Source organism: Gobio gobio (genome assembly GCF_949357685.1).
Source record: "Gobio gobio genome assembly, chromosome: 23".
Taxonomy (NCBI): Eukaryota; Metazoa; Chordata; class Actinopteri; order Cypriniformes; family Gobionidae; genus Gobio; species Gobio gobio.
In genome coordinates this window covers 20,748,370-20,892,548 of record NC_137119.1, presented here as the reverse complement: position 1 = coordinate 20,892,548, position 144,179 = coordinate 20,748,370, and the positions used below count along the sequence as shown (strand labels likewise).

Sequence of the window (144,179 nt, the reverse complement as noted above, 5' to 3'; positions counted from 1 at the left end):
AGAGAAAAAGAGGCTCTCCAAGGACCGACCATTTGTGTTCCTTGTCAAATAATAAAGCCTCAATGCTTAAACTATGGCTGTTATGTGTATTCAGTGCACACAGATACATATTGATGTATTGCTAAATATTGCCCTATGCAAAACAGACTTTTAGATTGTTACAAAAAAAATATTTCAAATAAATGCTGTTCTTTAGAACTTATTATTCATCAAAGAATCCTGAAAAGAAAATGTATTGAGGTTTTCAAGAAAGTTTTCAACTTTGATAATTATATGAATAATTCAAAGCATATTAGAATGATTTCTGAAGCATCATGTGACACTGAAAACTGAAGTAATGGCTGCTGAAAATTCAGCTTTGCCATCTATTAAAATAATAAAAAAGTTAAAAAAAAAATTAACACATTTTTTTTTCCATTTTAAATTGTTATTTTATAATATTATTGATTTTTTTTTAATCAAATAAATGCAGTCTTACAAAAACATTAACCAACCCCAAACTCTTAAACAGTAGTGTATATGGTACGTGTATTCATAAATAATATTAAAATAAATATGAGTTGATTTTATGGGTATTATATACTGTGTATATATATAGTATATAATACCCATAATATATATATATATATTTTTTAAAGGTCCCCTAAAAAAGAAAAAAAAAGGTCACCAAAAACCAAATTCAGGATGCAAATATAGCCTCTTACAATCAAACTTAATTTCTGACACTGGTCACTGCATTATCTGAAAACGTACAAAAGCAAATTTGAAAAATTCTGAACATTCATGGCATGCTAACTTTGTCATAATGATTTCGGATATTCCTATTGCCTGCAATTTAATAAATACATATACAAAACCACTTTAGATTTTAACGTCTGAATCAATTTCCCCTCATTCTGGAGTTTAAGCAGCGCTAGCAAACATAGGTATGCAAGGACGTACAGACTGTTCCAAAAGGCAGGATCAAGGCTTATGATTCTAGGATTTATTCTTTCAAGCCGAAGGTATTTCGGCAGGAAACCTGGGGTTTTCCCACCAGGTATAATAACATTGATTTATGCCAATGACAGCAAAGCTACTTTTAATTTCACGTCAGTGCTCCCCACCCCATTCGAAAAGCGTGCGCCTTTCTCTCCGACCAGCGGCCCATTATGCTGTTGTAATACAGATAATGAATACACAGATAAAGCACAAACTCTCCCAAGACAATGGCCTTCCTATTGCAAGTGTGGATAATTTTCCTGAGAAAGGCAGGGCGTGTTTTGGCAAATTGCACCAGATTCATCTATTAGGCATCCCCTTTCATTATCGAGTTTCCGTCGTCCATCTCTGGGGCGGGCTTATCGTGAGGCTGCCTCTCAATAGCCTGAGCCATTGCTAAGATTTCAGGTGCTGGGGGACTGGGCTTCTGGGAAACAGGTGTTCCCTCTGTTTGTGGGCCGCAGAGGTCCCGGGATGGAAGCATGGGAAAGGGCAGTCACCACCGTAGTTCTACATCAATGGGCAGCTAACAGTGAGCCATTGATTTCATGAATTCAGCTAAATTGGCATACTTAAGTAGAGGCTATAAGTAGTGGTAAGAAAGGGAAAAAGAGAAGTCTTCCATCAGTAGGTTTAGGAAGTGTGTGTGTTGCTTTTAATGACATACCAGGGCTTTAGTGGAAGCACACAGCACTGATCCCACCCCACATCATCCACAAGTCTTTTCCAGAGCATCAATTGTCAAGAATTCCAAGTGTGATTGGGCAAGTCATTTAATGAAATATGATTGGACCTATCCAGCTTCATGAGCAATTTAAGAAGAAACATTAAACAGCAAAGTCAAATTAGACAAAAAATGCCAGCGGAACACATTTGAAGGGTCATTAAAGGCTGAGGTGGGTGATGTAGTCACTGGGAATGTTCTTACCTGAGAAGAGCATGATATTGACAGCATGGCCTCAGTCTATGGTTGCTCTCCAGACCAGTGTGGTGAGATCAAACACCGGTTCTATCACCTCTGGCCACACCTGTCAGAAACAAAAGTGATCAATGGAGCAGGTGTGAATGTTTAGATGCTTAGAGCTTGTTCACCTGCAGCATTGCCTGTGGAAATTTGGAGAAATATTTCTCTCAATTCTAATAAAAATGAAGAAAAAAAGGCAGAATTGTGAGATATAAAAAAAAGTCAAGGAAAAGAGTCAAGAATTGTCATAAAAATTTGTATTTACCTTTTTTATTTTTTATTCCTTGGGGGAATACTTATATGACAGCTGAGAGAGTGAAATTTGAAATATTTCTCTCTTCTGACCACCATAATCAAGCTCTCTATTTGTTTTTCTTTTCTAGAAAGTCATAGAAACAAGTACTGTTGATTTTTTTTTTCTTTTGCTATTGGAGCAAATAGGAACCAGTTGGGTGTTGGGGGGGGGGGGGGGGGTATAAACATTTATTGTAGTCTTAGTTCACCACTATAGGACTTCCGCTTCTGAAAACCCCAGAAATGTGAAAAGGGTCCATTGAAATTTGTACAATATGTAAAAAAAAGAAGAAAAAGATGTCCAGTGTTATTTCATTACGGGTATAATGAACAGCTTTATAAATATGGCAGATACGTCTACAGCCGGAGTTTACAGTACATTCATAAACATTATCGTGCAAACTGAGAAAAAAGACATTTGCAAATGTCATTAACCAACCGCCTCCATTCCAATCCGCACACAAGTGATAATATATAGATGACACTGTCATTAAAACAGTTTCGTGCTCCTTGTGGATTCATTTGCGCTGACCCAGAATGCAGTATTTTCTTAACACTAGCAGCAGGCCGCTTTGATGTTATCTGCCTGTCCAAACAGCCTGACTGGCGCTCGTGGAGTGCAGCGCCTGCGCCCGATCTGCCGTGGTGGACGGAGGAGCCATATTAATCATTGTGAAGTCTGCGAGAGCGCCGTCATAAATCGCACGGCCCGGTCCTTAACGGAGAGAGTCCCTGGACGCCCTCTCCTCATTTATCAACACGCTCCAACTCCGGATGCAGAGTAAATATGAAGAAGGAATATGGGGGTTGCTGGGGCTTGTGATGTTGAGCATATCACGGAGGTCGTAATGACTTTATATTGCTATGAGTGATGTTCTTTTCCCTCACTCTAACCTCAGGAACAATAAATAGTCGTCACAACCGGTAACGTTTTCCTCAAGTGGAAAGGCATGAAAGTGAGTGTTTATGCCCCTGCAGTGCTGGAGGATGATGGGAAGTCCGATGTACTTGTGCAAAACGGCTCTTTTAAACTTCAAACAGTTATTTTTAAAGAACTGATTCAAATGGAGGTTTAAGCATTTCTTTAAGTTGCCTTCTCATGCTTTAAAACATTATGGTAAAGAAATATCTGCACAAAATGCTGTTTAATAAAAAAACAGCATTTTTGCTGGGTTGGGGGGGGGGGGTGACACAGGTCAGAGAGTGACGTCTGCACCCTGAGATAGTGGCATATATCTTGGATCAGTTTGGCAGGGGCCAATGTGGATCTTTTTGCATCTGCAGAAAACGCTGTTTTGTCAGTCACTGATTTTAGCGGCTCCTTGCTGACCAGCAAAGACATGGTATGCAAGCATCATGACGTTGTTGTCAGGGACACTGCATTGTCTTCCCCTATGCAGGGACCTGTTGTCCCAGGCAGGAGGGCAGATTCTGCACCCTCGGCTGGAGCTGTGGTCTCTATCGGCCTACCCACTGCAAGGGACAATCTGATAGCAGTGGGGCTCCCAATCAGTGTCGTGGCCACAATACAGAGTGCTAGGGCAGTGGTTCTCAAATGGGGGTACGTGAAGGCACTCCAGGGGGTACGTGAGATTTTAAAATATAGCCTACATATATTTAAAAAGTAGCATCCATGCAAAAATCTTTTAAAAATAATTATTTAATAAATATTTCAGGAAAATATAAGTATAAGTTCATAAAATGAATTTTATATTCAGTAGGCTATTCATTTTCATTATCCTAAAAACACAGAGTCTCCATCATACCAGGATGGTTTGACCCAACCTGTCATATGCTGCCTGGCATCACCTGTCAATCACTCGGATCAACGATAGGGTGACCAGACGTCCCCGTTTCCCGGGGACAGTCCCGGTTTTGAATATTCTGTCACCGACATTTTGTCCCCGGAAATGTCCCCGTTTTACAGCTCGTTCCAAATAACCCGCAGATATATTGGAAAAAAGCGCCCAACCAACATCTTCTAGCAGCTGCTGGTTTTAGGAGCAATCGTGTAGTGATTATTTTCACCAGCAGATGGCGCTGTGAGCTACGCTGAATCTACTCAGTCGCGTACGCTGCTACTTCATGAAGAACGTAGTCGAGAGCAGAAAGAGTACCATTATCGTCAAATATCAAAAGAAACCTTGTTGTCGCTTTCAAGGTAGTAACATACTAACTATTCGTTTTTAATTTAAAGTGATATTGTTTGCATGTGCTTTATAACAGAGGGCCCTATCTTGCACCCAGCGCAATTGACTTTGTACACCGACGCATGTGTCATTCCTATTTTGCACCCGCGCAAAGCGCGCTTTTCCCTCCACAGAAGCACGTCGCTAAACTAGTGAATGAACTTGCGCTACCTGGGCGGTTCAGCGCAAAAAAGGAGGCGTGTTCCGGCGCAAACAATCCCTGGTGCTATTTTGCTGTTCCATTAAACAATTGCGCCACTGACCAGAAAAAACCTAGTCTAAAGTCAGTGGCGCGTTGCGCGTTGTTCATTATGCTATTTTAAGGGCGCATGCTTGACCATAATGTATAGCGTGCACAACGCGCATACACTTTGCTCATGTAATCTACACAGATGCAACAGTTATTTTTGCAAATCATAAATTGTTACACTAAAAAAATATTAACACATGAGATGACGGAAATCCTTGTGGTGTGCCACGAAGATGTGAAAAAATAGGCATAAATCTAGCTTACAAATGATTCAGGCTAATTGTAATAATTAAGGATAAGACCTGTTTGCCCAATAGTGGCAAGACATATATGTATATAAGGACATCTGACAAATTGGTTTGTCCGTCAAGAACCAGGAAAAAAAATCGACTGAAAAACAAAAAACTGAAAGACTGAAAAAAAAAAAAGACTGTGAAATCACCTTTACCATACTGTACAACATTACAACTTCACTTCTCTGTCTTTCACTGCTCTTACAAGAACATCAGTCTCCTCGGCTGTGAACCGCTCCTGGCGTGCGCCTGGTAAATACGCCATAATAATAGCAATCCATAATGGAACTTGCGCACCTGCTTTTAAAGGGAATGTTGGATGACGCTCGGATTGGTTTATTCACGTTACGCCCAAACCACACCTATGAATAATGAAGCTACTTCAGACCAACCCATTTTAGATTTGCGCCGGGCGCAAGAGCCATTTATCCCGCCGGGAAAATAGCAACAGCGCCGAAACCCGCCCACAAAGTTACTTGCGCTTCGCGCTTTGACACTTGCGTTTCAGATCGTTAAAATAGGGCCCAGAGCCTCAACAAGGTGCGGGATTGTTTTGTCCCCAAAAGTTCCGCAGTCAGGATGCAGTGATTACCACACATCTGAACTATAACTGAAATAAAAAAAATAAAAAAAACAATTACACTTGCAACCAATACATGTGCAGAATACACATACTTTCTGCTTAAAATAATCCTAAAACGCAAAATAACAAGACCAATTAAAGATAGTAAGAATTATTTTCACGTATAAACGTAACAAAACTTTTGAAGTAAAAAAAGTAATTTATATAGTATAAACATAAATACAATTATAAAATGTTACAATATTTGTTGAATAGTTTAATTTATCATATTTATGTTTTATTTTTGTAATGTGTTTTTGTTAAGTCATGTTGCAGTATTGTTTTGAACTGCTTATGGTTAGCTTACCATCAACTGTTTTCATAGTTTTTTTTTTTATTGTATTAAATCCAGACCAAAAATCCTAATAATCAAACTAAATCATAATAATTATTAATGTTAATAATAATATAGGGACTCCACAACGACAACAAAAACATTCAAAAATGTATTGTCCCTGTTTTTTAATTAAAATATAATAACAAATGAGATTTGAGTGATATTTTGACCACTCAAATAGGAAATGTTTCCATTTCAGAAACATGGTCACTGTTCTCACTACATTAGTTTCAATAACTACATTTTAGTGATGAGAAATATTTGCAATAATTTAGTCATGGATTATTATCATTTAAAATGTTCGAAATAGTTTCTTTTTTTGATGGCACAGTGCTCTGTTTTAAGTCCAACCAAAAATGCTTTGCGCTGGTTAGGGGGTACTTGGCTGAAAAAATATTTCACAGGGGGGTACATCACTGATAAAAGGTTGAGAACCACTGTGCTAGGGCACCGCTGACAACATGGCTTTATGCGTTGAAGTGGCAAGCTTGTCATATCAGTGCCAGATTGCAGGGATACTGACTTTTTTCTAGGAATTGTTGGAGGAAGGTCGCTCCCATTTCATGTTGAAAGTCATGGGAAGTTCTTGAGGCTATGTGTGAACCTCCATTTGAGTAGCTAGAATCCTTGGAGCTAAGGATGCTGTCTTACAAAACCACCCTTCTACTGGCATCAGTGAAACGTTTGTGACCTCTATGCGATGCGGTGCATCCCTTGTACATCCAATTTGCGTTGGATGGGTCAAAAGTGGTGTTGTGTCCTAATGCAGCATGTACGCCTAACGTCATGTGGGGAACATATAGGGCGTTCGAGCTGCCTGCCCTGTCAAATGTCTCTATTGACTCTGAGGAAAATAGGAGAATTCATGCTTTGGGTCCTATGCGAGTTTTGCGCATGCACTTGGGGCCACTGTGCACTCTTCTGACCAGCTTTTTGTATGCTTGGCTAACCTGTTCCGTGGGAAGCCGCTATCTAAATGGCATCATTCACATTGGATTGTTGAGGCTATTACAATAGCATACAAGAGTAAATATTTGTCCTACTGCCAGTTGGGCATCACGTGTTTTACTGGCTGGATGTCACAGCAGCCACAATGGTTCAAGTCTGTGCTTACCTCAGGGGTTTTAAACCGGGGTCAATTGCTCCCTTGAAAAAAAAGGGGGTTTTGTGGCAGTGCTGGTCCCCTACATTTAGTTCAACGGACTTTGCGAGGCGTGAATATATGTCCCATAGTCATGTGTTGTGAAATGACTGAATGGGAACGTTAAGTTATGCATATAACTAGTGTTCCCAAAACGATGTAAACGAGGTACAACACCTCTGAGCCACACACAGTTGGAGGGTCAGTGAAAAGCTGTACTTAAAGAAGGCATGAATAAAGCTGTCTTCAGTGAATGGCGCGAGAACGCAATATCCCATAGTCATGTGTTGTACCTTGTTTCCCTCCTTCTGGGAACAGTAGTTATATACATAAGTCAAAATTTCCCAGTTAACTCGAGAATCACTCATACTGATTCAGTTCCATTCTGAATTGTTCTATTTTTGTGAACAGTTTCAAATGATTCAATGAAAAAATTTGACTCAAAAATGATGTGTTACTAGTGTGCATGTGAACACGCATTGTGTTCAATACATATCATAACAGTGTGGCTGCGTCTGAAATCAAATACTTCCCTACTACCTAGTAGGTGACTTACAAAAGAAGTATGTCCGAATTCACAGTCCTCATAAAAGACTAGGCAAAAAGTATCCTGATGACCTACTACTTCCGGCAAGATTCTGAAGTGCTATATTACAGTACATTAAGATTTTACATACTGTTTATTTACAAATGTAGAAAAAAAAGTTTGAGTGTTTGAGATAGACAGCAAAAATGGGTTACAAAGGTTAAAGGGTGCATAGTTGGTGTGTTGGGGCCCCATACCTGGAATTGCTTAGGGCCCCTAAATCACTAAGTCCGCCCCTGGGAATTACGGCAAATTCACATAGGCTATTCTCCATTTGCAGTGCAAATACAGTACGTATTGTAGTATGTATGCAGTGCCAAAAGCAGCACAGGCACATTGTGCTTTCACACATGATGGGTTCACAGTGCTGTATACAGTAGCACAAACACATTAAGTCATTATTTTTTATTTCAAATCCAGTACTGAAAGTTGTTACTGAAAATGTTTTTTCAGCATTGTGATTCTCTTTGTACACAGTGCAGTTATACATGACGCATTCAGGTTCATATTATTCCATTCATTACTTCTACATAGATTTATATAGAAAATTGCTCAAGCAAGGGGCAAAACATTTAAACATATATGTTAAAATCATAATCAAAAACAGCCGACTCTCATGCCTTTTATCTTGCATTTAATTAGTTATACAATAAATCCTGTGCATCATTGAGAACTTTATGTTTTTACAACCTCACGAAGAGACAAGTGTCATCCATTGTGTCACCTTGTTTATCTAAAAGTAAAGTAAGGTGTAGTTTACTCTATTCTTCTTTTATGTACTTTGGGAGAAATAGATACATTTATGTGATGTAAATCCAACAGATCAAATTCTCTGAATTGCAGTGCAAACTAACATGGTGGCGCCCATTGTGCGTTATAGATCAATAGTTCAAAGGTGTTTAAACGACAAAACATTTTCACTTACACAAATTGGAAAATCAGAATATATCAGATAGTTCATGATATAGTTAACCAGTTTGTGAAATTTTTATTTAAAATAAAGCAAAAGCAAAATAAAAGCAATTCATCTGTCCAGATTGTGTGTGTCCTGGCACCAGCTCTTCCTGGTAAAGTATAAAAAAAGCAATTGTACTGTGCAAGTGTCAAACTCATGCATCCACACTCATCTTCCGGTTGAATATATAAAGCTGTGCGGACACGACTCTGCATGAGACGGAGTGGATCGTGGAAAATGAAGTATACCCAGGCTTTAAAGGCACAGTGTGTTTAAAGGCACAGTGTGTAGCACAGGGTGTTTTGCCTCTAGAGGTCGCTTATTCAAAACAAAGCTTGACGCTGTTAATGAGTGTGGAATCTTAGTTATTAGTAATCTAGATTGTATTTAGAATATCATATTAATAAAAACAGGATGACTAAATGACTGTTGCTAAATTATATTATTTTATATTTAAAATATTATTTTAAAATATATTATATGATAGAGAAAGCTATCTCTGATTATGCTATGTTAGCCACTTAAATAATGTTGTCTCTGAGGCATGGTAAATACGTTACTCGCAGTGAATCAAGAAAACAAGCGATTCAGACAATAAGACTAACCGTGTTGCGCTGTATAACAATGATTTGTTTTCTGTTGAGAAATGTATATCCAAAAAGTTGCTCGCCTGTCTAATAAAATACATACTATATTAAAGCGCCTTTGGTGTTTCCATGGTGTTACAATCCACGCCTGTCCCGGACTCCATTTCCCAAGATCCTCCCTGTCTCACACCTGAACACTTGTGACACATGGGGTGCGTCTCAATCAGCTGTCTGGTTCAGTAGTAGGGGTGGGAAAAAAGGTTGATGCATCGCGATTCGTTATCTAACGATTCAGAATCGATTCTCAAAAATTCAGACTCGATTCTGTGTTCAATTCAAACTGCCACTTTACCACTGTGCACGCGCGCGGTCACTGACCAAACAGAAAAACCTGTTAATAGATGAAAGTTCGTATGCTTGTGAAATCACTGTTCGCAAAGACTCGCCCCCTTAAGTTACTGTTGTCCGACACGCCATGGGCCTCTCACGCCAGATACACATGTTCTCACATAGAGAAAATACACAGCGGAGCAAAGAGGATACTGATAACACGCCGACAGACAGGAGAGAGCAAGTTACTTTTGATATGAAACAAAGTCTCAACTTTAAAATATTGTCTTTTTGTAGGAAATGTAAACCACAAATAGCGTTTTGTGGCTCTTTAATGTGTCGTGATCGCTGTAGCTCCTCAGTTAAAGCTGCTCGTGAACCTAGTTCATTGATAAGCATCAAATTAACATGAATGAACACTAAAAGAAATGTTGTTTCAACCGCGGAAAGACGTCAGTAAACACCGTTTTTCAAGTTCAAGTCCACCGACGTTACTAACTCTCCTGACTGCTTTCAGACAAAACGCTAGATTCGGCGATGTGATTGGTTAGATCGCCTGCCAATCAAACTTGCGGCGAAGGGTGAAATTGAAGATAAAATGGACAAACTACTTACCTGGTGTACCTCTGTTGCTTTTAAATGTGCTATATAAACAAATTTTGACTTGACTTGAAAGGAAACTTTTTTGGTTTAAAGACATTTTTTTGGTAAAATGTTCTAAAGAAACAAGACAAGAAACAAGAAAAATGTGACAAGACAAGAAAATAGTCACACTTAGTTGTAAATTGATAACTGTTTATTCTTAAAGGTCCCGTTTTTCGTGTTTTTTTGAAGCTTTGATTGTGTTTACAGTGTGCAATATAACATGTGTTCATGTTTCATGTGTAAAAAAACACAGTATTTTTCACACAATTTACTTATCTGTATACCGCTGTTTTCACTGTCCTCAAAACGGCCTGAGAATTTCCTCGTTCTATGAAGTCCCTCCTTCAGAAATACGTAACGAGTTCTGATTGTGCCAGCGGTTCCCGTGTTGTGATTCGACAGCAGCTTAGGGCACGTTGCCCGGGAAGGTCACGCCTCTTACCATAACGGGGAGATGAACGCGCTCAAACTACAGCCCCTGAAGGCCAAACAAAGATGATTTGACTCCGGGATGAAAATAACAGCGTCTGGACGACATGGCGACAAACGCAAACGAACCGAACCGAACCGAACGCAACACTTCCTCTTCTCCACGAGGGAGCAACAAGACCACGCCCCCTTTTTCGCGTATTCTTGTCGGCGGAGGTTAGTCGACAAACTGTTCTACTGACGTAATTAAAGCAGGAAGTACCAGGATGTAGTCCAAACCGGCCGTTCGCTGTAGGCTTTGAAAGGGAACTTCTGTTAAATGAAATATCTCGCTTGGCATTGAACTTTGAGCTTTATAATTTTACAGGTATTATTTATGCTCTAACAGCAACATTACACACTAACTAAAGTTTGAAAAATGGGATCACGAAGAACAGGACCTTTAATGATTGTTCTTTGCAATTGTATGGCTTACCATGTTTCATTCAGAGCTTGTTAATCCTGAATATATCTTTGTTAATAAAATAAAAGTATTGAAAGAAATTTTCATAATCCTTTTTAATAGGGAAATACTGTTAAACAGATATCCTAACTATAAACAGAAAGCATACTAACTCCAATTTTGGTTAAAATGTAAATTTCATGTATTTGCACAGCAGGATAATTAGTTACCAAAAAAGTATGTTAAGAATCGTTTTGGGAATCGGATCGTTACTCCCAGAATCGGGATCGGATCGTTAAGTGCCTTAAAGGGGTGGTAAAACACATTCTTTTGAAGGCTTGATTGTGTTTGTGGGGTGCACTGTAACATGTGTTCATGCTTCGTTTAAAAAAAAATTGCCTTATTTGTCATATATTTGACCTTTATTCTACACTGCTCTGTCCCTCCTTGTAAAACGGTCTGATGCTTTCCGGGTTGTATGAAGCCAGTCCCTCAAAAATACGCAGTGGGCTCTGATTGGTTAGCTGGCCCAGTGTGTTGTGATTCGCTAACCACCTAGTGTACGTTTGTCGGAAACGTCACGCCCCTTACCGGAGGCTGTGCTTTGGTCATAGAAACAACGGCGTCAATAAAACCATACCAATCTGAGCCCGAATCAGACCCAGAACATTTGAGTGAAGATGATCGAGCAGAACCTGTTCAGTCCTCAAGAGTAAAGACTGCGGATCTATAATGATCGCTACTGAATGGCACTTTAACTTTTGTATTTTTAGAACGATTATAGCCAAATATCTGTCGCAAGAACTAACCCAAAACGAACACTAAGCACTGGCTTTAACTAGTAAGTTAGCCAAATCACACACAGAACCATGTTTAGCATGCCTGTAGATAAACAATACATAAAAGCTCTAATCAAAGAATCATTTACACTAATGCCAGGTTCGCTGTTGAGATTTTAACGTTAGTGTTTGTAACGTTAGGTGTTCGTCGGATAACGTTAAGTATGAATGAGCATTTAACAGACTGGTTTGCAGAACAGTGTTGTCATCTGTTTACTTCCTTGCTACAACCTATTACAGGAAAACACATCGATGAAAAATAAATCAGACTTACAGGTTGTGGCCCGTAAACAGCTTCTGTTTGTAAATCCAGCTTTCAGGACAAGCCGTTGTGCATATCCTGTGTTGAACTCGCGAAGTTTGTGGAAGTTTGTGTTGTCCTCCGTGAAATGTGCAGCGCGCGTCGTGCATCCACGCACCGGCAGTGTTTTTTTCACGCAGCTGACGTTGTGCAAATCTGGCATTGAAATCGCGAAGACGGTGGATGTTTTCCTCTGTTAGATGTGCTGCAGAGAGCCCTGCGCGCGCCTGATTCCCCGCTGACTCAAACACATGTGCATATAACATGCTGTATGTTAAACGCTCTGCAACGCACCCCCGTCCCAAGGAAGGCTGAACAGAGCAAGTACCCCAGACCTGCAATCCGGATGAAAATAACAGCGTTTCCTCGGCATCGCGGCAACAACACTCCAGCCTACTATACCACAACAGCGCCGCGATACAAAATGGCCTCACCCCCCCTTATTTAATATTCTCGGAGGAGGGGTTTATGTAAATATTGAGCCTGTTGATGTCACCAACCCTGGAGGAATGTGTGTAGTCGCCTACTGGCCGTTTGCTGTAGTTCTTAGAAACTGATTTCTTTAAAAGCAAATATCTCCCTTTGCTTTAAACTTTGAACGTTGTAACTTTGCAGATGTTGTTTATGCTCAAGCAGCAACATTACACGCTAGCTAAAGTTAGAATAGTGAAATCGTGGTAACCACCCCTTTAAGATTCCCACCCCTATTCAGTAGTCAGGGCACTGATCAGGACATAAGTTAATGGGCTGACTCCCTGATCAGTGCCCTGACTACTGAACTAGGGGGCTGATTGAGACACACCCATGGTTTCTACGGAAATCAAGGGTAGCGCGGATATGACATCATTAGCTGCGTTTCCATTACAGATTTGCGCAAAACTTTGTCGATAGTCGATAAAAAAATATTGCGAAATGACAGCATTTCCATTAACTGATGTTATGCGACTAAAACTATTTTTTTCCTCTCGTGATAAATCATTCCAAAAATCATGCTACGTATGTTGTTAGGTTTATGTATATCCCACCCACCGCACGCCATTATTTTTAATGGTAAGAGATGTGCGTGTTATCAAAGCACTGATGGCAAGGAAAGCACCTTATACTTGAGTGGCACATATGAGGTGTTATGATAAATTGTGGCATTTTATATTCTATTGTTTTGAGTTTAATAAAGAACTCGTCTTCTGTCCAAACATACCATCATCTGTAAAGAATGATCGACTTTTACATACGCCAGGTTATTGTGACGCATTGCCACATACAGAGATGAGCGAAAAGTTTGAATTTGCATGGTGGTAACTCAAAGGTTTTTTTTACCACTTCGTTATTTTGGCTTGGAATTTTGTTTATCGTGGGAATATAAACTGAATTTAGAAATGCTTTTGAAATGAAAAACTTTGCGTTTAATAAATAAAATATATTTTTGAAATGAAGACAGCGTTTGGAGTGGAGTCCACGGCCTTTGCTGTTTTTGAGTGTACACAAATAAAAGTAGACAGTTTACTGTTTATAATTATGTCTTGCACTTATCTGTAGTATGGCTGAAAATGACGGAGTATTGTGAGTTTCCGCTGGAATAAGGAAAAAATCTATCAAAAGGCGCTGACGACTTCATCGGACAGAAAAGAAGTCGTCAGACAGAAAGAAAGAAAACGTAGCCTATTTAGTGTCATATAGTTAGCCTATGTCTAAATATTATAATCTTTTAATTTCATATGTTGATTATGAAAAGTGAGCAGCATGAGTAAGGCACATAATCAGATGTGCATATGTCTGGAGACATGGATTTTGAGCACTTCATTGAATTGTGTTTTCTAGAAAGTCTTTCTTTAAAATTCATTTAGTTTTGTATAAATTGTATTTTAATTTTGATCAATGTTTAATCAACTATTTGGCTGTATATTTAATAAATAAGAAGCAAACCAAGATCGAGCGGATTAATAAGGTTTAATTTTTGTTAGCATTAGTTAACCAACAATGAATGAACAATACTTCAACAGGATTTATTCATCTTAGTTCATGTTAATCTCAACATTTTCAGATCCAAAGTTGTGTCTGTTAACATTAGGTAATGCACTGTGAATGGACTGTTAATAAACACAAACATTTTATTACTAACATTAACAAAGGTTCTTGTTCTCTGTTTGTTCGTGTTAGTCAATGCATTAACAAATTAGATCTTATTTGTAAAATGTTACCAAAAATTCTATTGCCTAAAAAATTTTGATAATATACCTAAATAATGCAAACAAGTTGTTGGACAGCATTACTTAGGCTGCATAATAAAGAATCAGAATGCAAGTGCATGAAATAACCTCCGCACAAACAAAAAGGAAATGGTTTTAATCAAACCATATTGTTGATGGAAATGATACGAGAACAATAAAAGTGCTAGTTATTAAAAATAAAGCTTCTGTGTTTTTTGAAAAAAACATGTTTAATATTACAGTAATAGTAAACATCTTTAATATTAGTCTAGTCTATTAGGAATAACGTTGCTATTTGAGAGCGCACGCTGAAGCTGGAGAGAATGAACGAACAACCGTAAACTGAAGCGCTTAGAAGGTTAGTTAACAACTAAACGCATCATATGTTAGAACAATCAGATATTTATACAAAATAAATTTAATATTACAACTTATATTTGCACAAAATCACACCTTTAACTCCTGTGGATGCTCTTCCCCTGTTTGAGAGCGTGCGCTGAAACGTCTCGGTTACGTATGTAACCCTCGTTCCCTGAAGGAGGGAACGGAGACGTACGTCGGAACTGACCGACGAATTGGGATCTGTTTCAGAGACCAATCTACTTCGAGTGTATTAAAAACGAGCCAATGGACATTGGCATGCGGTGCACGCATTCCACGCACCGCCCCGCATTGCGGGTATAAATACGGAAGTGGAAGTACCGCATATTGTTTTCAACTGAGGAGCCGAGAAGAGTGGCTCGGGCCTTCAGCTGAAGCACAGCACCTGGCGACGGGACGTACGTCTCCGTTCCCTCCTTCAGGGAACGAGGGTTACATACGTAACCGAGACGTTCCCTTTCAGTCGGTCACGTTCGATGTACGTCGGAACTGACCGACGAATTGGGATCCCTACCAAAACGCCAGGGATGCTGGCCCTTCCAGCGCCCTGCCTGAGCTCGCTGGACCACTCCTAAGTTGGAGTGGGAGTCAGGGCTCCCGGCAGGGAAGGACAGTCACTGCTGTTCCTGCAAGACCCACTCAGCGTGACTATTGGATAACGCTGGGAAAACGTGCCCGTCTTGGGAGATGGTATGCTGCGGAGCCACATCCTTCAATTGAAGGAGAGGTGGAAATACGCATCAGGACTAACCTAACCTAGGGTAGTGCAACTATGGAAAATCTCTGGGGTGGACCCAACCTGATCCCAGGGGGGGAAGAACACATCCCAGAGATGACAGAGCGGGCTCTGTCGAGGGAAAGACACGGGGCTAACCGAGCAGGGTAGCAGATACCGTGGAGAATACACATATGGGGTAGCCGTGAGGGGACCGCAACATATGGAACCCAGCCTACACACACGTTCCACAAGCATACGGGTGCAGGCCTGGCGCCAGACGGCCGCAACGTCTGGCACCGCAGGGGTGACGGAGGAACTCACAGGGTTAGCCGTTTCCGGGGAACACAACTGGAGCAAGAATAGACGCACGTATCCGGCCCGGAGGCGGGAGTGGCGTTGCAAGCCGACACTAGAACGGGTACTTAGCGCTACTGGCCCTGGGGGGCGAGGATGCGGGAAGATACCGGCTCTACACGGAGGCTATAAAATCTAGCGAACGTGTTAGGTGTCGCCCAGCCCGCAGCTCTACAATGTCTGTCAGCGAGGCACCTTGAGCCAGCGCCCAGGATGAAGCAACACTCCTTGTTGAGTGTGCTCGCACCCCGAACGGGCAAGGTACGTCTTGGGACTGGTAAGCCAAGACAATGGCATCCACTATCCAGTGGGCCAACCTCTGCTTGGAGACAGCCTTTCCCTTCTGCTGACCTCCGTAACAGACGAAGAGCTGCTGTGAGGATCTGAAGCTTTGAGTCCGGTCAACGTAAGCGTGAAGAGCGCGGACGGGACATAACAAAGCTAGGGCTGGGTCTGCCTCCTCCGAAGGCAGCGCTTGCAGGTTCACTACCTGGTCCCGGAAGGGAGTGGTAGGAACCTTGGGCACATATCCAGGCCGGGGTCTCAGGACAACGTGAGAGTTGGCCGGCCCAAATTCTAGGCACGATTCGTCGACCGAAAGCGCATGCAGGTCCCCCACCCTCTTGATTGAGGCCAATGCGGTCAGGAGGACTGTCTTCATGGACAGGATTTTTAGCTCGACTGACTGCAAAGGCTCAAATGGAGGACCCTGGAGTGCTCTAAGCACCAGGGCTAAGTCCCAAGAGGGTAACGAGGTAGAACGAGGAGGATTTAGTCTCCTCGCACCTCTGAGGAACGTGACGATTAAGTCGTGCTTACCAACGGATTTACCGTCTACTGCATCGTGATACGCCGCTATTGCAGCGACGTACACTTTGAGGGTGGAGGGTGACAGCCGCCGCTCCAACCCATCCTGCAGGAAGGAAAGCACAACATTAATCGAACACTTCCGGGGGTCTTCCTGGCGGGAAGAGCACCAAACGACGAACAGATTCCACTTCAGAGCATAGATGCGCCTCGTAGAGGGGGCTCTAGCTGAAGCGATGGTATCTACCACAGCTTGTGGTAGGCCATCTAGAACCTCCGCGTCCCGTCCAGGGACCAGACATGGAGTTTCCAGAGGTCTGGACGCGGGTGCCATAGAGTGCCCCGTCCCTGAGAAAGAAGGTCCTTCCTCAGGGGAATCGGCCAGGGAGGGGCTGTCGCGAGGAGTGTAAGTTCGGGGAACCAGGTCCGGTTGGGCCAATAGGGCGCAACTAACAAGACCTGCTCCTCGTCCTCCCTGACCTTGCACAGAGTCTGTGCAAGAAGGCTCACTGGGGGAAACGCATATTTGCGTAGGTCCCGGGGCCAGCTGTGCGCCAGTGCATCTATGCCTAAGGTACCTCCGGTCAGGGAGTAGTACCACTGGCAATGGGTCGACTCCGGGGAAGCGAACAGGTCTACCTGTGCAACCCCGAAGTGGTCCCATATCAGCTGGACGCTCCGGGGGTGGAGTCGCCATTCGCCCGGAGGTGTCGACTGACGAGAGAGCTCGTCGGCAGTCTGGTTCAGCGCACCTGGGATGTGAATAGCACGAAGTGACCTCACAAACTTCTGACTCCACAGGAGGAGATGGCGGGCGAGCCGGAGCATGCAACGGGAGCGTAGACCACCCTGTCGGTTGATGTACGCAACGGCCGCAGTGCTGTCCGAACGGACCAGTACGTGCTTGCCCCGAAGCGGTTTCTTGAACCGGGCCAGGGCAAGACGTACCGCCAGTAACTCTAGGCAATTGATATGCCAACGCAGTTGGGGCCCCGTCCACAGACCCGAAACTGCGTGCCCGTTGTACGTGGCCCCCCAGCCCGTGGATGAGGCATCCGTGAAGACCACAGCATGCCTCGACACCTGTTCTAGGGACACTCCGGCCCGGAGAAACGAGGGGTCTGACCACGGACTGAAGGTTTGGCGACAGTAAGGAGTAACTAGGACCCGGTACTGACCGCTCTGCCACGCCCATCTCGGGACTCGGTCGTGTAACCAGCGTTGAAGCGGCCTCATATGAAGCAATCCGAGCGGCGTTACCGCGGCTGCGGATGCCATATGCCCCAGGAGCCTCTGAAAAAGTTTCAGTGGGGCCGCTGTCCTGCCATTGAACGTATTCAAGCAGTTCAACACGGACCGGACGCGCTCTGGAGTGAGGCGCGCTGTCCGGCTGACCGAATCCAGCTCCATACCGAGATAAGAGATCCTCTGCGCGGGGCAGAGTTTGCTCTTCTCTCGGTTGACCCGAAGTCCCAACAGGCTGAGGTGACTGAGCACCATGTCCCTGTGTTCGCACAACTGCTCTCGAGACTGGGCGAGTATGAGCCAGTCATCGAAATAGTTGAGTAAGCGAACGCCGCGTTCTCGGAGCGGAACAATGGCTGCCTCGACGACCTTCGTGAAGACGCGAGGCGACAGGGACAGCCCGAAGGGCAAGACTTTGTACTGATATGCCCTCCCCTCAAACGCAAAGCGCAGGAACGGTCTGTGTCGAGGAAGGATAGAGACATGAAAGTACGCGTCCTTCAGGTCGATCGCTGCGAACCAATCTCGGGGACGGATGCATTGGAAAATGCGTTTCTGCGTTAACATTTTGAACGGAAGCTTGTGCAGGGCCCGATTCAGAATGCGCAGGTCCAAGATTGGTCTTAACCCACCCCCTTTCTTGGGTACAATGAAGTAGGGGCTGTAGAACCCCGACCTCATATCGGCAGGAGGAACCGGCTCGACCGCGCCCTTCGCCAGCAGGACATCGATCTCGGACCGCAAGACATGGGCATCGATGCTCCGCACGGAGGTGAAGAGGATGCCCCTGTACTTGGGAGGCCGGCGTGCGAAAGAATCGCATAGCCGAGTCTGATGGTACGGATGAGCCAGCGAGACGGCCTGGGGAGACCTAGCCAGGCCCCCAGAGACCGAACTAGCGGGATCAACGGCACCACAGACGTACCCGGGGTGAGGCAGCGAGTTGGAGTATTCAGACCCGACTCGGGAGGCCCGGAGGCGGCCCGGAGTGTTGCCTGAATACTCCAGGTGGGGCAGAGAGTGGGTGAGAAGGCCCGGGGGCGTCCTCGGTGCCCAATCTGCTGCCGCCTGGCGAGGGGTGAGAGGGGAGGAAAGGAGTGGCAAGGCCCGGGGGCGTCGCACACTGCCAACCTGTCCCTCTCTGGGCTCAGGAAGGGAAGAACTGCTCTGAGAATGTGGGTACCGCTGGACTCCGGGGAGCCAGCGGCAGGACCGAAACCAAAAAATATTCTCCCCCCGGTCCTCCTCCGGGGGAGGGAGGGGTGCGGACACCGTCTCCCCAAGCAATTCCTCTCTCGCTGGGCTGCCCGTTTCAGGGTTGCTTGCCCTTGTGCTTGCTAGCAGGCTTGCGGGACCCTGGACAGGTTGGGCACCTCCCTTGCGCCCGGCCACCTGCTGCCTGGGTGGAGGCGGACGCAGGGTGGCGCCCTCGGCGACAAGCAGATGGAGGTGCTGCGGCCGACGACTGGGTGTAGGCAGCAGCTGGTCGTCGGGGCAGGCATTTTTTTTTTTTTTTATTATTATTATTTTTTTTTTTTTTTTTTTTGCTACCTCCGTCTGCTTCTGGGCCACCAAGAACTGCTGGGCGAAGTTCTCGTTGGCGTCGCCGAAGAGGCCAGCCTGACAGACAGGGGCGATGAGGAACCGAACTTCGTCGGGCTCACGCATATCTGCCAGGTTTAGCCCCAGCTTCCTGGACCACTGGTGTGGACATCGCCTGACCCAGGGAGCGTGCAGTGACTTTCGTCACTCCGGAGAGCGAGGTCCATCACCGCACGCAGTTCCTGCATAACCCCTGGGTCGGGACTACCCTCATGCATGCAGGACAGAGGGCAGTGAGAGAGGGAAAAACTTATACAGGTTATGGCCCTTTTGGTGTTCCATATTTTGACACCAAATAGTTCCATGCTGTTAAATTTTTCAAATGCACATCCGGGCAGCCACCCCGGAAAGCATTGCTGACAACTCTGAATCTGATTCAGCATGAGCACACACCATTATAGTGGGAAACTCAGCATTATCATTTCCAGCGCATAACAGCCCTCTCTCCGATGCAGCAATTGACATCTGTCCTCCGCCAGAGCGCCAAATGAAACGCTAGATCCCCTTTTTTTTATTTTTTTTTATTAAAAGGACCAGCAATCCCATCTGTAAGCTACCAGCAGGCATGTGAGACAATGAGCGTGGCCGTCAGACTTGACGGCACACGGCGCGCTGAACAATCCAGCCCCTATGAAAGAGCAAGGTGAACAACGCGCCGACGTGGTCATGTTCTCGTGAGAGGACATGAACCACCCACAAACAAAGTCTCAGCACGCTCGTGATGCGATAGAGGAGTGGGGGCCCGAAGAGATGTACTCGGCGGGGAAGCCCCACTGTAATCCTCAGGTCACCAGCGCTTATTAGCCAAAGTAATCCTTTTCTGGAGCCCCAGAAAAGAAACTAGATCGGGGAATAAGTGAAGGGACTCAACCCCGTTTGAGGTTTCATAGTCTCGACCGCGCATCAGAGCGCCGAGTGACGCGCTGGGTTGCCGTGACAACCCCCGCTATAAGCCGGCGCGAGACGGCACACGGCGCGCTGAACGCTCAGCCTTTACGAGAAAGGTGAGACGAACAACGCGCCGACGTGACCATGCTCTCCTGAGAGAGCATGGATCACCCACGAAAGCAATCTCACATGTTTATATGCGAGAGATCGTGGCCGTCAAATGAGGACAGGAAACAACCGCATCCAGAAACACACGGTTTGAATGACATCTTGAAAAAGACGCAGGGTCAAACCGTGTTGCTCTTTTAGTGACAGAGAGAAGAGAAAACCACTCCGAACGTGCCGAGGCACACAGGGGAATAGCCGCGGCTTACAGCGGTTTAAAGGTGCAAACCCGCTGTAAGCACTCAGAGGGAAACGCCCAGCGAACCAACAGTTTCACTTCTGGTCGCGACCACCGCTGTACAGCACCGTCACACCGACACAGGAACAGGTAAGCTGATCTTCTCTCGTAATGTCTTGAAACTCGTTCGTAGAACACACTCTTCGCAGGAAGCATGAAAGCTCGGCTCCGAAGTTGAAAGCAATATGCGGTACTTCCACTTCCGTATTTATACCCGCAATGCGGGGCGGTGCGTGGAATGCGTGCACCGCATGCCAATGTCCATTGGCTCGTTTTTAATACACTCGAAGTAGATTGGTCTCTGAAACAGATCCCAATTCGTCGGTCAGTTCCGACGTACGTCGAACGTGACCGACTGAAAGGGAACTGAAGATGCTCACCGGTACAATGAAGCACTGCGGGTTATTGACTTAACGAAACGCATCCTATATGACATTAATCAGATGTTTATACTACAAAAACGTAATATTACGACTTACATATGCTTACAATGACACGAATGCACAAGCGAACTTGACTGTGCTGGTCAGAATGCATTGTGGACGCTTCCCACAACAGCGCACTGAAACACAACAACTAAATTCAGAGAATTCACAACGTTTTATAACAAAATTTTCTCATTGCAGTGTTATGTATAGGACAGTTCCAGTAGTTATTAATGCTGTGCATTTCTGTTTGAAATGCGTGCGCTGAAGCTAAAGACCGGTACAATGAAGTGCTTTACTGCATCGTTAATTAACTCAACCAAACGCATCCTATATGAGATTATATACACAGAATAATAAATATAATAGTACAACTTACAATGGCACAAAAGGCTGTGAATGCACAAGTGAACTTGACTGTGCTCGTCATGAAGGTGTAACTCCGTTGGCGCGCTCTTCCCTCAACAAACGCGCTGAAACACAACGTTCTTTTACAGCCATATTCTATTCTCCTTTTCATTTTATGTAGATTATATGTTAGACTTGCACTGCATATGCTGCACATAACTGTATTTTCCTTTTGTGATTCCAATCATATTTAGAGCAATTCAAACCCATCATGGTGGACAGCGCGTCTGTCTCAGCTGAAGGAAATAATACATTATCTATCGGCTTGACTATATCGGTCAAATGTTCTTATCGGACCGATAACATCAAAAATAATCATTTATCGGCCGATAACGATATGTTGCCGATATATCGTGCATCCCTAATAAGATCTCGTACATACTTGAGTGGAAAAAAAAATTATATGTAGGCCCTATGTGAGAGCAATGCGTGACCGTACCAGGTGACCTGTAAATGCGGAAAAACTGTTTCCATTGCAGTTTTGCGAAAATTTCCTTTTTCGAATTGCCGAAACCACCTCATGCGAGCGTAAAAACGTTTTTATATATGGGAGTTTTTATGAAATTTACGCGTTTCCATTGGCCGTATTTTCAATTCGCGCAATTTGAAGGGTAATGGAAATGCGGCTAGTGATAGGCGACGCAAGGACACGGTCTGTAACAATGGTTAAAATAGCTGATTTCTCTGGATTTAAACATTGTTGGAAACGTTTGGGGTAATGTAAGTACACAAGTCAAGAAAATATATAACATTGGTCTAGTGGTTTTTGGATATTTAATAAAATGTACATATTGTGCCTTTAAAGCAGCACTAGGTAGGTTTTGCTCTCGGGGTCCCCCTACAGTTGGGAAACAGTATTGTCCTCTACTACTGACGTAAACTTTGTCATCCTCCATCAGGGGATGCGCACGTGCATTTGTTGACATGACAACTATGATAGCCCTGAACACTGCAGGAGTTCACATGCAGGTGTTCTGCTTGCGTCGCGTGTGAAATGTCTTCATCCCAGGTACAGTGGCATATGTTTCAGCATGTCATATGAATATAATTTCATGGGTTTTATTTTTTCAAACGCCAAATGATCGCGATGCTCACGTTTTATTACCCAGCGTCATTATAGTAGCCTAGTCTATCGGTTACCGTTTTACGGAATCTATATGATACTTCAATTCAATGTTTGAGTGGTAGGTAATAACCATATATCGTCAATATTACAGCTACCATAGATGAATCTGCAAATTTGAAAAATCGATTTGCATTATAGCTTGAGGCAAGACAAATAAACAAATATCACAGACATGTTAGCTATCCTAAAATATGATTTTGTACGTCTTATGTATTTACTTGCAAGAATGTAGCCACTCCTCCTTCAGCTCACGCCAACGAGCAAACGCTGGCCCAATGTTGATCCTCGTCCTGCCTTTAATCCGATCACTTTCTCGTTTCCTCTTTTTGCTTTCCTCCGACAAAACCTTTGCTTTCTTATTTTTCTGTGCTGCTTCGGCATCAACATCTGGCAAACAAACGATAGTTGGGCTCGGGCTCGCACGTCTGAATTTAAGGAAGTGGGGGTGGTGGTGGAAGTGACGTATATGCCGTAAATCAGTCAAATTTTGTAGTTCTTTTTGTTCTCGGGTTACTACCCAAAACCCGAAGTTTAAAGGTACGATTAAAAACGATACAGACCCCGTCAGGCTATAGCAGACGTGCCATTCCACCTATTGTAAGTCGATGTATCATCACAAGAGTCTTAAAAATATATTATGAAGGTTGAAAAGTCACCTAGAGCTGCTTTAACGTCGCCGTGAGGATATTGGGGCCTTAAGACCTTGCTATGAAGTTGCTATGATGTTCTGAGTGGAAAGACACTATGGAAATAAGAAAGATAACAAAAAAGTCTAAACTAAATAAAAAAACGACATGATTTTATTTTCTTAAAAGCAAACAAATTATATCTCAGGTAGTGATTAACCTCAACGTATAACTTGCACTTGTTTTTCTCCATTGCGTTTACTTGCTACTTTACCCTGTTATCTCGTTTTACCAGGGCAGACACCACATTGCCCTGAGCAACCCACAAGAATAGCTCATCCACACTATGAGCTCTTTCATGTTCGTACCTCCAGCTCCTAAAATGGCCGTGATTAGGGGTGGCTCATCATTGCAGTGTGTGAGTGTGTGAGTGATGACTCTCTTAAAGGCCAAGACAATAGCCGTGGTCAGGTTACACTCTTGGACACCTCCCTAGCACACACATTGTCTGTATGTGGAGTTCTTCACACACATTCAGACACATGCCTCCAAGACATCATTTATGGCAGTGTCACAGATTACAGCCGCTCACTTTCAGCATATGAGAAATAATTTTAGACAGAATTGTTTTTAAGGATGATGATTTCTGATCCTCATCATCATCATTTACAGAAGTTTATTGTATCGTCCCGCTGGTGTTCTGAGAACTCCTAACCAAAGGGTTTTCAACTAACCGCATATTTGAAGAGAATTAAACATACGTTGAAAAACGGAGCCACCACCCTCTAATTCACAGGCCTACGCACAAAAGAATAAACAACACATAAGTAGTTTCCCAGGCTCTTGATGAGGACTGAATGAGGATCTCAAGGTTATAACACTGGTTTCCTGTGAGGGCCAGGACAGAGGGACAGAAAGTCCATCATCAGAACCACACTGGACTTGTCCTCACTTTGGCAACCCAACAAAGCCTTCCAAAGACAGATGACAAGCACACAAAGAAAACACAGGTGGCTATAGACCACCTGGAGAAAAGAGAGAGATGGAGAGAGAGAAATAGGTGGCTCCCCTTTGAACTTTCGGCTTAGGGGGTAACTTACCCACCTACCCCCAACCTAGTCTTCTGGTCAGAATGCTTTGACCAATATGTCTACGACTGTCTACAGTGGTTCGCAGTTTTGTGAAAACAACAACAATAAAAAAAACTGTAACATGCTTCCTATTCACAGTATAAAAGCTTACAAAAAAATAACCATATGGATAGAAATAATATTATATTATTATCAAAAAATGACTGGTCTTGAATTTACATACTGCCCAAAACCTTTTTGATTCTATTGATTTCTTCACCAAATCCTTTTCTAAATGTCTCGAGAGGATCCTTCATATTTTAATTAACACCCCAATAGGAAGTAAATTTCATTAAACAGCATTAAATAATTTTTAAAGTTTGGGATCAGTAGGATTCTTCCTTTTTAAAATTAATACTTTTATTCAGCAAGGTTGCGTTAAATTGATCAGAAGTAACAGTAAAAAAGATTTTGTTGTTCTTATGAACTTTCTATTTATCAAAGAATCCTGAAAAGAAAGGCATCATGGTTTCCACAAAAAAAAAACATTATTGAGCACCAAATCAGCATATTAGAATGATTTCTGAAGGGAAAAAAAACAAGCCCAGCCCAGGTGAAAAAAAGTAAAGCAAAAGTAATGTAACGCATTACTTTTCTTAAAACGTAACTAGGTAACGCAATTGTGAAGACTGGAATAATAGGAGCCGTTTTTATTTTATTTTGCAATATAAGGAATAAATTACATTCTAAGATATATTAAAATAGAAACAGCTATTATTTTAAATTGTAAATAAAATTTCACAATATTACAGTTTTCAATCAAATAAATGCAGCTTTGGTGAACAGAAGAGGCTTCTTTCAAAAACATAAAAAATGGTAGTGTATTTAAAATATTACACAATAATATAAATGTATTGTGTGTTTGCAGCCATTTATTTAGTTGGTAGCTTAAACTGAATATTTATGCTTGCTAATATTTATGTTTATAAATTAATTTGTCAAAATGCAGTACCACTGAAATTAACTAGTGAAATAAAAAAGGATAGGTGATTTTTTTTTTAAATATATGGTAAGCAGATGCAGCACCTAAAAGCATACACTTTCCATTCTATAGATCTATAAACTATAATCATAAAGCTTGATGTTGAAAGTGAAATAAGCTGTCAGGATGTTTGTTGCATGGTGTTTTAGTTTAAACTAGTATCCATTGCCTAGAGGTTTTGTAGTTCCAGGTTATGTTTCATAATAATGTTTCACTGCTGACCCATTCTTTGCCGTGCCTTTGATCAATATTGTTTGATAATTAATGGAGTTGTTACGCTCACTAATCCAATTACATGCTTTGCTCCCTGAAAGGTCTCGGTCTGATCAAGATTAATTTGTAGTGGAGGGCTACTTCTGAACCCACCTTTGAACTGAAAGATATATTCATCCACTGACCTCCATCGATTTCATTCAGCAGAACCCTTTCTGACAACAGCGCAACACTCAGGTCCGACCGTCTTTGTGTGGTGGGAATTTTTCAACCCTGTATTGGAGCAAATAGAGAAGAAAAAGGAAACTGCTTTAGCTTTCAGAGCCATCCAATATATAAGCTGACCTTAACTCATTCTACATAGACTTTAATGACCTCTGGACCAGATTAGACCCTCTGAATGATGTAGCATTACTTGTGGCAGAAATGATTTTGATTCGTCCCTCGTTTTCTTTTCTTTTTAAAAGAAAAAATCAAGGTTACAGTGAGGCACTTACAGTAAATGTGGCCAATTTTTAAGAGGATTTAAAAGCAGAAAAGTGAAGGTAATAACTTTATAAAAACTTGTGTGTTGTTGGTTTAGCTGTTTAAATAATCTCTTTTACAGTAATTTTAGGTTTTATGGTCATCATGTCATCAAAGTTAAAGTTATCAAATTAATTATAACTTAAAGGTATAGTTCACCCAAAAATGAAAATTATCCCATAATTGACACCCTTAAGCCATCCAAGGTGTATATGACAATCTTCTTTCAGACGAATACAATCAGAGTTATGTTAAAAAATGTCCTGGCTAATCCAAGCTTTATAATGCCAGTGAATGGCAGCCCAAAAATTCGAAGCCCAAAAAAGCGCATCCATCCATTATAAAAGTAATCCATACGGCTCTGGGGGGTTAATAAATGCCTTCTAAAGCAAATCGATGGGATTGTGTAAGAAAAATATCCATAAAAATGTATCTAGCTTAAAATATCTAGCTTCCGGCGGACCGCCTTCCAAAAATTCTATTTACGAAGAAAGTGTAACGCCTCTAGTAATTCAAAATGCTTACGCTACGTCTGACATAATCTTCACATTTATATTTTTCATAAGTTATTTTACTAGATAATAGATATTTTTCTTACAAAAACCCATCGATTCGCTTCAGAAGGACTTTATTAGCCCCCCAGAGCTATGTGGATAACTTTTAGAATGGATGGATACACTTTTTTGGGCTTCAAAGTTTTTGGGCTGCCATTCACTGCTATTATAAAGCTTGGAAGAGCCAGGGCATTTTTTAATATAACTCTGATTGTGTTTATCGGAAAGAAGAAAGTTATATACACTTGTGATGGCTTGAGGGTGAATAAATCATGGGGTAATTTTCATTTTTGGGGAACTATCCCTTTAAAACAGATTAGTTATAAAAGTTGGTAAGTACTGTTTTCACACTAAAAACCATGTTAAGACATACTGTTTACATTTTGTGGCTACTTGGAAAAATTCATTTCCATTGCAAGTGACTCGCTTTAACCCAGAGTTTTGCTTTTTTTAAAGAGACTGGAAAATAATATTTGTAATAAATATTATATGCCACAAATGCTGTCAATTGAGCTTAGCTTCTGCTAAACCTTTTATTCTGTTGTATTGTCTACATTATTCTATTGTCTGAATTTGAGATATGCACAATAATATTTCCAATTATCATTAAAACAAAATTGAAGCCGCTAATAATCACATTAAGATTGTGTTTCATTCAGACACGTCTAAGATATCTGTACAGGCCAGTTTGTTTTATAACAACTCTACATGAGCAGTGAAGTTTATCAAAGTGTAGCAGAACCTCTCCATTCCTCACCTATTGAACCTCCAGGCTTAAATAGGTTTCACCTTTTTGACATTACTGGCATAAATCCTCACATCCCATGAAGGCTGTCTGCAAGTGACTTCAGTGGCTGTCATAAAGTGAAACAGACAGTCTTAATTGCTGTTCCAGACTCAAGGAAACGGGACTAAAATATTTGCATAATTTCACGGAAAGCAGAGGAAATTGCTAAAACGTGTGAGCCAGAATCCGTGTGCAACCCAATACCTATTCAGCCTGGCTCTTGGGTGCCACCCAGTGCTGAATGTGCCAAGAAGAAGGGCACGTGTATGTGTGTGTGTGCGTCCAATCAGAAGGAAAAGGTCATGGGCTGATCTTATCTCACCTCTCTCCCAGAATCCTGAGCGAGAGCCTGTCAAAGCTGCACCAAAGTCTGCGTATTAAATGCACAGAGAGTGTTGCGTTTCTTATTTTGTGACATTTCAGATATATTGCTGCGATTACGCTGGGTTTCACTCCTTACTCGTTAAAGCTGATGTCCAATGTTTTTTTGGACTACTTTCTCTGTTTTTTAATGTTTCTAGCATTTGCTTAATGAGAACACGGGTGAAACCGAGCAACAATGCATCTAAGATTTGCAATCAATCATATTAATTTCATAAACAGCGTTTGTACCACAGTGAATCGGAGAGAGTTATGCCATGGCTGTCAGCCCATAGCCTTTCTTTTCCCACACAGACGCAGACAGCCGTGGGCGGAAGGCACAGCTGAGCGGAGTAATTAAGCCCACATCGGACATGTGGAAAAGGCATAGAGACCTAGAGTCCTCGCAGGAGCGCATATGAACACTTCATATGGATCTATAGGGAGACACAACTCACATAGATACCAGCCACATAGAGATGATGGTAACAGTTTGTCACCTTGTAAAGTGAAGAGAGGAACGTAAGCTGTCATGGATCACGAGGGAATATTGTGTCTTTTTTGCCATCAGAGGAATAAAGGCCAGTGAATGAAGCAGTGATTTCAGTGAGTCTGGGGAACCAGTGAATTGTGGGGTAAGAAATAGACTGTGAGGTTTGTTTAAGCCTCTATAGATTGTTAACATAAATCTTTAGTTTTTAGCTGAGGATTTGGGGTATTACACTTTTGTTTCATGTTCGTGGGAAATATTTTTAAAGGAATAGATGGCTTGAGAGAGAAGTGAACAAAGGCCAGAATATAAATGAGTGAAAATAAATATATTTGATAGGAATAGGTATCTAATGCATAGGAAAACACCCATTAATCTGGAGTTAATATTATATTTTATTAATTTATTGTATTTCACATAAACAGTGCTGGATGGAATTACCAATATTTATTTATTTGTTTGTCTGATTGAATAAAAATGCCTAGACTACAGTTATGGCAACATACACTATATTGCCAAACGTATTGGGACACCCCTCCAAATCTTTAAATGCAGGTGTTCCATTCACTTCCATGGCCAAAGGTGTATAAAATCAAGTATCTAGGCATGCAGACTGCTTCTTCAAACATTTGTGAAAGAATGGGTCGCTCTCAGGAGCTCAGTGAATTCAAGCTTGGTACCGTGATAGGTTGCCACCTGTTCAATAAGTCCATTCGCAAAATTTCCTCACTACTAAATATTCCACAGTCAACTGTTAGTGGTATTATGACAAAGTGGAAGCAATTGGGAACAACAGCAACTCAGCCACGAAGTGGTAGGCCACATAAAATCACAGAGTGGGTTCAGCGCATGCAGTGCGCAGAAGTCCACAACTTTCTGCAGAGTCTGCATTGTGCTAAGTGTAAAGTTTGGTGGGGATTATGGTGTGGGGTTGTTTTTCAGGGGTTGGGCTTGCCCCCTTAGTTCCAGTGAAAGGAACTGCTTCAGCATACCAAGACATTTTGGACAATTTCATGCTCCCAACTTTGTGGGAACAGTTTGGGGATGGCCCTTTCCTTTTCCAACATGACTGCGCACCAGTGCACAAAGCAAGGTCCATAAAGACATGGATGAACGAGTTTGGTGTGGAGGAACTTGACTGGCCTCAGAGTCCTGACCTCAACCCGATAGAACACCTTTGGGATGAATTAGAGCAGAGACTGCAAGCCAGGCCTTCTCGTCCAACATCAGTGCCTGACTTCACAAATGCGCTTCTAGAAGAATGATCAACAAATCCCATAAACACACTCCTAAACCTTGTGGAAAGCCTTCCCAGAAGAGTTGAAGCTGTTATAGCTGCAAAGAGAGTGGGCCAACTCCATATTAAACCCTACGAATTAAGAATGGGATGTCATTAAAATTAGGGCTGGGCAATTTTATCGATTCTGCGATATAAATCGATATTTTTTGAAGAAAGTATCGATTTTTAAGCTGCGAGTATCGATACATAAGTCCCATTCAAATCCCCGTGTTTATTTGCGTTGCAGGAAGAGTGATTTGGTCAGCCAGCCGCTAGTACCGCTGTAGAGCAAGTTACCCGTACTACTAACTTTACAAAAACGCCGACGTCTACCTCTTCTTGTTTACGGAGTCAGAGCGAGGAGATTTAAAAAAATGGCGGCGAATATAAACCCAGCACCTTCATGCTTAAAAGCAGATGTGTGGGAGCACTTTGGGTTTAAAAAGAAGAAGGAAAGCGACGACTTAGACTCAGGGGTAAACAACATGAGTCGCCCGCAAGGACCACAGGAGTTGCCCGTGGGTCTGTTCTAAAAATAGCTCACCATAGCAGCTGCGTTCAGTCGCTTCCGTGTTCATTTAAGCGCAGGGCTCCAGACTGAAGCCGGATATATACTAGTGTCTGTAAATAATAAACTACAAAATACTATTTAAATATTACTCCTGCATGTTCTGCGTCTGTGTGGATGACGAGCGCCGCGCGCGCACTCGCTCTTGTAGTCTCTGCCGACATGAACGCATAAACCGTCACTTCATGAGAATTTACCGTTTCATTTGAGAAAACTGGCTGCGTCTCATTCTGCTCCTGGTTCAGTAGTCAGGGCACTGATCAGGACATGAGTCAATGGGCTGATCCCTGACTGAACTAGGGAGCTGAATGACTGAGACGCGCACCCACTGTCATATCATCATGAACACAGACACTGGTAATCACTAGAGGTGGGCAGATCGATACTAATATCGATAATATACGTTGGTATCGGTATTGATTGATACCAACGTGAAAATATCGATACTTAAGTTTCAGTTTCTCTCGTTTCCCCTCTCCTGTGTTGTACCGTCACGTGACTCACCATTCGCGCTACCACCAGCAGTCAGCAGTCAGTCAGAGGCGGAGAATGGCAGCAGAGAGAAAGAGGAGCGTTGTATGTAAAACTTTGTGACTTTGTTTATTTAAGAAAAAAATCCTGAAAAGAAGTGCACTAAAGAGGAGAAACATTTTTTGTTAACATGCTACTTGAAAAGAGAATTTGTTTTTATATTTGTGAAGTAATCATTTTGTAACTTTGTTTATTTAAATAAATAAAACAGAAGTAACCAAAAGTTGTTTCTGAACAAAAGCTTTTGTAGTACTGATTAATAACCCAAAATGCAAATCACAAAAACAAATTAAAAGTCATGAAAATTCATTTAGATTTAGGTTGAAGACGCATCCACCTTAATTATTAAAAAGTATCGATATTGGTATCGGTATCGGCGATACTGGCCCTGTATTTACTTGGTATCGGATCGATACCAAATCTAGCGGTATCGCACACCTCTAGTAATCACGGCAACCCGTCAAAATAAAAGTTCGGTTTAACGTGAGATTGACTACAGATTGTAGCCTACAGTAAATTTAGCTACGTCTCTATGTAATAATAATACGTCTCTACTAATAATAATAATTATGAAATAAATAATACTAATTATATAATTATTAATGGTTGCTTATTTTTCACTTGATCTTTCATTTATAAACAGTGTTTACTTTTAAACAGCATACAGCCTTTACACGTTTATGTATTATTTACTTATGATTATCATCATATATAATAAAACATTTATTTAAAAAAAAAATTGTGGTATTGTACCGACTACTGGAACTACTACTATACTCTTTCAGGTGTAAAACAGTTTGGATAGTTGTTAATATGAGAATTATGATGCATTATTTAAGAGTTTTAAGTATTATATAACATGAGTAGCTCTCTTTGACATTTTTTTAAAAAAGTAGCTCTCAAATGAAAAAAGGTTGGAGACCCTTGACTTAGACAAAGCATCGCGGTTGGTTTGCAAGATGTGACACAAACGTGAAATACTCTGGAAATACTACCAAATGTCAGTGTCAAGCTAAAAAAGCTGTCAAAGAAACTGATCAGAACAGGCCACTTGCTGCAATTTTTAAAACTCCATTGTTAATTGCAATACTGCACTTTATTTACTTTTCAAAGGCTTGTAAGCTACAGTTCCCTTTCGTTCAGTCACTACGACGTAACGTTAGTGACTAACGAATGGGGGTTTCGCTTAGAAGCCTATCAACTTCGAGTTTTGAGAAAACGCCCAATGGCGTGCCAATGCCATGGGGCATGCGGAATTTGCATACGTAGCTCCGCCTCACTGCGTGAGTATATAAGGAAGTACGAGGCAATATCGCATTATATTTCTGCTTTCGGAGCCAAGAGTACCTACCTCTTCACTCCTACAGCCTTCTGAGACTCTGTCAGCTTCTTCGAGACGAGCAGCTTTCCAGTCGGTGTTGGTGTGACGGCGCGTTCCAGTGATCGCATACTTCCTGCCTGCTGATCTGTGCAGTGGTCTGCATCCAGCTGGTGTGTGTTTCCCTGGGCGCTTCGGCATCGGCTGCAAAGTTTCCTCTCATAAAAGAGCTTGCACGTGACACGTCCTTTTCAGGATGTTTCGTCCGTGCACTTCTGGGTGCGGTAGATCGCTTTTTTCTTTTGACGGGCACGAGCGCTGTGTGACGTGTTTGGGCTTTCAGCACGCTCAGGCAGCGCTCGTGGATGATTCATGTTCCCTCTGCGGGAACCTGGCCATCTCAGTGCTTCGATCGAGACTCCGTGAGTTCCGTGCTGATGCCGGAACGAGAGTCCCCTCCGCCACCCCCCAATCTGCGGTCTCCTCTGGAGGCGGCACTTTGGCTGGTGACCAGGGTGATCTGAGGGTGACGGTGTGGAACAAAGCTCCGACGCTAGTTCCTCGGCCCACACCCCCCTCTCAGGCACTTGACCCGGTCCGCGCTCAGGCGTCTACATCGGGGCCGGCTCCTGCTGTCCCGACTGTGGCGTTTGGCGCGGCGGAAGAGGAAGTGATGTCTATCGCCGCATCACAAGGTGGGCTGGAGTCATCTGAGGATGATGATTCGGCTGTGCTGCCACCTTCGGGTGCGCCAGCATTGCCCGAGTCGGACCCAGAGTTGACAGCCATGCTATCTCGGGCCGCCGCAGCGCTTGGACTGGAGTGGAACCCTCCGCCTCAGCCCGAGCGTTCGCGGTTGGATGATTGGTTTTTGGGGGCGGCGCGTTCGGACACCCGTCCGGCCGCTCCTCCAATACCTTTCTTCCCCGAGGTGCATGAAGAGGTTGCGCGTTCCTGGAAGGCCCCGTTGTCTTCCCGTGAACGTTTGGCGGCCTCTTCCGCCTTCACCTCTCTTGATGGAGCCGCGGCTCATGGGTACACTGGGGTCCCCCCAGTCGAACGTTCTGTTGCGATGCAACTGTGTCCTCAGAGCGCTTCGTCCTGGCGTGGTGACCCAAAGCACCCCTCCAAAGCCTGAAGGTTTTCGTCATCCCTGGTGGCGAAGTCCTATAGAGCTGCGGGGCAGGCCGCCGCTTCTTTGCATACCATGGCAACTCTTCAGGCTTACCAAGCCAAGTTGCTGTGTGATATGCACGAGAGAGGGGCTGATCCAGGACTCAGCAATGAGTTGCGTGCCGCCACCGACCTCGCTCTCCGGGCGACGAAGGTGACCGCACGCTCCCTGGGTCAGGTGATGTCCACAAATGTGGTCCAGGAGAGACACCTATGGCTCAACCTGTCTGATATGCGTGACGCTGAGCGAACACGTTTCCTCAACGCCCCCATATCGCAGGATGGGCTATTTGGCGGAGCGGTCGAGAGCTTCGCCCAACAGTTCTCGGCCGCTCAGAAGCAGACTGAGGCAATAAAATACATCCTGCCCCGGCGGTCAGCTGCTGCCTCCATCCCACCGCCCGCGCAGGTGCCTCAGCCTGCTCGCCGCCGAGGACGCCCTCCCGCGGCTTCCTCCGCCTCTGCGCCACCCAAGCAGCAGCCTCCACCCGGGCCGCGCAGAGGCAGCCGCAGGAAGGCGTCCCAGTCCGCTCCAGCCCCGCAGCCCGCGAAGAAACGCCAGGCTAAGCGGCGCTCCTGATGCGGACGGCTCAGGGATGGGCAGTTCTTTCCAGGAGACGGCGGCAGGGCCGCTCCTTCCCCCGGTGGAGGGCCGGGGGAGAATCTTTTGTTCAGCTGCTGGCCCCCGGGTCAGCAGCACCCTAATGTGGTTAAAGAAAGAACTGACAACCCCATCCCTGAGCCCCCAGAGATCGGTGACGGCAGTGCGCGCCACTCTCGTCCCTCTCTGTCGCCAGCCCCCTGGCAGAGCAGACCCCAGTGGAACGCGAGTCCTTCCCTGGTCTCCTCTGTCAGGGCGCAGCCGTTAACCGTGTTCCGCCCCGGGGACGCCCAACAGCCTCCCCTGTCCACGCCGGTAACGCTGCCTCGCTGCCCCACCCAGGGTACGTCTGTCGTCCGTATGACCCCGTTGGTGCAGTCTCTGGAAGCCTGGCTTCAGCTTCCGGGGCTGTCCCGCTGGGTTGCCCGGACCATCAGGCTCGGCTACGCGATTCAGTTCGCGCAGGCTCCTCCCCGTTACAGGGGAGTCCGCTATACCATGACCGGGGCCCATTCCCCCGTCATGCGTGCGGAGATTGCCACTCTACTGGCGAAGGGTGCGATCGAGCCTGTCCCTCCAGCCGAAATGAGGTCGGGGTTCTACAGCCCCTACTTCATTGTACCCAAGAAAACCGGTGGGTTACGGCCAATCCTGGACCTTCGCATCTTGAACCGATCCCTTCACCGGCTTCCGTTCAAGATGTTGACTGCGAAACGCCTTTTCGAATGCGTTCGTCCGTACGATTGGTTTGCAGCGATCGACCTGAAGGACGCCTACTTCCATGTCTCCATCCTTCCTCGACACAGACCGTTCCTACGGTTTGCTTTCGAGGGGCGGGTATACCAGTACGCAGTTCTCCCATTCGGGTTATCTCTGTCCCCTCGCGTCTTCACGAAGATCGCCGAGGCAGCCCTTGCGCCCCTTTGGCAGCACGGGGTCCGCATCCTGAACTACCTCGACGACTTGCTCATACTAGGCCACTCTCGAGAGCAGGTTTGCGGACACAGAGATCTGGTTCTCCACCACTTAACCCGTCTGGGCCTTCGGGTCAACTGGGAGAAGAGCAAACTTTGCCCCGTGCAGAGGATCTCTTTTCTCGGTATGGAGATCGACTCGGTCGCCATGTACGCGCAGCTTTCGAGCGAGCGCGCGCAGTCTCTACTGACTTGCCTCCGACAAATCGAGAGCAAGAATGCGGTTCCACTGAAACTATTTCAGAGGCTCCTGGGGCATATGGCATCTGCAGCCGCGGTAACGCCGCTCGGATTGCTTCATATGAGACCGCTTCAGCACTGGCTTCGCGATCGAGTCCCGAGATGGGCATGGCAGTCTGGCACGCTCCGGGTCCAAGTGACTCGGGCCTGCTTACAGACACTCACCCCGTGGTCGAACCTCAGCTTTCTACGGGCCGGTGTGCCCTTAGAACGAGTTTCCAGGCATGTTGTCGTATCGACGGATGCCTCTGCCACGGGCTGGGGTGCCATGTGTAATGGACAAGCAGCCGCGGGCTCCTGGACAGGACCCCAGCGCCTCCTGCATGTCAATTGCCTCGAGTTGCTGGCAGTACGGTTCGCCCTGCACCGCTTCCGAGCATTGCTGAAGGGCCAACATGTGCTTGTCCGGACAGACAACACGGCCGTAGTAGCGTACATCAACCACCAGGGCGGTCTACGCTCCCGCCGCATGTCTCAACTCGCCCACCATCTCATCCTATGGAGTCAGAAGCGCCTGAGGTCCCTTCGTGCTGTCCATATTCCGGGAGTCCTGAACCACGCAGCCGACGAGCTCTCGCGGTTTCAGCCTCTCCCGGGAGAATGGAGACTCCATCCCCGGACGGTTCAGCTGATTTGGGAACAGTTCGGCGACGCACAGGTAGACCTGTTTGCCTCCCACGACTCTTCCCACTGCAGCCTGTATTATTCCCTGACCGAGGGCACGCTCGGCACGGATGCACTGGCGCACAGCTGGCCGCGGGGCCTATGCAAATATGCGTTCCCCCCAGTGAGCCTACTCGCACAGCTTCTGTGCAAGATCAGGGAGGACAAGGAGCAGGTCCTTTTGGTCGCCCCGTACTGGCACGGCCGGACCTGGTTCCCCGAACTCATTCTCCTTGCGACAGCCCCTCCCTGGCCTATTCCTCTGAGACCGGACCTCCTTACTCAGAGACGGGGCACCCATTGGCACCCGCGTCCCGACCTTTGGAGCCTCCACGTGTGGCTCCTAGACGGGACCCGGCAGGTTTGAGTGGCCTACCACCTACGGTGGTCGCCACCATCACTTCTGCTAGGGCAGAGTCCACTCGGCATGCCTATGCGTTGAAGTGGAACCTCTTCGTCACCTGGTGCTCTTCCCGCCAAGAAGACCCCTGGAAATGCCCGATCGGGTCCGTGCTTGAGTTTCTCCAAGAGGGGCTGGAGCGAAGGCTGTCTCCCTCCACCCTCAAGGTATATGTGGCCACAATATCTGCCCACCACGATCTCTTGGAGAACAAAAAGGTAAGTCAGCACGACCTGGTCATCAGGTTCCTGAGGGGAGCTAGGAGACTGAATCCTCCTCGCTCTCCTCTCGTACCCTCTTGGGACCTCGCAGTAGTGTTAACTGCTCTGCAGAGACCTCCCTTTGAGCCTTTGCGGTCGGTTGATATTAAGTTTCTGTCTATGAAGACGGCTCTGCTGACCGCATTGGCCTCAGTCAAGAGGGTCGGGGACCTGCAGGCATTTTCGGTTGACGAAGCGTGCCTGGAATTCGGGCCGGCTAACTCTCACGTGATCCTGAGACCCTGGCTTGGATATGTGCCCAAGGTTCCCACCACTCCGTTTAAGGACCTGGTGGTGAACCTGCAAGCGCTGCCTTTGGAGGAGGCAGACCCAGCCTTGGCATTGCTCTGTCCAGTACGCGCCCTTCGCGCCTACGTAGACATGACGCAGTGTTTCAGGACCTCAGACCAGCTCTTTGTCTGTTATGGTGGAGAGCGGAAGGGAAGTGCTCTCTCAAAGCAAAGGCTGTCTCACTGGATAGTGGACACCATTGCTTTGGCTTACCAGCAGCAAGGCCGACCATGTCCCCTTGGTGTGAGGGCACACTCCACCCGGAGTGTGGCCTCCTCTTGGGCTCTAGCGCATGGCGCCTCGCTAGCAGACATCTGCAGAGCTGCAGGCTGGGCGACACCCAACACATTCGCCAGATTCTACAATCTCCGAGTGGAGCCAGTGTCCGACTATGTACTCGCCCCCCCGAGGGGCCGGTGATGGGCCAGGCTCAGGTGTCTTTGCTTGCTCGCCACTCCACTCCACGGACTGGATACGTGCGATATTTTCCTCAGGTGAGCTCCCCGAGAGCCCTGAGCTCCTCCAGCACTGTCGACGCCGACATCAGTTCTGTCTGCCCTTTCGAGCCCAGACCCTCATGTCCGGCCATGTGCCCCATGTGCATGGTTCCCTCCGGCGACCCCCACATGTGTATTTCACCGTAAGTCTCCGCAGTGAGCGGGGTTCTTCCCTTGGCGTGTCCCCGCCACCCCTAGGGTTAAAAATCCACCTTCGGCTGGTACCCTAGAGATCTTCCATATGCAACCCTCTCCGGGTCATATGTGTCTCTTAAGTCCTCCCCACGGGTAGGCATCTTTGGCATTCCCTCACTGGGATATGCTTCCCAGTGTACCTTGGTATTCCTGTGTTAAGTGGGAGTCCTTCGTCCGTACTAGTCTTACGACAGGGTACTCACACTTACGCAGGGCACTGGAAGACAGCTGAGTGGCGGGATTATATTGGGACCCCCATTCGTTAGTCACTAACGTTACGTCGTAGTGACTGAACGAAAGGGAACGTCTCGGTTACGGATGTAACCCTCGTTCCCTGAGGAGGGAACGGAGACGTAACGTCCCCTTGCCACTTCGAGCTGTGCTACCTGGAACGCAGGAGTTCAGTCTTGGCTCCTCAAGCAGGTAACATAATGCGATATTGCCTCGTACTTCCTTATATACTCACGCAGTGAGGCGGAGCTACGTATGCAAATTCCGCATGCCCCATGGCATTGGCACGCCATTGGGCGTTTTCTCAAAACTCGAAGTTGATAGGCTTCTAAGCGAAACCCCCATTCGTTAGTCACTAACGTTACGTCTCCGAGGGTTACATCCGTAACCGAGACGTTTGCACTGTTTCAATAATTGGAACTAATTTTCTCAACACATCTTTGATTCATTTTGTCCAGCATTTGCAAGCTGTAGACTCTCTGTCCAGTCAGAAAAAAAATATTGTGTAATTGATGATTTTAGTTTTCAGTTGAGTTAATTCAATCCAAGTAAATGAAACACTCACAAGATGTCACCAAAATCACTCTGTCCCCTTTAAATCTTTCAGAAAATTATGCAAGTGTATCGAATTATATCGAATCGTATCGAATCGTATCGTTGGCTGAATATCGTGATATATATCGTATCGTGAGCTGAATATCGTGTAATGTATCGTATCGTGAGATTAGTGTATCGCTACAGCCCTAATTAAAATTCATGTGCATGTAAAGGCAGGCGTCCCAAAACTTTTATATAGGAATTTATTTATTTAGTAAATACACTATTTGGGCATCAAAAAAGTCATGTGACTTTATAATTTATTCAGATATTTGGCTACTATCCACCTTATTTTTAACATAAGTTTTTTTTACTTAGGTTTTTTTTTATTATTATTAGTTTTGATTTTATAACTTTTTAATTCTGTCATTGTTAGTTTTATTTTTTTATTGTTTCAGGTTAATTAATATTTTTGTTTTATCTTTAATATTTTTAGGCTGATTAATGGCAAGGTAAGTTAATGTACAAATTGGTAATATTTTTAAATATTATTTTGTATTTAATGCAAGAGGTAGTAGTAAAGGTTTTAAATTTAATATATTAATATAATATATGTGTATGAAAAGCTACAACTAAATTACATTTGTGAGTTTTATTTTATTTTAGTACACACGCTGTTGCAAAAATAAAGGTTCCATGGAACCTTTCTATTGCACAAAACATTCTTTACAGTGGAAAAAGTTTCTTTAGGGTTCTTTAATTCTTTCGGGAACCAAAAATGGTTCTTCAGTGTCATTGCTGCGAAATCCCCATAATGGAACCTTTTTTTTTTTTTAAGTATACATTTAATATTTTTCCCCCCAAAAGTGACAATTTTGATCTACTGAACATATGGATGGAAGTGCTGCCTTATTCGCAGAGTGTTCTCATATTTAATGAAAACACAGTTACTTAAAGAGCTTTACTGAAGAAAATGCATTCTTGTAGTCTAAATCAATCCCTCAGTGTCTTGTCATGCATGGCCTTGCTGGTTCTCTCTGGATTAGCTATCTGTCGGTGCAGGTTCTGAGGCAGCCTTGGACCTTGCTGTTTGTCTCTTTCTGCACCAGTTGCTGGGCAAACAGTTAGTCCTCATCTCTGCTCACTCATCCCCTGACTTGAGCTTTGATCTGAGGACCCCTAAGGGCCCCTAGGTCCCAAACCAGAGAGGAGGTCAGGGACCTCTGTCCATCCTCCCTTGCCGCAGTGGCTACACGCATTACATAGTGCAAACAACACCACGGCTACTGTTAAAACACATTGCGACATTTCTGCAAAATTATATTACGTTGCTTCTTGCTCGTTTCATGACACTTTCAAATTGAAAGGCTACTGTTAAAACACTGACACAAACCTACACATAATATGAAGTGTTTAGATGCAAAAGCCTCTAAGTCCATCTGACACGTTTTTCTTTTAAAAGACTTTTTTTTTTATCAGGCTTGTACGTTTAGGTAGTAAAAAGTAATTTCACTTTAATGGCAATGAAAAGGTTATTAGTCAGATATTGAAATTACTTATTTCCAAAAATGTCACTTTAGTCAATTTATTGGTATTTAACTAATTTCGCTTTCTTTTGCTGCAAAACCAGCTAACACCATGTGCTTTTTTTTGTTTTGTTGCAAAAACCTCTTTGGACAACAAGACAAAATCGATGCAACTGGAAACATTGCAAATGATGAAAGCAGAATTCAAAATGTAACAATGAAGACACTGATCCACACAGTAGGGGGAGTTGTTTCTGTGACCCGTCCGTTTCTGTCAAGAGTTTTACAGAAGCACAAGGAATACAGTTGTGTTTACTTGCTACTCCTGAAATCCTGTCATTGCCACTGTAACGATGGACAAAACATGATAAAAACTTGCAGCTCGGTAATTGAAAGCCAGCTATTACGCACGCCGTCATTCATCTTGAAATCATTTGATTCGATTCCCGTCTTCTGTTTGGTTTCTGTGGATTTTGCTGGCAAAGGGAAGTGGCGTTTAGCGGTTTCTGCCAACGAACCGGTATTTCTGGATGGGTTCAGGCTGGGATTTAGCAGATTTGAAGCGAAAGTATTTGATGAACGTATACTATGTGCGGAAAACATTCACTCAATACCATTGTCTCATTTTTGAGATGGCGTTAAGCAGCTTTTGCATCTGAACTCTTCATATATATATATATATATCTTCACATATATAATGACTCTCAAGTTTGAAAACAACCGTTGCATTTTATCGCGCAGCATTGGTCAATCTATCAATTAGAGTAAGCAATTGGGAATCTGGCCTATGCAAGAGTGTATTCTGTTTACTGCTTAGTGCTTAATACACTAAAGGAGGCTGTACTGTAACAACTTCCTTAGGGGTGCCTAAGCGCCGCTAGGTGAACAAACTGTAATTTGCACTACTGTCTATTCAAAATAAATGAAAAGAAACCTAGCATTAGGGATTTGTTGCTTTTCCTGTTGTACTGAACTCGTATCGAACGGTGACCCCAGAACCAAGGTGTGCACCGAACCGTGACTTCCGTGTACTGTTGCACCCCTATATGTATATTAGGGCTGTCAAAATTAGAGTTGTGAGGACATCAGACGCGTGTCAGATCCAGATCCGTGTCTGATGTGCTTTCAGATTTTAAAGTGACAGCAGCCTAAGAAACCCGCTGCTGTAATGCACATGTTAATTAATTTTATTAATTATGATATATCACAATTAATGATTATGAGCATCTCCATGATTATATCACAATTAATGTTAATCAAAGAACAAAAGACAAAGAAAAAAATCACTCACTGCTTTTGACTAAACTTTTGCAGCTTTAATAAAAAAAAATCTATTTAATTTAGAATTTATGCACTGAAGACTGTAAAGTGTTTGATAACGTATAGCTACATTTTCATTTTCTGTATATTTCCTACTTGTTAGATCAAATATTTAAAATATACTGTCTTAATGTTGTTTCTACATTAATTTGGAGATTAAATGTGAAATTATTCCAATATAAAAATATATATTAAAAATAGGGCTGTCAAAAGATTAATCGCGATTAATCGCATCCAAAATAAAAGTTTGTGTTTACATAATATATGTGTGTGTACTCTGTTAATTATTTTTTATATATAAATACACACACAAGCATGTATATATTTAAGAAAAAAATATTATTTTTTATATATAAAACATTTATATTTATATATATATTATAGATTATATAAATGTATATACAGTATATACATGCAAATATTTCTTAAATATATACATGAATGTGTGTGTATTTATATATAAATAATAATTAACAGAGTACACACACATATATTATGTAAACACAAACTTTTATTTTGGATGTGATTAATCTTTTGACAGCCCTAATTAAAAACTTTAATGTTAGGTGCAATTAATCACAATTAATCTACAGGAAAAATGTGTGATAAATTGTAAAAAAAATTATCGATTGACAGCACTAATATATATATTGAGGTATAGATAATCTGCCTTTGTAATCATAATTTGTGTAAAAGAAATAAAAGTTATGGTTGATTTATTGTCACCAGTGTTCATTTCAGCAGGGAAATGCAGCAAATCGTATGTATAGGTACGTTTTTGGAGTTTAGGTAGAAGCATGTTTTTTCAATTGGCCAATTTGTTTTTTGTCCTACGTTACATCCCAGATGTGCGTGTGACTGATTTGTCCCATTCCAGGTGCCCTGATGAAGATGGACGACTTTGGTTGACACCAATGATTCATGGCCGACTCGGAGATGGTGACAAATATCTGAGGGACCAAGCCAGCAGTGAATAATAGGCTAATTTAATCTACATATGGCAATGTTCGTGTCACCCCTTAGGTAGAACCCAATTTTGTGGTTAGCAGCTGTCATCAAATTCCTCTGGTCAGGTTACTATCCTTACCACAAAGACAATGGGATGGGAAAGAGACCATCCCATCCTGTAGGATGATGATGCACTAATCAGGCTAATCCAGACGACTCCTGAATTCCCACACAGGTAGAAATCGCACACCTATGGCCCATTCACAAGAGACCTGTCCATACGCAGACGCATGTCATGGGAACACTTGGTCACCCACAGTGACACACTCAGACATCAGCGCCTGCTCTTTTGAAGTCAGTATAATTAACAGGCCATCCGATACACTATCAGTCCAAGAGGCTCCTGGTCTCAGAGGCACGTAGCAGATCCTTCAGTGGTTGCTAACTGGCTGCACTGTCAAGCACTCCCATTGTGACCCTTCCATGGCCCATAGACCTCAGTAGGATGGGGGGTCACATCGACAACCCTTAGGCCCACCGCTTACACAGAGATATTGAATGTATCGCGTGCAGTATATATGACGTTGTCGTATTCTGATTAGTTATTCATGGCCATGTGTGAATAAAAGATGATGGCCTGCAAACTGGTGCATGTCACACAAATGTTAATGAGACAGACATACAGCTGATGACTCACAATATGCATAATGGAGGACAATGACCGTCTACGCCGAGGTGAGACTGACCTCGATAATATAGCCCACGTATCCAATCACAGTGGTAACGTTTGATTGAGCATAATGAAGAAAGAAGCAAATCTATCAGATATTTGAAAGTCACTGTTTATAGAGTGTTTCGATGTTGGTTTGGTTGGTTTGCTATGTGGCTGCTAGGGTCTTCTGGCTTCTAGGTTTTTACTTACTGGTCAAAAGAGCTTAATATTCAGGACTTTAGATATGACTCCAGATGTCTGAAACTCTGGGCACTTTTATGGCCTAGGGGTGGATTTGTCTTTCTAAAAACACATTTCAGCCTTTTCTTGTTGTTCTTTGAAGTTCACATTTGAAATGTTTTGGAAACTTTTCAAAATGCCCTTTCCCCAGTTTTTGAAAATATATATATTTAATGATTGAATTGTTTTACTCTTATAGACTTATAAAAATCCATAATAAAATTATTGCATGAAAAAAGCCTATATTTTGATCTATCACATATTTGTGTGTGTGTGATGAACAATTTTGTCTTTTTCTCTAAATATACCATTCAAAAGGTTGGGGTCTGTAAGATTTTTTAAAATAAATTAATACTTTTATTCAGCATGGATGCGTTAAAAAAAAGTAAATGCAGATTTTTTTTTTTTATCTTTCCATATCCACGGTTTCCACAAAAATACTAAGCAGCACTATTGTTTTCAACATTGATAAGAAATGTTTCTTGAGCACCAAATCAGCATATTAGAATGATTTCTGGAGGATCATGTGAGTAATAATGCTGAAAATTCAGCTTTGCCATCACAGTAATAAATTACATTTTAAATATTAAAGTAGAAAACAGTTATTTTAATACTAATAGTAATAATAATAATATTTAGCAAAATTTCTACCAATTTTTTCCATATAAATGCAGGCTTGGTCAGCAATTGTGCATATTTAAGATATAAAATTCAATCTATAAAATTATCCGTTTTATTTCAAAGATGTGTTAAAACAAAAATGTCTAAATTCTTTTGTAATGTGTGTATATCTTCTGTTGGACATTGTTAGTAGACACATTAAATAAACTGAAACAGAGTTTTAAGAGAGTTTATTTTATAAATGTCCACAGGCCCAAAAGTGCTCATAGTTGTAGAAACTCCTAATTATGAAACTGATGATTGTTTATGGTGTGGTAATATCAAGTCAAACATTGAACAGTCTTCGATTCTGCCATGATTTTACTCATTTTTTCCTGATAGCTCTTAAATGTAGGAATTTTGGGTTTTGTATTGTACTCATTAAGCTTTAAGCATGTATTTTTTTTCTTCCTCTGTTTGTATAATGGTGAAACTTTAAAACTGAGTCATTTGTTAGACCATTCAGAGAAACAAAATGGAGTAATTATAATTCATTTGTCAAACACAATCTCCTCGGACTACACATTGTACCTGATATCCGTGAAATCTCTTTGATGCGGTCACTAAAAGTTCACCGCGGAGAAAAACACAACGCTGAATTAGCGTCCTAGCTGTTTAGACATCTCCATCAAAACCTATGACAGAATATTTCTGTCTTTTGAAGCCATAGCTTATTCCTGACTTGTCAAAATAAGACTGATGGTTAGGAAAAAAATGAGTGGGAAATTTGTTTTTGTTCTCCGAATGGAATTTGCAGTAAGTGTGTGTTATTGATTTAATTAACCACAGAGGTGGTCAGTGTCATTAAATAAAACTTCATTCCTTCCCCGTCTGACCGTTACGTTACCTTAAAACATTTGAGCGCCCACTGTCACAAATGTCAGTAGAACGTATAAAAAGGGTGTGATTGTAATATACAAGTGTAATATCTCATTGTAACCAAATGACTACTGAGGAACTCATGACTAGCAAGTTCTGTGTTTGATGTGGTGGACATAGCTAAAGGCTATAGCCATGAATCTGAGAAAAGACAGGAACGAGAGAGGAAAAAAAGAGTTTAATCCACATTCACAGGTGTGTCACACCTTTGTTACCTTCTCTGAAGTCCACAACGGACTTCGAGACAAAGGCCAGAGCTCCATGTGCCCATTGTAGCCTGGAGAACAATACATTGACTGTGACTTACTAATCCCTGTGGAGCGCTGACAGCTCAAGCCTGAAGCCACACTAGGCCTCATCTTCGCTCAGAGCAGTGTCTGTGAACCACAGCGATGGGAACGGGGAGTATTTATAGTAGCCAGAATCTTGCCAAAAGGGGGGAACCAAAAGCCATTGTGGGAGAAAAATATTATCCCCATTGTCAAACCGTGGCCGTCATTATAGCATCACTTGATGGATGAGAAAGTATGTGTCTGGAGGGGAAATGGCTCACTGCATGAAAGCTTTTCAGGAGATGTTTGTAATGAAACTGGCCCATAAAGAAGAGAAAGAATTGCAGTTCCTATTTCATAAAGCAGGTGTCTGTCAGATTTGACTCACCTCACCCATCCTGGATGTACCTGTGTCCTATAAATGACTACAAAAACATATTGGTTCCAGGGTTGGGCGATTGTTCAAGAGTTAGCATTGGAATTCCAATTGGCTGGCCAAAACACACAGGAAGCAAAGCTGTAATTTGATTCGGAATTAAAGGAAGTGGAATTTTACAATTCAGAGTACTTCAGCAGGTATGCATTCTGGGAGATGAAGTGTTCGTCCACCCGGGTCCATAAAATGGAAATTAAAGGGATAGTCCACCCAAACATGAAAACTCACTCATTCACTTTACTCACCCTCATGTTCTTCCAAACGTATATGACTTTCTTTCTTCTGTGGAACACAAAAGATGATATTTGTCTCAGTGTTTTTTTGCCCATGACAGCCCCCAGACATGGCACAGCAACATGTTGTCGGTCGAGATCCGGGCTAGGGCTGTACGATAAATCGAAAAATAACCGAAACCGACATTCAGAACCTCTAACCGACGTATTTTCCCCATGTCGGTTATTTCGGTTTTCACGTGACTCCGCCCCGTCAGTCACATCAAGTGAAGTTTGCAGGCACACAGAGATGCAGGAGCAGTTATCTGTGTTTATAGATGCCCAGAATCACTATAGTAACTGCATGTTTTACACAGTTTATATACAGGTCAGTTAATCGCCGTTCTTATCGCCTATACGTGCTGCCACACACACACACACAGACGAAGCCAGATCGCTTTCACTTTCGTGCTCATAAAGTTTGTCAAGTAAATGCGTTTAAAGGCTTGCCAGTTTCAACATTTAAAGCAATTGCACGATTCAAAAACAACAATGCGTATCCGTTCAGTGCTCAGCTTTTTTCTGTGACTGAGAGCCGAGCTGTGTCGCGTCTCTGACAACGCGCGCGCCCTGAAGGCAGATCTTTCACCTGCGTCCTCACAAAGCTTTGTCATTTGTATGTGTTTTAAGCCCTAACAGTTTGAACATTAAAGCGAGTTTCGACCATCAGATGTGTGTTATGTTGAACTAATGCCTGATATATTGTGACAAACGAACACTCAGACAGAACCTCGCACATCACGTGAAGATCGCGCGCAGAGAGCACAGAAACGCAGTGTCAACGCTGTCCTGTGACTAAAGTAAAGTCACTAAAGTAGCTTAGAAACTCAACCGTTATAGCATATATTTTAATACCTTTGAAGTAAGTACAAACCACAGCTTCATAATGAATAGAGACAGTATGAGTAATTCACACACAATCACTCTCTCATTAATGCAATCAAATAAATGTAATGTAGGCCTACTGTGCTAATTTATCTGTATCTGATGTACAACAAACAGAAATCTGCCCCATAGACAATAACTGCTGAAAGAGAACCGTTTCCGTCAAGTGTTTTAAAATCACAAAGAAATGCACTTTAATTAGAAAAAAATAATTCCATCTTTTAATAGTAGATAATATTTACAGTACAGACCTTATCAGGAACTTACTAAAAAACCTTACGAGGGCAAAAAAAAAAGAAAAAAAAAGAAAGAAAGAAAAATAATCGTTCATTAATCGTAATCGAGGTAAAATGTTCAATTAATCTAGGTTTTTATTTTTGGTCAAATCGTTACAGCCCTAATCCGGGCCACATCTGGTACATGTGGATTCAACGTGTACCAGATGTGGGCTGGATCTGGGGTCCAGTGTTGTTTTGGACCCCAATGACTTTCATTGTATGGACAAAAACAGTTCTTTAACATTTTTCAAAATAGCATCTTTTGTGTTCCACAGAAGAAATAAAGTTTCAGTTCTAAATGAGCTATCCTTGCAAATTCTGTAAGGTCTATAAAAACTTCAAAGTTCAAGAAACATTTTATAAATGTTTTAAAAATGGCTTTAAAAAAATCATTCTTTTTTTTATACTTATAATGGATTTGCACTTATCTTAACATTTCTTTGATTCTCAGTGAATTTTACTTCATTAAATTAAAATCCACAATTATGCATAATCTCTGTTGCCTTGACTCAAATTCTAATTCAATTCCAGATTTTAACTGTCAATCTCAATTAAATTCCAAATGCATTCCAGCATGGTTTAGATTCTGTACCGGTACTGCTTGTCCGTAGCATCAGTTATTATATTTTGTGCCATTTCTGTGTTGTGAAAAACGACACTTGGAACATTTTCACAGGTGACATTATTCCCAAACACACCTTAGCCCTGGAGACTAGCAAAATGTGTGGTGTTGTGAACAACAATGCCCTTCAGGAGCTCACCTAAACCCTTTTGTTCATTCCACAATGGCTGTGGTTCCCACCCTTTTCTTGTAAACAGCAAGGAGAGAATAACACATACCTTGCGAGAAAATATCAGTATCCCAAATCACACTCTTAATCAGGCCACTGTATGAAAACGCTCATGGATGCTGCCTGCCAGCGCCACCCCTCGAACTTCGAAAATAATGGAGAAGAGAGAAAGAAAGGTCTGAGCGGGCAAAGAATCAATAGGAAGAGAGGGGAATATCTGATGAAATGTTTTCTTGTCAATGCTCAACCTCATCACCCCTCCCTTCCCAGGTTTGACCTTCCTCTGTGAGCACATCCAGCCACAAAGAGGCTCCATTCTCTCGGGAGATAGAGCGCCTTGCTCTTGTGCTGAAACTCTATCACCTGCCTAAAAGAAAACTGTGTCATCTCCCCTAGCCCAGCAGGAAGTCTCCAGCCAAGCAGATCACACACCCTGTAATATTCGCAGTGACCTTCAGCGCGCCACCAAACTTTCTCACAGTCTGCCATGTTTCATGACACTACACTTTGGATGTAGTTGTGGATTACACTGAGCACAGGGTAGTGACTTGGCACTCGGAAAATAAAGCCATCTTCAAAGGAAGAGCGTGGCAAGGTTTGCCGGTTTGCCAGTGTAAACACAACGTTCTATTATACGGCACTCTGGAATACCTGATTCTGATTGGTCAGTCATGCCATGTGATTTCATTATATATTTGCTTTCTTCTGGATCAAAACTATACATTTTAACATATGATATATATTAACACATTATGACACATAATACTGTAATATTGTGTTCATCTTTTTGCAAGAATTTTTTCCTACAGTTTTCCCTTAGCAGCCTAAGATAATATCAAATTATAAAATAATTTCAACTAAAATCATACTTATTTAGGGGTAAAAAATGTTAACTTAAAGATATCATTATCCTTTTCCAGATAATTAATCACAGTGCATTACTATACAGTACATGGACAATTGTTTTGTATTGTTATATTTAAATATGCAAATGAGTAATTCTATAATTAAATATGCACACATTTGCATACATTTCCAGAACAGAAAGCTGTGCATTGGATGAAGCCCGGTTCAAAATCCTTGTTTCATTTTGTTTTTACATATTGGAGTTCATTTTTTATAGAAGGGATTTTGGATATCTGTTAAGCACTGAAAATAAAATATAATAAGATGTTATTTAAATCAGGTGATTGATATATGAACAAGCCACTCTTTAGAATATAGATAGGAATAAAACTGGACATTTTGGTGTATGTAAGGGCTGCTGAAGTAGAGATTTCTGACTCAAATTCATTTTGAGAAAACAGCCTTTAAAGATATGTATTGTATTGAAAATCTACAGTACAGACGCAAATAGATCAAGTGTAGTAAAATAAATACTTAAATGTGTATTTTGGATGTTTTTTGGCCTATGCTGCAGTTATGCATGTTATCGTTCAGTTCAGTTATTTGTTTTACAAATTGTGATTTTTTTTTTTCAAAAGTAGATAAAAAGGTCAAGCTAACAAGACACGATGAAATGACCTGCGTGTTTTGAGTGAAACATAAATAAAGCAAGATGTTAAACTGATTATCAAAGTAATAGGTCGTATTTTATATTTTCTTCCTCTTTGCCGTTGAGTGAATGGATATTAGATAACAAATAGGCTCAGAATGTCTTTCATAACCTCAAAGACTGTTCTCTGAATCTTGGCCCGCCGTGGGTTTGCAGTTAGTGCTTTTGGTTAAACTACAAAGAAACGGTCAGTGAACTGTGCTGTTTGGCTTTGGACCTACAGTTCCTTCCTGTTCATGGAAATTTTGTCTCTGAAATGTGTTTTTAGTACACAAAAATTTGGATGTCCTTATGGGTTAATGCCTGAAAGCACAGCTCCATATTAATGAAAATGTGTTCCACCTGAGAAAAGGAAGGCTAAACATACAGAGTATTTCAAGAATTTAATTAAATCTACTGGACATTTCTGCTCTTAATACAAACACACGGCAGTAGGTCTACAGAAAAGAGAGTCTGCTAAGTTTAGCGTTGACTGAAATAACTTTTTCATCATTCAGAGTAAATTAGGAAAACATCAAGGTTCAAATGAGACGTAAGAAGAGTGTCAAAAGTTTGATGTGGCTGAGGCGTGTTGCTTTGTATTGTGGATCAATGCCGACCTCTGCTGGCTATGTTTAAAACTGTTATTTTAATAAAACTGGCGGTAGAAGAATCACAATAGTGAGAATTTTTGTTGAGAATGAGTGAGATGATAGATAGATAGATAGATAGATAGATAGATAGATAGATAGATAGATAGATAGATAGATAGATAGATAGATAGATAGATAGATAGATAGATAGATAGATAGATAGATAGATAGATAGATAGATAGATAGATAGATTCATTTATGTGATTCTAAGCATTTCAAGAATTGTATTTTCTTTTTCTTTTTGTTGATGGGACAAAGTAAAACACGAAAAATGATATCCAATATGATAGCCTAGCAGTTAGTATTTTTTTTATACAATTAGTATACAATTACATATTAAAGTTGAAAACTCAGAATTTTCATTTTTATTGCCAATGTGTGAACATCTTGTATCGAAATTATATTAAAACGAAAACGAATTATAAACGAAACCTTCCCGATTTCATAGGTTGTCTATGAAAACCTGTAGAAAACTGATTTTATGTAGGCCTAAAGACTTAAGGAAAATATAACATTCAGGGTAATTCAAAATTAAACATTATGTACTGTAATGTCAACGTGTCATGCAAATAAAATGGGTTATTTGGTCTCACATGGTCAGATAGTCCATAGTCTACGCAAGCCTATCAAAATATGTGGTTTCAATTTTAATTAGGCCTACCTCATCTGTTGACATGATGTCGTTGAATTGCAGAGCTGGTGCAAACATATCCACATCTCTATGATCAGAGGATTTCTTAACTGCTGTTTTCTCACCGCTGTCGTGTTTATTCTGTTATGGGACTCTGAAAGGGAACGCGCGGCACATAGGCCTATTCATTTAAACGTCGCTCTCAGCAGCTCGGATGGTGCCTGGATGTTCGTTAGAACTATATCACTGCAAAGGTAGCCTATTTCCAACTTCTTTTTACTTCTAAGCGAAGAACAAAAAACAACATCGAAAAAGTATATCGAGAATCGTGTTTAGTCACTTGTAGGTTGTGTGTGCACGAGTCAAAGTTGCTGGCTGCAGTTCACTTAACGGCCACCGGTGGCGTCAATAACTTTTTTTTTTATTCTGAGGTCCCCTGGTTGAGAACTACAGTATCACGTGCACAGAAAGCTCTGTCACCACTGGATGGAAATATTTTGAATGTGTATTCCACTATATTCCACTCTCACATTCCAGTGCCATTCTGATGTAGGCCAATGATGCATTACAGCACCAGGTAGAAGAGATGACAAATCACAGTGGTTTATGAAGTCATGAGTTTTAGCAGTCAGATAATGCTTTCCTCATTGTAAGCTCAGTGAACCCCAGAGCGCTCATCCTAGCAGCGGTGGAGAACGTGAGAGCCGTTTCTGAGCTGTCCTTGCCTGACAAAGTGCTTCATCTCCTGCGAGACTCCCTCAAGGGACCCGTTCAGTGTTCTGGGAAACTAATGGCTCGACAGCTGCAGTCCTCCACAAACGTGATGAAAAGTCAGCTTCCTCTTCAAACTACACACTTTCTAATGACCGCTGCACACATGGGCACAACACAAGCTCACACTATTTGGGATCTACAATTGGGAAAATACTGTTGTGTATTTTATATTCGTATAAAGTGAAAAGATCAGCAAGTGCTGAGTTTGAGCGGGATCAGGCGGATTCCATGCATAAGAGAAAAATCTGCATTTTATAATTCTTCTTTCAGACGAATAAAATCGGAGTTATATTACACAAGTCCAGGCTAATCCAAGCATTAGAATTGGATTTGTAGTTGCTCTGTTTTTGATGTCCATAAAAAGTGAATCTGTCCGTCAAATAACATGCTCCACGCGGCTCTAGGGTGTTAATAAAGGCCGTCTGAAGCGAATCGATGCGTTTGTGTAAGAAAAATATCCATATTTAAAACTTTATAAAGTAAACCTTCGGCCGACCGCCTTCCCTGTTCAATTTATGGAAAAATAGTTGAAAGTTCCCCTGCCGATCGAAAGGCTAACGCGACCAGGTAGGCTCATCATGACTTCACGTACGCATCTTGAGTTTCACTTTCAACATTCAACACTTTTCCACAGAAGGCGATCGTCCGAAAGTTTACTTGATAAAGTTTTTAATATGGATATTTTTCTTACATAAACGCATCGTTTCGCTTCAGAAGGCCTTTATTAACACCCTAGAGCCGCGTGGAGCATGTTATTTGACGGACAGATTCACTTTTTATGGACATCAAAAACAGAGCAACTACAAATCCAATTCTAATGCTTGGATTAGCCTGGACTTGTGTAATATAACTCCGATTTTATTCGTCTGAAAGAAGAATGTCATACACACCTAGGATGACTTGAGGGTGAGTAAATCATGGGGTAATTTTCATTTTTGGGTGAACTATCCCTTTAATTAGCCAACAAGAACACTCCTCAAAGTATTCCTACTAAGTGACAAATTACAGTTTATGTGTAATATAGTTCTCCAAACTGAATCACAGCGTAACTATACCGATGAACAAATGATTCAACAAGTTAAATGAGATACACTTGATCAATAGGCGTGTCAACAGTGAAATAAATGGCTGAAAAAGATTATAATGCATCAAGGGTGTTGATGTACAATCATTGAGCGACTCATTTCGGTTATAATGTAAAGCAAATAAAAAAGAAAGAACAAATCACAAATATCACAATCATAAATAAACTTAAACATACCTTGGAGTAATATTTTCTGTTCTATTCCTTCTGTAGCCTTAATTACATAATTTGTTTGGTGACAAATAAAACTCAAAAAAACTGAAGCACCTGATTCCACAGGTTGAAAACATCCTGTCAAATTCTGATTTTTAAAAGTCTGCTGCAGGGTGGTTAGAAAAATTACAAGCGCTTTAAAAAACAATAAAAGTGATTTTCGGTGCTTCTGGTCTTGCAATTTATTTCTGTTTTTCTTCATCTTCTTTAAAAGTTAGTTTTAAAGGGATAGTTCGCCCAAAAATGAAAATGTGGTGTTTATCTGCTTACTCACAGGGCATCCAAGATGTAGGGGTTTTTGTTTCTTCAGTAGAACACAAATGAAGATGTTTAACTCCAACCGTTGCAGTCTGCCAATCGTATAATGTATGTAAATAGGGTCAAATTCTATGAGAGTAAAAAAAACATGCACAGACAACTTCAAATTAAACCCTGCGGCTCGTGACGATACATTGATGTCTTAAGACACGAAACGATTGGTTTGTGTGAGAAACCGAACAGTATTTATATCATTTTTTACCTCAAATACAACACTATGTCCAACAGCCTTGAACGCTTGTCACTTCCGATAAGGGAGTTCAATGTACACGATATGGCGTAGAGAGGGAACACTTCCGCCGCTTGTATCCCATTGAGATACACCGTATCATGTACATTTGACCTCTCTCAGCTTGTTCAAGACTGGTGGACAAAGTGTTGTATTTGAGGTCAAAAAATGATATAAATACTGTTTGGTTTCTCGCACAAACCGATCGTTTTGTGTCTTAAGACATTAATGTGTCGTCACGAGCCGCAGGGTTTAATTTGAAGTTGTTTGTGCATGTTTTTTTTTACTCTCATAGAATTTGACCCCATTCACATGCATTATACGACTGAGAGACTGTAACGGTTGGAGTTAAAAATCTTCATTTGTGTTTGTGGCGAGGTGGACGAGCGAGAGACATGGGAGGAGCGAGCGAGATCGGTGTGCGTGATTGAGAATGAGCGTCACCTGTGAGGCACACCGGTCTCGAGTCCTCTCATGAGGGAGCACGGAGGCATATAAGGACGAGCGGCTCCATCGAAGGACGAGAGAGGACCAGGCCTGGATTTTAAGTTGTGCTTTATTTACGTTTTGTTATGTGAGTGCGCGGCAGTCGTCCGTGTCGTCCTTTCATTTTGTGTTCATTTATTTGATTAAAGTTGTTGAATGTTCGCCGGTTCCCGCCTCTTCTTCCCACACAAACTAATATTACTACAGTGTTCTATTGAAGAAACAAAGACACCTACATCTTGGATGCCCTGGGGTTAAGCAGATAAATGTCAAATTTTCATTTTTTGGGTGAACTATCCCTTTAAGCTACAATGCTACATACAGACAGCAAAATAATCAAACACAAAGTAAAATCTGCTTATGTTTGCTAGATAGACATAACATAATCACGCTATAAAGACATTTTTGTGTGCAATGACCTTACTGTTTAACTACAGGTATGTCCCACATGCATTTGCGTTCATTGCATAATGTCCATTGATGTAAGTTCAAAGGAAGTGCACGAGTACAGACAGTAAAATGAGAGAGAGAGAGAGAGAGAGATGGAGGGGGATAAAAGACAGAGAGGTGCCAGATGTTTATGCTGTAGCTCCACATAGTCTGACCGCTGTTGAAATGTCTTTGGTGTCCTCTGATCGTGCCGAGACCACAAAAGGCCAGGTCTGTGGAAAAAGAATGAACAAGTCAGCTACAAATCGCTGGTAAAATGCCTTAAGATGCAGATTTATTTACATAGCATATTACAGTAACAGAAAATAGTATTTTATACAACCCAAATTCCAGAAAAGTTGGGACATTCTGTAAAATGTCATAAAATCAAGAACCATTGATTTATGAATTCCCTTTAACCATTATTTAACTGACAAAAGTACAAAGAAAAAAAATGCCATGTTTTCAAGGGACAAATTAATTGTATATCAGCACATTTTGATTTTGATGGCTGCAACACACTCCAAAAAAAGTTGGGACAGAGGCTAAATAAAAGTGAAAAGATAACAGAATATCCCAGTCTACAATGAGTAGGTGAACTGGTAAGGGTATCGGAGAATCTCAATCTTTGCAAACAAACATGGGCCATGGCTCACCGCTTTGTGCCAAATTTAATCATTTCACATTTCACAATGCAAGACTGCAAATTATTTAGGTCTTTCACCATCTATACCATACATAAAATTGTGAAAAGATTCCGGGAATCCAGAGAAATCTCAGTCTGTGTAGGGCAAGGCAGGAGACCTCCATTGAATGTGCATGACCTTTGAGCCCTCGGATGGCATTACATGAGAAACCATCATGCTACTGTATTAAAAAAGGGCCACATGGGCTCCGGAGTACTTTGGAAAACCATTGTCACATACAGTCTGCCGCTACATCAAGGAAATAACCACTTGAATCGCTGTTACGCAAGGAGAAAGCTACACATCAGTTCAATGCAGAGTTCTTTGGGCCCGAGCTCATCTCAAATGATCAAAAACACAGTTGAAATGTGTGCTGTGGACAGATGAGTCCACGTTTCTGCTTGTTTTTGGGGAAAACTGATTTCAAGTTCTCAGTCCAAAAGACGAAAGGGACCATCCAGACTTTGGTCAGTGACAGGTGCAAAAGCAAACATCTGTCATGGTATGGGAGTGCGTCAGTGCAAACAGCATGGACGACTTGCATATGAGTGAGGGTACATTGACGTGGAGATGTATACTGCCATAAAGATGACATCTTTCCTGGGAAGCAAGACAATACCAAGCCTCATTCGACAACAGAATGGTTCCTTAGACACTGTATACCATAGAGTGGATGTGCTTGACCTGCCTGCAGTCCAGATCTGTCTCTTATTGAAAATGTGTTGCTCATCATGAAAAGGAGAATCAGACAAAGATGACCACAGACTGTTGAGCAGATGTCTTGTGTCAGGCGAGATTGGGCAAAAATTCCACTTGCGAAACTGCAACAATTAGTCTCCCCAATTCGCAAATAATAAAAAGTATTAAAAGGAAAAGTGATAGTGATGTGACAGTTGTAAACATGTCTCTGTCACAACTTTTTGGGAGTGTGTAGCAGCCATCAAAATCAACATTTGTTTGTATTTACAAAATACAATTAAGTTGGTGTCAGTGAAACCATTGGAAATCTTTTCTTTGTACTTTTGTGAGTCAAATAAAGGTGAAAGAGAATTAACAAATCACAGAATCTTGATTGTATTGCATTTTACAAAATGTCCCAACTTTTCTGGAATTGGGATTGTACACACACACACACACACACACACACACACACACACACACACACACACACACACACACACACACACACACACACACACACACACACACACACACACACACACACACACACACACACACACACACACACACACACACACACACTGATATTGAATACAGTATATGTACTGTTACTGTAAGTAATATGCAAGATAAAAAGGTATGAATTATTTATATTTATGTATATTATTATTATTAAATCCAGAATAGTACAATTCAAAATTCAATTATATATATATACTGTATAGTCTACATAATACAACATATGTACTGTTACTATAAGTAATATGATAAATAAAATGTTTATTTATATTTCTGTTTATTTTTAATATTTATTTAAATATTATACAATTTATATATTTTTTTGCAACATAATAAAATACTATATATTAAATAATTTATTTTATATTATTTATAGTAATTATTAAGACTTATTTATATTTAAGAATATTTCTATTTTTATATTATATTATATTATTGATATTTAATTAAAATAATATACTAAATATATACACACAAATTCATATTTAATACAACATACTATATGTACTGTTAATCAATATGTAAAATATAAAGTTAATTATTAAGTACTTTATTTATAATAACAATTAAGTTATTATTATAACGTATTTATTTATGTTTATGACTATTTTATGTTTATTTACGCATTATATTACTGATATTTAATATAGAATAATACAAAAATAAAACAGTAGGCCTACTTTATAAATTGATATGATACTATTATGGTACATTTTTAAAAAATTGTTAGTGGTGCATATGTTTTATATTGTTATTATATACAAGTAATACTGAACAATAAAACTTCAGATGAATGTGTATAAAATCTAGTCATAAACTTAGACAACACTCACTCATACCAAGTTTACAGGATGCACAAAGCTGTTCTGGTATCTGTCCTCTTGTAAGAGCTGTCTGAGGTGAGATATATAGCTGGATGCCAGACGGAGTGTGTCCAGCTTTGACAGTTTGGTGTCTGCCGGTACCCACGGCAGGCTTGTCTTCAGCCGAGAGAAAGCTTTACTCAGAACTCTCATGCGTGCCCTCTCTCTGGCGTTTGCTGCGTTTCTCTGAGACTGTCTGCCGTCCTTTGCCATCTTCATTTGCTGCTTGTTGCTGGCACCAGCTCGAGGTTGTTTGGTCTTTGGTTTCAAACTGTCATCGATACTAAACTCGTCTTCTGAGTCTTCCAGAGAACGAGTGTCCATGTGAGTGATTGACAGCTCCTGGAGGTCTTCAGGATCACTCACCGAACCTGTGGACATCTCGACCGCACCTGCTTAAGAGCAAAGACCTTGATTTTGAAGAAAAGTGATGTCCTGCGTTTCGATAGTATGTGATAGTATATTCTGTGTCCTTCCTTGAGATTCAAAGCAACAGGTGCTGCCTTGATTTCAAATCTCTGCCCAGGAAAAAGGCACATCAAAACAAGGCCATTATTTAATCACCATTCAAAGTCATTCAGCATCTCCTGAATGTAAATGTGGACCAAGCAGACTGTATCTTCTGACCCTTCTCACTGAGCATCTCAGAGCTTGTCCTGTGGTGTACCAAGCACATTTAAGGTTTGGGGTTTGGCAGGGTCATTATGGATCAGGCATTTCTCCTCCCCTTTTCCCCATCTAACTTTTGGCAAGACTGTTTGACACAGCGAAACTGATAGCGTACGTAGTATGAACCCATGTAATGTGCCATGAACTAACACCATTAGTTGTTTAACCACACCACATTAAATGCAGAATTGCTTAAGTATTATATAATTATATATAATATAAATAATAATAGCTAAATAACAGATTATATATATGTCAATAAAAAGGAAAAAAATTTTTTTTAAAATTGAATTCTTGTTTTATTTATTTAAACTAATTTAATACATTTTTATTACAAAGATATATATGTGTGTGTGTGTGTGTGTGTGTGTGTGTGTGTGTGTGAGTGTGTGTGTGTGTGTGTGTGTGTGTGTGTGTGTGTGTGTGTGTGTGTGTGTGTGTGTGTGTGTGTGTGTGTGTGTGTGTGTGTGTGTGTGTGTGTGTGTGTGTGTGTGTGTGTTATTATATATTAATAAATCGAATATGTATTTAATAATAATAATAAAGTCAATGAAGAAATACACACATTTTGATAATACAGATCAAGTTAACCCATCAAATAAAGTTATTTATAATTATTATTGTTATTATTATTAAATGTATAAATTTAAATATTTAATAAATTACCTTTAGTCTTGAAAATGTATTTATATCTATTATTTAAATCAGTATTTAATATGTATTTATCTATCGACAGACAGACAGACAGACAGACAGACAGACAGACAGACAGACAGACAGACAGACAGACAGACAGACAGACAGACAGACAGACAGACAGACAGACAGACAGACAGACAGACAGACAGACAGACAGACAGACAGACAGACAGACAGACAGACAGACAGACAGATAGATAGATAGATAGATAGATAGATAGATAGATAGATAGATAGATAGATAGATAGATAGATAGATAGATAGATAGATAGATAGATAGATAGATAGATAGATAGATAGATAGATAGATAGATAGATAGATAGATAGATAGATAGATAGATTTTAAAGAAGAATAAATATTTGAATCAAATAAAAAATTCTCCAAAACAACCTGCACCAGTGTAACCCAAAGCAACCTAGCGATTCCTCATATAAATATTTGAGTGAAAATATTGTGAAAAACTTTAGTTTCTTATTTCTTCAGTTCAGTGGTCACCCATGGTCCACTTAAATGCTTTTTCCCACATGCTCTTAAGCAAATAGAAATGTCTGAAAGGCTTATCAAACGTTCTTAATCCACTGGCCATTTCACAGAGATATTGGGTTTCTGCTTGGTTAGAACGCTCTCACACACGCTCGATGCACATTGGCCACAGCTGTCAGCACTTTACATTACATCTGCAGGATGGGGGGCAATCACTGGGACCCTGTGGGTAAAGGAAAAACACACATGTTGACATTCTTCACATGATCACACTGTGCTCTCATTTGTCTCTCCTATCATATAGAAACATGTAACCATGAGGTGCGTGGCACATGCCAGGATCAAAATACACATGCCTGGCAAATTAAAATGATTTTTATTTAATTTTTCTTGGCAGATGTCAGTTCAGCTGTTAAGGGAAACTTTGTATGACTGCCTCTTCAGTGTAACTGTTCTTTATGGCTTGTTCATTCATATAGAATTGGCGATTAAATGACACATCAAAGGAGGGCATAGTTTTTTTGTAATATGACTGTTTATAAATTAATACATTTTCTTTATCAGAATGTATGATTAAGAACATGTAGGCTATACGTGAATATGAGGACTTTAAGTTTGGCCATCACCATATGCCCCATGTGATAACATCCTTAGCCACAACACATTATCTGTATAAAATTACACAATACATCAAAAATGTGTCCGTATATCTCTGGATCTTTTATACCATACATGAAGAGCGAAATTTCCTAAACCATAAAACTAAATTTCCCACAGCTGAAATTTTCTCAGCATCTCACAATATCTCTCAGAAAACTCGATATATGAGTTTTCATTCCAGCCTAATGAGTGTGAAATTAAGATTTTATATTACAGTGGTCACCCTCAGCCAACAATTATCCAAAAGCATAGCTGACTTGCATGCTCCATTTTTGCAAAGGGTTGTTGCCAAGTTTAGACAGCTTTGGAATAACCTACAATAAACAGTTTATGCTTCTTGCTCTGTGGAATTTTAAATATTCATTCTTACTGTAAGGACCTGTTCACAGAACGCCTTTTGTGCATTTTCAATAGTTTTTCGAAATGTAGACTTGCTGTTGGACGGACATCTTTAACCGCTGTGCCGTGTCTCAATGCTTTTTTAGCATCTCGCGCTTTAAAACACTGTGTTTTTAAGATGCTCAAGTTAAAATAATTTGTTTCACCATCTGGCCAAACGATTCCAGTTGAATTTCCACTTGAACATGGTCCAGCCGATTACTTTCCTGTGTTCAACCATGCTGAAAACCCTGTAGTGACATGATGATTTTCTATGTAGGCCCGATAGACTTCGATAGACAAAATCGAAGAATGAACGATATCAATTTGAACAAAATAAGGCAAAACTATATAGGTTTGTTTGGAGTTTGTTTGGACTTTGTCGTTAGTGGGCATTCCCATTAAGGGCCATTCACACTGAGCGAAGTATGATGCGATAATGCTCTTGAATCGAAATCAGTGTGTCATTTTTTTCCCCAGCACCCTGCGATGAAACGTGCTGTCCAATTAGATTTGAGCTTTAGATCACGTACCCGGAGCCACTGCTGTTGCACAAAAGGGGCGAGATTGATGGCGCTGTTTTGAAAACCAGTGAAGAAAAAAAAGTATTCCGGAAAAGAGAGTCCTGTTTGTGTCTGAGAACAGATTTATTCTCACGTTTACTTCATATTTCTTTATACAGAATACCATTTATATTAATTTTCCACTGAATTATGCAGTCTCTTTTTTCCAGATGTGCATGTGAGTCAGCTCATTCGGTTTAGATCTGTCAATCATATTACGTGATCATATCTCCTGCCCTTCCGGATGACAACTTCCTGTCGTTCTGAGGTCCATATACACTCACCTAAAGGATTATTAGGAACACCATACTAATACTGTGTTTGACCCCCTTTTGCCTCCAGAACTGCCTTAATTCTACGTGGCATTGATTCAACAAGGTGCTGAAAGCATTCTTTCGAAATGTTGGCCCATATTGATAGGATAGCTTCTTGCAGTTGATGGAGATTTGTGGGATGCACATCCAGGGCATGAAGCTCCTCCTGTTCCACCACATCCCAAAGATGCTCTATTGGGTTGAGATCTGGTGACTGTGGGGGCCATTTTAGTACAGTGAACTCATTGTCATGGTCAAGAAACCAATTTGAAATGATTCGAGCTTTGTGACATGGTGCATTATCCTGCTGGAAGTAGCCATCAGGGGATGGACATGGTCAGAAACAATGCTCAGGTAGGCAGTGGCATTTAAACGATGCCCAATTGGCACTAAGGGGCCTAAAGTGTGCCAAGAAAACATCCCCCACACCATTACACCACCACCACCAGCCTGCACAGTGGTAACAAGGCATGATGGATCCATGTTCTCATTCTGTTTATGCCAAATTCTGACTCTACCATCTGAATGTCTCAACAGAAATCGAGACTCATCAGACCAGGCAACATTTTTCCAGTCTTCAACTGTCCAATTTTGGTGAGCTCGTGCAAATTGTAGCCTCTTTTTCCTATTTGTAGTGGAGATGAGTGGTACCCTGTGGGGTCTTCTGCTGTTGTAGCCCATCCGCCTCAAGGTTGCGTGTTGTGGCTTCACAAATGCTTTGCTGCATGCCTCGGTTGTAATGAGTGGTTATTTCAGTCAAAGTTGCTCTTCTATCAGCTTGAATCAGTCGGCCCATTCTCCTCTGACCTCTAGAATCAACAAGGCATTTTCGCCAACAGGACGGCCGCATACTGGATGTTTTTCCCTTTTCACACCATTCTTTGTAAACCCTAGAAATGGTTGTGCGTGAAAATCCCAGTAACTGAGCAGATTGTGAAATACTCAGACCGGCCCGTGACAACCATGCCACGCTCAAAATTGCTTAAATCACCTTTCTTTCCCATTCTGACATTCAGTTTGGAGTTCAGGAGATTGCCTTGACCAGGACCACACCCCTAAATGCATTGAAGCAACTGCCATGTGATTGGTTGATTAGATAATTGCATTAATGAGAAATTGAACAGGTGTTCCTAATAATCCTTTAGGTGAGTGTATAAACAACTGAGAGAAACGTTTCGACAGATGAAACATGAAGCCAACGACGATGTATGTTCTGTATGTGTTTTTCATGCAGCTCGGTGCATTTTATGATGGATGTTTACAGACATCCCACCCTTCAAAAATTAATTTCCGGGAGGTAGCGCTCACCTTCTCCACCTCTCCCCCAAAAAAGAATACTACACCGATCATTCATAATATTATGTCCACCTTCCTAATATTGTGTTGGCCCCCCTTTTGCTGCCAAAACAGCCCTGACCCATCGAGGCATTAACTCCACTAGACCCCTGAAGGTGTGCTGTGGTATCTGGCACCAAGATGTTAGCAGCAGATTAGTCTCACGTAGCCAGGCCTTCAGATTGACTGCAGAAGGTCTGGACTCTATCGCAGCTTTCATACCGCCCAAGAGGATGTTTGACTAACAGAACACAACCAATCACAGTTCGCTTTGTTCTGCATCATGTTTAGGGGCGTGAAAATGTAAAGTTGATGTCCCTGCAATAACAGACTGGCGTGCATCTATAAATTATTCATTCAAGAAGTTTACTGCAACAATGGAGCCGCAAACTTCCCATACTTTTTCAAATCCAGCGTTTAGTCGTTCCTGGTAAGCACTCATTGTCACAGTTGTAAACGTGATGCCGTTCTTCTTCCACGAGAGAATTTGGCGTTTCCAGGCGGACTGTTATAGAAGGCAACACATGTCTGAAGACATCCTGTGGAATTCAACGATCCGTGGGCTTGACGTCTGAGGCTGAGACTAGCAGCAGATCCTTTAAGTCCTGTAAGTTGCGAGGTGGGGCCATGGATCATGGATCGGACTTGTTTGTTCAGCACATCCCACAGATGCACGATTGGATTGAGATCTGGGGAATTTGGAGGCCAAGTAAACACCTCAAACTCGTTGTGCTCCTCAAACCATTCCTAAACCAGTTTTGCTTTTTGGCAGGGCGCATTATCCTGCTGAATACCATGTCCATGAAAGGGTCTGCAACAATGCTTAGGTAGGTGGTACATGTCAAAGTAACATGCACATGGATGGTAGGAGCCAAGGTTTCCCAGCAGAACATTGGCCAAAGCATCACACTGCCTCTGCCACCTTCTTCCATTGCTCTGTGGTCCAGTTCTGAAGCTCACATCACTGTTGGCACTTTTGGCGGTGGACAGGGGTCAGCATGGGCACCCTGACTGGTCTGCAATTATACAGCCCCATACACAACAAACTGCGATGCACTGTGTATTCTGACACCTTTCAATCAGAACCAGCATTGACCTCTTGAGCAATTTGAGCTACAGTAGCTTGTGTGTTTGATCGAACCAGCCTTCGCTCCCCACGTATATCAATGAGCCTTGGCCACCCATGACTCTGTCGCCGGTTCCTTCCTTAGACCACTTTTGATAGATACTGACCACTGCAGACCAGGAACACCCCACAAGGGCTGCAGTTTTGGAGATGCTCTGACCCAGTCGTCTAGCCATCACAATTTGGCCCTTGTCAAACTTGCTAAAATCCTTATGCTTACCCATTGTTCCTGCTTCATAACACATCAAATTTAAGGACAAAATGTTCACTTGCTGCCTAATATATCCCACCCACTAACAGGTGCCTTGATGAAGAGATAATCAGTGTTATTCACTTCACCTGTCAGTGGTCATAATGTTAAGCCAGATCAGTGTATATTATACTACATAAATTTGGGTAAACCGTGTAACATCGGTTTGTTCATTCAATAGTATTTGTCCACTGAAAGTGAAAGTGATGTAGGCTAGAGTGTCACAAAATAAAAGGGGAGTCTCGATTTATTCTAAACACAACTGATCACAGGAGACGCAACTGAAACACGTATTAGTACCTGGTGTAAACGCTAATGCGTCTTGGATGACCATTTGTGATCGGATCACTGAAAACTCCACTTAATACCAGGTGGAAACAAGGCTTCCCCCATGCTCAAATGATTTTTCTGGTTATTGTATATAATTTGCGGATATCAGCAAGCCGCTATCAATATGCGGGAGACTCTCGGAACTTCCGGGACAGGTGGGATGTCTGTGAAGTAGCGTTCAGTCCATCATAAAACACTACAAATAATGCATGTCTGACCATTATATAATTAAAATCCACTTTATATCGCAATTTGAAGTTATTACAAGCACTCGATGATAGTTTAAAGTAGGTTTTGAGTAATAACCTCATAAATTGTGAAGTTTAGCTTCATGCTAATTGTAACTCTAATCATATTTTATGATGTATTTTTGGTGAAAGAATCGCGAAAACGATTAAAAACGCTGTATTATACCTGCCAGTAATTGGCGATATCACTTTGTAAAGAAACACTAAAAGCCTATAGACTGAAGACATAACACACAAGCGCATGACGTCACCACTTTTATTTGCATAAAATTTTCATTTTTGTAGTTTACATGACGACAATAAGGGTATCGTTTTTTTAAATGTGCACTTTGAAACTCGCATTTTCAGGTCCCCAAAACTGTGTTGTGTAATAAAATTAATTTACTGTATGTTGTGCAGTGGACGAAGTTAAAGCCAAATGGAAAAACCTACAAGATACATACATGAGCAAGAATGCATTCTCGGTTAGCGCCACCTATCGCATAGGCATGAATTAGCCGAAGGCGATATATTGTAAGCACACTTTGTGAGCGCTTCGCTTAGCTTTACTGTTACTGTTTGCCTAGTAGCGTTTGTGAATGACATTCACAAATATTATTCCATGTTGTAGACAACAAATCTTCCTGAAAGTCGCTCTTCATTTGCAAGTTAAACATATCTCAAATTTGTCACTTCGCTGGACACGCCGACTGTCGCCATAGTTTACTGTCACCCGTGTTACTGGAAATCACCACACTCTAAAAAAAAAGGTTTTATATGGCACCAAAAATGGTTCTTGGCTCGTAATCATAGGGGAACCATTTTTAGTGCTATATAGCACCAATTTTGGTGCTTCAGTGGTTCTTCAGCGGTTCTTCACCGGTTCTTTGACTAAGGTGCTATATAGCACCTCTGAAGAACCGCTAAAGAACCACTGAAGCACCAAAATTGGTGCTATATAGCACTAAAAATGGTTCCCCTATGATTATGAGCCAAGAACCATTTTTGGTGCCATATAGAACCTTTTTTTTTTAGAGTGCAGCTCTCCATTGAAATGAATGGGATCATGTCGCTTATTCGATGGTGGTGTGAACCAGGCTTTATGTAAACGCATTAAAATACTTGCACAAACATATTACTCATAATTTTACCTCCCTAAATGATAATCCTCCACAGTGCACTTGCTAGTGTTGCCAACTCTTGCGTCACCAAAGTAACCTACATTCTAAAGTTGTAGACACATTTACCATTGCTTGGCAAAATTTCATGGATGAAAGTAAATGTAACAGAGAATGTCCACTACAGCGGCAATACCAATAGCAATTCCAATAGCAATTTGCATGAGGGAAAAAAAGTTCCCTATGCATGTACATTTCGCTCATGTCCTAGTTAGTCACACAAATTGGCTGTGTTGACCAACGGAAACCTGCTTGATTTAAAAGTAATATTTGTGAGCGTAGTGCTTCATACATTGCTACACTGTTGATGGACAAAATACATTTTTGTACAACTTTTCAATAGTGTAGAGATGTACGAAACACACAGAAGTCACTTTCACGTGACTAACTTGAACCCGTTGTGAAATTTGCAGGAATAAATCTTTCACCGTCACACAAAATTCACAGTTGCATGGATTCGAACTTTTGAAATGAATGGATTTAGCCCGTGAAAATTTTCCGAACAATGGTAAATGTGATCGCATTTTTGACCTAATCCTGATTTCGTAGCAAAAAAAAATCTGTGAAGGTTTCACAATGAGAACCGTTCATCCCGATGGTGGAAAAGAGGCTTATGATTTGTTTAGCCTTTATGAACGGTAAGAATGTCTATAAATCTACAGATGCATATTGCATAAGGTAGTAGCGAAGTGACCTCTATTTTCTTCCAGGATGAGTAGGATTTCTCATGTATCATAGCACAGGAATGTTCCTTATCAAGGACATATTCTCATGATTTTTTAGGTCTAGACTCTAGCATGTCTAAACTATTTTACATGAAAACATCAGTTCATCCGATGGGATCCTGTTGCTCTGCTTGCATTGATTTCAACTAATAATAACTATGTCTCTTTGAGGGAAACTGCAGGATCATGGATAACACTAATCTCTACTTTAAACAACTGTGTAAGCACATCTTTCCCAAGCTTCCACATAGGGACTAATTACATGGGAACAATGCTGCCCACGTTGTTTTGGGTCAGAGCTAACATGAGAAATGTGCAGTTGTCTGTCGGTAAGCGTGTAAAGGGTCGTAGTGTGGGCAGTGGGTCTTTTCCTTCTTTCTCTCCCTCTGTTGTGTGTGAATGAGTAAGCGAGACAGGTGCAGGACTATGACATCAGCTATGCGCTCTCCTCCCCTGGTTCCCATGGTCACCACGCTCTCACAGCTGCAGTGTAAAACAAATGGCATGTAACAGCATCAAAACGGCCATTAGGAAAATCAATACGCCCCCATTTTAGTGAAGCCTCCCCCTGCTTTGAATCAAGCACATTTAATTGAATGATAGAAGTGGCTGAAGAGTGAACTATCCATTTTCTCCCATGTCCAACCAGACTTTGATGGGGTGAGTCTCATGAAACAGGTCCAAGAAAATGAAGATGATATAAAATTACCTTTATCTATCCATTATCTATTTAAACTGTAATGCACAAAAATCTTTGTTTCAGTAAGGTAATGCTAAAATAGTTTAATCTATTTTATATTAAATATTTGATCAAATAATATATACATCAACCTTTAATTTAGGCTGGTAATAATTGTTTAAAAAAATCATTGTAATTATTGTAACGGTTTAAGTCCAATGATGAAGAAGAAGATATTTAACATCAGCCTTTATTAAACATAAGCCAACTACACAAAACGGTGTTTCACGGTGTTTCAAAGAATGAGTGAAGGTGATGAATTAAATAATAAACAGCTGTGATGAAGAAATTAATATCCATGGTAACTGACTTTGGTGGGAAAAGGAGAACAAAGGTACAGAGGCAAACAGGTGAGTAAACAGACTGATAGAAAACAAAACCAAAACTAAGCATATCTGTGAGTGACAGAATACAAGGTCACAAGGTGCAGTCTCATGCCATAAAAATGGCTGAGGTGGTGGTTCAGGCGGTGGACGAGGTCCTGGAGAAAAATGAAACCCTGGTGGAATGAAGCAGGGAGATGGTACAGGAGACGGACGAGGGACTGGTGGAAGACGAAGCCCCAGTGGAAGGAATGAGGGTGGCAATGATAGGAGGAGTGGCCAAGTGGTGGTCCAGAGCACAGCCAGGATATTAGCCCATGGTGGAATTGACGAAGAGAGGGGCCATTGTGGAGCTTTGACTGACGACACCCAGGGAACGACTAACGAAGAGGAAGTGGATTGCTTGAAAGTCTGTGGCACAGGCAGCGTGACGCTGACTAAGGTGGAACCGGAGGGATGAGAGAGCATGGTGGAGCCATACGGATGACAGTCTCTGGTAGAGACGAGGGAAGGTCGAGCCGACAGGTCGACGGACTGAGGTGGAGTGATGGAATCAGCAGCTGGAGGCGGAGCCGGGGGATCCACTTGCCTGGTGACTGGAAGACCTGAGGTTTAACCACAAAATGGCATGGTGTTAGGGGAGAAGTTGATGGGCTGAAGGGAACTCTGCCACCAGCAGAGGCGGGGATGACGGGGCTGAATAATGCTGTGGAGTTGGGAGAGGGAGACTGGGCATATCAGCGAAGATTAATTCATCTCCACAAAAGGATGCAGGGTGGCAGGACTAGTGATGATGAAAGTTCAGAAGGTACAGGGCAGGGCAGGGCAGGGTGGGAAGGTTGGGAAGCATTACCTCCATTTCCAAGTCTATCAAGCACTTGTCAGTGTCTGGCTCCACCGATGCCCACTCTGTCATGGATGTTGCCAGCTTATACACCTGGTCACTCACTTTGGGGCACAGGCCCCGGGGTGGAAGTGGCTGCAGGAACAGACTCGGGGTCTGTGGTGGGTGTAAGCTCCCTGTCTGCGGTGGGCTCTGGCTTGTAATCCATGAGGGAATCTGGGCTTGGCTGCGTAGAGGGCTTTGAGTCTGCAGTGGCTGTACCAGATGGTATCAGTTCGAGGTAGTCTCTCCATGCTGCCTCCTTCATATCAGGTAAATCACAAGGGTAGTGTAAATCCAGCACATTGATTTCAACATCTCATCATGAAAGTCAGATTGTTCAGCAATTTGGCAAAGCGAAGTGAATATTCGAACAATGGAAGTCCAGCATGGGCAAGGCCAATAACCTGTTCGGCTTGATCCATAATCATTTTTAGTCCTGTATTCTGTAATGTTTTAAGTCCAGTGATGAAGAAGAAAGGTATAAATGCAGTCTTTATTAAGCATAAGCCAACTACTCGAAACAGTGTGTCATGCACAAACAGACTGTCACATGTCTGTCTTGTCCTGTGTAGCACATGGTGTTTTGGTTTTTTTCTGCCCTGTATGCGCCTGTCATCTGTCTTGACCCCACCCCTCGTTATCTGATGATTAGTTAATTTGCTCCACCTGTTGTCCCTTGTAACCTGCCTTGTTTGTCTGCTATTTAGTCTCCTTCCATTTTCAGTCCTGTGCAGTTATGTTGTCTATGTTACGTGTGGAGGTAGTCTTGTTCCTGATTCTTGTCCCTGATCTCGGTCCCTGGTTTGTCTCTGTTTGATGTTTGATTTTTACCCCCTAGAGGGTTTTTGTTTTGTGTTTATGTTTCTTTGGTTAATAAAATTAATGTTCACCTGTATTTTGAGTCCTCACCCTTTTTTTCACCATAGCGTTCGTGACAGAACATAACCGCCAGTAGAGGACTCAGCAGTTGTTTTTTTGCCTTTTTTTTCTGTTTCTCTCCATGGAACCTGTCACCCACCTAGAGGCTATGTGGTATGTGAACTCCCGTTATCTACGTCAGCAGGGAGCTGATGTGAGGAGGTTTGCTCGGGTCTTCCTCATTGAGATCGATCACTTGGACCTGAGTGAGGCAGAGACCAAGGAGGTTTTTAATCTGTGTCTGGACATGCCCCTCAATCCGGAGGAGATGGGGAGGATGGGGGTTTTTGGCTTCTGGGAGTTCATAGACTATCTTGACCCCAGCCCTCCAATGACCATTGTCCCAGTTCCGGTGGTCCCTGTTCCGGTGGTCCCTGTTCCGGTGGTTCCAAAACGGAGAAGGAGAAAGGCTCCCTCCATGCCTGTTCCGGTGGTCCCTGTTCCGGTGGGTCGTGGTCCCAGGTCCGGTGGGTCGTGTTCCAGTGGTCCCTGTTCCGGTGGTCCCAGGTCCGGTGGGTCGTGTTCCGGTGGTCCCTGTTCCGGTGGACCTGATTCCGGTGGTCCCTGTTCCGAAACAGAGGAGTAGGAGGAGAAAGGCTGTTCCGGTGGTCCGTGTTCCACCCACACCGACCCGGCGCCCTGCTCTGCCCGCGCCGACCCGGCCGCCTGAACTCTGCGGGCCGCCGACCCGGCCGCCTGAACTCTGCGGACTGCCTGAATTCTGCGGGCCGCCCCCCCCGGCCGCCTGAACTCTGCGGGCCGCCTCCCCGGCAGCCTGAACCCTGCGGGCCGCCCCCCCCCGGCCGCCTGAACCCTGCGGGCCGCCCCCCCCCCGGCCGCCTGAACCCTGCGGGCCGCCCCCCCCCGGCCGCCTGAACCCTGCGGGCCGCCCCCCCCCGGCCGCCTGAACCCTGCGGGCCGCCCCCCCCGGCCGCCTGAACCCTGCGGGCCGCCCCCCCCCCGGCCGCCTGAACCCTGCGGGCCGCCCCCCCGGCCGCCTGAACCCTGCGGGCTGCCTCCCCGGCCTCCTGAACCCTGCGGGCCGCCCCCCCGGCCGCCTGTCCCTCCCGTCCCGCCCTGGTCTGTCCCTCTTTGGGTTATGATGGAGCGTCTGGAAGCCGCTCCTTGGAGAGGGGGTAGTGTCACATGTCTGTCTTGTCCTGTGTAGCACATGGTGTTTTGGTTTTTTTCTGCCCTGTATGCGCCTGTCATCTGTCTTGACCCCACCCCTCGTTATCTGATTATTAGTTAATTTGCTCCACCTGTTGTCCCTTGTAACCTGCCTTGTTTGTCTGCTATTTAGTCTCCTTCCATTTTCAGTCCTGTGCGGTTATGTTGTCTATGTTATGCGTGTGGAGGCAGTCTTGTCCCTGATCTCGGTCCCTGGTTTGTCTCTGTATGATGTTTGATTTTTACCCCCTAGTGGGTTTTTGTTTTGTGTTTATGTTTCTTTGGTTAATAAAATTAATGTTCACCTGCATTTTGAGTCCTCACCCTTTTTTTCACCATAGCGTTCGTGACACGGACAAAGAATGAGTAAAGGTGAGGAACTTAAACACACACAGGCTGTGTCAGAAATTGCCCCCTATACCCTTAAATAGCAATAACGAATGTACAATCAATGTATGCTCAAAGGCTAGAGAATACCCACAATGCACTGTGAGAGTCACATGGCAAATTAATTGCCGCATCTGACCAGAAGATGGTGTCCGCAGCTGAATCATCCATCCATTTTCCCAACCAATGGTCCAATGTGGCTACAGCGTAGTATCATAGAGGTATAAATTTCCTTTTTAATTGATTATAAAATGGTTTTAGTTTATGGTTTATATATAGTTTCCATGACAGAGTGCAATGTAAATATTTTAATCTTACTACTGGAGGTGCCAGTTTGCCAAGTTTCAAATGACTATTAATTGGCAAGCACAAACTATGCAAACGTGGCAGCCCTTCAGGCGCCCTCAGAGTCTGAATCCGCTCACTCGTTCCCTCAAGTGAACTATATCAGTGGACTAATGTAGGGAAGAGTGAATGAGGGTATAGGGGGCGATATTGGACACAGACGAATAAATGAATATCCAGGGAAACTGATTATGGTGGGAAAAATAGAACTAAGGAACACAGGCAAACAGGTGATTAAACAGACTTATGGAAACTAGACCAAAACTAATCATAACTGTGACAGTTATGGTATCAAGAACTTTCTGGAAATATGCTTAATTTTAATGCAAATAGTGCTTTTGTTTTTACAATTTTTTTAATACACTGTGTCCTGGATTTTTGTTAAAATCACCTGGTAATAAAATACATCTAAAATGCCAAGCATTGCAAAATGTCTTGATGTTTCTGCATACCAAGAGCGATGAATCTGCTGATCAAATCTGTGATATGGAACGGCGCGAATGCTCTGTCACTGAAATCTTTTTATATCTGTCTAGCTTAGATTTGGGTGGTGGGTGTGAGAAATACTGCTTACCCTTTGGAGGAGGAAGTGATGTATCTGGGCTCTGTACACTCCTAATGCTGTGAAGCACTGACCAGATGACAGATGAGAATGGCTTTTCTCTCATTTGTCTCCAAAGCCTAAACACAGCTGATTGGGCTTCAGTATCAGAGATATTAAGACTCGAAAGACTTGAACACAGTATATTGTAGCATTTAATTTATTTCCTTCAAATTGTTCCAAGTTTGTTTTTTCATGCTTCAAGGAAATGGACTCAAGTAAGCAGTAACGATATATTACTTCAAGTGACCAAATCTAAAGCAAATCCATTCCATCTGGATATTATGATCCTTGTCATCAAATTTACTACATCTCACAATGTGCATGCTAAATCACAAAGTGATTTGTACAGTGTTCTGGCCATGCAGGTGCATGTCTTAATCTACTCCCAACATGAGTGACTTTTGCTTAAGTCTGTGAAATCACCATTGACAATCTGATCAACAAGATGGTTTTATGTAATGCAGCTTTCATGGGAATATCATCGTGATATAGTGGTGGATACACTAAAAAGGGAGCTCAAACAGATCCAAAAAAATGAGGGCTACACACTTGTGCTCTCCTTTAACAGAACTACTTTGAAATCAGTGTTATGACAGCGTCCGGGCACAAGGCCAGATGAAATGTACATGCTAATTCGTCTACAAATGTGGACCAATCGGTGTGATAAATCTTTATGTGATGCATTTCAGAGTTTGAAGTCTCTAAGTTTGCATTAGGAGCTTGTCAGTGCATTCATTCCAAATGCTTTTCTCAAACCATATCATCTTCAGTACTGGAGGTGTAAGATCTTCATTATACATTAAAACATTGGATAACATTCAAACACTACTGTTCTGAGTTCAGTACAAACTTTAAGTGGGTTTAATAGACTGACTCATAATACATTCACGAGTGTAACCTTCCAAATACATTATAATCCCATGATTACACATTTACACTTAATCAGATGGGAGGACAATCTAAAACTAACATCAAAATAGTCATTATAAGTAATGATGGCTGAGTATTTGGCTGATGTTTACATTATGGCATCATCGTCTCTAATATTATTTCTTTGCCCTAATAGCTTGCATCAGTGGGACCCACTTTGACTTCTGAGATGAGGAGGAAGTGGGATGTTTCAGAGCACTAGGGTTCTGTGGGCCGTCATGTTCATCAACCTCAGAAGTGATTTCCATCTTCTGGATGATCAGCTTGAGCAGGTTATGCTGTTTCTCCAGCATACAGGACATTTCTTTCAACCTGAAGGAAAAATCAGATCAATTGTAGTTCATACCACTCCAGATTGTACCTCTGATAAACTCAACTTAAGGTATAGTTCACTCAAAAATAAAAATTCTGTCGTCATTTTCTCACCCTGCTGTCATTTCAAATCCACAAGACCTTCGTTCATCTCCAGAACACAAATAAAAATCCACAAGACCTTCGTTCATCTCCAGAACACAAATAAAGATATATTTTTAATTCAATCTAAGATATTTCTGTGCCTCCATTGAAAGTCAATTCACTCAAAACTTGGATTCTTTGGTAACACTTTACAATAAGGTTTCATTAGTAAACATTGTTAACTACATTAGTTAACATGAACTAATAATGAACTGCACTTATAAAGTATTTATAAATCTTTTTTAATGTTAATTTCAACATTTACTAACACTTTATTCAAATATTGTTAACATTAGTTAGTGCACTGTGAACTAACATGAACAAACCATGAACAGCTGTATTTTTATTAACTAACGTTAACAAAGATTGACAAATACAATAACAAATGTACTGCTCAAGGTTAGTTCATGTTAGTTAATACATTAACTAATGTTAACTAATGAAACCTTATTGTAAAGTGTTACCGATACTTTCATAAAGAGATTGTAGCAGTTTAATCCAAGCCGTCTAAGGAGACACGGTCGGTTTTATATGATAGATTTAACCCTGCTCTGTGCGAGCCTCGAACCCGGGTTGCTGGCATGGGAGGTTGGGTTCGCTAACAAGGCGCTATCTTTAACACCAACTTGCTAAAGACCACAGTCGCTAGTGCACCTCTTGGGATCAGGGGAGTGAGGTTTACCTGCATAGCTCTCACTAGCTGGCCTCCATTACACTCACCCCCCTAAACCTCACTCCTATCCGTGTCATGGCACCAATGTAACCCCTCAGGGCCTACTCACCCCACTCTCTCACTAGCTGATAGTTTGTGTCAGAGCTGTGAATCCTGATTCAACTTGAATTATATCTCATTCTAGTTAAGATTTGATTGGACAAATATTTGGACACACCCCTGAGCACAAGATAGGCTGAATTCGAAATTCGAAAATTTTTCCTATTTAAAAAAATAAACATGAGACTCCACTCCTCACAAATCAGCTGTTTCTTGTTTTTCACTGGCATGTCTCTAGGTGTTTAGGACTAGTGCATCTTTGAGCCTACATTCAGTAGTGAAATAGGCCTACTACAATAAATACTACACTAAAATCAGGTACTTTAATTTAAAACTTAGTTGTATTGGAAATGGTGACTTGTAACTTGTAAAGGAGTCATTTCTGATGTAAGATATCTGTACTTTTACTCAAGTATGGTTTTCAGGTACTCTTTACATCTGGCTGTAAAGCAGCTTTTAAAAGAAAATAGTGTTCATCTGAGTGTTCTATTCTATAACTGTGCTAAGATAATCAAATATAATATGAGTTAAATTCATCTATAAAGCAGCTCTGTAGAAAACAGTGATTCATCGTCCAACACAGTCCAGTTATCATCCAATAGTGTCAGTACAGACTAGTATCAGTAATATTATGTGTCCCTTCAGCAAGCCAGAGGCAACAGTGGCAAAAGGGACCCAACACAGTTATAGAAATGGAGAAAAAAGGGAGAAACCACGTCATGTCTTTTCAGAAGACTAAGATAAAACGCTCACTTTAGATTTAGTTTATGATCTCTATATGACATTTTTTGAAGTGTCAGTTTCATGAAAATATCTTCATGTGTGTTCCGGAGATGAACAAAAAAGTCGTATGGGTTTGGAGCATGAGGGTGGGTAAATGATAACAGATTTTCTTTTTTTTTGAGAGAACCATGCCTTTAAGTAAAAATAAATAAATAAAAAAGCAAATGTTAACTAACTATATGTATTTTAAATATTACTTTGAAAATTATATTAAATCTTATATCTGAAACTGACTTAAAAGTGGGATAGGTGGGGTATGTGAATCAGAGCCATCCTCCATTCACATTTGAACTGAAAACTACTTTTATATTAAAATTCTATTAAATTTGTGATGTTATTGATGTAGCAAGCCGAACACCAAATTATGTCAGGTTGATGGTGCATTATAGCTGATGAACACTAGGGGCTGCTCTCCTACAAGGTTTGTGATATTCATATTTCAAAACGGAAGTATTTAAGCTTTATTCTCACTTTTGCATCCACCTGATTAGATATTAGAGGTGCATTATTTTCTAGCACATTATTAAAAAATGCATATACCTCAAATATTCAACTCACCCGTCCGGTGTAAATAATAATAAAATGAAAACCTTACATAATACCCTAAACAAATACAGGTACCGTTTTTTTTCTCTCTGAAAGATGGTTTTATAGGCTCAATATTGCATATAAAGTCTGATAAAAACTCCCACTTCCATTGTGATGTTCAATAAATAGAGAAATAGAAGTTCACGCAAGCACACCAGTTTATGTTCACTCTTGAAATCATTCCCTTATGTTGTTCTGGCTGGTGTTCCTGAGTAAACCCAAAAGAGAGGTGGTGGTAAAAAAAATTAAAGATCACCTGTTCTTCTGTTTGTGCAGATCTCTCTCTAGATGCCCTCCCTGCCGTGAGCAGAGGTTCAGACGGGTGCGAACTGTGTTTTGGATCTCACCATAGATGAAAACGTGCATCAGCACTTTCTGTATAACAAGTAATTGTCATTGCAATATGTTAATATTCACTCAAATATCATATATTAATTGAAAATGCTAGTTTACATAATTTGATCAAATGTTCATGTGTCATTTGTTACTAGACAAACCTTGCATTTATTGGGATAAATGGTGATAGATGATTTGTCCACTCGCTTCAGGAACCAGTAAGGTAGTTTCTCCTCAAGGACAGTGTGAAGATCTATCTGTAATGATTAATGTTATGTACTAGATTTCATGCTACTTATACTTCAGTTAGTTGATTAATGTTGATTAATTGATTAATGACTGTTTCCTATTGAAACAGAAAGTTTGAGGCGGGACAAGTTTTTTTTTAAAATAGCTTATAGTTTGCATCAAAGCTATGAAAGAAATTTTACTTGAATTATTTCTCATTCTAGTGAAGATTTGATTGGACAAAAATAGGACACGCCTCTGAGTACAAGATGAGTCATGTATAAATTACTATAAATGATTTTAATACTAATAATATAATAATACAATTAATAATACTAATAATATTATGTTTTTTATTTTAATATACTTTAAAATGTGATTTATTCCTGTGATGGCAAAGTTGAATTTTCAGTCTTTAGTGTCACATGATCCTTCAGAAATCATTCTAATATGCTGATTTGCTGTTCAAGAAACATTTCTTATTTTATAATAATATAATGCTGACAACAGTTGTGCAGCTTAACATTTTCTGGAAACCATGACACGTTTTTTTCAGGATTCTTTCATGAGAAATGAACAGTATTTGTTTGAAATAGAAATATTTTGTAACATTATATTCAGTGTCACTTCAATGCATCCTTGCTGAATAAAAGTATTAATTTAAACCCCAAACTTTTAAACAGTATATCTGAGATCACTTTGTCAACTTTGACAACTACACTTAAAAGCTAACAGACATAAAATAAACACCATGCAAATATCCAATTGTGAGTTAATGATGTCTTTAAATCTTAACAGGGTTTTGCAAAACAATTTAGCAAAATATTGCTGAACATATACATCAATTTAGAGGTATAAGTGGTTTTCAATACAGTGCTCACCTGCATGGCTATCCGTTTCAACTCTGCATTTCTCTGTACCTCTGCGATGTCTCCAACTGCCAAACCAATCTGCAACATGATTTAGACAAATAAGCCTAATACATCCTGACAAATTGCAGCTGTCATTAACAACAATAGCTGGCTTCCAGCAAGCAAGTGTTGAGTGTCCTACCATTAGGTTCATGAGAAGAATAGGCATAAGTAGCACAAAAAGCACAAACACAAAATAGGTGACCGCAGGGAACGCCATGTGGCCTTCTTCATAAGTGTTCAGAAATGTGCCCTGGTAGTTCAGCTCTCCCACTGTCATCACAAATGTCTGGGCTAGTGCAAGGCTGATGGAGCTGAACTCAGGCTGTTGAAAGCAGCAAACAGTAAACATCATTAGCAAACTGCAACAATTTGCCAAGACTTGACGGGTCTGTCATGCTGGGTTGATATGATCTCTCTTTTTGGACGTACCCGATGGAGCATTAAAGCGTAGAAGGCCAATCCGAATGCCAGCAAAAGGAAGATAAAAAGAACCATGATGCACACCAGGGTCCTAACGATTCCACCAAACATCACCACGTAAATTCCAATTCGCTCAAACCTGTAATGTGAAAACGGCATAAGAGTTTAAATGTTCTATACATACTGTACATTCCAGACAATTTTGTAGAAATAAAACATTATTACAAAAAAAACATAAATGCTAAAAATAAATCACAACACTAATGTTTACTATGAAAATGATATTCCTTTTTAGATTTGCTGAAGATTACATTTAACACTGTAATTAAATAATTAACATTCCTAAAGATTAACCTCAAAGGCACAATATGTAATTTTCCCCACTAGAGGTCGCTTTTTCAAAACAAAGTCATAGCTTGATGACGCATTGATTTCGCAACATGGGAGTTGTTGTCTTCACTTCTAGCTGTTGGGAAAGAATCCGACAGGACTTGGGCAGAAATTATTTTTATGGATGAGCTAATGTATTAAAGATGTATTAACATTACTGTACAATGAAGCAGGGTGGGGCTGAAAGCAGTTGGAGCTGAATGAGGCCACTAGAGCGATTGCTAATAAGAGACAAGCGTGACACACGGCTCGAGAGCAGTGGAGATGTTATTATGCCGCAGACGACCGCTTCCGCTTCTTCCGGTCATGTGTATGTGGGGTAACGCAGAGCAATTTTATCATATTAGATTTGAGTGTGAAGTTGAGTTGAAAGTTATGTTATAATGCTACTCTACTACTTGTTGCACACGGCAGTGAGCTAGATCGATATTAGGCATGGTAAAACATGGTACTGGCAGTAAATCAAGAAAACGAGATTTAAACAATAAGACTAACTGTGTTGAGCTATATAACAATGATTTGTTTTCTGTCGATGAATGGGTCCACAAAGTTGCTCACCTGTCTAATAAAACACATAATATATTAAACTGTCTTTGGTGCTTCCATGGTTTCTACAAAATAAAACGGAAGGCTAACGCAGGTACACTCTAAAAAAAAAAAGGTTCTATATTGCACCAAAAATGGTTCTTGGCTCGTAATCATATGGGAACCTTTTTTAGTGCTATATAGCACCAATTTTGGTGCTTCAGTGGTTCTTCAGCGGTTCTTCAGAGGTTCTTCAGCGGTTCTTCAGAGGTTCTTCACCGGTTCTTTGACTAAGGTGCTATATAGCACCTCTGAAGAACCGCTGAAGAACCACTGAAGCACCAAAATTGGTGCTATATAGCACTAAAAAAGGTTCCCCTATGATTACGAGCCTTTTTTTTTAGAGTGTATGATAGGCGACGCACGGTCACAGTCCATGTCCTGGTTAAAATTGCTTATTTCTCTGGATTTAAACATTCTTGGGAACATTTGGGATAATTTAAGTACAGCTGGTGTAAGTGCAGTCAACAAAATATATAACATTATTCTAGTGGTTTTTAGATATTTAAATCCAAAAATCTTACATATTGTGCCTTTAAGTGAGTGTTATATCATGGCAAAGACACTACAATTCAATAGTTTTTAAAGAAATGAATACATTTAGCAAGGCTGCATTAAATTGATCAAAAAAGATGGTAAAGAAAAGATATTGATAATTTTACAAAATATTTCTATTGCAAATAAATGTAGTTCTTTTGAACTTTCCATTCTTCAAAGAATCCCAAAAAAAGTTTATCACCGTTTCCACAAAAATATTAAGCAGCGAAACCACTCGATATTGATAATAATAAGAAATTTTGGTAACACTTTACAATAAGTTCTCATTTGTTTACCATAGTTAATGTATTAACTAACATGAACTAACAATAAGCAATACATTTGTTAATACAAATCCAGCTGTTCATTGTTTGTTCATGTTAGTTCACAGTGCATAAACTAATGTTAACAAATAAAACTTTTGATTTTAATAATGTATTAGTAAATGTTGAAATTAACATTAACTAAGATTAATAAATGCAGTACTGTTAACTAATGAAATCTTACTGTAAAGTGTTACCAAAATGTTCCCTTTAAAGGGAACTTGCACTGCGTCGAAACAGCGTGAGAACACTGTGTGATTGCGTCATGGAGCACATGTGAAATCAGTCCAATGGCAAGACGGAACGTCATATGCGGGTGACATCATAGACCCGGAAACTATAAAGCACCCGCGAAGGCAAACAGAAAACAGCTTCTGTGCCTTCAGTAAGAGATCTGTGTGAATATTGTCTGTCAAATTGGTGTTTTTGTCTGTCATTAGTTTAAAAAGACTAAGCAGGAGCTTACCCCTTTGTTTAAATATTAAAAATAAAAAGAGAAAAACAATAGTATTGCGAGTGAACAGCAATTCACTAGATGTGTTCATCCCTGCCCTCGTTTCATCACGAGTGGGGATACACATTCTATGTGTGTTGCCTGTTTGGGAGAACAGCATGCTCAGGCAGCCCTCGTTGTGAGCACTGTGAGCAGCTACCTCTAAGAACGCTGCGCTCTCGCAGAGCACTCTTTGAGGAGGGTGCCTCGGATTGCTTTCCTTGTAGCTCAAGACCCGCTTCTGATTGGGCAGAGCGGCGGTGTCAGTCGTGGGGGTTCACAAATGGATCTCACAGCGGGGTTTGAGACGGGTCTTATCTCAGCCTTCACCTGTGAGATCCGATGCCTCATCTCGGGGTTTGGAAGCCCGCCCTGCGGTTTCTTCCCCTGCGGTGCTGCAACTATCCAGCTCTGAGGAGTTGGATGTTGTTGGTATTGCCACTGATGACTCGCCAAGTCAAAGTACACCAGCAAGTGAGGAGCTTATAGAGGTACTCACGAGAGTGGTGGCCAGGTTACAGATTGACTGGCCATTGGAAAGGCAGGAAGCGCATCAAAAGAGTAAACTAGATGAGCGTTTTCTGCCCTCTCGTGCAGCGCAGCCTCTGCGTCGGAGCTTGCCATTTTTTCCAGACCACCACACTGAGGTGTCGAGGTCCTAGAAGAAACCAGCTTCATATTGTGTGTTTAGCTCTCAAACATCTACCTATAGTAACAAGCCATCTCTCTCCTTCAGCGGCATCTTCCCTAAAAGCTCCGACGTTACCCCCCAAACCATTAAAAACAACATCAGCTTTGGTGGGTAAAGTGTACCCTGTGGCAGATCAAGCTGGGGCATGTCTGCACACTATGGCTTTAGTGCAGGCATACTAAGCCGACCTGCTAAGGGATCTGGGCACTGCTGATGAGGTGGGGGCTGACGTCATCTCTGAACTGCTTCAGTCAGCTGATTTAGCTTTCCGAGCCACCAAGGAGACGGCCCGTTACTACGGAGAGGCATTTATGGTTGAACCCCACTGAAATCAAGGAGAGGGACAAAAGTTTTCTGCTTGATGTCCCAGTTTCTCCTGTTGGCCTCTTCGGTGACGCAGTACAAACTGTCACCGAGAGGTTTCAGGAGGCTAAAAAGCAATTGGCGGCGCTAAAGCAGTTTCTCCCTTTCCGTGTCTAGGTCCCAGGGGCTGCTGCACAACAGCAGTCCAAGCCAAGTGCTAGCTCCTCGCACAAGGCGCAGAAGAAGCAGAGTGTCGCCTCCCGTGCTCCGCCACAGAAAGAGTGGGAGGCGGGACGGCACAGACAAAGTCTTCGAGGGGAAGGGCTGATCTGAGGACAGTCATCATCTCCAAGAAGGCTTTGTCGAAAAGGTCCTGACCCAAATGTCGTCAGGGCTGTGAGGGTAATCCCCTCTTAAGGGAAACAGTGTTCGCCTCTGCATACGGTGCCAGAGGCCTGCTAACCCTGCCGCAATGCCGGGGCACAGAGGGTCCCTGCGATTCACCTGAGGGTGGCCCGCCCCCTCTGCGGAGGGACTCAGAACAGTTAGGGCAGTTGTTCCCTGCCTGTGCGCCGCTTCAGGGCACTGCTCTGGCTGTTCAGAGTGTACCAGAGGTCAGCATTGAGAAGCTGGTACCCTTAGTAGATTTTCTAGTAGAGTGGCAACGTCTACCAAATATATCTCGTTGGGTCCTGCAAACAATAGAAAAGGGGTACGCGATTCATTTCAGCAAATGCCCACCCCCGTTCAATGGGGTCTCATCCACAGAGGTAGGCACCGAGCAGGCTCTGGTCATGTCACAGGAAGTAGAGACTTTGCTGTGAAAGGAGGCTATAGAGAGGGTTCCTCCTCCCAGCAGGGAGTCAGGGTTTTACAGCAGATACTTAATTGTGCCAAAGAAGGATGGAGGGTTGCGCCCAATATTAGATCTGCGACTATTGAATCACTCTGTAGGGAAGCTCAAGTTCAAGATGCTTACACAGACAGATTGTGTCACAGAACAAGTCCGAGGACTGGTTTGTGACCATAGATCTCAAAGACGCATATTTTCATGTCTCCATCCCTCCACATCACAGGAGGTTCCTGAAGTTTACTTTCGCGGGAGAAGCTTATCAATATCGGGTACATCCATTCGGTCTAGCACTGTCACCCCGCACATTCTCGAAGTGTGTGGACGCTGCTCTGGCGCCGCTGCGTCTTCAGGGCATCCGCATTCTCGATTACATTGATGATTGGTTGATATTAGCTCAGTCCTAGCCGATGGTGGTTCAACATCGAGATGTTGTTCTCGCTCATGTGAAGAAATTGGAGTTAAGACTAAACGCAAAGAAAAGTGTGCTTTCTCCAGTTCAGAGGACCCCTTATCTGGGCATGATCTGGGACTCGGTGGTGATGCAGGCTCATCTATTGCCTGCACGCATTGCATCGATACTCTCAGCAGTCAAAGAACCAAAGCTAGACCGGTCCCTCACTGTTCAGCAGTTCCAGAAACTGCTAGGTCTGATGGCAGCAGCGTCCAATTTGATAACTTTTGGCCTGCTGAACATGAGACCGTTACAATGGTGGCTCAGAACCAAGGGGTTTTCCTAGAGGGGGAATCCATTTCGCTTGATCAAAGTCACGCAGCGATGCCTTTGTGCTCTGGTCATGTGGAAAGATCCTTGGTTTCTGTCTCAAGGGCCGGTGTTGGAAGCTCAGAATCGTTGCGTTACGCTAACGACGGAGTCTTCCCTCACGGGTTGGGGAGCGGTCATGAGTGGTCGCTCATCCCAAGGTCTATGGCAGGACCATCAGCTTTCATGGCATATAAATCGCTTGGAAATGATGGCTGTGTTTCAGGGTCTGAAGCACTTCCTGCCAGACCTCAGGGGTCACCATGTGCTCGTCCGTTCAGACAACACGTCGGTGGTCTCATATATAAATCATCGGGGGGTCTGCTGTCGCGCCCCTTGTACAAGTTGGCACACCAGATCCTCCTGTGGGCCCAAGGGAAACTACTGTCTGTCAGGGCAGTGTATATCCTGGAGGTCCTGAATTAGGAAGCAGACATACTGTCGAGGCAGGGGCCGAGGCCCGGGGAATGGAGACTCCACCCCGAGGTAGACCAGAAGTAGATCTGTTTGCTTCAGCAGAGAATTCACACTGCTCTCATTGGTTTTCTCTGACTCATCCAGCTCCTCTGGGGCTGGATGCCATGGTACAAGAGTGGCCGGGACTACCCCTGTGTGCCTTCCCCCCGATTGCTCTGCTTCCGGGAGTTCGCCAGAACGGGGTCCGTCTTCTATTAGTGGCCCCGTACTGGCCAGGCTGAGTTTGGATCTCGGACCTAGTGTCACTACTGGAAGGCTCTACTCTGGAGATTCCGACCAGGAGGGACCTTCTATCTCAAACGAGCGGGTTGATCCTTTACCCCCGCCCAGAAATATGTAAGCTGTGGGCTTGGCCCCTGAGGGGACCCAGCTCATAAGTGCTGGTCTCTCAACTGAGGTTGTTGAGACCATCCTTCACTCCAGAGCTCCGTCCACGAGGAAGCTATATGCACTGAAGTGGAGGTTATTCACTTCATGGTGCGGAGATCGCCAGTTGGACCCAGTTAACTGCCCGGTTGGTACAGTGCTGGAGTTCCTGCAGGAGAGATTCTCGGCGGGCTTATCCCCCTCCACACTGAAGGTGTACGTGGTGGCCCTAGCTGCTTTCCACACTTCTTTTGGTGGGGTTTCTTTGGGGAGACACCCGTTTATTATTCGTTTCCTTAGTGGCACTTTGAGGCTGAGGCCTGTAGTTCGTACGAGGGTTCCGGCCTAGGATTTGGCCACTGTGCTTCAGGGCCTTTCTGTGGCTCTATTTGAGCCCATTGAGGAAGTGTCTGAGAAGTTTCTCATGCTAAAGACTATCTTTCTGATTGCAATCTCGTCTCTTAAAAGAATTGGAGATATTCAGTCCCTCTCGGTGGTTCCCTCGTGCTTGGAATTTGCACCTGGCATGGTGAAAGCATTTCTCCACCCTAGGCCAGGTTATGTTCCCAAGGTTCCTACAAATACTGTAGGAGTCCTATTGTACATCAGGTTTTTTGTCCTCCACCTTTTCGGACGTCAGACCAAGAGAAACTTAATCTGCTGTGCCCGGTTAGGGCTTTGGATGCTTATGTTCACAGAGCTGCCCTGTGGAGTCTCCTTTGGCTGTTCGGGCGCATTCTACTAGGGGTACGGCTGCTTCTAAAGCTTTATTGTCGGGGGTCTCCCTCCAAGATGTCTGTGATACGGCTGGTTGGTCCTCACTGCATACCTTTGTCCGGTTCTACGAACTTGACGTTGGCTCCACTCCTGGGGCTCAGGTGGTTCGTAGTAGGGTGTGGTGAGGTTTCACACATATGTTCCCTTTCGAGGGAACTCGCACTGCATCGGAACAACGCTTTGGGGGATGCTCCCTTAGCATCAGCGAATCTGAAACCAGAATTCCAACTAGGCCAATCCGATTGGCGTGCGTGATGACGTAATCGTGACGGCATACCCGGAAGTATAAAAGGGGAGCTGGAACGTAATGGCGTCAGTTATCGCTCTTCAGCATAGCGCTCTGTGTAACAAAACTGTCTGTCTATTTATTGTTGTACGTCAGTAAAAAAGTGTGTGAATGATGGAGTGTGAGAACACTAGAGAGTTTAGGCAGTGTGTGCATCCTTGCCCTCGCTACATGTCGGGCTCGGATACACACCTGCTGTGTGTGCACTGCCTGGGCATTCAGCATGCTCGAGCGGCTCTCGAGGGAGCCGCTTGTGAGCATTACAAGAAGCTGACGCTCAGGGTGCTCCGCTCTCGGCTGGCCGTGCTCGATGAGGCCGGCCAGCCTCGTGAGCCCCGTGGATCGGTCCCGCATCCGCCGAGGCGGTGCGGCGAGGCTGGTCATGGGGCTCACGGATGGACTGTCAGCGGGACTGGGACTGCTGAGGCATCTTCCCAGTCTTTATCTGACAGTTCAGATGTTCTCCTTCCCCGCGTAGAAGCCCGCGCTGCGGCTTCTTCTGCGGCTTCTTCCCCCGGGGCGGAGGACCCGATGTGTGAGCGGTCTGATTCTGAGGAATTAGACGTGCTCAGTATCGAGGCAGTCGAAGTTATAAGCACTTCTTAAATATGCAAGATTCCATCTCGCGATTGCTGGAAAAAAAGGCAGCGCGCAGGTTATGGGTCTGCAATTAAAGTGAACACACGCGATCGGTGTGCATGAGATACTGGTTGGATATCAGTATTGTCTGATATGGCTGCATTTAAGTCTGAGGATTTAAATGAGATATGATCTGACTCTGAGGAGTTAGATATTCAGCCTGTCATTCAGACCATGTTTCACCGTATTGTGTGGCACTGTTTGGCTTTTTTCTCGAGGGATGAAAACCAATTGTATTATGACGGCTTGAACCACGTTGCTGAGGCAACGCGGGGTCTATGAGTCCGTATAATGCAAATAAAACAGTGTTGTCTGATTACGGCTACATTTAATTCTAAGGAATTAAATAAAATATAATCTGACTTTGAGGAGTTAGATATTTAGCCTATCATTCAGATTATGTTTCACCTTCTTGTGGCTGCATTTAATTCTAAGGAATTAAATTAAAATATTATCTGACTTTGAGGAGTTAGATATATTTTTTATTCAGCCTATTATTCAGATCAGGTTGCACGGGGTTGGTGATTATGATGGCATTTAATTCCGAGGAATTGAGTGTCATGTTATCCGACTTTGATAAGTTGGAAACTTTAGTTCTGTCACCAAAGCGTGTTTAACTTGTAAACTGGATATTCATCTAAGATGGAGCCCTCCTGAAGTTGATGTCGTTCTCGCCGCCTTGTGGCCTGCGGGACACATCAGTTTCAGGCAATTGCTAATCGCAGTGTCCGCTCTAGTGTTGTGGCCCTGTTGAGCTGCTCCCTTAGATGAGGCCCCTGCTGGCCAGCCCCCTCTCCCGGGTAGGAGCGATTGAGGTTGTCTCCCCTGTGGAGTTTTCGGGAATCGATGCTGTGTTCCCGCCGTCTAGTACGCTTCGGGCCACATCGTTTCCCTGTGCACGCGTGCTGCACCAGCCGCCTCTAGCAAGACTTGCGGTGGTCCAGCAAACGCGTACGCACACCGAAAATCTTCCTCGATTTCGCCCTGCCGGTTAGCCGCTTCAGGGGGTCAGGGAGGAGGCTCGGTTGACACCCGAGACCGGCCTCGAGAGGCTGGTTCCCTTAGCAGATTATCTCGGCGCATGGTTATGCCTCCGAATATATCAGCTTGGGGCCTGCGACTGTTGAAAGGGGCATACAGACTGCAGTCCGATTACCTTCCCCTGAAGTTCAGTGGGGTGGTCTGGACGGCAGTGGTCCCTGGGCAGGTTCGGGTAATGGAACAGGAAGTTCACTCCCTGTTGGTAAGGAGGCCACAGAATGTGCTCCTCCGCCAGACAGGGAGTCCGGGTTCTACAGCCAGTACTTCATAGTTCCTAAGAGGGATGGCGAGTTGCATCCAACTTTAGACCTGAGGTACTTGAATCGTTCTCTGAGGAGATTCAGATTCAAGATGCTTAGCAATTCCTCCATTGTGATTCAGATCCAGTCTGAGGACTGGTCTGTCACGATGGGTCTGAAGAGGACGCAAACTTCCCTGTATCCATCCTTCTGTGTCACAGGAAGTTCCTGAGGTTCACTTTTTGGGGCAAAGCGTACCAATATTGGGTTCTTCCAGGCGGCCTAGCCCTTTGAGACTCTACACGCAGTAGCGTGTTGACGCCTTCTCAGAGAACTGTGTTCCTGGGAGTCGTATGGGATTCTCTACGTTGTGGGCACAATTGTCTCCCGAACGTATCGAGTCCATACGGGCGGTGGTCTCTAAAATGAAGCTAGGCCACAGCATCACTGTGAAGCAGTTTAAGGTCTGCTGGGGCTCATTGCGGCTGCGTCCAACAGAATATCTCTTGGCCTGCTGCATGAGACCCTTACAGTGGTAGCTGGGAATCAAGGGGTTTTCCTCGGGGGGGGAAACCATTCTGTATGATCAGGGTAACGCGCAGATGCCTTCATTCCCTAGTCATATGGAAGAAACCTTGGTTTCTGTCCCAGGGGCCAGTGTTGGGAACGTTCTGTTGCCGGTAATCCGTTTCAACAGGCGCCTCCCTCACTGGCTGGGACGTGGTTATGGGAAGTAAACCAGGTGGCTTTCCTTGAGGGGAAATCCATTCTGTATGATCAGGGTAACGCACAGATGCCTTCGTTCCCTAGTCATATGGAAGAAACCTTGGTTTCTGTCCCAGGGGCCAGTGTTGGGAGCGTTCTGTTGCCGGGAATCCGTTTCAACAGACGCCTCCCTCACTGGCTGGGACGTGGTCAGGGCGGCCGCTTTGCGAGAGGTCTGTGGGAGACCAGGCATTTCTCCTGGCACATCTACTGCCTGGAAATGCTGGCGGTCTACAAAGCTCTGAGGAGCTTTTTTCCGGACCTCCGCAGCCACCATGTCCTGATATGGAAGTAAACCAGGTGGCTTTCCTTGAGGGGAAATCCATTCTGTATGATCAGGGTAACGCGCAGTGGCCTTCGTTCCCTAGTCATATGGAAGAAACCTTGGTTTCTGTCCCAAGGGCCAGTGTTGGGAGCGTCCTGTTGCCGGAAATCCGTTTCAACAGACGCCTCCCTCACTGGTTGGGGCACGGCAGGGGGGTTTGAGGTTGCGCCCTCTTTGCAGACTGGCGCATCACATCCTCCTGTGGTCCCAAGGGAAACTGTTGTCCATCAGGGCAATGTATGTCCCGGGGGTCCAAAATCAGGGAGCAGACATCCTGTCGTGGCAGGGGCTGAGGCCCGGGGAGTGGCGACTCCACCCAGAGGTGGTGGAGGCCATATGCAAGAGGTTCGGCCCAGTGGAAGTGGATTATTTGCGTCTCGAGAGACGTCCCACTGCTCACTATGGTTTTTCCTCACGCATCCAGCCTCGCTGGGGTTGGATGCCATGGTTCAGACGTAGCCGAGGCTGTGTCTGTGCGCATTTCCCCCGATTGCTCTGCTTCCGGGAGTCCTGGAGAGGGTCAGGCGACAGGGGGTCAGTCTACTTCTGGTAGCACCCCGTTGGCCGACTCGAGTTTGGTTCTCGGATATCATAGCTCTGCTAACAGGTCAGCCGTGGGAGATTCCTCTGAGGAGGGATCTCCTATCTCAGGCGGCGGGTACGATATTTTACCCCCGCCCGGAGATTTGGAACCTGTGGGTCTGGCCCCTGAGGGGACCAGGTACCTAGAGGCTGGCCTATCGGCGGAGGTGATAGAGACCTTACTCAGTTCCAGGGCTCCGTCTACGAGGAGACTGTACAGCCTCAAGTGGAATGTATTTTCCACTTGGTGCAGGGAGCGTGAGGTGGACCCAGTTAACTGCCCGGTGGCTTCAGTGCTTGAGTTCCTCCAAGATCGCTTCTCTGCAGGGCTTACCCCGTCCACACTCAAGGTGTACGTGGCTGCCATTGCGGCTTTCCACACTCCTATGGGTGATGGGCTTCTGGGTAGGCACCAACTGGTTGTACAATTCCTCCGTGGGGCTCGGAGGATGAGGCCTGCGGCTCGGTCCAGAGTTCCAACCTGGGACCTGGCAGTGGTTCTCGAAGGATTGGCTGAGGTCCCCTTCGAACCATTAGAGTCGGCTGGACCAAAGGACCTGACCCTTAAGGTGGCTTTTCTCCTTGCCATTACCTCTCTCAGGAGAGTGGGAGATCTCCAGGCCTTGGCGGTAACGCCAACCTGCCTGGAGTTTGCCCCGGGAGGAGTAAAAGCCATCTTACACCCTAGGCCGGGCTACGTGCCTAAGGTGCCTTCAAGGGTGGTCAGGTCATTGGTCCTGCAGGCATTCCATCCTCCGCCTCACGTGACGGCGGAAGAGGGGAGGCTTCACCTACTCTGCCCGGTTAGGGCTCTTAGAGTTTATCTGGCGAAGTCTGCACAGTGGAGGAGATCGCAACAACTGTTGGTGTGTTTTGGCTCACCTAAGAAGGGATTGCCTGCGTCTACTCAGACAATCAGTAATTGGATTGTCCAGGCGATTACCATGGCCTACCAGGTGCGCAGTTTGCCTTCACCTGTGGCCGTGAGGGCTCATTCCACCAGAGGCATGGCCTCTTCGGTGGCCCTTCTTTCTGGGGTCCCCTTGCAGGATATCTGCGAGGCGGCTGGGTGGGCTACCCCACACACATTTATCAGGTTTTATAGCCTGGATCTCCCTACAACGCCTGGTGCTAGGGTGCTCCAGTCCTAGTTGTGCCCGGTCTCCGGCTTCACACTAGGGCAGGTGCTACCCTTCGGTGTGGCCTAGTTGGGATTCGTTCCCCAAAGCGTCGTTCCGATGCAGTGCGAGTTCCCTCGAAAGGGAACTGCTCGGGTTATGTATATAACCCTTGTTCCCTGAGAAGGGGAACGAGCACTGCATCCCGACGCCACACCTCGGCGCGCCTGGAGCACATGCTTCAGAGCAATTACTGACGCCATTACGTTCCAGCTCCCCTTTTATACTTCCGGGTATGCCGTCACGATTACGTCATCATGCACGCCAATCGGATTGGCCTAGTTGGCATTCTGGTTTCAGATTCGCTGATGCTAAGGGAGCATCCCCCAAAGCGTCGTTCCGATGCAGTGCTCGTTCCCCTTCTCAGGGAACAAGGGTTATATACATAACCCGAGCAGTTTTCTGTTTGCCTTCGCGGGTGCTTTATAGTTTCCGGGTCTATGACGTCACCCGCATATGACGTTCTGTCTTGCCATTGGACTGATTTCACACGTGCTTCATGACGTGATCACACAGAGTGTTCTCACGGCATTTTGACGCAGTGTCTCGTTCCTTCTTCAGGGAACTAAGGTTACATACGTAACCGAGACGTTTCTTAAGCAGAAAATCAGCATATCAGAATGATTTCTGAAGAATCATGCGTTTCTGAAGACTGGAGTAATGATGCTGACAATTCAGCTTTGCCATCACAGGAATAAATTCAAATTTAAAATGTAATAAAATAGACAATGGTTATTAAAAAACTGTAATTATAGTTCACATTTATTGCATTTTTTATCAAATAAATGCAGCATTGGTGAGCACACTTTTTCAAAAACATAAAAATCTACAGACTTCAAACTTTTGAATGGTAGTGTATTCTAAATGTAAAAATAAGGGAAATTAACATGTACAATTAAATTTAAAATATTGACCGATACTGATAAATTAATACAACTATTGAATATCGAAAGATAACAAGTTTCAATATAAATTGAGCATTTCTTACAGTATATACAGTAAATGCAATATCATGCACTGTAATTAATTTTATAATAAATTAACTGATTGGAATCCCCAGTAAATGTCCTTGGGATAAATTTGTGCAAGCATAAAATGAGATTTTTCATATTAAAATGTAATAAAGGAACACCATAGGCCATTAAATCTACCTCTGGAAGTAGAGCAGGAAGCCGATCCATGAAGTCAAAATGGCGAAAGCACCAGCCTGCCATTGCCACGTGTTCTCTACATTGCAGCACATGGGAATGACAAAGACTAAAGAGCTAATAGCTGCACTCCAGTCAGCAGGGTTAGAGAAGTCCGTAAAGTAATTTATTCGCTACAACGTGAAAGACATAAGGGGTTAAACAAAATCACCTTTAGGTTCCAAACATAGTGCAATTTGTATACTCTCGCCAGTGGCAAAGACCATAGAACAATGCATGCAAATTCTGAGCTGTGTTTTTATAGATAAATCACTTGGCTGGAAGGCGGGAATCCCCACAGCAAAGGCATGTGTATTTAATGTGCATCATGACATTTATGATTAGTGACGGTTTGATTGCCCACTGCTGAGAGTCTCTGTAGTAGTATGAGAGGAATTTATAGTGGATGCATCATGGGAAGTGATGACATGACTATTACCTGCTGAGCCAACTGCACCAGCTCTTTGCAAATGGAATACACATTCATGACAAGAACCATGATTATGCAGACTGAAATTAAACATTTTTGCTGGATGGAGGGAAAAGAGAGAGAGAGGGAGAGAGTATCATTACAACATTATCGCCAAATTAATCACATTTACAAATTTTCATTCATAACCCAACTAGCATATTATGCTAAATTGAAAAATATTAGCTATGGTGTGTGCATGTTCTCACACTCAAAAATGTATAATATTAATGCCAACATGAGTTTTATGCACCATAAATAGTTATATGTGTACGAGATTAGACATACTTAATTTCATGGAGATAATAACCTTGGAACTGATGAATAAGTGGTTGATGGATGCCATTCAGTTCATAATGACACTCACTAAATTAAGTAATAGGACAAGTACAAGGTTATAAGGAAGTGAATGCAAATGTGAGAATGGAGATGCATGTGATTGTAAATGATGGCTTAGATAATTGGCTAAATGACAAATAAGGCATGGGATGACAATATTGGTGTGCTTTTAGTAACCCCAAAAGTCATTTTAAAGGACTAGTTTACCCAAAAATGAAAAGGCAGGGACTATTTGAACTAAGTGAAAATAGCAGTGTTTTCTTTGCATAAGTTAGATGCAGTGTATATAATAATTATTAAAATCATTAATGGATTCCGCCTTATTGGGATATTCCTTGTCCCTCTCCCTAAAGCCCACTCCTAACCCTGCCCATTAAACACTTTAATCCCACTATTCTATACCCGTTAGGCACTTTATTTAGCCTGGATGCCAGCCGAACTATAGCCCCGCCCACAACATTTTTACTCGGTCTGGTCTGGACTTGCTCCGTAGAGGAGTAATTATGCCCGAACAGAAGCTGTTCGGACCAATGAAATTGTCAGCGCGGGCTTTGGACGATGATGGACAGATGACCAACATTAACGTAATCATCCACGTCATCAAAGGCGCTTGGGTTGAGTTTGTTCTAATCCTAAACGGAGAACTTGTTCAATAATGCATTCACCTTTACTATTTCTCTCAGAAATGATGATCGTGTTGGTAAGTCCTCTGTGTATCCTTAAATTCTTTTTTTTACAACACCGGCAAAGTTCGTTTACACTCATCTTTTTCTTCTAACGTTAGGCTACTTATTCCAGCGTGTGTGCAGACAGGGTTGCCAAGTTTTTACAACAAAACCCGCCCAATTGCTAACGTTCCTCAAAACTAGCCAAAAACAAGCCCAAAAGCTTTCCAGGGGGGTTCTCCGGGGAAAAAAAGGCATTTGGGAGGTAAAATATGTGTTATTTTGGAAGGACTGCCTGCTAAAATTCGCATTCCTGGGTCTGTATATCACATAATTGGGGTCGCTTCAACCCGCGGACATGGCAACACAGTGCAGTTGAGTTCTGTTGACATTTGACAACTAACGTTATGCGTCGCTCGGTCGCTCCGTTGCTCTGATTGGTTGTAGGTCTATCCAATTGAGGTCTTTCCTGGTTCGGTTGAAACACGCCCCATAATCACAGCCCAACGGAGCAGCATCAGACTCATATTCTGACTAGAATTGAGTATGACGACGTCAGGCTACACTTATTTCCACTTTTCGAACATTTCTTACTTTTTTGTTTAAAATAAACGCTTCTCCAAGCTATGCAATGGGAATAAGGAAGAACAATGAGTTAAAGGAAAAAGGCGGAAGCGAACTTGGGTCAGTCGCAACAAAAGTTAACGCCACCACCTTTCTCTCTATGCCATTAGCTCAATCACACAGTGCAATGGTGGGTAGAGTTAGTATAAATAGACTCTGCCAACAAAGTGAGCTATTTGCACTTGGTGTAAATAGACACTCCGAAATTCAATTTCGTCATCGTTTACACACCACATCGTTTATGTTGTTCCAAACCTTGTGTCATATGAGTTACTTTCTTCTATGGAACGTTTTGGAAACATTTTACAAAATACCTTTTTGTGCAAGTTCCAGTTTAAGTTTTGGAACAAAATGAGGGTGAGTAAATGATAGAATTTTCTTGCATATGAGCCAGAGCAGCTATTTTCCATATAGGGAATGTATATAAAGCTCATTTCTACTGTACTTGAATGGAAAAAGATTGAAATCTTTAAAACTGTCAAGATAATAAGCTTGCATTTAGATAATATACACTTTATTGTGTATTGTGACACCCCTCCAAATCATTGAATTCAGGTGTTCCAATCACTTTCATGGCCACAGGTGTATAAAATCAAGCACCTAGACATGCAGACTGCTTTTAAAAACATTTGTGAAAGAATGGGTCGCTCACAGGAGCTCACTGACCACGGTCAACTGTTAGTGGTATTATAACAAAGTGGAAGCAATTGGGAACAACAGCCACAAAGTGGTAGGCCACATAAAATAACAGAGAAGGGTCAGCGCATACTGAGGTGACAGTGCGCAGAAGTCGCCAACTTTCTGCAGGGTCAATAGCTACCAGACCTCCAAACTATGTGTGGCCTTCAGATTAGCTCAAGAATAGTGCGTAGAGAGCTTCATGGAATGGGTTTCCATGGCCGAGCAGCTGCATCCAAGTCTGACATCACCAAGTGCAATGCAAAGCGTCGGATTCAGTGGTGTAAAGCACGCCGCCACTGGCTGTTCCAACATGAGTGCGCAACAGTGCACAAAGCAAGGTCCATAAAGACATGGATGAGCGAGTTTGGAGTGGAGGAACTTGACTGGCCTGCACAGAGTCCTGACCTCAACACGATAGAACACCATTGGGATGAATTAGAGCAGAGACTGCGAGCCAGTAATCCTAAAGACATTGGCTGTGTCCGAAACCTGGAAAATGCTGTCTTCGGAGGACACATTTCAAGATAGGAAGGCATCAAGGCACTTCAGAATCTAATGTTGGCTTCACTTCCTGTATCCTTTGCTGCCTTTGATATCCCACAATCCTGTGTTCCATTCTGTGACAGTTGCGTTTGCTGGTCAGTTTGTGTGTAAATGTATGTTTTAGATCAACATTTTCCACTTCTGATGTCATTTCTAGCGAGAAATTACTGAAGTAGTAATTAAATATTTGTTTAATTCTCACCAAAGCTCTCTCTATTTTGCTGTAGATCATTAAACTGTTACGCTGCCTTAGAAGTCTGTCCGAAATCAGTTTCACCTTCACCTTTGTGCATCACCTTCATGCACAAACACTGCCTTACAAGTCATTGTCTGATAAGGCAGCAAGCCAACAAGTCAGCTGCCTAGGTTTTTGGACGCAGCCATTGACTAGCTCACTCAGGTGTGTTTTATTAGGGTTGGAGCTAAACTCTCCAGGACAGTGGCTCTCCAGGACCAACATTGCCTTCCCCTGATCTAGACCTTTACGTTACAACTTCTTTTACATCGCGATTTTAAAACCAAATTTTTGCGATTTTATAATTATTTTCTTGTAGCAAAATTAAAGAAATATTAACCCTTTCCCTGCCAGTGTTTATGATAATATTTTGTTGTATGAATATCTGAACATGCAATAATGTCAAAAAGAACAGAGCCTCTGCTTTTAAACAAACAAACAAAAAAATTTCTAACTTCATTAATTCTTTTTTTATCAAAACTTGAATGTTGGTAAGTTTCATAAAAAAAGCTAAATTTTTTACAAAAAAGCTGAGAAAATAGTTTTTTTGTCAAAGACCACAACATGCATTAGCAATGCTTTTTATCACTTGTTTCTGCTTCTGTCATTCCTGTGTTTTAATCTGGAGATTCTGTTCTCTTTCAGAAGATGCGTAATAGTGCCCCCTACCGTATAACAGTGAAAACATGGAAAGAGAGAAAATGATGTCAATGGAGGGGAAAGAGTTTAAAAAAACATACTGCAAATGAAAACCATAGCTAAAAGTTGAAATAGGTTGAAGAACCCATATTCTGTTCTCGTATTCTGTTAAAGAACAGTATTTGTACAATCCTTTTTCTTACAATAAAATAAAAGGGTTGCACTTTATTGCCTTAATGTAAAAAGCAATGGGAATTGTATACTCATTTCTATTCATGGAAAGTGCCCCCTAAATTGTCTCGTAACAGACAGGCCCTCCCATATGTTTTTACACTGTTGATGTGTAGCACCACATTTAGAAGACAGCTGTTAAAAGACAAAATATATTACCAATTCTGTAAAGTTTATATAATAATCATCCTCTCTCTTAACATTTATGACATTTGTGACTTTGAAGAGTAATTCACAATCAATATGACTGTCATTTAAATTCAACTACCATTATTCTATTTCACCTTTAACTTCTCTGATTGTCACAGATAAGCATCTCCAGCTGTCATTTGTCTCACAAATTACAAAACTCTTTGAGCTCATCTATTCCCAGCAAGAAACTATAGAGCTCTGAATAGAGGCTGTCTACCTCACTAAATGATACGGGCACCATGATGACTGATGTGCCATTGGTGGAAATGTCCTGGCTCGGTCTCAGATTGAGGATGAGGTATGTGAGGGGCAACAAGCCAAGCAGGTAGACTGCCAGGTTGAGCAAATGAACCTTGCTTCCATATGCCTTCCTGTCCGAATAAAACACAATATTAGAATATTCCATAGTGCGCTTATGTAAACCAGTCTATTTGTTTGAAGTGATGTTAAGACTCTACTGCTGCTATTTTTAACCATACGCACAAAAGTAAAAAGCAGTGACTATTTTATAGAGGACATAAAAACAAGTGACTGTTGAAATTAGCATATCAGTACACTGTAAAAAATCAGGTCTCCAATTGAAAATTTTCTAGTGACTGATCACATCTAAATTTTTTAGTTGGCCAAATTGAATCTCTGTGAATTAAATTGATCAGTCGCTAGAACATTTTCAATTGGAGACCTGATTTTTTTTTACAGTGTAATTGTTTCTCATGGGTATGTCTGTAAACATATTTTTGCATGGCAACACAGTGACAAAACTCATGTTGTCACGTTCTTGTCTTGTTTAGTTTAATAGTATTCAGGGTCATGTCCTGTGTTACCCTGTTCCTGTTTGCTTTGTTTGTTGCCATAGTTTTTAATGATGTTACACACCTGTTTCTTATTCTGTTGATTATCCCTGTGTGTATTTAAGCCCTGAGTTCTTTCTGTTCATTGTTCGGAGCTATCAATGTGCTTGTACCCCTTTTCCAACAGCATTAACAGGGTGCTAGCTCAGAGCTAGTGGTATTGCCGGTTTGGAGTTGGTTCGACTGACGAGCCTTCTAAGAACCGATTTGCCTTTCCACGAGCTAGAGAGCCACCACAGATCCAGGTCTTACGCCACTGTATACATCTCATATTTTCCAGCAACACAAGCATGGCAGCGGCAAACACACCAGGCTTGTTCGAGATGCAATGGCACTGTGCAGACCGATCGGCATATGACATCACTGCAAGAGCGATTCAAAAGCAGGAGTCGTATGCTCTCCAAACACTCTCACGGTACTTTGATGTCATATGTCAATCGGTCTGTTGCATTACTGTTGATGCACATGGCTTTGCAAACCTACATTGGCATCCAAACACGGAGAATCCAACGTGTTCATGCAACTCACCGTAATTGTATAGACAGAGATTATAATCGAGCTGCTATTAGCGCAATTAGCTGCTTTTTCAATAATGGCAATAATGCTTCTTGTTGGTCACGTTAACATCGCCCCCAGCCCCTGATGCAAACGGTTCTTACTTCTAGACCAGCAATGTTTTTGTGCTACTTAAGAACCACCTTTCCTGGTTCAGAGCTGGTGCTTTGAGTGTCAAAAGACAAAGAACTGATTTGAAACTAGGTTCTGGCTCTGAACCAGCACTCAAACTGCCTTGGTGGAAAAAGGGTAAATGAGTGCGTTTACATGCACCATCAATATACGGTTACAACTGGACTTTGTCAATATTGCGATACAATTTTACCTTATGTAAATGCAATACTTCGATCTAAAATGTATTTTGAATTTGATGTGAGTAGATTGCATAACAATCTGTGCAATCTCTTTATTCATACATTCTGGGTCACTGCATGCAACCGTGACAAAACACTGAACCCAGATTAGATTTACCAGCAGAAGAAAAGGATATATATGAATTGACCTGCTGTTCGCCTGCTTCTCCTCGAGCAGAAAGATCACTCCCTCGAGGATCACATGAGAGATTTCTGGCGTGCCTGACCCACTCTCCCGACTGCTCATTATGCATTTTCTACAACACCGGCCTCAACAAGTGGTTGAGGGCACACCTGACCGCCATTCACTGTCTGCTTAACTGATTAAGACAACACTAGCCCCACTCCGGACCCAGAGCCCAGCCAGCCTTCAGTCATGCCCACTATGTATAATAAGCCAAATCCACCACAAACTCTGAGCCCTAGCCCACCACAGAGCGAATGCCAGAGTGTGTCAGTGGCAAATTTTGCCCAAGCACAGAAAGGAGTCTGACCAGGTGCGTGAGCTGACAACAGTGCACACCAATAAAAGTATTTTAGTGGAGTTTGTTGGCATGGATTGGAGCCCCGCACACACTTTCGTTGCTGAGGTAAATGTTATGAACTGGGTCCCTGCTGAATAATTATTGTTTGATAAGATGGATGATAAAATGTGGCAAGATCTCCAGTTTCCGTTAATTATGTCTAGTTCCAAGTCACTTTTGTCATCACTGGTTAACTCCAGCCCCAAGTCTTCTTTGACCCCGCTGATTTAGCCCAGTTCCAGTCTCCTTTGTCCCCGTTGGCTCTGCTGGTTCAGCCCAGTCCCAAGTTATCTTCCTTGCCACTGGTTCAGCCAAGTTCCAAGTCGTCTTCATTTCCGCTAGTTCAGCCCTGTCCCAAGTTGTCTTTGTGGCCGCTGGTTCTGCCCAGCCCCAAGTCTTCTTCATTGCCACTGGTTCCGCCCAGCACCAAGTCTCCTTCATCGTCCAGCACCAAGTCTCCTTTGTCGCAGCACCAATTCTCTTTCATCATCCAGCATCAAGTCTCCTTCATTGTTCAGCATCAAGTCTCCTTCATCGCCAAACACCAAGTCCCCATCATTCTTTGTTTGTTGATGGTCTCGCCCAGCCTCCCTCTCCCTCCTCCACTGCCAAAGCCATCCAGTTCCTCGGCTCCGCTGTCTCCCTTCAGTTCCTCGGATCTCCTAGCTCTGCTTCAGGCACCCATGCCCTGTACTCCACCTCAGCCCCACTCCCTCAGCTCCACCATGGCCTGCCATCCCTCAGGCTCCCTCGTCCCTCTAGCTCCACCTTGTTCTATCGTTGCTCTGGCTTTGCTTTGGACTTGTGAATCTCCTGCTGCGTCTCGACCCTCCACGCCTCTGGTTTCCCTCCAATTCCACCATCATCCTCAGTCTCACCTCACAGGTCTGCCAAGTCCACACATTCACCTCAGTAAAGAAAGCCACCTTTGCCCTCCAGGCCTTCAGTGTCACCCTGGGTCTTCATCTTTTTTGTTCCTCCTGGGTCTCCTCCTATCACGACATTACCTCTGTCAGTTGGGTTCCTGGCTCCATCTTGGCTCCTCCATCAGTTCTGCCGTGGACCTTCATCCTGGCTCTGCTCTGGGTCATCCTCTGGCTTCTCGTCTCCACTCTGGTCCACCTTGGTGTTCCCTTCTGCCAGCCCATCTATGGTCTCATTCTTTGGCTATTTTTCATTGGGGGTGTCATGTCACATAAATAAATAGTAGAAAATTCAGTATCATCACAACTACATTCCTTCTTAGAGTGAAATGGTATTTTGACTTGACTTGACTATTCTTGTTCCCAGCATTTCACAAAAGTGTCCATATTTTAAATGCATGCACATTACTGCAAAGTGCAACAGTTACTGTACAGTGCTTGGCAGTGGTCAAAAACAATTTACACAGTGACGAATTGATCTCTTCTTGTAAACTCAGAGATCTAAATTCAGACAGCAATGAAATTACCACATGACCCCCTGGTGTTTGTCAAAAAAAAAAAGGTAATTAGACCGGGAATTGTTTACCTGTGTGGTTGGAGAAGAACACTGACAATCGGGATTTAAACAGCACTAGCCCCTGTAAATATTAAGGTGACCTTACACCCTCATGAGAAACAATTACCATCTGAATAGGGCTATAGTGAATTAAAACATCACAACCAGAACTGTAGGGACTTTCTGAGAGAGTTACAATACATCTTTAACATACCACTTCATCTCCAGGTATTTTCGGCTCACAGGATGTGTGAGGAGCTCCAGACGGTTGTACCGCACCATTGCCTAGTGAGGTATAAGGGTTATAATTTATTCTCAAACCAAGATGCAAAATAAATCAGAAGTTTGTATTTAATAATGTATACTGCACAATGACCCCATTGTACAAAAGTCAAATGTCACTAGATAAAATGCAAATTTTTTCAGTTTTCTCCTTTAATACACAATTTTACGTTGTTAGAAATTATGCCTTGAAGGAATGTAACCTATAGTAACATGATTTAAAGAGACTTACATTCATAGCTGCCAATGGTTGGAAAGTCATTGTTTTGTCTGTTTTAGCAAACTTCTTCAACTGTATAGGAGCCTGAAGCCACTGAAAATCGTATTTGATCTGCCAATATCAATAAATAAAAATATATATTTTGCATAGCATTAATTCATTTTTTATAGCATTAATAGTTACAATGCAACTGTTTGCACATTTGTGGAAATCTTACATGATAATCTGGACTGTTGGCGTCATGATCAGACTCTTTAATACACCGGTCCAGAAGGTGCTGTACAGAAGAGAGAGAGAGAGGGAGGGGGGGGGGGTGGGGGTTCATGTCAAAGAATTCATCAACAATATCTCAAAGATTTTCTTGAGTTGTGAAGTTAATAGACAGACCATGAAAGACTCTGGGAGGAACTCTATGATGTCCATCACTGCACAGCGGGATTTTGCTTTAAATGTCTTTATTGCCTCAGCAAACCTGCAGTGAAATAATATGTCTTTGTCAACCGTTGACAAACTAAGAGGAGAAAAATATAATAGGTTTTAAAAAAAATAATTTTTGCAAATGTAAACCCACAACTTATTATCTAATAGTGTTCCATTAAAAATCCTACACTGAAATTGTTTTTGAGATATTTTTGTGTTTTATTCAAATGGAACAGGAAACTTAAATGTTTATTGTTGCCTCATTTTAGAAAAAAGTGACATAATGGCTTTTATATACATATACATATACATGTACATATACATATATACACATATATACAGGGTTTTTTGTTTAGTTTTTACTACAGGCATTAATGTCTCGGGTTATGACTATAACCCTTGTTCCACAAGAAGGGGAACGAGACACTGCGTCATCGTGATGACACTTTGGGGAACGCCCCTAGCGTAAAGCGTCTGAAGAATGAATGGAATCAGCCCAATCCTGATTGGTGTTGCGTCATGACGTAGTATGTGACGGCATACCCGGAAGATACAAAAGACGTCTGAACACAACAGAGATAGCGTTCTGCGATGAAGCAAGCGCTCTGTCTGATTGGGTGGACACGAGACGCAGTGTCTCGTTACCCTTCTCGGGGAACAAGGGTTATAGTCATAACCCGAGACATTCCCCTTCGAGGGAACTCGAACTGCGTCATCGTGACAACACTTTGGGGAACGAGTACCCACTATGCCGCACCAATCATACCCAACCTAGTGTGAAGCTGGAACCCAGGCACAACTAGGGGGGCAAGCACTCTAGCGCCAGGCGTCTCAGGGAGATGCAGACTGTAGTATCTAATGAAGGTGTGCGGAGTGGCCCACCCAGCCGCCTCGCAGATCTCTTGCATAGAGGCTTCAGAAAGGAGGGCCACCGAGGAGGCCATGCTCCTGGTGGAATGAGCCCTCACGGTCAACGGTGAAGGCAGATTGCGCACCTGATAAGCCGTGGCTATAGCCTGGACAATCCAGTTACTGATTGTCTGTTTTGAAGCAGGCAGCCCCTTCTGGGGTGAACCAAAACACACCAACAACTGGTCTGACTTTCTCCACTGAGCAGACTTCTCAGAGGGACCTGCCATGGGGGACCGTCCAGCAGGTAGATAATGTCGGAGAACCATACTCGAGTGGGCCACCGGGGTGCTACTAAGAGAAGGCTGATGCCCTCCCGGCGGACACGCTCCATAACTCCCGGGAGCAGAGTGATCGGGGGAAAAGCATACAGACGCAGCCTCGCCACGTCTGTGCCATGGCATCCAGCCACAGCGGGGCCGGATGGGTGAGGGTGAACCACAGTGGGCAGTGGGACGTCTCTCGAGACGCGAAGAGATCCACTTCCACCAGGCCAAACCTCTCGCACAGGGCCTCCACCACCTCAGGGTGGAGTCGCCATTCCCCGGGCCTCAGCCCCTGCATCGACAGGATGTCTGCTCCCTGGTTTTGGTCCCCGGGGATGTACATCGTCCTGAGGGATGACAACCTCCCCTGGGACCACAGGAGGACCTGGTGTTCCAGTCTGCATAGAGGGCACGACTTCAGGCCCCCCTGATGATTCAGATACGATACTGCGGCCGTATAGTCGGATCGTATCAGGACATGTTTGCCGCGGAGGTCCGGGAAAAAAGCTCCTCAAGAGCACCAGCCCCTGGGGCAGAAACTAAGGTTTCTTCCATACAATGAGGGAACGAAGGCCACTGCGCATTACCCTGATCATACAGAATGGATTTCCCTTCAAGGAAAGCCCCTTGGTTCACTTCCGTATCAGGACATGGTGGCCGCGGAGGTCTGGGAAAAAGCTCCTCAGAGCTTTGTAGACCGCCAGCATTTCCAGGCAGTTGATGTGCCAGGAGGAATGCTGGGTCTCCCATAGACCTCTGCAAAGCGGCCTTCCCTGACCGTGCCCCAACCGGTGAGAGGAGGCATCCGTTTGAATGGTCTTCCGACAACATGATGCTCCCAGCACCAGCCCCTGGGGCAGAAACCAAGGTTTTTTCCATATGACGAGGGAACGAAGGCCACTGCGCGTTACCCTGGTCATACAGAATGGATTTCCCCTCAAGGAAAGCCCCCTGGTTCCCAAGCACCACTGTAGGGGTCTCATGCGTAGCAGGCCAAGAGATATTCTGTTGGACACAGCTGCCATAAGTCCCAGTAGTGCTAAACTGCTACACTGTGATGCTGCGGCCTAGCTTCATTTTGGAGACCATTGCCCGTATCACTCGATACGCGCAGGGAACAATTGTGCCCACAACGTAGAGAATCCCATACGGCTCCCAGGAACAGGGTTCTCTGAGAAGGCGTCAACACGCTACTGTGTGTAGAGTCTCAACCCCAAGCACTGAGAGCAGCCAAGGACGACATCTCAATGCCGAACTGCTGCTACTCGCGAGGGAAAAAGCCAGGCCGTATGGAGGAACCCGATAATGATACGCTTCGCCCCCGAAAGCGAACTTCAGGAATTCCCCGTGACACAGAAGGATGGATACATGGAAGTATGCATCCTCTTTAGATCCACCGTGACAGGCCAGTCCTGGATCAGATTGGATTTGAATCACGACATGGAAATGCTTAAGCAAACTTAAACCGAAGCGTACTAGACGGCGGGAGCACAGCATCGATTCCCAAAAGCTCCACAGGGGAGGCGACCTCGACCGCTCCTACCCGGGAGAGGGGGCTGGCCAGCAGGGGCCTCATCTAAGGGAGCAGCTCGACAGGGCCGCAAAACTAGGGCGGACACTGCGATTAGCAATTGCCTGAAACTGATGTGTCCTGCAGGCCACAAGGCGGCGAGAACGACATCAACCTCAGGAGGGCTCCAGGAGGAGCAGCCTCACCATGCATGGAAGCAGCCTCCTCAGGAACTGTCCATGCATGATTTGCTCCCATCTTAGATCAATATCCAGACAAGTCAAACACGCTTGGGCGACAGACCAATTAAAAGTATCTAACTTATCAAAGTCAGATAACATGACACTCAATTCCTCAGAATTAAATGCCATCATAATCACCCAACCCGTCTGACCTGGTCTGAATGATAGGCTGAGTAAAAAATACATCTAACTCCTCAAAGTCAGATAATATTTTAATTTAATTCCTCGGAATTAAATGCAGTCTCAAATACGGTGAAACATGGTCTGAATGATAGGCTGAATATCTAACTCCTCAAAGTCAGATCAAATTTAATTTAATTCCTCAGAATTAAATGCAGCCATAATCATCAGACGATACTGTTTTATTGTATTTATACAGACTCGTAAACCACACGTTGCCTCAGCAACGTGGTTCAAGCCGCTATAATACAATTGGCTTTCATCCCTCGAGAAGAAAGCCAACAGGCGCGAGGCTGAAACACCCGAAAGGCGCACGGCACATGCATTCTCACCGTGTCACGTTGTATCACTTTAATAGCAGACCCAAAACCTATGCGCCGCCTCGGCAACGCGGGATTGAATCTTGCATTAGGAGCCTCGATACGGAGCCCTCAGAATCCGACAGCTCACGCATCGGGTCCTCCACCCCGGGGGAAGAAGCCGCAGCGCGGGCTTCCACACGGGGAAGGAGAACAATGGAACTGTCCAACAGGGAAGGAGAAGATGCCTCAGCACTCTTAGGTTCCCCTTGACAGACCCATCTGCGAGCCCCATGATTGATCAACCGTGCTGCCTCAACAGGCACAGGATCAGCCACGGAGTTCGCGAGCCGTAAGAAAATGCTTGTGAAAACAACGTTGGTAGACAAACAACACCAAATAAAACTGACAAACACAGAGCGCTAACGCTGAAGAGCAGAAAGCTATCTCTGTTGTGTTCAGACGTCCTTTTGTATCTTCCGGGTATGCCGTCACATACTACGTCATGACGCAACACCAATCAGGATTGGGCAGATTCCATTCATTCTTCAGACGCTTTACGCTAAGGGCGTTCCCCAAAGTGTCGTCACGATGACGCAGTTCGAGTTCCCTCGAAGGGGAACTTTGGGGTGTCCCAGCAATGCAAGGCTATTAGCATGGTCATCTTGAACGTGGGTGTCTCCTTACCTCTCACTTTCGATGGCGGCGTTCACTACATCTTTTTTCTCATTTCGCACAGCTTCATGCAAAAAAGAGTTGTCAGCATTGTTGAGTGTGATTTCAGCTCCTCGGTCCAATAACAGCAAAACAGCACCTTCATGTCCCGCTTGTGCAGCAATGTGAAGAGCTGTGTTCTATTAAAGCATACATGTATGATTAAAAGGCAGTGTCATTCAAACTTATCATAAATGACAATTGCTTTCATTAATAAATATAGTATAGTAAAAGTACAAAAATAAATACATTTTTTTTTAAAACATCTAATGCTCAACAAGTATGCATTTATTTGACAACATACAGTAAAAATAGTAATATTTTTAAATATTATTACATTTTAAAATATCTGTATTCTAATGTAATATTTTAAAATGTAATTTATTGTTGTGATGGCAAAGCTGAATTTTCAGCATCATTACTCCAGTCTTCAGTGTCTCATGATCCTCCAGAAATCATTCTAATATGCTGATTTGGTGTTCAAGAAAAATTAACATTCTTTGATGAATAGAAAGTTTTACATTGTAACTTTGTAAATGTCTTACATACTTATAATGTATCCTTGCTGAATAAAGGTATTAATTTCTTCCTTCACAATCTTACGACCAAATTTTCTTTCACAGCATAGTTTCCTATGGCTTGGTAATTGTATTGTTCAAACTGACTGTGCTCCACAGGTGTTAGGGATTGTTATGCCGCTTACCCCATCTTCATTTGTTCCATCTAGTAGTTTGACATTGGCTGCGAGGAGGATTTTCATTGTCTGTGTGTATCCTTCAGCCGCAGCATGATGTAAACAGGACCAGCCTTTGTAATCACTAGAGATTCCAAATGAGATTCCAAAATTACAAATTACTAAAGAAATTACTTATGACAGAACATCCAGCTGAATGAACTCACAACGGAACCAAGTGCATTTTGTGTAGTTGGCGCTAACCTAGCTAAAAAGTACACTGTAAAAATGAACAAGCTCATTCAACTTAAAATAATTTGTAACCTGGCTGCCTTGAAATTTTGTGTTAAGCTAGCTAAGAAACTTAAGTTGTTTGCACATATATTGGAGTTCCTTAAACATAAAATTAATCGTTGGGATAACAAAGATGAAGCTGACAAAATAGTCTGAGCAACTTTAATTTAAAAGTTTAATGAAAAAGTTTTTTAGTTACTCCAACAAGACATTAAAAGTTCAATAAACTTAAATCCCAGTTGAGGCAACATACAATGAGTTACACCAACAAACTTTTTCTGCCATCTTAAGTTGTTTAAACTAAGTATCTTGTTGAGTCAATTTATAATTAATAGTTGTGCCAACAATGTAAAAATTGGCTTAACTACGCATTTTGTTGAATCAACTCGTTTTTTTAAGGCAGCCAGGTTACTTTTTCAAGAATAGTTAGTTGTAGTTGGAATGTTAAGTTCATACAACAGACTGAACTGCGTAATTTGCCCACACAACTCAAGTTTCTGTTTTCTAATACTACTACATAAAAATGATTCATTGACATAGAAGACTTTGTAGAATAATAGCAGAATGCTATTTTACTTTTATTTTCATTTAAAAATCGACAAAATAGCTACAAAATTACATTTCATATTCACATTTCTGTTTTTGTGAAATATAAAAGCTAAAGTTTAAACTGCTGAAAATTGCCATTTCATAACGTTACATGAACATTTACCTAAAAAAAGTATGCAAATGAGCTTCAGTATACAAAAGAACTGTAAATATAGAAATAAAAAGTATTTCTTCCTTAAAGTAGAACAGCTTACTGCCTTAAAGGGATAGTTCACCCAAAAATGAAAATGTGATGGGGTTTTTTTCTGCTTACCCCCAGGCCATCCAAGACGTAGGTGTCTTTGTTTCTTTAGGAGAACACAAATGATGATTTTTAACTCCAACCGTTGCAGTATCCAGTTGTATAATGCATGTCAATGGTGTCAGTAGAGTATAAGAGCTATGAGAGTAAAAAACACATAGACATACGAATCCATATTAAACCCTGCGACTCGTGATGACACATTGATGTCTTAAAACACGAAACCATCGGTTTCTGTGAAAAACCGAACTGTACTTGTTATCATTTTACCTCTGACCAGACGAATGTCATCAGGTCTCCAGACCGCCATTACTTCCAGCGAATAAGGTCAAAATACTGCCGTGATCATAGATATATATATATATATATATTCTTCATTAGTGCCTGCGTGGAGCGGTCAAATGAAGAATCTATGTATATATCTATGATCACGCAGTATTTTGACCTTATTCGCTGGAAGTAATGGTGCTCTTCAGACCAGACCAGACATTCATCTCAGAGGTAAAATAATAGCATAAATACAGCTCAGTTTCTTACAGAAACCGATCGTTTTGTGTCTTAAGACATGTGTCGTCACAAGTCGCAGGGTTTAATATGGATTCGTATATCTATGTGTTTTACTCTCATAGTTGTCATATTCTAAACAGGCCCCAGTGACATGCATTATACAACTGGATACTGCAACGGTTGGTGTTAAAAATCTTCATTTGTGTTCTACTGAAGAAACAAACACACCTACATCTTGGATGGCCTGGGGGTAAGCAGAAAAACATCAAATGTTCATTTTTGGGTGAACTATCCCATTAAAAGAGATGTAGTTAAATTGAAATGTTTTGATAACAGTAAGCAGCTGGAAATTGACATTACATAACATGTACATTTAACATTTATCTTAAAAAATATGCAATATGCAAACTAGTTATAGTAGACAAAAGTATCTCCTTTGCCAGTAGTGCTTGGCTGCTTCTGCCTTCCTCAGTCGAGAAGATGAGAAGACCAACGTCAACTTCTGTTATTGCCTCTTGTTCGGAACCTGTAGTCTAAAGAACATAATTAAGTATTTAGTAATTAAATTATGACATGGGGGTGAGTAAATTATCAGCAAAAGTTTATTTAAAAGTCAACTAATCCTTTAATGTTATGAAGTGACGAGAATACTTTGTGGGGGAAAAAAAACAAAATAAAAACTTTGTTCAGTAATTTCTTTTTCCAATTTCATCAAAATATCTTAATTTGTGTTCTGAAGATGAGCGAAGGTCTTACAGGTTTACAAACAGTAAAGATTTTTATTTGAAATCATGGTCCTTGGTGATTCATATCATTCAAAACAATGGCTACTGTCATCATAGGTATTAGTTTTGTTTTATCTGTATGCGGTTTTTTTTTTTTTCACTCTGAAGTGACGGTAGCTGGTATCACCAAGGACCACTGTTAAAAAAATACCTACTTCTTTGATGAACTGTAGCTGAGTAAGTTAATAGCAAATTTACCAAAACCTTTAAAGGGTTAGGGTTAATTCTGTCATTAATGACTTACCCTCATATCTTTCGACACCCGTAAGACATCTTCTTAGAACCAGTTTCTACTTCCAGAAGTTCATCTTCTGAACACAAATGAAGATATTTTAGTGTAAATCCGATGGCTCAGAAAGGCCTCCATTGGCACAATGTACATTACACTCTCAAGACCCATAAAAGGTACTAAAGACGTCGTTACAAAGTCCATCTCACTACAGTGGTTCTACAATAACTTTATGAAGCGACGAGAATTAGTTTCTGTGCGCAAAAAACCCCCCTAAATAACGACTTATATAGTGATGATCGATTTCAAAACACTACATCATGAAGCTTCGATGCGTTATGAATCCTTCGAAGCTTCATGATGTAATGTTTTGAAAGTTATTGTAGAACCACTGTAGTGAGATGGACTTTGTAACATCTTTACTAGCTTTTATGGGTCTTGAGATTGCAAATTACATTGTGCCAATGGAGGCCTCACTGAGCCATCAGATTTCAACTAAAATATCTTTATTTGTGTTCTGAAGATAAACGGAGGTCTTACGGGTGTGGAACGATATGAGGGCAAGTCATTAATAATAGAATTGACATTTTTGGGTGAACTAACCCTTTGATAAATGTTTTTTTTTACTGTGACAACAGTTAACAATGTCATAAACTCAATAATTTCACGCACCTCACAGACACGGATTAAACTGTTGGGATCCGCCTTTAGTATGCTTCATTATTCGCGTTTTTCACGTTAAGCGTTTTAGAATTTCCCCACTGCACTGCCTTTTTTGGTTGACTTGTTTTTTGTTTTTTTTTCTTTAGAAAATAGCAGTGTGCTCAGTTTTTGAAGGGTGCGTCTCAATCAGTTCCCTGGTTCAGTAGTCAGGGCACTGATCAGGACATAAGTCAATGGCCTGACTCCCTGATCAGTGCCCTGACTACTGAACTAGGGAGCTGATTGAGGCAGTCTTAATGTCTCTAGGCAACCGCTGTCCTGTCAGTCTAATCAAGGTAACGGTCGCCACAACGCAAGACCCGCCTCTCGATTCATTTCATTGGAACTTCAGCACTCAGAGCGCTCCTTCTAACGCGAAGCTCTAGGGGCGCAAAAGCAGCGCGCATAACGCTCTCTGCAAACCGACATCTATTCAAAAAAGGCTCTCGCTGCAAAAACACGTTCTGTGTGTTCTGCCTCGGCGCTCGTCGATATCAAAAATGACTGAGATGGCCAATCAAATCAAAGCAGGCGGGGTTTTCGTTCTCTTGTCTCGTGCAGCCTTCACACAGACAAAGCACTTAAATATATCACTTAATGCCATGATGGGGACTCTATTCTTTCCGGTGAAATCACTAAACAAAATGCCCACAAACGTGTCCATGCTCTTAATATACATTCATTGAACATCTTTGATTTTAATGAAGAAAAAAAATTTGAGGGCGGATTAGAACCTGAAACCTTTGACACTATGAGCACTACCACAAGACCACTACGAAACATGTTTAAAGCGGATGCATTTATTCACTAACAGGAAGAATCCCGAGACGAGACTAATGATATATCTGACGCAAACTACACGTTATTTGCAAATAGTCCGAAAATTAATATTCCCAAATAGAATTAGAGGTAGAATTTTCTTTATGCTTTATAAAAATAAGACATAGTGGCATAAGACATTTGTATTGCATACAATATAGGTTATGGTCATTTCATGGCTTTCTGAGGTAAATTTAACATTTTGTGACTGTTTACAAGCTGTTTTAATGATATCCAAGGGCTGAAACAGTGCTTACACGAGACATTATTCTACATTCAATCCTACGACATTAATTCGTTGCCCCGTGATTCAATTGTGGTCACAAATTAAAAACGAATTCCCTCCTTTTAGGAAAATAGTGGCCGCATTGTTTGTTAACTCGTTTTAATTATAAATGAGGGAACGAATTACAATGCAGCCACAATTTAATAAAATGAGAATATAATAAGTTAAGTGAATTAATTCTTAATTTGTTAATTTGTTGACACAATTTAATTATAACGAGGAACGAATTCGTAGAACGAGTTATACATCCGTGGTCATGTGTAAAACACTGTGACATGCAGACAAAAATATATTTATTGTGGCCACCAACAACCCTGTGTAATATTTATCTAGTTTACACTCAGTTTAACAATCATTTTCATAAAATAAGAAAGTTAGCTCTTACCTCAGCAACTCTTGATTCAAAATGGCAGTTTCTGGCGCATGCTGTGGAGGGCTCATAGGAGAGATCGGCGGGGTTTCCCGACGTATTTATGCAGGGGCCGCTCAAACAACTTAGAAATCTATGTTGCCTGAACTACTCTGATTAAACGGAGTAGTTGGGCACTGCTAAACTTAATATCTTAAGTATACTCAACATTTTAGTTGAACTGACTTATGAAAATTAGTTGAGGTAGCAAAAGCCTCAAATCCTTTTTTACAGTGTATAGGAATTTTAGCTTTTGATATTTTCACCTATTCGTGACCTGGTAGCAGGGCTACTATCAATATCTAAACCATAAAACATTTTCATTACTTGAAATAAAATAAACATTAACTAATAAAAAATAAAATATAAACTTAGGGCCCTATCATACACCCGGCGCAATGTGGTTTTTTTAGCCCGACGTAATTATCATTTTCAAATCCTGCGCCCGTTGTTTAAATAGCAAATGCATTTGTGCCCATTTGTTCGCCCATGGGCGTGCTAGTCTGAAAAGAGGTGTGTTCAGGTGCATTGTTGGCGCGTTGTTATTTTGGGGCAACTTAAAACGACTGCGCCATTGACCAACTGAAACCAATGGTGAGTTTTGGTCAGTCAATGGTGTTTTTTTGTTATTTAAAGAGTGCGTTAGTAATATGCACCCAACATTTTAAAATATTAAAACAAACATTTTTAAATATTAAAAATAAAAGGATTCCTCTCTGGAAAAGTCCGCTCACCATGGTGCAAGCACAACTGGCTTTTAAAGGGAATGGGAGATGAGACTCTGATTGGTTTATTGCACGTTACGCCCAAAACACACCTATAACTCATTAAGAAAATAGGAACAACCCTTTTAGACCATGCGCGGGGTGCGCAGACTGTTTTTAAACTAGCAAAAGTGGATTTGGTCAAGTGCACCTGTGCCATGCGCTTTAGGCCATGCGCTTAGATCGTTAAAATAGGGCCCTTAAACTTAAACATGGCAACATTTCTCATTAGTTGACATATTAAAATTACTAAAACTTTAACTTAAATGAAAACAGAAAAAAATATCTAATTCCAAATATTAACAAACTATAATACAGTAACCTAAAACTGGTTAACTGGTTTTATTCCAGTCAGAAATGTGATTTAATATTGCTGAATCAACCTAAATATATTAATTTATACCAACAAAATAAATGTTTATGGGTTCAAAAAAAACACTACCTGGTAGTTATTAGAGTAATGAAGTACTGCTTGTGATGACTAAATATGTTTGAAAATGTAGATGTTTTGCTTTCCCAGAAAAGAATGGTGTACCTTTGAAACAGCGCTCCCTTCCGAAGCAGCAGGTCCACTACTTGTGTGTGTCCTGCCCTTGACGCAAGATGGAGGGGTGTCAGACCCTTTTCGTCCCAATCATTCAGCATTTTGGAGTCCGTGAGGGTCTCCAGCAGCCTGTGGCATGTGTTTAAACGCCCATATCTGACAGATATTGGAGAAGACATAATATGAACAGGTTTGGGAGCATGTGAAATGTGAAAGTTTGGAGTTTTTCTGCATTCATTTGCATAAATTCCAGCAAAATTCTCATAAATGGTCAGGAACGATATGTTATTGTAGGTCAAAACTTATTACTTATAAGACAATAAGCACAAAGATCTGGCTTTGATATAGCTCTGACTGCATTACAAACGTTCTCACTCTGCAGCAAAGTGAAGCGCTGATTTCTTCTCCCGTGACTTTTGACCCAAGAAGATATTGAGACCCAGCATATTTTTGACCGAATCGTGAATGCCAAGTTTGCAGGCGTAGTGCAGAGGAGTGCAGCCTTCAACATCCTCATCAGACAACATCTCCTTCACGGCATTACTCTGGAGGAGGCAATGGGTTCTCATAACTATATACAGAACATACGCATGTTCAAAACAATGCATTATGTAATAATCCATAACAACACAGGGTCACTTGGACTCTTCAGGCTTTCTTTTGAAACGAAAGTGTACTGCATTTGACAAACTGAACTTGATGTTTAGGAAGATTTTCACACCTGTAGGACTGTCTCAGGAAGATTTTTCAGCCCTTTTGGTTGAAGAATGACAAAGTGGAGGAAGCTGCGACCTGCTTTGTCTTTGATTTTGAAATCGGCACCTTTTTTCAATAGGACAACATGTTAAATATGCAGAAACGTGTATGCAAATGATATTGAAGATAAAATGTGTTGAAAATTCATGAAAATGTTTTACCAATTGACAGTAAAAATGCAACGGTTTTCCAAGCACCGCAGTTGGAGGCCACCAGCAGTGGAGACAGTCCCTTACAGTCAATGCAGTCAATTTCTGCTCCCTTTCCAAGACAAATGAGATCCGAATAACAGTGAATTACCGGCTTTATCAAAGGACATACGATAAGATATTGAGATATGTGGTTGACATTCGTCTTATCAAAAGATCAATACAAAGAAACGCAGTTTGCTGGTTCACAAAGTGCACATACAGGTGTGAGTTTGGATGTTTCAACCACTTACATTCTCACAAAACAGCCATTCAAACATTTACCTTTGAAATAAGATATTCAACCAACTCGATATGATCAAACAATGTGGCTCTATTAGGAAAAGAAAGTAATTGTTAATCATTGAAGCAAAGAAATTAATCAACAAATATAGCTACAAATTCCAATAGGATCACCATTATAAATACATTTGTTTGGTCATAGCAAAAAGTGCTTTAAAAGCCATAAGTAGAATTAGTTTTAAAAGTTGTACCAACAAGAATACATATCAGGAGTATATATATATATATATATATATATATATATATATATATATATATATATATATATATATATATATATATATATATATATATATATATATATATATATATATATATATATATATACACACACACAGTTTGTAAAGGTTTTTTCTTTCAGTTTTTTACTTTAGATATTTACAAATATATTTGTCAATAATGTCATTTTTTTATTTAATATTAACATGTAACTGTTATATAATTATTTTAAAAAAAAAGATTATTTAAATATTTTTACCATAAAGTCCTCACATAAACTCTCTTGATACTTTAAGACGTTAATAAAGAGATAAGATAAATCTAATGTATACGAATCAAGCAGTTTAATCCATGTCTACTGATGAGACACAATAGCTTTATATGAGGAACAAATTTAATTCACATATAAATATTGATCAGTGATCAAACAGAACATTCAAATTTGGTCAGTGGAAGCTCAAGTATGCTTGATTCATATGAATTTATGTGTCTCTTTATGAAAGTTTTGGATGAATCGATTTTCAATGGAGGGACAGAAATCACTCAGTTTCATTAAAAATATCTTCATTTGTGTTTTGGCTATGAACAAAAGTCTTATGGATTTGGAACCACATGAGAGTGATTAATTGATGACAGAATTTTTATTTTTGGGTGAACTGTCCCTTTAACATGAACTGAGATCAGCTCTAAGATAAATCAGAAGGCTAGTTCACTTCATAACGACTACTAAAGAGCAGTATGGCATCACACTGACCTATGTAAGGGGGTCTGATTGGCTCCATCCCTGATATTGATGATGTCTTCCACTCTTTTGTAAGAGGAAAGCATGATTTTGACGGCATCCAGAGCACCCTGAGTGCAGGCAAAGTGGAGGGCCGTAGATTTGTCACACTGCAAAACAATCAAGCCACACATACACTGACACTGAAATGGAAGTCAGCTATTAGCCTGACATAAGGCAAGGCAGGGCAAGGTAATGCAAGAGGGGGACAATCTCTCAGCTGCTGCACCAATAACGCAAACCATTAATGAGAGAGCACCCTGAATTGCTGTGGCAATGGACAGAACGGCCAAGCTCAGTTATAGACGTAAGTGGCTGCAATTTGTATCAATTTAACTATCTGAAGCAATTACTGAATGCATCAACCCTGCTGCTACAGACTGAAGACGACAAATGGAGGAGTGTGAGTGTGTTTGTGTCTGTGTGGTCGAGACCGAGAGTCAGGATATCGGGCTGCTTTTGTATTCATTGCAAACCACATTCTTCTATGGCTGCATTTCATGAAAGGACTTTTTTTCAGAATCGTGACATTATAGCCTGACATTAGGCATATTTAACAATTTTTGTCCCCAAACTTCTTACTGAGTATGGCGTGGTTTAATGTATCAAAAAGCTTTTACAGAAATAAGTCTTGATGATAATGGGCTCATGATTATATTATGTCAAATTGCAGAGTATCTTATTACAGCTGTAGGAGGAGTATGATAAAATATGTTTATGACTAAATTCAAATTGCTGGATAATCTAGTCAGCAGAAAGGTGGAGTGGTTTCAACCTGCCATGATTTCTGTTTATAGGCCATTCTATTGAAGCCCATTTCCTCCACATAAGAGAAAAACATGCTCTGGTAAATCACAATTATAACATGTCAAATTAGATCAAATGTAATAACTATTGTCTTATAATTTTGTCTTTTTGTCACAATTTTGACCTTTTTATGTGTATGTTCATTTATTTTATGTTATTATTTTGAATAGTTTACGTTTTTAATGTCATAATTTTAAGTCTCTTTGTTTCATAATTATGATTTTAGGTTTCTGTTCTAAACCAAATGGTATGGAAGCACAAAGAATCAAGCTTTGGTCAATCATAATTATGACATCAAATGTTGAAATTATGACAAAAAATATTTTGACATAAAAATGTCCAGGATTGAAATTGAAAGTTCCAAAGTCTCCAAAGTCCCACAGTTTATATTTAAAAAAAAAGCTGTGGTGGAATGTAACGAAGTACAAATACTTCGTTACTTTACCTAAGTACATTTTTCACGTATCTGTACTTTACTCAGAGGTGTCAAGAAACGAAGTACAAATACTTCGTTACCTTACTTAAGTAGAAATTTTGAGTATCTGTACTTTACTGGAGTAATTATTTTTCAGCCTACTTTTTACTTCTACTCCTTACATTTTAAAAATAGCCTCGTTACTCCTATTCCATTTCGGCATGTTTTCATTACGGCTTGTCATAAAAAAAAAAACTATCCAGATAAATCGCGCCATCCGGACAGAGTGAATTTGATTGTGGTTGGATGAGAAGGATAAACACAAACCGTTCTGACACCCTACTGGGCTATAGGCGATCAATCACGCCTGCACCTGCACAAATCACACACCATGTTGCCAGATAGGGCAGGTACTCGCCGACGAGCACGCACTTTCAGCCAATCAGCGATCAGCAGGCAGACGTGCTCATTCATGACTTTAGCCGGGTTTTTAGCGCGATAACTCGTACCTGTATATTCCAGTGATCGCTATGCCAGTGGCATAGATATACAGTAAGTTGTATTTACAGTAAAGAGTGGGAGAGTGACTCAACTCTCAAACGTGACTTACACCTGTGACTCGAAGACTCTTTATAAATATAACCGTGACTCCTGTCCATCATCATATACACACTTAGGACATCTGACTGCAACAAGCAACCCCGACAGATGCTGAAAGATGTTAAAATCAACGATTAATCCATTTTGACTGTGCATGTGCAATGTACTTCACGAAAGACATACTGTAGTTTTGTTAAAGCAAAGTGCAACACAAAGGTAAGCGCATTGTTGTTATTTATTTGTTGACGGATTATTGTACAGTAACATGTATATGCATTAACGTGTGAAATGCCTGTTTATTACATTGCTTTTGCATGTAAATTGGCTTCTTACTGTTGACATTGAAAATTATGTAGCCTATGTGTTTTTCTGAGGGATAGCCGTTTTGACAGTTTCTACCTGGACATATAGTCATATTTGATCCGTTTTACTGGGATTTTTTTTTTTTTTTAATCATCAATGTTATGTTTTAAGGAGATAAAATGGTAACTTACTTATCAAGATTGATTGGTATGGCAATAAAATAATATATTATTTTGGCAGTTAAAGTTTTTTTTTTTTTTTTTTCTTGGAGTGACTAGTTGCCTATAAGTATTGTAAAGGTGCAAAAAGTCAAAATTGTTATCAATAACCAGGCATGTTATCAATAACCATTTTTTAATATATATATAAATGTACATTTGGTGAGGTTTTTGGGCTGGAAATCGTCGACCCAATCTGGCCACACTAATCACACATTCAAAAAATGGTTATTGATAACATGCCTCTGAATTTTGACTTTTTGCACCTTTACAATATTTATAGGCAACTAGTCATCAAATCTTCCGCTCCATGAAACACATTAATGCTCAGTAGTATATGGTTCTTTAATGTATTTGCATTGTCCTAAAATGCGTTCATTTTCAATGGGAATATATGCGGCTGAAACGCGTAGCCAAGTGCATCTAAAAATTTTCAACATTAACTTTTTAATATAACATTATAGTCATTATGGCCTTTAGAAAAATGTATGCACTGTGGCGCGGCCTAATCTTTTGTCCTTAAAGGGATACTTCAAGATATTTTTGAAGAATGTTTATAACCAAGCAGATAGAGCAACCATTGACTGCCATAGTAGGGGAAAATGCTATGGCAGTCAATGGTTGCATATAATCTGCTTGTTTACAAACATTCTTCAATCTTCAAAACGAAGAAACTCATATCGGTTGGAACAACTTGAGGGTGAGTAAATGATGAAAGAATTTTCATTTTTGGGTGAACTACCCCTTTAATGGCATTTTTTCCCCTTATATTACTTTTACTTTTATAGTTTAAGTAGTTTTGAAACCAGTACTTTAAACATTTACTTGAGTAAAAAGCTTGAGTTGATACTTCAACTTCTACAGAAGTCTTTTTAAACCCCAGTATCTATACTTCTACCTGAGTAATGAATGTGAATACTTTTGACACATCTGACTTTACTTAAGTAGAATCAATAGTGCATACTTTTTACTTTTACTTCGTTACATTTCTACAACATTTCGTTACATTTTCGTTACATTTTCTGATCAGTTTCAGGGCTCAACATTAACGCTTGTCCTCTTGTAATGAACTGACGGTAAGGTTGCGCTGTTGTGGCTTGCGCAGCCTCATGAGGAGAAATGGAAACAAATCAGCGCCGCTCACAGAGAGAAACGACTGCCTCATTCTTGAACGAATCGACTCAATGATTCACTCATTAATACCTGCCGCCACCTACTGGCAGTTTAGTTTAATGTTAAAACATTCTTTCCAACCTTTCTTATTTGTATTCAAAAAAATATTAAAAACAATCTCATATAACATCATTTAATTAAGTTGTAATTTTTCAGTGCAAATTATTTAATTTGATTGGTAACAGCCCTATATTGTCTTATTCTAATTTTATAGGCTATTGATAACATTTAAGAATATAAAAGGAAAGCTGAAGAATATACTATATTTAATAAGATTAGGGGAAAAATGTCCTTTATAAAAGGAAAAAAATCATAAATATGCAGATTTAAATACGTCAAAGCTGTTCACTGAACACTATAGTTTAAATTGCTTCAGAATAATTAAACTCTGCAGATCACCCTGATAACCAGAATTGTAAGTCAGAATATAAACACAGATGGTGAGCATAATTACATTAACCCAAAACTAACTTAGTTAAAATGCCACAGCCCATAATGTTTTTTTTAAATATTATTTTATTATTTATTTTTATTAGAATATAGACATTAAGAGAATACATTGTTATGCAAGTACTTTTACTTTTAATACTTAAAGTACATTTAAAATCAGGTACTTTTTACTTAAGTAGGGTTGTCATTGTGGTACTTCTACTTTTACTAAAGTAAATATATCTCTGGGTATTTGTACTTTTACTTAAGTACTGAGATTCAGTACTTCCTCCACCACTGAAAAAAAGAACGTTTCGGTGAATGAAAACAGAATTTTCATTTCAAATTTGGTTGAACTATTCCTATCAGACTTTCCCATTAGTGTGTCAAATTTAAAAATATATATATATATATTTCAACAATATTATACAGTTATATGCATGCCACAGAAAAAAAAAAAAACTATTTCTTTTGCGTCACAAACCTTGGGTCATCGAGTCTGGTGAGTTCTTTGATAATTTTAGTTTTGCTTTCCCTTTCGGGCTTTCCCTATTTAACTTTCCCTTTCGGGGGAACTCAACATTTCATCAGAATGTTAATGCTATGAGCTTGCTTCTGCATGATTGCATCTGAAGCACATGGGAAATCACTCCAATCTCATTGGCAAAACCTTGTGCAATGACAGATGACGTGCACCCGGAAGCTATAAAGGACACTCGGACCAAACATCATCAGCTTCTGTAATTTTATTAAGCGCTCATTGTCATTGTGAGTTGGCTTCATTCGTGACCCTGAAGCACCTATGTTGGATATTGTAAGCGTCGAGGCAGGGGAGTTTGAGGATTCGCCATCTCTCTCCCCTGCTTATGAGGAAAGTTTGAAGGTTGTGACTCACTCACTAAACATTGATTGGCCAGCCGAGAAGATCGCAAGAGAAAGTTAGATCAGAGAAGGGAATGAGATGCTGGGTCGCTTTACCATAATTCCTGCATGCCTGAGAGCGACTTACTTTAGCCAATAGAAGCTGATGATGTTTGGTCTCGATGTCTTTTTTTTTTTTGGCTCTGTCATCTGTCACAGGACTACGTCTCACCAATGAGATTGAAGTGATTTTACACATGCTTCAGATGCAGGTCACGCAGAAGCGTACCCATAGCGTCAACATTCTGACGCAGCATCTTGTTCCCTCCTCGGAGAATCATGGTTACAGTCCTAACGGAGACATGTTATACCTATTGAAACAGCAGTTACCTGTCGCTGATCCACTCTGGCTCCTTTAATGATGCAAAGTTTGATCACCTCAATGTTTCCCCCACGTACAGCTAGATGGAGGGGGCTGCTTTTGGTCTTATCCGAAAAGTTAATGTGCACTGAAGTGGAATAGCCCAGCTCTTCTCCTTCATGAGGATGAGAAAGAGAGCAGATGAAAGTTCAGTTTTATTTTATTTTTTTCATACTTGACAGTTCATACAGATGAAAGAAGATGCAGAGGCATTTTCAAAAAAAAAATATTTTGTCATCATTTGCTGACCCTAATGTCATTCCACAACTCAGGGTTCAATCTCTAAAAACAATCTCATATAACATCATTTAATTAAGTTGTAATTTTTCAGTGCAAATTATTTAATTTGATTGGTAACAGCCCTATATTGTCTTATTCTAATTTTATAGGCTATTGATAACATTTAAGAATATAAAAGGAAAGCTGAAGCATATCCTATATTTAATAAGATTAGGGGAAAAATGTCCTTTATAAAAGGAAAAAAAATCATTTGTTCATACAGATGAAAGAAGATGCAGAGGCATTTTCAAAAAAAAAATATTTTGTCATCATTTGCTGACCCTAATGTCATTCCACAACTCCAGTAGCACACAAAAGGTTCATTTTTGAATATAATGACATGAATTCAAGACTTCTGGAGTCATACAATAGCTAAAACTTGGAATATAGTGCAAGAGGCATATGGGCCCCTTTTTATGGTGCTTTTGCATCTTTTTTTGATGCACCAGTCCCCTTTTTGCATGTTTTTTTGACACACCAGTCACCATTTATTGCAAATGCATGGAAAAAGAGTGACCAGTGGTCTACATTATTTACATTAATTAATTAATATACTTTTTTTTTTTTTATAGGAAAACGTAAAGTAATACAGATTTGAAATTATATGAGGGTGTAAAGGATGACTGATTTTTTTTTTTTTTTTTTTTTGCAGGAACTATCCCTTTGATGTCACAAACCTTAATCACAATGAAAGCATGACTGCTTTGTTTGGCTACCATGTGACATGCTTGCAAATAAATCCCATAGCGCCGGAGGTTGCCAGTCATGTTTGACCTGTTGACCCTTCTATCTGTTTTAAATGTTTTGAATTTCAGCATCTAAAAAAACTGGACTGTAATGTAAATGAAATCTGTGTCATTTGTCTCTAAGCCAAAGGGAGCTGTCGGAAAAACCCACACAAATATTTATGTCTTGAACACATCCTTCCGGACCACCTATGCATTGTGCAGAATCTGAGTGTCTGTCTAAGCAGCATGGTGAATGGGTTGGGAGTGGATTCGTCATGGTGAATTGGTGGAACATGTATATTAAACTTGCTTACCAATTTTCAAAACCAGCTCCATGGCCTCTTTGGCACCTGCAAAAGCAACTATATGGATGCCATAGTGACCCAGTTTGTTCTGAAGACACATCTTGGCACCACGTTTGAACTGTAAGGAAAGAAAATAATCACTTGTATTGCACAATATGTGAGATTCTGGATTATGTCTGTCACACTTCATTTTATTTGCCCTTTGCACTCACAAGAGAATGGAGAGCTTGGCAATTATTACTGCAGCAGGCCAGCATCAGAGGGGTGTTTCCCAGATCCCCCTCCAGATTGACATCTGTTCTGTCACAGGACAGAAGGACCTGTGCCAGACATGAGCAAAATGTTCATCATTATCTGCAAGGCACTCTATTAATATAATTCTTTCAGCATTTCAGCCCAACAGGAAGAACATTCTACATGGAAGATGCCCTTAAGTTTCCCACTGAGCTCTCCCTATGCTATCGAATAAATATCTCACAAGCCAGAAAATCTGTATGACTGTGATTCAACTGTAGGCACGAGGACGAGAATGAGATTACAAGTGTGAAATCGCTTCTGTAGAACTGTTCATTAAACAGTTAATACTAAACAGTGTTGGGGAGTAGTTAACTACAAGTAGCGACGCTAGTAACTTAACTACATTTTTCAGTAGCTTGTCAGTAGCTCAGTTGCTTTTAAAACAATGTAGCTTTTCCAGTAGCTAACTACTTTTTCAAGCAAGAAGAGGTGTAGGGCGACCAAAAGCTACATTACATTTTGTGTTTTGACGATCCTGCAATGCATTGAAGCAGCACAGTGTTTTCTTCTTATTTGATCACATTCTAAAATCACGCATTACCGCCATCTATTGTTTCATCGCGCATCTTGCGGCTTTACGGTTCACAGAGAAGAGATCGTCTGATGATTATCTAAAGGACGTACAAGAGTGGGTTGATAACTTAACACAAATCAAATAGTAAAGGTTACACTTGATTTATAGCCTACAAACAAAAGATTAAAACGCTGACTGTGTCGAAGACTTCAAGCACATACAGGTGAATAATAGCTTTTTTAAATTGATTATCCTGCTAAAGAACCTGAAAGATCACTAATGTGGTGTTTGCGTCATTGAACTGGCAAAGCATCTGTCAATTGAACAGAAAACAATATTGCAAAATAGTGTAGTGCACTTATCCCACGGCAAAGGCTCTGATCAAATTAAATAGGTTGCGCGGGTTTCAGAATGAAGTGCACTGTTCACGCAAGCAGCGCATGATTCGCGTCTCAGAGCGGCTCTGATCACACACCGTATGATGCATCACTGCACGTGCTGTGAGTTTACCTGCATTTTGTCTACTCCTGTGTATCCAAGTTGCTTATATTTTGTTCTTGCATTGATGTGACATGACATTTGTAACGATTTTGCACTTTGACAGTCAGTTTGAGATATAGACTACATTTGAGTATTGTAGCTATATTTGGATAGTTTACAAAATAAAACTTTACTCTTATCATAATTGTATTGCATTGTGTTGTTTTAAACCCCAAACATTTAACTTGAAACATTCTTCACTAACGATTATTCAGTTATTTGTAAATAACAGAAAAAAAAAATTTCAAAGTAGTTTCGATGTAGCTACACTGTAAAAAAAAAAATCCCCATTAAATTTACGGTAAAAAACCGGCAGCTGTGGTTGCCAGAACTTTACTGTAAAAAATACGGCAGTAACGTTTTAGGTTTTACGGGACAGCACCATATAATTTAAAGGTTTATAATGTAATAATAACGTTTAAAAAAACTTTTATTTTAGAGTTCAAAACCATATAATTTAAAGGTTTATATTGTAATAACTACGTGTACACTATAAAAAACTCACGGTAAAAACCCTATTTCATTAACTGAAATAATGTTAAATTACCGACCAATTGAAATACTAATATCTGTTATGCACCTTTGATACTGACAAGCACCAATCACAGTGGTGATGAGAATCACGTGATGAATCAAAGCTCATCACAAGCAGCTAATCAGTGGACAATACTATGTAGAAGGTGCACAGTCATTCACGCAAACACTAAACACCATCATGGTAACACACATGAAATTTAAAAAATGCAATAAACATTAATTTAACAACATTAGATGTAACATAAAACCCTAATGTACATAATTGATTAGAACAAACTAAGACAAAACAGTTATTTCAATGAAAATACATCAAATGCGAAGTGTCACGCAGGGAATTCTGGGAATGTCAATTTACGGGCTTTCACTTTAAATTACACAATGAATATTTCTTTTTCACTTCCAAAAACTGTAAATTTAACGGTATTTTACTGTAAATTAAATGTAAGGTTAGTCACCGTATATAGTACTGAAACTTTCTGTTAACCAATTAACCATTTTTCACTGTAGCATTTTTACAGTCTTTTACTGTTTAAATCACAATGATTTTTTACAGTGTAGCTATATTTTAGTAGTAACTTGTAGTGTATCTAACTACTTTTTCATAAGGGTAGCTTGACTGTAGTTTAACTACTTTAATTTATAAGTAGCTTGTAGCTTGTCAAACTACTGTTTCAGAGTAGCTTCCCCAACACTGATATTAAGTAACTTACATTTTATACACAATATTGTAAGGTAACATTTCTACTTTTAACATTTCTCTAAGTTTTTGTTATTATATTTCAGCTTTATTCAATTACCAAAAAAAAAGATGTATAATTCCAACAAAGCCACAACAGAATCGATGCTGAATGAATCGGTTAAATGAACAATTCAGTGATTCACTCATAAAGTCACTGGCTGAAATCACAAAAGCATAGAATGCTAATGCTGAAGTTCTGAAACAACTTTATACAGCAGAAATAATAAGAATACAATGCTACAAATTCAGGCAGTTACTTGAATGGAAAGTATGTGAAAAACATTAGTATGTCTGAATTCATAGCATTCCAAAAAGTGTAGACAGATGAGTTCATAGCATTCCAAAAACAAAAAGGCACCCAGCAGGATTCTGAAGTGAATGGTGAATGAATGAAATTCATACTACCATATTCATACTGTATAACAGGGGTGCTCCTGGAGGGCCACTGTCCTGCAGAGTTTTGCTCCAACCCCAATGAAACACAGCTGAACCAGCTAATCAAGGTCTTACTAGGCATACTAGAAACTTCCAGCAGGTGTGTTGAGGCAAGCTGGAGATAAACTCTGCAGGACAGTGGCCCTCTAGGACCGAGTTTGGACACCCCTGCTATAGAACATATTTTTTGATGGTCCTAAAGTTAGTTTCAAAACGAGTAGTAGTAGATATTAGTCAGTGTGCAATTTCAGACACAGGTAGTGTTTTTTGAATAAATCAGTTTTGTGAATGATTCAAATGACAGAAATAAAAAGTCCTGTCATGAAACTCGGAAATATGGCCCAGAATGATAGGTCCTTAACTTTTAACTATTTGTTAGCCATCACATCGTTATCTACATAGCACAGCTGATTGGTTGCTGTGGCATCAGCGGCCAATGAGCTCAGCATTTAAATACTGGCAGTGTTTGCTGTTAGCAGTCTGCAGCGCGCTTTCAGTAATCTCCCACCTTCCCCAGCTCCACCTGTATAGATCTATTATGGGGATATTTCATGTATGTTATATGTGCAGCAGCGGCAGCATGTCTGTGAATATATTGGCAGTAGCAAGTCTCTGTACTTGCTCTGCAGCAGCAATAATCAAATACAGTACATTAACATTGCCATATCCATTACCATGCCAATCTCTCCGAGTTTTCAACAAATTTAATTGGAAAGTATCCAAATTTTCATTATTGTTTATGATGAGAATATTAACACTAGATTATTAATAATTGAGCAACAAAAATAATTGATACAAATTGAGCACCAAATCAGCATATTAGTATGATTTCTGAAGGATAATGTGACAATGAAGACTGAAGTAATGTCTGCTGAAAATTCGTCTTTGCCATTACAGGTATATATTAATGGGCGTCGGAACCATTGTATGTGGTTTTTGTACCCACCCACTTTTTATGATCAATGGTATTGGACCCACACACTTTTATCGTCTCTAATTCAGCACGTCCATTTACCTACCCCTAACCGATAAACACAGATAGACGCTTTATTTCCACTTTTCTAATATTTTCTTATTTTTTATTGAAAATAGATGCCTTTCCGATCTGATATGTGATGGGAAAAGGTGGAGTGGAGTGAGTTCGGCAAAAGGAGGATTCAAACCTCAGTTCGATTTGCGTCAAAACTTGATGTCATGCATCTTACCCCTACACTATTGCAACTCTCAAAAATATGGTGATTTCCGTAATTTTGTCTTTCCCAAGCAGACATTTAGCAAACAAGGCAATATTTGTACTTAATGTAAATGGCATCTACTCCAGTAAAAATTTTCTGAGAGAGGACCCACCCACATTTATTTTGCTTCCGACGCCCATGTACAAATTATATTTGAAAATATATTAAAATAGAAAACAGTAGGTTACACTTTATTTTAGTTATAACTATACATTTAAATACTAATTAATATTAATTAATAACATGTACTTATGATATAATAAGGGTTAGGGTTGGGTTTAGTTGCATATAATTATGCATAATTTAATGTTATTACTACAGATGGTATATGTAAAAAGGACACAAAACAGTTCTTTAATTCAGTTCTAAAATTCAGAATATGTTTTTACTGTGGTTTTTGATCAAATAAATTATAAGCATAAGGGACTTGTATAATTTCGACAATGTATCTTTAATGCTGTCTGATGCACATCATAACAAAACTCAGAACGCATATCTTTACCGCTCTTTGCCCTGACAGTAACAGATTACCAGAAGCATGTGTGACTGACCTCTACTAGATGATTGTATCTTTTAGTGACAGCCAGATGCAGAGGGCCCATCATGCTGCTGTTGAGGATGTTGGGGTCAGCACCCAGCTCCAGCAGTAATTCACAGCTCTGCTGTTGATCCTGCTCCACAGCCCAGTGCAGAGGAGTTCTGCCTTGCTCATCTTGTACATTCAGCTCTGCAAAGCAAAAAAACACTAAATATATGCCATGGTTTTGACGTTCAGGACAGTAGGACATTCAATAAGCGTTCCGAGATAAGCAGTGTGTCATAACGATGAGTCAAAACCTTATTTGGAAAGGCACTAATAATGACTTCAAAGCAAATAATGAATTCTACCAAATAATAGGAAAATGTTTGTTTACAGATAAAAAAAAAACATATTTAAAATTACTACGCAATTGCAATTTTGTGAAGGGCTGAAGGTAATAAATTGTGAACTTTTGAATAAAAATGTGCAGAAGTTTTGATTTCAAGTTCAAATAGGATAGCCGTCTCCTTTAGAGGATTATTGTAAAATATTTCAGTAATATTGTGAAATATTATTACACTTTAAAATAGCTCTTCTGTTTTAATATAGTTTAAAATGTAATTTATTTCTGTGATGTCAAAGCTGAATTTTCAGCATCATTACTTAAAGCTGTGTCCGTAACTTTTTTGTGTTCAAGATTTACAAAAATTATATAATGAGAATGTACAACATGAACCGTGTTTTTGTCTTCCCCTGAATCATTATGGTACACTTATAATAAGTGTTTATTTTGGGATTATTTCAGACCAGATTGGTAGTAACCGCTGCTGAGGAGCACAGTCCCTGCATGACTCGCCATAGACATAAACAGAGAGAAGTAGCTCCGGCTGCAATGTTCTTCAGCGAGACGCATGCAGTTCTGTTTATTAACCGCTAGAGCGCAAAAAGTTACTGCAGCTTTAAATTAAGTGATCTTGACTTGTCACATGAATGATCCTTCAAAAATCAGAAAATGCTGATTGTGTGCTCAATTATTATTGTTGCTCAATTATTAATAAATGTTCTTATTTTTATCAATGTTGAAATTATTTTAAATATTTTTTCTTAATATTTTTGTGGATACAAATACATTATTTGATGAATAGAAAGGTATGAAGAACAGCATTTATTTTAAATAGAAATCTTTTGTAAAAATATAAATGTATTTACTGTCTCTTTCGATCAATTGAATCGACCCTTGCTGAAAAGTATTATTATATTTTTATATATTACTTACCCTAAACCTTTGAATGGTAGTGTATCATGGTTTGCACAAAATAAAAAGAGAGAGATATTAAGCAGCACAACTGTTTTCAACATTGATAATAATAATAATAATGAATATTTCTTGAGCAGAAAATCAGCATATTAGAATGATTTAGGAAGGATCATATGACACTGAAGACTGGAGTAATGATGCTGAAAATTCAGCTTTACCATCATATAAATATTTGTGAACCTGTCAAGACAAGTTCAGACTTCATTGATTCAGTTCAGAGTTCAGAAATGTCAGGGATGGATCTAATAATGCCAAAAACGCTATATCAGGGTGAGCAACTAACATCATACTAAGGCTAAGGTTTAGTTAAGGGTTACTATTTGTGTCAGCTTTGTTTAGGCAACTGTGGTTAAAATGACCAATGCAATCTTTAGAATTTGCTACGGGGGGAGTTTGGGACTGATTTGAGAAAAAAAATCATTAGTATTTAGCTGGTTGTTCAGCTGATCTCGCATAGCCAGCTAACAAGTGTCTAAAACCCCTCTAAAACCAGAACAGATCTCTTGGGCTAGAGACCAGCTAACCACCTTGGGCTGGTTAAAGTTGTTTATTTCTACAGGATATTGCACTGTAATAGATGTAATTAAGAAGAGAAATGTGCACTCTGAATATCATTTGGTAGTGAGTGAACCGGTGGCTCTGTTTTGTCAATGATTTATTGAAGTACTGTGTTCACAATAAGCAGCCCAGTGACGTAAGTGTGTGATCCCTGAGGAGATTATGTGATAGTTTTATAATCATTAGAACATAATGACACATTGACCTGATGTGATCTGAATAGCAAAAGACTGGTGCGAATAAACAAGGCCTAAGGACAAGGCCTTCAAAACAAATCTATACATTTACAATGCAATTAGTGCAAAGCATAGACTCAAGTGTAATTTCTCAAAATATGTTGTTTGTTATGATGGTTAAAATGTCATTTTATGTAGATTATGAAGATCACGTATTTGCTGCCTCAAGAGTCATATCCAATTTCTTAATTCAACTGGATCCTAAACTTTGAAGTTGTTTACTTCCTTGATTGATCTAAAAGTAGTCTTATGACCTTCTACAAAATGTTAGTTGCATGTATGGGTTGTCAGATTTAATTAATTATGAAATGTCACTGATTTTGCTGTTTGCTGGGATTATCTGTTTGTTTGACAGTGCAGCTAATGGTGTAGTGGCGTTAGAAATTGTATGTTCCCAGTACGTTCTCAGAACATCCCCGCTGGTGTAAAGGACATCACCTAGTAATGTTCCCAGAACGTTCCAAGACGGTCATGATGTGGAGTTCTTTAAATGTGTCAGGGACGTTATTTGGCGGACTTTCACGGAACATTCAGGATGTTCTCGGAATGTTTAGGGGACCATATTTTATTTGGAAATTTTATGTTCCCAGAACATTCTCAGAACGTCCCCGTTGGTGTCAAGGACGTTCCTAGAACGTTCTTAGACATTCATGATGTGGAGTTCTTTAAAGGGTTGGGGGACATTATTTTGTGGACCTTCACAGAACATTCTCGGAACGTTTAGAAGACCATATTTTATTTGGAAACTTGATGTTCCCAGAACATTCTCAGAATGTCCCCGCTGGTGTCAAGGACGTTGCCTGGTAACGTTCCTAAAACGTTCCGAGACAGTCATGATGAGGAGTTCTTTAAAGGGTTGGTGGACATAATTTGGCGGACCTTCACAGAACATTCAGGACTTTCTCGGAACGTTTAGGGGATCACATTTTATTTGGAAATTTGATGTTCCCAGAAAATTCTCAGAACGTCCCCGCTGGTGTCAAGGACGTCGCCTGGTAACGTTCCTAAAATGTTCTGAGACAGTGATGTTGTGGAGTTCTTTAAACTCTTTGGGGATGTTATTTGGTGGACATTCCCGGAACATTCAGGACGTTCTCAGAACGTTTAGGGGACCATATTTTATTTGGAAATTTGATGTTCCCAGAACGGTCCCCGCTGGTGTAAAAGACGTTTTCCTTCAGGGAAAATTCAGGACTTTCTGGGAATGTTTAGGGGACAATTAATATAGGTATATGTTACATAACATATAGTATATGTTATATTTTGGTCCTATTTAGGTCCTTCTCAAAGATGGATCAATACCAACCTTTCGTGATCCAACTTCATATCCAGAATACGCAAGTTTGCCAACTTGCCTTTCTGAATGTGCCAATGTGGCTAAAGTTACCATTGTCTCTCACTGTATTCACAGAGACCAGGGGCCTCATTTATAAAACTTTTATTGAGTAGTTAACTTTTATTGAGTCCGAGTGGACCATGTTCTCCACCTCCCTTGTCAAAGCAGCCGCTCGGAGCTGTGGACGCAAGGTCTCCGGTTGGCTTGTGGGACTCCTGAGGCAGCTGACAGGTACTGGCAGGCTAAGCGGACTGCAGCCCGGGTGGTTGTGGAGGCAAAAACTCGAGCCTGGGAGGAGTTCGGTGAGGCCATGGAAAAGGACTATCGGCTGGCCTCGAAGAGATTCTGCCAAACCGTCCGGCGCCTCAGGAGGGGGAAGCAGTGCCCTACCAACGCTGTTTACAGTGGCGATGGGCGGCTATTGACCTCAACTGGGGATGTCGTCGGACGGTGGAAGGAATACTTCGAGGATCTCCTCAATCCCGCCATCACGTCTTCCATTGAGGAAGCAGAGGCTGGGGGCTCAGAGGAGTACTCGTCCATCACCCAAGCTGAAGTCACCGAGGTGGTCAAGAAACTCCTCGCTGGCAAGGCACCGGGGGTGGATGAGATCCGCCCTGAGTACCTCAAGTCTCTGGATGTTGTGGGGCTGTCTTGGCTGACACGTCTCTGCAGCATCTCGTGGCGGTCGGGGACAGTGCCTCTGGGATGGCAGACCGGGGTGGTGGTCCCTCTTTTTAAGAAGGGGGACCGGAGGGTGTGTTCCAACTACAAGGGGATCACACTTCTCAGCCTCCCCGGGAAAGTCTATGCCAGGGTACTGGAGAGGAGAAAACGGCCGATAGTAGAACCTCGGATTCAGGAGGAACAGTCTGGTTTTCGTCCGGGCCGTGGTACACTGGACCAGCTCTAAAACAACCCAAACACACTTATATACATATAGAATGCTGCATTAAACAATTTTGTAATGAAAAAAAATCTCCATAGTGGATTCCAAGTGATCAAGGGCTTAGGACAGCCTTTCTCAAACTTTTTTCAGTCAGGGCACCTTTCAAAAGTGCATAAAATTTCAAGGCACCCCAGTTTAAAATATAATTTAAAAACACTGCATAACCCAAATTTAAATGCAAATGTCCTGTTTATTTAGACAGGACAGTAATGAACAGAGCATAATACGAACTGTAAATAACAATAATAATAACAACTTTATAGCAACTTTATAGCACCTTTAAAAACACAGGTTTGCAAAGTAATTATATATATATATATATGTTTATCTAAAATTAATTTACAATTTTATTAATCCGCTCATATGTTTAACCCTTTCACACGTAAATTTAAAACATTCTGGCTGACCCTCCAGCGTGAGTTTTTCAAAGCGACCGTTATTAATGTGTCACTTTATGGTTTCCATGGTGACGCGTCATTGCTTGTCACGTGACACACCGCAGCAACAACAGAGCTGAATGAATGATGATCTGCTTTTATGTCATTTTTCCTTTTTTATTCAAAATATTCACAAATTTGTTAGATATGGCCTGAAATATCTGATATTCCGATTGTCAAATATATACAAGTGGAAGTGTTTTGTCGTTTAAACACCTTTAAAACGATCGCGTTAGTTGAGCTGTATGCACGATGGGCGCCGCCATCGCCGCCGCAGGCGCAGTTCAGAAAATCGGATCTGTTGGATTTACAAGACGTGAATTCCTCCACTTCTCCCAAAATACATAAAAGTAAGTGGCAGGTGAACTGGGAGAAGAATAGAGTAAACTTTAAAGTTACTTACACAATGTGTATCTGATATGAATAAAACTAATTATAATGGAAAGGATTATTATTGCCTCTTCATTTTTCATCATTGTGTATTATACAAACTCTAAATGTATTGTTTTTTTAGTACGTATACGTATGAAACCTAAAATAAACATTATGTGGCTGAAAACACTGAAAAGTTGTGATATATGACAAGTCTGAGCGCGCCTGTCTCTGGCTCAGTGCAAGCCAACGCGAAAGCACATTTGAATTTACATTTGAATGAACGTGATGCACTGACCGTTCTAATCACATGTGTGAATGTGTGATAGTACGTGCGAAAGGGTTAAAAAGAAGAAGAATGTATTTATGTAAATTCAAATATATTTTATATATGAAATTTCATATTTGTTTTTTTTTTTTAGCCTACGTAATTTTTTGGCGGCACCCCTGACACAGTCAGGGGGCACCCCAGTGTGCCGCGGCACCCACTTTGAGAAAGGCTGGCTTAGGATGTTCCAGTTAAGCCCATCGCAAATGTACCTCCAGTAGTGGGCACTCATGCAACGTAAGCAATGACGCACATCCGAGTGAACAAGATGGAGGGAAGTTAGCAAGTGAAGGGCATAATAAAAACCAGCTGGAACGCAGCACATTTCTGTTTGGCTCAGGGGAACAACCCACATGCGTTTCCTTGACGAATGAATGCTGCAGATTTTGATGACGCATCCATGCTTACTACAGAGCCTTTGAATGATCAATCAAAAAAAAAGCTGAAATTCTCCTCTTTACGGTGCATTTTACAGCATACAGATTGGATCAGCGGTTTAAAAGTTATCAAACATTTTAGAACGACAGTTAATTTAGCCGCAGGCGGCTGTCTCGGTCTTTAAGGGTTAAACTCTCAGTTAAACTACAATTGACTGCAAGCTCACATTCAGATCTGCATCCAATCAACAACTGATAGACAGAACTAAGTCACTATCCTACATTTTTTTGAGCATCACAATATGGAAGTAAAAACCTGCCCTTACTTCGATTACATTGTAATTTAAAACCGTGTCGAGGAGTAAGTCTTACCCTCAGGACCCACAGTAGAAACAATGAGCCGAATTATGTCCAGGTTTCCTCCGGCTGAGGCATACTGCAGTGGGCTAGCTCCGTTCTCATCCCTGAAGCTTAGGTTTTCTGGACTTATCTGGATCAGGTGATTGATGGCAGAAGCCTTCCCTTTGAAAGCCAACTGGCAGATGAACAGATTTTAAAAGCATCATGCCAAAGAAAGTTGAAACACAACACAAGTCAGTTTCAGTTACCTGGTATTTTTTCTGGTTGCTATTGTACTGGATAGGTAAGTAAACATATACACACATGCTGATGGCATCATCTTTTGTAAATATTTGTGCTCCCATCCGCCCTCAGCTTTCCAAAACACATCTATAGGAGAAACAACACGCACCTCAAACACATCCTGAGAATCCAGGCCTGTTTCCCCTTCATTTATCACACATTTGTAGAAGCTGTTTTGCCTCACAAACTCCTTTCCAAACTGCATTTGGTGAGCTTAGTGAGGATATTCTGAAAAGACAATTCAATTGGTGATATTAATAACCTCAGAATGGCATTGATTGTGTTTTCTTTTGTGCGCTGAGGCTCAAGGTTAAACTGAGAGCAGGTGATTGGACTTGCACACAATAACCTCACCAGTGATGCCAGTCTACCATGCAAATTATGTACAGACTGGTGTGAGCAAAGCATTGTAGAAAAAAAGCCATTGATGGTAAAGAGCCTCTCACAGATATTAGTGCAAGTCTGAGAACAATTATGCTTCTACTTCAGTGAATCTGTCTACTTATAATGACAACTGGTTTCTTTATTGAGGGCGGAATTACTTTTTGAAAGTGTGATTCGATATTAATTATTGCTTTTGTTCTTTCTTTTTTTTTCCATTGAACGTGAATATCCACATTGGCCAGCTTTAAACTGGCATGACTAGAATGGATTCAAAGACAAACATTGATTGTTTGTGATTGTGAAAGACTACTGAACATAATCTGAACCCTTTGACCGAATATGTCAGTTGTTGAACAACAGTAAAGCAACCCATTTGAAAATGTTGTGGTTCCTACATTACAAGCTACTACACTGAACTACATTAAAGCTATTTAATGTGCTACATTTTTTAAATATATAACTATAGACAATATCATTTATTTTTGCTATTAGAGGAGTAGTATTTCTCTAACAAAAAACAAACACATTAAACAGATACTTTTACACTAAAAAAAAATCAGGTCTCCAATTGAACATTTTCTAGTGACTGATCACATCTAAATTTTTTAGTTGGTAGAAAATTTTCAATTGGAGACCTGAATTTTTTTTACAGTGTATGCTTGCATACTGCTAAACATTGACAAAATACATTTTTATCAGATTTATGCATGTAAAATGTACAGTATTTTTCTTTGCAGAAAACAGAGAGAAACTATTGATTACCCATGCTGCACTACTTGTCCCTCGTCTGAATACCACCTACTTCTGTAGGCTATAGTAAGTTGCAAGTCATGGCTCATGGCTGTGATGTAAACTATAGGCATTTGGCTGTTTTAATGGACCCTGTTTTTTAAAAACAGTTTCATGGAAATAAAGCATTCAAATAAAATTGATTTACTAAAATGATTTTCCAACGCTATATGAGTAATCACAAAATTGAGTGAGTTAGCAATCACAATTAACATGAAGAATGAGCTGTTGTCATGCTTCACCTCAGATAACCACAATGCTGAGAATCAGTCAGTGATGGGTGTACAGAAGCAGGAACATCAAATGCACAAAACAACCGCCTGTCTGATTGGAACTACAGAAAAGGCTTTACTCCATTTCAACTGTTTACTGATGTCCACACACTGAGCCTTCCAGACTGAGGTGTCAAATTACTCAAGATCCAAACACTTGCTGACAACATCCACGTGCTTTTAAATTCAGATCGAGGCAGTGCAGAGTGCATCTTTTGTGTGAGACTATTCTTGGGAAACGGTCCAATTCAGTAACTTTGCAATAGAACATCTAATTTATCAAGGAAAACACATTATATCCTTTGCCAGATAAATGTACTAATTGATGGATTTTCATCTGTGTAATTTGTAGCAGACAGTGAATGCAGGAAGTCTTTTTATTTTCAAGATGAAGCACTAAAGATGGTTGCCAAGCAGTGAGCAAACACTGCTAAATAAGACAGACCCGGGCTGCTGTAAACGCAACAGTCTGCTCATGGAATACGGCCTGTTGCACAGGTGTGCTGAGATGCAAATTGTTTTCTTTTGTTTTTGTTTTCATCAAGTCATTTTTATACTCTGAGAATTTGCAACATATAATAGACGAGAAAATACAGATTGTTGTTCTCCAGAGTTTACCCATTATCTATAATGTGATTACCGGTAGTATTGAACTTATCAAGCCATGCCTCCTCTAACAGTGACTCTTTAAAGTTCATTATTAAAAATGTGTCATAGAAAGTATACCAGCAACAGTAGAACATAATAAATTATGAATAAAAACGTTTTATTCACAGTTGTGGAACGTAATTTTTTTTGTGAAATTAGAGTTGATAGTTCATTAGAGTCAATGAAAATATTATTATTAAAAATATATATAGCATAAGACTCATGCACCCAATCATGCATTGGTATTGTACTCAAACTGAATATAAAGGCATAATTTGTCATTGTAATTGAATACTTACTAATCATAAATCAAAAATAAAGTCAAAATACATAGTCATATATTTTATATCACATACACATATCACACACTTAAATGGTTGTTAGATGACAGACATAAAGAGAAGATATTTTTTCCTACCTAGATGATGTGTCTGCTGAGCAGTTGTGTGCTGTGGTCTTGCTCTCTCTCAGTATGAAGTGAGTTATATACTGTGTTGGTTGAAGGAGATCCAGTTACAGTGGCTCTCACTCATCTGGTAATGTCATCTGACACTATCATTAAAGCCCATGCTAATTTGACATGAGACTTCAGTACTTCAAATGCTGGTAAATTTAAAAGTGAATGTCCTGACAATGGCCTGTGGTTTCACGTGTAATATTACTTCCCAGAACTGAAAAAAAGTATTTATGAAAAAAAGAAAAAATGTGGCTTGTGGCTTCCTCAGAGTACCGAAATCTTTAAAAATTGATCTTTGGTTTGTCCTTGGTTAAACCTTTGCATTATTTAAAAGGAAACGCTTGAAAAGTTATACAAATAATATTTAAATGATGATGACTTAGTAAAAAAAAAAAAAAAATCAATAGTTTTTAGCTTTTGCATGTTACACTTATTAGGTTACAGAACTAACTAACTAACTAACTAACTAACTAACTAACTAACTAACTAACTAACTAACTAACTAACTAACTAACTAACTAACTAACTAACTAACTAACTAACTACCTAACTAACTAACTAACTAACTAACTAACTAACTAACTAACTAACTAACTAACTAACTAACTATATATCTATAACACACCCATTAAAAAGGTTCAAACATTCACTGATGCATTATGAGCCAGGGGGTGAAAACCTTTGAACAGGATATCAAAAATGTTCTTGTTTTGTTTAAATATCAATGTTTTTTTATTTAGTACTGCCCTTCGGAAGCAACAGAAGATACTTGAATGTTTCCTGGAAGACAAAGTTATTACAATTTACCTTGATCTAAATTCTAAAAGTTGCTTAGAGTTTCTTCTTCGTGGCTAAGAAGGACAGAGGCTTGCAGTCTTATATTGATTACCGGGCACTCAACAGATAATGGTGAAGTTTCGTTATCCACTTCCCCTTGTTCCATCCCCCCTTGAACATCTCTGTGGTCTGGACAAGTGGAAGACTGCCTTTGTGACTCCTACAGGACAATACGAATCCCTTGTGATGCCGTATGGGTTAGTAAATGCCCCCTCCGTATTCCAGGACTTTATGCACAAAGTGCTCTGGTAGTACCTCCACCGGATTGTTCTCGATTATATCGATGATATACTCGTTTACTCCCGGAGCATGGCCGAACATCGCCACCACGTGGCGGAGGTCCGGAAACGCCTGAGAGATTTTCACCTCTTCCTCAAGGCTGAGAAATGCTCCTTCCATCAATCCTCAGTGCAGTTCCTTGGGTACAACATCAGCAGCAGTGGTATCCAGATGGACGAGGGGAAGGGGGAGGTCATAAAGACCTGGAACTTTCCCACAACCATCAAGGAACTCAACAGTTTTCTCGGCTTCTCCAACTTTTACAGACGATTCATTCAGAACTACAGTGTAATCACCTGTCCACTCAACAGTCTGTTAAAAGCAAGCCCAAGTCTCAGTCCTGGTCACCTGCGGCCACGGAAACTTTCCAACGACTCCAAGAGGCATTAACCAGTGCACAGCTCCTCATCCATCCAGGCCCAGACAAGCCCTTCATCGTGGAATTAGGACCGGTGTTTTCTCAGCAGCAGGGGACGCCAGCCCGACTCCATCCATGTGCCTTCTTCTCCCACAAACTCAGCCCCATGGAGAGAAATTGTGACATCAAGCTGGCTCTGGAAGAATGGAGGCATTGGTTGGAAGGCGCTCAGCATCCCTTCATCGTTCTCACAGACCATAAGAATTTAGAGTATCTAAGTGAAGCTAAGAGACTAAACCCTCGCCAAGCACCCTGGGCATTATCCTTCACACACTTCAATTTCACTATTTCCTATCAACCAGAACCTAAGAATGTGAAAGCTGACGCTCTCTCTTTCACATCCATACTCCAGAAGAGGTCAGCTAAGAACCGGTACTCATCATTCCCAAGAAGCTCATTGTAAGTCCCATCCAGTGGTCCCCCAGTCCAGCTACTCCTTTCAATGCCTCCAACACCACTCCACCGGGCTGTCCACCCGGATTGCAATACGTCACCAGACACCAACGCACTGCACTGATTCACTCCGCTCACTCTTCACTGGGGACTGGCCACCCAGGGGCCAATAACACTCTCTTGCTGATAAGAGATGGCTTCTGGTGGACTAACATGGCCATGGATGTGAGAAGGTTCACCCAGGGTTGTACCGACTCTGCCATCTCGAAAAGTCCTCGTCACATCAGGCAAACTCCTGCCTCTGCCCGTTTCCAGCCACCCATGGTCACACCTAGGAGTGGATTTCATCACAGGTCAACCGGTGTCAGATGGTAACACATTCATTCTAGTAATTGTTGATCGATTGTCCAAATCCTGTCGTCTTCTCCCTCTCAGAGGTCTTCCAAAGGCTATTGAAACATCTGAGCTCATGTTTAACTGTGATGACGAACCTGTGCGATGACGTCCCCACCGGAACCTCATTTAATTTCAGTGCGCTTCAGTTCATGTTAAAGATTACTTGTAGGCTGTCTGGTGTTATTGTTTAAGCTCATGGTTTATTGGTAAAGTTTCATTATATTACCCCGAGTGTCTGTCCACCTATAAATGCTGTCTACACCTAAATATGGATGGTAACAATCTAGCGTGACGTGTATTCATAGACATCATCTGAGTTTAATTTCTTTTTCTCCTTTATTGTTAACTGTTTTCCGTTATGTGGTGTTATTTGCTGAAGTACAATGATCACAAGGAGTCTTATAGATTTTACAGTGTTTATTGATCATTTAATAACATAAGATGCAGCGTTTTACTGTTGTGGTGTTCTGTACTTACCTGTTGTATCCGCTGTGTCTTGTTCATTCCGGTAGCGTGTGTAACCCGGAACGCGCTTATGATTACAGTGGTCATACCATTTTACATAACATGGGGTGGCATATGTTGAACATTTGATGTTTACTTGTTTAATGAAAGTTTGTGATTTGTGATAGATTATTTTGGTTAATCCTGTGCTCAGTGTCTTTATTTGAATAGAAAAGGAAGTGGCTGATTTAAATGTCAGTGATATAATGTGCAGTGTTGTCCTAAGTTACCCTACTAAAATGGTTCTACCCGTAGTTGTTTGGCGGGAAAATTTACTATTTGACCAGAGTTTTTCTTTGGTTAAGGAAGGTTGGTAGTCTGCTCTGTTACTAGAGCATAAGCATATGTGAGTACAACTAATTGTCTTGGCTGTATGGCACACAAAGTGGCTGTATTCTCTGGTAAGCACTGATTATGTTTTCTTTTCTTTTTTTTAAGTTGAACTTTGCACAATGGCACAATTTTGTTAAAAAAATTATATATTGGGGTTGGGTACTGTAACGGATCTGCCAGGCTCACTCACCAGCCAATCCCAGCACACTCCATCACCAGAGAACTAATCACAAACACCTGCACCCTCATCAGATGGCACATAAAACACTCACCTCACATCACTGCAGTGTCCGGTCTCACTCCTTGAAACGACTTCCTCATATATATAAATTATTTATTCATATTCCTTAATGGATTTATTGATGAAAATATATAAACCTGTTATTGTGTATTTAAAACATATATTTAGTTTGTTATAGTACTAATAAAAACATTAAATCACATTCTTATTTGTTTAATTTATTTATGAATGACAAAAAAGCTTCACATTAGTTTGTTTAAAACTGGAATCCAAATGGGTTGACATTTTATGTTGTTAAAATGCATACATCTTAAATAGACCTAATGTTTCTTTTTCTTTTTTAAAATGTAATCCACAGTACAAAGAACACAAATTGTGTTTAATAACTTGTTGGTTGTCACATATCATTACTAACGACAAAACAATGCTTTGAAAATGAATTAAATTCAGATGACGGATTAATCTTTGACCCTATCAGATGCTTACAATAAGGATTCTGAAATCATCAAGCTCAAAGAGTAGCCCTATAGATATTAATCATATTTTTGAGGCTTGGCTTCCAACTGTCCACCCTTTGTCCCTTGAACTTCCTAACATGTCCATGCATGATCTAATAAAGCTCACACTCCAATCTGTCTCTAAGGTAAATCCCCTTGATATTTGATCACAAAGCAGTCCTTTGCTACAAGATCAAATCAAGCTGGACTCAGCTGGACTCCCCAGGCTGCTGATCACAGGGATTATACAATATTCATTTGGGAAAAGAAAGGGTGGAATTAAAAGTGGGCATTCTGTTTATCGAAAAGGATTATTTGATAAAATACATCATTAACTAGGGATTATGTGTATCATGGGGGATATCAAGAATTACTGTATTCTCACCGTAGACATGGTGTGCTTGTTTACTACTTGCCTCATATGATTTCAACAGCTGAACTCATACATTTCCAAATTCATGAATGTTTTGCATAATACACCACAAGTGTTGGTCGCAAATGTCAACTCTGGGTAGGGAGCTAGATAATCAACATGAGGATCTTGCTCTCGGCAGTTTGTAAAACTCATCTGCAACTTTCATTGCATTGATAGTCCATGGGGTGGGCAGAAATATTTATGAGGTTTGGGCAAGTGAGTTTTGAGCAGCTGTTCCTACTTTATGATTATTTATATACATAAGAGAGAAAGCTAAACACAGAGGCATACTCATCTTTTTACCATGTCAGATAAGGACAAACAGACTGTCTTGTATCCTTCCGTTCCACTTCAAGTCCATTCAAATGTTTGTATCTCCTTTATCATTTAAAATGAGGGATTGCTATTGTTGAAATAAACAGCATGCGACTACATGCAAATATTTTTTTTTCATTTGTCATTTGCTTTTTTTCCATTTGACGCTAACAATGTCATCACATGAGAATGTGATGAATTAACAAATGTCATTTCCACAACATCCTGTGGTATTTGGTATAAAACTGCTGACTCATTTTGTCTTGCTAATGCTACTTTCATAGCTAGTATATTATATGTTGGGGTGCACATATGTTTTTCAGTCTGATTCACATAAGCACACATGGAGTTCCGGTTTGGTGCTCACACTGCACATAGTGTGATGCCAAAAAACAAATGCCATGATGCCAAACTCCCTCATGGAACAAGAATGGCGTTGTGTTTACAATTGTGACAATGAGTGCTTACCATGATCAATTAAAGGCATGATTTTCAAAAGTATGTGAAGTTCGCGGCTCCATTGTTATTGCAAGGACATCGACTTTATATTTTCACGTCTATAAACATGATGCGGTACAAAACAAACTGTGATTGGTTACATTACCTGTCAGTCAAACGTCCTCTTGGGCGATTCTTGACCAATGAAAGCTGTGATAGAGTCCCGACCTTCTGCCATCAGTCTGAAGGCCTGGCTACGTGAGACTAGGTTTTATGTTGCTTTCATGTGCTATCGGAAGTGATGATTATGAGCTCATCAAATAAAAATGTTGAATTGAGAGGGCGTGTCCAATTTTTTTACTAGAAAACTATTGTTTATGATAGTTCCGATAGCATGTGAAGGCAGCATTAGCACTGCAGACATGTCCCTTGTCAAAAAAAATCCTATTGGAATTTCAGTTTATCCTGTAGGATCTTATTGGATTCTTAGAATCTTATTGGACATTCTGATTTATTTTAATGGAATTTCACTTTGTCCCATAGGATCTTATTGGATTCTTAGAATCTTATTGGACATTGTGTTTTTATTAAATGGAATTTCACTTTGTCCTGTGGGATCTTATTGGATTCTTAGAATCCTATTGGACATTCTGATTTATTTTAATGGAATTTCACTTTGTCTTGTAGGATCTTACTTAGAATCTTATTGGACATTGTGTTTTTATTAAACAGAATTTCACTTTGTCCTGTGATATTTTTTATTACTTATTATAATAAATACATAATTTATTAATTAATTACTTTTTAGAGTCACCCTGAAATGAAAATAAAGTCATATTTTTTCCCCCTGCTGTTGTTCCAATGCCATATGTCCTTCTATCTCAAAAAAAAAAACGTCCTGCACGCGTGCTCCTCCATGGCAATGAATGGCAGTAAAAACCAGGCTAAAACTTACAGGGATACAGGGAGCTGCACACCATTTATGGAAAGTGTTCAGGAGGCATTACTTCAAGGTTTTGCGAGAAAGAAACCTTATCATTCAGTCAAAATACTGAGCTCGGCCGTTACACGGTGCGCATTCCTGTAAGTGTGTGCGAGCCGTCAGCATATTACTATAACTCGCACTGTTGTCATGGCAGCCAAATAGACTTAATCAGGCTCAATAGAAACAAACGTGACTCTCGTCTCTTCTATAAGGTTAATAATAAGAATAATATTATTATAATGAGGTAAACCTCCTGAAGTGAATGCTTTGTATCAGTTGTCATGACAACATTGCGTGAGCGACTGCTGACGGCTCGCACGCACTCACAGGAACGCTCATGGAGGAGTGCATGCAGGACGTTTTTCAAAATTTCTCCTTTTGAGGTCCAAAAAAGATAAAAGAAGGCCATATAGCATTGGAACAGCACCAGGGTGAGAGAGAGAGAGAGAGAGAGAGAGAGAGAGAGAGAGAGAGAGAGAGAGAGAGAGAGAGAGAGAGAGATAGAGAGAAAGAGAGAGAGAGAGAGAGAGAGAGAGACCCAAAGAAATTATCCTACATGATATTTATGAATTGTCTTATAAGACAATTCCCACAGAATCCAATAGGAATCAGATAAGAATCTTACAGGACAAGACATAAATATCCTATAAGACTATTTCTAATGGAATCCTATAGAAACAGTTCCAAAATATGATAGAAATTCTCAGGTTTCTTATTGGAATCCTTTAGGATTTTTTGATAAGGGCATGCATTAACAGCTGTCAACCATGTCGGTACGCAAATTAGTGATCTGAACTTATTTACCCAGCGCATTTTTTATTTTGGTTGGGTATGCTACTTATGTGCACCCCTGATTACATGCACTATAAAGACATAAACTTAATTAAATAATATTTATTAGTGCTGTAAAATCGATTAATCATGATAATTCTTACCTAACGTGTGATAATTCTTACCTAACGTAATAGTGATACATTTAGAGGCACAATTGTGGTGAAAATGATGCCACCACTGTCATGATCACTCCAGGTTCTCCCTCACTCACTCAGCCTTCCCAGTCACCAGAGTACTGGTTACCCCTTATCACCAGCACTATAAAGTACACACACACGTAGTTGACTGGCCCCGTTTGAGAACACAGACTCTCGTACCTGGAAACTTACATAGGAAAAGCATATACTGTAGGCTTCAATGATCGTCTGCAATGCCTGTTCCAAGCCGCCTTCAAGTCATTTCTAATGCTGCCTTCGCATACTATTGGAATTTTTGTAAATACGAAATTGGACATGAACACCATCTCAATTCATATTTCCCACTGGGAAGCGTGTGAATAATTTCGATATACCCGAGTTGGGTGTGCTATAAACTTTAAACACAGCGGAGGGGAAAACGATTGCTGCTGTGACTAGTATTATGTATTCGTTTTTCACTAAATATCTAATATCTAAATATGCAAGAATAAACCTGGTTTCGCGTCCACCATGATTCCTGTTCTTTCCGACAACAAAGAACTTGGATGTGCCAAGCTCATAATCACGACTTCAGAAGTGGGGAGTACGACATTTCTGATAACACATGAAGGCAGCATAAGTCATACAAGTAGTCTCATCGTCTCGTCTGCTCCCTTCTGTGTGTGTGTCCAGATCTCCTGTAAGACAAAACCAGTTACCATTTTCATAGTCACCATTGCTGCTATTTATCCTGCTCATCATTGCTTATCTGAATTGGATTGTGTTCTGCTGCTTGTATTAATAAACGTACCTGTTTATTGTTCATCCAACTATACCGCCGTCATTGTGTTCAAGCCCTGTACATGACAACCACAGTGTAATTTAATTTATTTACATTTAACTCACTCTTGTTTAAAGATAATTTTGTTTATAATATAAATAATATAATATAAAAAACAATAAAGAAAGAAAGAAAATGTAAAAAATCTTATTTAGAATTTTTTTTATTTTAAATTTTAATTGTTCATAATTTCAGAATAAAATGGTCTGGAAAGTGGTAAAAACCATACAATCCCTACCTATAAAGATATTTTAAAAAGTAGCAAAAATGGCCTGGTAAAAATATTTTCAGGACAGATTGCAAATTCTCTTTATAATAAATATTTAAAATAATAATAATAATATTTTGTTGAAATCTGTTAAGAAAAATCAAATCAACTTTATTTTAAGGTGTAGAGACTACACTTGATCTGGTGTGTATTCAATATCTGTTCAGTTTTGTGGAAACACCTGTCACTGGCAATGTGCAAAATGATAAATGAATGTTTGCCTTCCCCAAGGTCATATTTCAGTAATTTCCTGAGTTTAATTACTCCATACTAGTATCCTCACCACAAAGCAAATAAAATCCCAAAGGACACCATAGAGAGGTGTAATGTTCCTTTCATAAAGATCCACTATCCTAGAAATCCATTTTAGACAACAATTTTCCTAATGACAATTAAACTTACAATTTTCCCCAACCATCTGTGGTTTTAAATATGTCTCATGTTCTAATAAATGCATCCAGTTGTCCTTACTGACCCATAGCATATTACTAAGTGCCTTTGTATTGTAATAGGCAGATTGGACTGCATGTAATGCTTTTCACAGAACAATGAAAACTGATCTTCACTCTTATGTAGATTGCCATGGGCAAACTCCTCCACATCCCCAAAACATCTTTGAAACTGCTGTTTAAAAGACTCTATCAGCTTTCTATATAGATAAATGTGAATCCCAGGAGAGCAGAGAGCACTCTGTGGAAAGCTTTTTGCTAGTACATTGACACAGCGAATCCAAATGGGAGGGTGATGGGTACATTAATAATCTGCCCCTGTTGTACTTACAGAAATCAAAAGCTATGAAGTATTTTATACCTGCAGTGACCTACATGGTAATATTAGATTAACCAACAGATTTATTGCATCCACATGTATTATGCATGTTTGTCTTGGAGAATTCATAAAAATATAATTGTGTGTCCTTAAATTTAAAGTATGCTATATATAACACTCTCTACTTTAAGATCAAGATGTTCCAGAAATCTGCCTTCTGACTCAATGTCTAATCCTTGACTTCATAAAACCAGACTGAGGTTAAAAGTTGACATCAAGTTCAGTCTTGTTCTAAGAGTTCAGGAAGAGTTGGGGAAGTACTGTTAGAAAAAAGGTTCAATAGATTTCTATATAGAACCCTAGGGATCTTCACTCAATTTTAAAGAATTCTTTATGCCAAAAAAAAAGGTTCTATATAAGGAGTCTCGAGTACAATAGTCCACTTTAGAAATTCTACTAACTATAAGTAAGTAACTTTACTGTTGACTTAGTAGACTGTCTGCTTAATATCTGCTAACACTTTATTTTGATGGTCCACCAACAGACTTTTTATTTTTATTTTATGTGTGCAAAATTATCACAGGCCATCGCCTGTACAATAACAATCATGAGACCTTATTGAAGAGCTGCACGCTTAAACAAATTTAAAGTGAGTGAAAACAATGGGCAATTATTTAATTTGTATCATCTTTACTCTTAATCTGTTTTCGAAAAGCCTATCCTTATTTAGTTCTAATTAATGCTCTTTACTGAGGTGTCATCTTTTATTTCTTTAAAGTGCCCCTATTATGCTATTTTAAAGGTGTCATGAACTGGCTTTTTTATTTTTTTATACTGTTGTCTGAGGTCAACTTATGACGTTTGCGTGGTTTTTACATTCAAAAATGTAATAAGTAATGAATAAGTAATAGGCTATTTTCTGCCTTGGTTTTGAGGCTCTTTGAGAAACGGTCAGTTTTGATGGGCGTGCTGCACTGAAGACTTGGAAGTAAACGCCCACGGCTAGGATTGGATAAGATTAGCATATTTAATGAGCTTCAGCTCCCCTCAGTACATGTGGAAAGTGTTTTGAAAGCGTCTGGAGAAACGCTCACAGGGTTCGAAAAAAATATCTTTATCAAACAAACACTATGATTCATCTCTCATCCACCCGTGATTGACTGGAATGTTATTTCTGTATTACTTGGTCGGCCCGATCATCAGTGAATATAACCACGAACCGTACACACACAAACACACACACACACACACGCATGCGCACGCGCGCAAGAAAGGAATGCTATTTCACCATAGCCCATCGTCAGGCCAGTGATAGCCCGTCTGAAAAACACATAGCCCCGGGACTTTGGGCTTTGCGAGCTGACGTTACAAGTCCGAGTCTGATCACAAATGAACCAATAGCACCTTCTCCAGCCTGTGACAGCGTGCTAAGGTATGTAGTCAATAGATATCAAACAATCTGTAACAATGCAATACTAACACATTAAAAAAACATGTTTTACTCACATAAGTGTGTTGCACCGTTCCTGTCGGATCCAATATAGAAGGCACAGCATTTTGTTTTAATCTCAATATGTCTGCAAATCCAGTCTAGACCTCTATCTTGTTTACAATCGATTCCGCGGTGAAATGAAGCGAACAAATGCGCAATGTCTTACGCACGTGAGCTGGAACCGGCATCGTTTAGCTCCAAGAGTCGGTGGGCGGGCTTGAGGCGGTGCTTCAGAATCCTATTACGTTAGTGGTCGACATATTCTGAGATCTCTAGTTTTCTGGGCCTGGTATCTATAAAAGCTTTTCTTTGACTAACAAGGACGTTTTCAGCTCTGAAACTTGAACTTTTGTATACCAAAGGCTCAAAGGAAAGTTTATTTCTCAATTCATCACCCCTTTAAAGTTTCCTAATTTTGTTTTGGAGGTCTCCAACAACAGGTTTACATGTATCAAATGTCAAAAAACAGTTTCATTTTCTAATATACATTGCACATAACCACAATGTTCAATGATTCTCAAACGACTCGATGGATGGATCACTCTCTAAATCCCTCCTTTCTGCGAGCTGACTCTGCTCTGATTGGTCAGACGGCCCAGTCTGTTGTGATTGGTGTACATACAGCGCGTATTTCGGAAACAAACGTCCATTACCATAACTGGACAACAGCTCCGTTCAAGAGGCTTCCAGTTCCTAAAGCTCAGCGATTGTACACACTGTAAAGACAGAAATGATGATGTTGATTTTAAATAAATACCAGCGTGAGTCCGAATTGATGATGAAACATTGGAAGAACAAAATGTTCAACCCGAACCTTGAGCAAGACGTTTCTCAGTGATGCTACTCAGTTTGAGGTACATTATGAGTTTGTTTAAACTGTTCCTTACCATCAGCATTAGCAAGTGTGCTTCCATCAACGTGTGTATGTGTGTGTGTGTGTGTGTGTGTTTGTGTGTGTGGGCTGGTAATCCCTACGTTATGGGGACAAAATGTCCCTCAAAGATGGCAATATTCGAAAACATCTTATAAATCAGACAAAGTGATGTTTTTTGAAAATGATGTTTCAGTAACAAAGTTCGGGAGGAGCACGTTCAAATGATCTATCTAATCATCATGTCATTCCAACCAGCTGTCAGCAATCAGTAATCAACATGTCTACCCAATCAGCACAAGTGGAGGATCATATAAATACCCAGTCAACTCACCAATGTTTCTCGACAAGTTTTGCAGCATTTGGTCCTTACCATCCGTTACAATGTCTGAGATAGAACTTTATCCGTCCGATGACGATTCTCTTGTTGCCCAGGATCCTCTACAGCATCCCACCGATGCAAGGAGCACCCCGACTCAACAGGACACAGCACCCGAACCTCCAGCAACACAACGCGGCCGTCGGCCCAGCCGCGCCGCCTCCCGTACCCCGAGACGCCGAGGCTTGCCATCGCCTCCACCATCAAGACATCCATCATCTCCAGCTTCCTCCTACACTTCAGCACAACCTACGATTCCAGCAATAGAAAAATGGACCGTGTTGGGGTTAAGGCAAGCGCTAATCAGCGCTGACGTGCATTTTTCTAGAAGAATGAATAAATCTCAACTATACAACCTGTACGTGTCTCTCCAAGCAGCTTCTCCATCTCCAAAATCCACTCCACTTTCCAGAACCGCCAACAGGTCAAGAAATCACAAGGCTCCAAACTCACGCTCTCATAAAACACCCTCTCCGTCCCTCGCAGGACCGGTCCTTCCTCGAGCGCCAGTCCGCTGCAGCAGGCCTTCAGCTAGCCTG

The 144,179-nt window shown here is 41.3% G+C and overlaps 2 protein-coding genes across 2 annotated transcripts; both read right to left on the bottom strand.

The window, feature by feature from the left end:
• Positions 1-53,894: 53,894 nt before the first annotated feature.
• msc (musculin (activated B-cell factor-1)) lies at positions 53,895-56,875 on the bottom strand (the record flags this gene model as incomplete). The annotated part of the gene is made up of 2 exons (XM_079806574.1): positions 53,895-53,978; positions 56,471-56,875. The coding sequence occupies 2 exons, from the start codon at positions 56,873-56,875 to the stop codon at positions 53,895-53,897; spliced, it is 489 nt and encodes a 162-aa protein (XP_079662700.1).
• A 14,065-nt stretch (positions 56,876-70,940) lies between these two features.
• Positions 70,941-132,042, bottom strand: trpa1b (transient receptor potential cation channel, subfamily A, member 1b). Its single transcript, XM_079805736.1, has 28 exons — positions 131,982-132,042; positions 129,580-129,698; positions 129,201-129,363; positions 122,949-123,124; positions 118,313-118,420; positions 118,110-118,218; positions 116,758-116,903; positions 111,535-111,671; positions 110,544-110,592; positions 110,232-110,331; positions 110,036-110,136; positions 109,690-109,859; positions 109,306-109,470; positions 103,156-103,270; positions 102,426-102,592; positions 98,300-98,384; positions 98,130-98,189; positions 97,925-98,023; positions 97,625-97,695; positions 93,866-94,019; positions 89,470-89,559; positions 88,995-89,164; positions 76,243-76,372; positions 75,953-76,135; positions 75,781-75,849; positions 74,833-74,928; positions 74,592-74,710; positions 70,941-72,048 (listed from the first exon to the last, which is right to left on the bottom strand). Exons 2-28 carry the CDS (start codon positions 129,673-129,675, stop codon positions 71,853-71,855), a joined length of 3,324 nt encoding a protein of 1,107 aa, XP_079661862.1. The 5' UTR covers positions 129,676-129,698; positions 131,982-132,042; the 3' UTR covers positions 70,941-71,852.
• Between the last annotated feature and the right edge of the window lie 12,137 nt (positions 132,043-144,179).

Bases quoted from the DNA above. Each gene is read 5' to 3' on its own strand.
- trpa1b (XM_079805736.1), bottom strand. From the start codon at position 129,675: ATGCAGTTTGGAAAGGAGTTTGTGAGGCAAAACAGCTTCTACAAATGT. The intron at 109,860-110,035 runs GTGTGAAAATCT...TGCCTCCTCCAG, and splicing joins TTCCTGAGACAGTCCTACAG to AGTAATGCCGTGAAGGAGAT. The intron at 89,560-93,865 runs GTAGACAGCCTC...CCCTCCATCCAG, and splicing joins TGCCCGTATCATTTAGTGAG to CAAAAATGTTTAATTTCAGT.